The sequence below is a fragment of the Fringilla coelebs genome (assembly GCF_963513975.1).
Source record: "Fringilla coelebs genome assembly, chromosome: 11".
NCBI classification, from domain to species: domain Eukaryota; kingdom Metazoa; phylum Chordata; class Aves; order Passeriformes; family Fringillidae; genus Fringilla; species Fringilla coelebs.
This window is the reverse complement of record NC_140037.1, coordinates 14,452,244-14,568,240: the sequence shown is the minus strand read 5'-3', so window position 1 is coordinate 14,568,240 and position 115,997 is coordinate 14,452,244. Positions and strand designations below refer to the sequence as shown.

General features: G+C 38.9%; 2 protein-coding genes across 7 annotated transcripts; both read left to right on the top strand.

The window, feature by feature from the left end:
• Nucleotides 1-6,549: 6,549 nt before the first annotated feature.
• XIAP (X-linked inhibitor of apoptosis) lies at nucleotides 6,550-23,568 on the top strand. 2 transcript variants are annotated; one of them, XM_084212894.1, is made up of 7 exons: nucleotides 6,550-6,626; nucleotides 14,554-15,456; nucleotides 17,147-17,246; nucleotides 18,308-18,386; nucleotides 18,977-19,010; nucleotides 20,254-20,478; nucleotides 21,909-23,568. In XM_084212894.1, the coding sequence occupies exons 2-7, from the start codon at nucleotides 14,586-14,588 to the stop codon at nucleotides 22,100-22,102; spliced, it is 1,503 nt and encodes a 500-aa protein (XP_084069020.1). In that variant the 5' UTR covers nucleotides 6,550-6,626; nucleotides 14,554-14,585; the 3' UTR covers nucleotides 22,103-23,568. The 2 variants fall into 2 exon arrangements, with proteins under 2 accessions (XP_084069020.1, XP_084069021.1); XM_084212895.1 differs by lacking the exon at nucleotides 20,254-20,478.
• A 9,348-nt stretch (nucleotides 23,569-32,916) lies between these two features.
• STAG2 (STAG2 cohesin complex component) lies at nucleotides 32,917-105,665 on the top strand. Of its 5 annotated transcripts, none has more exons than XM_084212833.1 (34): nucleotides 32,917-33,109; nucleotides 69,063-69,207; nucleotides 69,802-69,880; nucleotides 71,012-71,173; nucleotides 73,807-73,903; nucleotides 75,147-75,223; nucleotides 76,843-77,047; nucleotides 79,312-79,463; nucleotides 80,719-80,792; nucleotides 80,907-81,030; nucleotides 81,836-81,934; nucleotides 82,030-82,109; nucleotides 82,640-82,747; nucleotides 83,594-83,705; nucleotides 84,256-84,373; nucleotides 85,081-85,184; nucleotides 85,978-86,070; nucleotides 86,265-86,354; nucleotides 87,418-87,621; nucleotides 89,159-89,229; nucleotides 89,533-89,620; nucleotides 89,724-89,804; nucleotides 91,774-91,866; nucleotides 94,222-94,396; nucleotides 94,851-94,990; nucleotides 96,101-96,202; nucleotides 97,836-97,984; nucleotides 98,528-98,656; nucleotides 99,000-99,205; nucleotides 99,601-99,790; nucleotides 99,876-99,989; nucleotides 100,786-100,912; nucleotides 101,235-101,312; nucleotides 103,750-105,665. In XM_084212833.1, exons 2-34 carry the CDS (start codon nucleotides 69,164-69,166, stop codon nucleotides 103,771-103,773), a joined length of 3,789 nt encoding a protein of 1,262 aa, XP_084068959.1. In that variant the 5' UTR covers nucleotides 32,917-33,109; nucleotides 69,063-69,163; the 3' UTR covers nucleotides 103,774-105,665. The 5 variants fall into 5 exon arrangements, with proteins under 5 accessions (XP_084068959.1, XP_084068962.1, XP_084068958.1 ...); XM_084212836.1 differs by having other exon boundaries at nucleotides 32,917-33,114; nucleotides 99,906-99,989; XM_084212832.1 differs by having other exon boundaries at nucleotides 32,917-33,114.
• Nucleotides 105,666-115,997: the final 10,332 nt, after the last annotated feature.

Genomic DNA, 115,997 nt, shown 5'->3' with positions numbered 1-115,997 from the left:
AACATCTTTATATAGTGAAATGAGTTTCTCAGTACCACCTGATGTTAGCTGAATTGTGAGGAATTCATAGGTTAAGAAATAAGACTTATATTTTAGTTCTATAACAGCCTTTATAGTTTATTCTTCATCTTTTCATGAGGCTTTTGTGTGCTAGAAAAAGCATCCTGGGCATCCTAAGATTTGTATAAAAGAGTCAGAGAACCTTGTTAAAAGCCAGGACAATTTTATGTTTCTTTCTGTTATTTCTACAGATTGACATTTACCTTTCTAAATAATGAAATAAAATAAAATTTTGAAAAGAAGGAAGAATGATGCTTGCAAAGGCAGGATATGTCACAGCACAGTCTTAAGTCACCTACTGTGCTTCCTGCCTGAATAAAGAAGTACTCTGAAGGCTTTGTCCCAGCTGCATTAAAGGAAATGCCTGTGTCACCACTATGGTAACAGCTGGATAGCAGCAGGAAGTTATTTAACTGAACAGTAAATACAAGGTTTTCAAGGGTGTAGTACATTTTCCAGCAAATACATAGCTAGAAAAATATCAGCGGTACTTGGATCTTACAAAAATGTATTTCTTCTTGGTTTTCTAAATAAATACTACAGACATCCATTGGGAGAGCTGGAAATGTACAAAAGCAAAAGAAATAAAACATCCAACAGTTCATTTCCTCTGTATTAACCAGTTCCATGGAATTTATGTGACATGGCACAACTTTAATATCTGCTCTGAGGGTTAAACAATTGAGTGCTTTACTTTTCCTGCACAGACAATTAAGAATTACTTTTTGGAATATTTTTTTATTATAATTATTTGGCTTTTGTATCATGTCCATGTAAGAATTAATTGTTCTAAATTCCCCCTCTTTTTTTTTTAACAGTAATTGTTTCATGACTGTTCCTGTTCTTTTTCTGTAGACATTTCCTAAATTCTCACACAGAAGAAATAAATGTACAAAGGAGGCATGATTTCACATGAATCAAATGATTTCCATTTGGTAAAAGCTGTTTGGGCAAGTAAGAATCCTAAACATTAGCTAATACTGGCTGTTTCCATTCATCTGGACAACTGAAATGAGAAACATTCTTAGACAGTGATTGTCAAGTACATCTTGCAACTTTTTGGTTTTTTCATAGCTAAACTCAGTGTTATTGCATCATCCTGAGCTATAAAATGTCCCAGATATAATTAAGATCAGTGAATGTGGAGGATCACACCATTATGGAGAGTTTTGCTTGTTTTCAGCTCACAGAAATCAGCATTGTTTCACTCAGAGTTGTTTGCTTTTCTTACCACTTGCCAACACAGGCAAGAGCCAGCTGTAGGTTTAGGTTCCATTTCCAAACCTGATTGGCCTGGATGTCTCCTGGTCAAGGCTTAACTCGTGTGCTCTGTGTATGTTCATGAAACCTGTTGGTGAGTAATGAAAGACAGAAAGACTAATTAAACTCTTCTGCATGATGCCTGTGAAGAAGGGGCTTTGTTAGAAATGGTGCTGGAAGCAATGCCTGGAGGAATGTGATTGGAACAGCATTTGGTAGGCAGCAGATCAGTTACTTGCTTGACAGTGTTTCACTTATTCAATGTGTATTTCTCTCCCATCAGAGCATATAGCTCTAAAGAATCCTGTTTGTTTTTTTCTGATTATCATTGACAAGGAAAGACAAAAAGACCCCACACAAAATCTCTGTTTCAGCAGCAGATTTGAGCAGCAGAGAAACCTACACAAACAGGGGAAAGGATAATTATTTATTTAATCACAGTATCACCAAATGGCAAAATGTTCATGCAGAAGTGGAGATCTCTAAGAGAGTTGCTGCTGGGGTTTATTTGGAGCATGAAGACAAGCTGATCTAATGGGCCTTACTCCCAGCCTGTGCTGGAACCATTGCATTGACAATTCCTGCTTGCCTGCTCTGAAGAATGATGGCACAACAACAAACTAAAATTAATTAAGCAACATTTTGTCTTCCAGTGCATACACCTTCTTTGAAAATGCCATATCAAGGTCAATTACTGGAATCTCAAGATAAGAGTGTGTAAAGTGTGAAAATCCAAAAAGTCTATGAATGTTGCATATTTTGCAAGCTGAGCTGTGGCAATATCACTGGCAGTGTAATTTGGAGTCCTGTAGTGTTTTCTAAGTCCACTAATCAGAAAGGCAGAGTACAACTTGTAAAGCAGATATTCCTGGGCTCACAGCTCATCAGTCAGTCATTGATCTAATAGCTGGGTATTCTTCAGGATGGCTCTGTACCATTACTCCTCTTGGATTACACATATCCCACAGAAAATGGGATGACTCTGGTGACAAAATCCCTTTTGGAACTTTACCCTGTAATGAGCTTGTGGTCACACACACAAAGGGTTTGCTCTGTCAGGTCCCTGACAGAGTCTCTCCAGTGTTGGAAGAGTCAGGCAGCCCATGCTGGTGTGCCAGCAGCTCTGCAGCTTGCAGTTTGTCCTTCTGCCCCTCTCCTCTGGCCTGTGTGCAGAGAAGCTCCAGGTGGCTGGAGCCTCTGGGGAGGGCTGGCTGGGAGCTGGTGATGCAGGAAGAGGAGGAAGCCAACATTTGCAAACAGTCACCACTTATCAGTGGGTTGGCAGTAGCTGCAGTTTGCCGGAGCTATTGGTGTGCTGTTAGTGAAGGTGGCAGGCACTTGTCCCATGGCATAGGTGCCTCGTGCTGGCTTATTGTGAGGGGTTAACAGTATGAGTGCATGGATAATGAGAGAATATGAAGGTTTGAAGGTAAAACCTGAATTTGGTGAATCAGGCTCTTACCAATACAGTCCACACCCTTGTTTGGCTTGAATACCCCAGATACCAAGTATGTTAAAATGAAAGTGTGTCTGTGGCTAATGATAATCATGTCAGAGAAAGTCTGAACCCCTACCTAAACTTCGGGTTTGCAGACTGTTAGGAGTCAAGGAAGCTATTTCTGGAACTCTCAGTTGGGATTCCTCATTCTTGATCCTAGTGTGGAAAGCAGTCTGGGGCACCTTGTCCATTGCTCTCTGTTCTGCTGCTGCATCTCTTTCTGATAATTTGTGTGAGTTCAAGGTTGGAGGATCCTTAATTAAATACATCTGCCTTTGACATGGGAAGAATATATTTTTTAAGTTTCCAGCAATATAAAACACTTAATAAACTTACTCTGCTAAGATTTGGATAGTCATGTTGAGTTGCCCACATACATAAGAACTCTCAGACATCATCAACAGGATGTGGGGATAATTAATGACCAAAGTGATCAGTTAAAGGGACATATTTGTTAACCACAGCATTCCTCTTTGCTCCTCTCTGTCTCTTTTCTCCTGTCAGGGCATACATATGGAAACATGCAGGGAATAGGCAAGCATTGCCTTGAACTTGCCATTTTTCTACTTATTATATCAGACTTATATAATACCTGTGTGCCAGAACTAATATTCCAGCATGAAGGAATTATGAGTAGAAAACCATGCATGTAGTCATATGTCACATGCTTGCTAAGTCTAAAGTCCCAGCTCTGGATAATTATTTCTTGCATTAATCAGTTCAAACAGAACTAAGATAAATCACTAGTTGCATTTTCCTCTTCATTTGGCATTTATCTTAGCTCGTCTGCTCAGTGGATTGTGAAAGAATGTAAACAGTTTGTCTCTGATTTGACATCACCCTGAAGTGGACTTCTAAGTAGTTTCAGCAGCAGCAGCATACTAAGTCATCAAAGGAAGATCCGGTTTTTACATGTTTAGATGCTAACTTTCCCACAGGGAAAAGTTATTATCAAGTTCAGTACTGTTGCCATTATTTGATGGTTTTAGTTTTAATGAGAAGGTATTTTATTGCATTGTCTGACAACAGTGGATTTGGGAGTTATAGGAATGTTTGTCCTGCATAAGATTTTATTGCTGAAGTTGAAAAGGCTCATCAGGTTTTTTCAGCTTTTCCTGTTTCTGTACTGTAATTATGCCTCTATTTTTCTCAAACTTCCCTTCAGACTCTTCCACTGCCTTCATGAAAATGTAATGAGAATGACGTTTATCACCTGCTTGCAAAAGAAAGAATGTGCTGTAATAGTAAATGCTGTGGATAAAGAAAAAGAGTGTCGTACTGTTTTGGAGGAGAGAATTAGATTTGATTTTCTGTGGACCAGCATAGAAATGCATGGCTTTCCTATCAAATGATTGAATCTCTTCTTTCAATGGTATTGAAAGCACTGGATATAATTAAAGGGAAAAGACAGCTTTCAGACATCTGTTACTTATTAGTTATTCAATTTTCTATTGTCATATTCATGAGAAAATGGTCCTTGTCAAGTCACCATTTTCTGATTTTTCCGGATTTGATTTTCTTCTTTGCTGCACCTCTGAAATCCCAGCTCTGGATTGCATAACTTTTTTCACTCCATTCATTAATTTGGTACTAATGGTCCAATTGATAAGTCAATGAGATGAGTAGGAAATAAATTACATTAATTTCTTAGGGATTATGTCAACAAACACAGCTTCCTGTATGAACCTCTGTGACTCTTGACCCATTGTTGGCTAAACAGTTTGTATCAAAGAACTGTGTGCTAAGTCCAGTTTATGTTTATCTGACTCAAACGGGTTGTAATTGATTGAAATTTTTAGCACGATTGTGTAAAGAAAATTTCAAAGAGACTGTACTTTTGGTATGATGTGATTTTTTCAGTTCTCTTATCTCATATTTTTTGATGGAAAGGTTTTCAGGAGGCAATCTAATCCAAGCTCCTGCAGGGGTGTGAGCTTTGCAATTTAAATTTAACCATAGTTCTTGATTTAGACATCAAAACCTGAAAGTGGGTCTTTGCAAAACCACTTTGTGACCTCTGAAAACAATCTGCTTCATTTGGACAAGTATCAAACCTCAATCGAGCAAGGCCCTTTGTGAAAATCACTGCTAATGAATGTATTAATAATGTGGTATGACAAGGACTTAGGAGATTAAATATTCATTTTCACTTTGCAGTGTTAAGGTGCAAACCTCTTATTGTGTGCCAAAGATTCTTAAGTAAATAATCTTGGCTTTGGACAGATGTGGAATAAGTTTAGATGGATGTGACTCAGTACTGCAGTAGAGCTGTTTATTTCTTATAGGCTCAGCATCACCACTGTGCTGCATCACTAAATATTATGTTCTAGATTGCAAGTAATTTTTATCTGAAAAAAGAGCAAATGGTATGTGGAATTGCATCCTAAGTTATTGAGTATCGGTTTTGATTACTGAATAATCATTACGTGTTTTTTCTGATCAATCAAAGTGAGTTTGTTGCTATTTCCTTACTTACCTTATACTATAGTTACTTGCAATAACTACAAGCTTTGAATCAAACTGTGGTCTCAGTAGGTGCTGGAAGACAAAGTGAGAAGCAGTCCTTACTCAAAAGGGCTTTCAGTGTAAGCACTGGAATCTGCAAACATTCTAATATATGGTATGATTACACTGCTTCTCCTGAAATTGTCCTCACTATCTGCCACTAAGTCTTTGGGGATATATGGTCTGGTAAAAGTGAGTTCCTGCTGTCGACATGCACGAGGGGAAAACAAAAAAAGTTTGAGAACATTATTCCAAGTAGCTGGGTTTTCTGAGGATAGCAGGAAGCAGGTCCCCAACACACAGCCAAGTACCCTGGCTACGTTAAATGTGCTGGGTCAGCAATGAGCTCACCTGAGATTTAAAAAAAACAGAAAAAGGTCAAAGCAACATTTTAATGTTCAGGACCATCTTAGTCTTAGCCATGAGAATGATTCGATAATTTTTGGATACAGCTATTAAAGAAAATAGCCCGAGGTTTCTGTCTGATTTTGAAAATTCAAGTCTCAAAAAAGTACGGTGTAACAGATTTAAATCGCAACAAGCTGTCATTCTGCGGGGACAAGAGGTGAGAGCAAGGAGAGCGTTGGGATGAGCATTTTCCAGACGTGAAACCTTCAGGAGAAGATGGTGTGACATAAAGGGGCTGCTGGAGGTGCCGAGGGAGGAGAGGCGAGGCTGGCACGGAGCCGGGAGCGCTGGGAAGTGAGGCACCGAACGGACGGAGAAACGGAAGGAGCTGAGCAGTGGGGCCGAGGAAACTGAGGGGGTTGTGGCGGCTGAGCGGGATGAGAAGCGGGACAGTGGGGACCGAAGGGGCTGAGCGGGATGAGAAGCGGGACAGTGGGGACCGAAGGGGCTGAGCGGGATGAGAAGCGGAGCAGTGGGGACCGAAGGGGCTGAGCGGGATAAGAAGCGGAGCAGTGGGGACCGAAGGGGCTGAGCGGGATGAGAAGCGGAGCAGTGGGGACCGAAGGGGCTGAGCGGGATGAGAAGCGGAGCAGTGGGGACCCAGGGGGCTGAGCGGGATGAGAAGCGGAGCAGTGGGGCCTCAAAGGGCTGAGCAGGATGAAGGGAAAGAGGAGCGCTCCTGAGGGCCGCGGGGCCGCTCTGCACTTCCGCCCGCTGCCGCCACGCGCCGCCCTCCGCCGGCGGCAGCCCTCCCGCCGCGCCCCCACCGGCCCGCCAGGGGGCGCTGCTCCTTCCCAGGCGCTGAGCCTGCCGGGAGCCGCCATCTTCTGATGACAGCGCTGCCGAGAGCGGCTCCGGCGCCGGGGACCGAACGGGACGGGACGGGATGCGCCCGGTGAGTGCCCGCGGCAGCGGCGGGACCGGGGCGGCGGCGGGACCTGGACGCGGGCCGGGCTGCTCGGCTGACCGCGTTGGGGCTCTCGCTGCTTCGGGCGGCTCGGCGGGGCTCTCCGCGTGGAGCGGGGTGCTCGGTCCCTCGGTTCTGCCCCCACGGCGGTGCCGGGGATGCCGAGGGCCGGTGCGGCCGCCGCTGCCCCCGGCCGGGGCCGGCGGGAGGTCCCGGCCGGTGAGGCGTTGCCATGGGGACGGGAGCGCCGCCGCCCGCGGGAGCGGCCGGGCCGGGGCTGACCCGGCGGAGCCCAGACCCCGTCCCGAGCCGTGCCCCGCCTGGAACCTTCAGTGCTGCTCTTTGCGAAAGCGGATGAAAAATTTTCTGTGCTAATAAACGCTTCTGTGGTCTCTGTGATTCTTTTCACATATTTGAATATTATCTCTCCTTTCCCACTCTTTTATTATTTTAATTTTTATTACACCTATCGCTTTGCAGAACTGGTTCTTGTTAATAAAAATGCAGTTTTGTTCAATTACAGTAGTTATTAAGAATTCTATAAGGACAAGTTCACTCAAAGTAATTTTTTTCAGTGGTAATTTAAGTTCAAGCAGTTCTCTTTTGCACAACGTCTTTGATCATATGCTTATCATATTTCTCTTTAACAGTAAGTGTGTTTCTGCTTCTGTACTATTTGTCTGATGCTTCTGTCTTGCTGCTGAAAGCCCTATAAATGGGTGTAAGTATGCATTTTAGTTTGGGTAATTTTTGCACTGTTTTTAATCTGTATCTGCTGCAGAATACAGACGTGTTTGCAGCATTACTTTCATATCCCCTCACTGCTACAGTCTCACATTGCAATTTTAATGCAAATACCTCAGGTAGCTAACTGGGAGAATTTAGTTTCCCAAATGAACATATAGAAACTACAAGATCTTACAGTAGACCAATTTTGAAGGAAAAGCAACCAACTACAGGAAAAAACCCTCTTTTACCTTTTTGTCAAATATGTTTTATTTAATCTAATACCTGGACAAACAGCAGTAGGATACAGATTTACTTAATTACTCATTGTTTATCCTGAAATAAATCACCACATAACAGAGAAGACAACAGTGAAGTCATTGTCTCTAAGAAAGCAAGTTTTTGTGTGATGAATTGGCTGGTTAAGCTTTTATCTGGATATTTTTAATTTTCTTAATTGCTTCCTTTTGCTATCTACTTGACTGGTTTGCAGTTTTCTTTGAGGTCCTTTAAAGAATCCCAAGTACTTCCTGTTATGAAAAGCTTGGCACCTACAGCACTGGCCAAGAAGGGCAAAGGGATAAGTTAATGATTGATCTGCATCTCTGACCTTGCCCTTTGCAGTCAGCAGCAAAAGTGAAAGAATGCTGATGAGGATGGTTGGCTGTGGTTTTTTTTTACTGCTCCCACTGATACAAAACAGACTTGCATTTGTTATCAGAAAAGTAAGGGAATATGTGTTCATATCTCAGTGTTGGAAGTATGAAAATGGATTTAATTTCTGTCAGTGTGTACCTGTGATAGGACTTCTCTCTGTTGCTGTCCTCCCAAGGTGGGTGGTACAGCTGCAGGGAGCTGAAGAGTTCCAGAAATTCACTTTATAATCAAACACAGAATTTCCTAGGAGAGAGAAGTCTGGATCATGGGATTTAACTGTCTGCTTTACATTTTTTCTCCTTTTTGCTGCCCTCTAGTTTTTAATTCCAGGATTTTGTTTTGTTGTCTTTGGATGTTAAGGCGTATCCCAAATTTATGTCCCTTACTAGTTTTAGTAAAACATCTAACAACATTTCAGAGTTTCCCTGACTCCAGACTCTTTCAGCTGTAGATTATATTTTAATTTGGATTACTTGTCCAAAGGACAGAATTTTAAAATGGTTTTTTTTGGTCATAACTTTGAAGTTGTGGCTTCACAAACAATGCTGAAGGTTATGTGAAAGAGGTTTCTAACCTCTTTTTTTTTTTCTACCAACAGGAATGTAAATATTGGAATTTTTTCTAAACATTGGTGGAAAATAGCAATGAAACCAGTATCTGCTTTGATTAGTCCATTGCTATACTTGGTCTGATTGGGTACTAATTCCTTAGGGAAAACTGTTGGAAGTACCTTTTGTATTTTTTTGTTTAACAGTGTTCAGTCCTTTGCTGCTTTTTATTTTTCATAGCATGGGGTCTTTTTTACAGGGTACTTATCCGAGATATTCTGAGCATGATGATTTAAAGTCAGGCTCAAGAAACCACAAGATTTTTAAACACGGAAAGTATAGCTGTGTGTGTGAAGACTGAAAGGCTGTTAAGATGAAGAAGGTATGCTGCAAAGCTTGAATTGAGTGTCAGTCCTATCATATAAAATGTAAAATGAAGCTTCACATGTCCTGCAGATCATTGTCCTTCCCCTTCAATGATTTGGAGAGTTTCTTATTAAATAAAAAGGCAAGCAGAGTATTTTCAACAGGAACAAATTTCATATTTTGTTTTTGGTAAAATATTAGAATTAGTTCCCAAGTCACCCCCATTTCCTAACAAAGTTAAAAATAAAATATAATGGATAATCCAAGAGAGATTTCCAAGTTTACAAGATGATGAGGGCTGTGTGTGTATAAATACACACACTTTATATATGGATGTGTATACATGTATATATGCAGATTCTTCCCATTCTAATAGTGAAGCATTCCTGCTGTGACCCAGAAGGAATCAGGGTGCTGTTCTCTCCCAGGCTGCAGCTCAGTGATGGGGGCTGTTCTGTCTCAGGCTGCAGCTCAGTGATGGGGGCTGTTCTGTCTCAGGCTGCAGCTGAGTCTCAGGGTGCTGTTCTCTCCCAGGCTGCAGCTCAGTGATGGGTGCTGTTCTTTCCCAGGCTGCAGCTGAGTCTCAGGGTGCTGTTCTCTCCCAGGCTGCAGCTCAGTGATGGGTGCAGTGCTGGCGGGGCAGGGAACGCCCTCGCCAGAGGCTGAGGCAGGAGGTGCCGCCCTGGTGCTTCTCCGGCATTGCCTTAGAATCCAGAAGATTCAGCAGTTCTGCTGTGGCATGACTCATGTTGCTGTAGCTGAAGTTTCTTATCATAGTATCTCCCTGATGAAAACTGCCTATTTTTCTTCAACTAGAAGTTTAAATTATTTGTGAAAGAAGGATGTAGCACTGGAAGCTGAAGCTCAGCTCATCAGGAAAGGTGCGTCTCAGGGCACTGCAGATTCTAATAGGTATTTTTTACTACTGGCTGTTCTTTTCAATAACCTCTGTTGACTCAGTGGGTTTTTCTTGTTTCTTAGCCACAAAAGCAGTATCTTACTTGAGCATGCCAGTTTTCCTATAGAAGCTACTCCTTCCCTGTCATACATACAGCTGAAGTTCTGATGACATTTAACTTGGAAGTTCTCCAAAAGGATTTTCTTTCTCTGCCCTTAGCAGCCATGAAGCCATCTTTTTTTTTTGTTTATTTCTCTATTCCATACCCATACGATTTTTTCATGAAGAAAATAACAGTGTGTAAATAGTTCTCAGAATGGTATGTTTCTGTTGGCCTGGTTATGTACATTTTGAAAACAGGGTGAGCATGAAAGTCTTTGTGACTTAAGTCAAAAATTAGGAGGATATAATAGCCTACTGTAACCTTGAGCAGCTGACTGACTTCCTGTGATGACAAACCCTGATGGGAGGCTAAGTAGGACCTGTTGGAAGAAGAGACAAATAAAGCTGAGCTGATAGGGTTATGTAAGCTTTGGCACTGAATCAGGAGCCATTCTGTAGATACACACCCTCTTTCTAAAATAAATCAAAAATATCTAAACAGAACTGTTTTTTAAAAAAATGGCTCTCAATAATTAGATATAAATACACTGGAATTTTCAAACACTGTTTAAATATATCATGTTTGTGGTAATTTTAATCTTTACAAGTAGGTTTTCAGTTAGCAGCATGCACCTTCCTTGATCTAATTGCAGCTGAGCAAGCAGAAACTGAAGTTCATTGAAGTGACATATGAATAATCTGTGTGTCAGCTGGTACAGTATGTTCTGTTTGATATTTACTTGGTGCACTACTCACATTTCAAAATTCAGTCAACAGTAAATACTAGCATGTACCCTTTGGTCAGGAACATAAGACCGTGCAAGTAGATTTCTGACTTGGAGGTTACTGCTGTGCTAGTCATGTAAATGAATTTAAAACAACTCCTTATAATGCCAGTGTAGTTTGGGGTTAAGGATGGAAATAATTTCATCTAGTGAAATATACTTAAAAGGGAAAAATGACTTTTGTACATTTCCTTTGAAGCTTTTCAAATCTAGGTAATATGATCTTCTTGTATTTTTGCATAAAATCAATACCTCTTTATATTTTCAAAGCTGAATTAAACATGTTGTTTTGCAGATCCACAATGTCCAATTTTGCATTTTGAATAAGTTAATATTTTTGCTATATATTTTTGTCTCTACTTTTTCTTCTGAAACATAATCAGTAGGCTACATAGGTTGCTAATTCAGGTTTAAAGAGGGTGGTGTCTTGTGGCAAATAGCCTTCAGATGTTTAAAATCAGGATTAAGCTTGGCTTAGCTTCTGGAAGCCTTTCAGGCTAAAATAGACTTGTTACTCACTGTATAAAAATATATATAATGCTTCAATAATAGTTGAAATATCTAGGTTTTATAAGTGAAGATGATCTGTAACATTTCTGGAGCTTCTGCCTTTAATTCACATGTCGTTAATTAAAACCTCTGCAAAATGACTTCATTAACTTCAGTATACATGGAGTACACTCTGACCTCATGTTGGCTACTGGTATATATTGTAAAGTCTTGTGTGCCCATCTTAGGTGGCAGATTTTTGTGAGTTTATGTTTCTTAGCTGTAAACTATTAAAAAATTTACCCTCACTCATTTTTCTGCTACAGTTAATATCTCTCTGAGTGCTGTTATGGTGCCAGATATTGTTCTAGATCATTATTCCAACTAACTGGAGTTAGGCAGCTGCTAAAAAACATGTGCAGAAGTAGTCTTCTAAGCTAGCTATAATTTTACACTTTGACTAGTTGCTTTTAACAGTTGTTTGAAATAGAAATAATTGAACATGATACTTTATTTAAAGTAGTGCTAATGTTGTATATGAAAAAGTACTTAGACAGGCAAGGAGTTTGCCTCAGCTCTTGATAAGGCTGTTTCTCATAGATAAAACTATAGTGAAATGTAAACCAGCCATGTTTCGAGGGGCTGTAGTAAGGGAAGGCTTCATGGTGTGGCTGGAGCATTGTCAAACCTTGCCTCTTCCTGGGAGGGACTGGCCCTGCTTCTGTCATTGCAGGAGTTAGATGAGGCTTTTAGAATGATACTTGAACCTTTCTGCTCCAAGGGATCATGATTAAATTATGTGGTTGATATAATTTGAAAAAGCTAGTTCATATTAAAGAATTGATCTGTTGTGATTGTACCTTCTGTGTCAGTACTTATTGCTCTCTTGCTATTTGCTTTTCATAGTGTTTTGATTGTGAGGATTGACTCCAGAGAATCCAAATGTGGCAAATATTTTCATTATCACCATGGGGAGGGCATAATTACTTTTTTATTCACGATGTTAACAGAAGGATTTTTGAAGTATTCATGGCATTGTAGAAAAAACGAATGTACATAAAGCAAAAAATTAAAATGTAAAAAATTTAAATAGGAAGATTGTTTTTTCACAGTTTCAGAACTCATTTCTATATAAATACAACAGAAATAAAGGTATACTGCTATTCATACAGCAAAAGCCATATGCAGTTATTTTGGTTTTTTCAGTGGACAGTTTGAGAAGGAGTCTTTGAAGGATGTGAGGTAGGTTTTGTTTGTTTTCTGGTAGAAAGTCTTTCAGGCACACAGATTAGGAAATTACTGTGCAGCTAACTGGTTTTGAGTAATAACAATTCTTTCATGAATGCAGTGTAGTTGTGATAGATGCTTAAGGTCACTTGAGATCTTTACAGGTACAGTTCTAGAGGCTTTAAAGTAAGGTTTTATAAGGAAATAAACATTGGCAATAAACATAAAAGCTTTTAAGAATTCATTATTAAAAAACAATAGTTTTCAATAGATGTATGTATATAAAAATACATGTTTTATGACAACTTTTATATTACTAAATGTAATTACTGGTTGGGGTTTCTTTGCCCTTCAAAGTCGAAACAAGCATATAGGTCAAATTTGTAGGTCAGTCAATGCAATTTATTGAGATGCTGTTTTTGAATTTGCTAAGCTAAAACAGAAAGCCACAGTATAATTTGTAGTGTTATTACATTAGTCATGAACTGACAGACAGAAAGAATTAGGGCTGGTGCTCAGTTGTGTGTCCATGATTACATGAAGCACCCATGCAAGGTGTCTGACATCATGTTTTCTTCACCTGCTCATAGCCTAATTATCCTTGTCATCTTGGCAGAGGATGCAGCAATCCTACAATACATAGGCATTTTAATTTCCCCCTCCCCTTTCTGAACCCTAAAAAAGGTTTTGTAGAAGCTAAATGTGGTGTTATAGATGCAATCATTGTAACATCTGCACTGACGTAACAGAATGCATAATCAATCAATATTAATGCAGGGCTTGGGGAAGCTATATTTTTGTGTGCTGGCCTACCTTATACAGACTGGAAATAGTTATATTTCAGGATTCTTATAGAAAATGGAGAACACTTGTTCTGTTAAGTACTTACTCTATTCTTCCTTACATGCCTCTCTTTTTGCTAATTGCTGAACTATTACTGCTTTGTGCTAAGAAGTTAATTTGGGCAGTCTCAATTTAATTTACCACTTTTAAGATGTGTATCAGCAATAGCCAAGACTTTTAAAGTTAATAGTATCACTACACTTGTCTGGACAAGAGATGATGTTTACTGTGCTTTGACTTCATCCATGTTGGGATGAAGGTGATGACTCTGTCATTTGTGGTTCTTGCACAGGACCTGCTGTAGCCAAGTTGCTTTGTTTCATCCTCAGCAAAGATGGGGCTTGCCTGAGGCTCTTAGCAGCCTTCTGTCACAGAAGGGACATGAGGTAGAACTGGCAGCTGGTACTCACCCTGGAAAAGTATAGGCAGGGGTAGGAATGTGTGACAAGTGCTAAGAAGAATGACATTCCTTCAGGTAGGGAAGGGAGGAAAAGCTGGGTTGAGGGTAGAGGCACAGGAATTTTTCTAGAGGGTAGGCAGGGTGTGGAAAAATGGAAGCAGTATGCTGGACATGAACACTAGTGCTGGGTATTCCCAACACACTGATCTTTAAAGCAATGCCCAGCACTTTGGTCAGTGAAATATCTGATAGTTTATTTCACAAGATATTTTGCTAAAATATAAATTGAGGTGTGTCTTTGCAATATAAGACAAGTAAAGAAGCTTTTTTCTTTTTGATGATGGTTTTACCAGTTGCTGCCCACCTGTAATGGGCAGGGATGTCATGACCTTCATATGAGGATAATAATATAGTAGTGTTGGAGAATTGAGTTCTAAAATCTTGCAACTATGGTCTGGCTCAGATCAGTATTTTAAATTTATGACTTTGTATTTTAGGTTCAGAAGCCTTTTGGCAGGATTTTGGCCAGAACTTTATTAAAGTATTTTGTTGATTTCATTCTTGCAATCTTTATTGAGAAATAGAACATACCTTTGAAGCTATAAACCTGTGTGTTCTCCAGGTAAACATTTATAGGTTTCTAAGACATCTTGATCTTTCTGCTTTTCTTTAAAAAAATTTTATTATTTTGGTTTTAATACCTTGGTGTTTGCCTCTATTTGGCAGGTAATCCAGGCAGGGGTGAAATGGGGGAGGAGGAGTTGTTATTTTAATACATAAAGGATGGTAGTTGAATTTAGCCAGCTTCCAGGGTTGTATGTGGGTATGATCTATGCTTCTGTCTGGGAAATTTAAACATGTATTCTTTGTTTAGGAAGCCTACAGGGGAGCCCTGCTTATGAAGAGATGATGTGCAATGTCCCCCAGAGCTCGGAAGCCTGTGCCTCTGCGGACACTGACGGGGCCCAGGAATGGGCGCAGGAACGTGAGCGCCAGGAAACGTTTGTTGGATTTCCACAGGACTGTCCCGTTTCAGTGCTGGCTCTAGCCCAAGCTGGCTTTGTTTATACTGGAGAAGGTGACAAAGTGAAGTGCTTCAGTTGCCATACAACTATTGAAGGATGGGTTCCTGGGGATTCTGCAGTTGAGAGACACAAACAGCTTGCCCCCAACTGCAAGTTTATTACTGAGTCTGCTTTTCTGGAAAGTGACATGGATCCTGTTACCCAGAACTACCAGAATAGAACTGAAAATGGTACCAGCAATTCAGCCCTCCCATGTGCTCTGGATGACCCTGATGTGGAGGCAGATTACCTTTTGAGAACTAGGCAGGTTGTGGATATGTCAGATAGTTTGTATCCTAAAAATCCTGCTATGTGCAGTGAAGAAACAAGATTAAAGTCTTTCCACAACTGGCCCCTCAGTGGCCAGCTGACGCCACAGGAATTAGCTAATGCTGGATTTTATTATACAGGTGTTGGTGACCAAGTGGCATGTTTTTGTTGTGGTGGAAAATTGAAGAACTGGGAACCCGGTGACAGAGCTTGGTCAGAACACAAGAGGCATTTTCCCAAATGCCTTTTTGTCCTGGGCCGGGATGTAGGAAATGTTTCAAGTGAATCTGTTCCTTCTGACCTTGGTATAAGTGGTCTGAACAATGCACAGCACCCAAGGAATCCCTCTATGGCAAAATATGGAAAACGTTTACAAACATTTTTATCTTGGGTATATCCTGTTGACAAGGAGCAACTTGCAGAAGCTGGGTTCTATAGCATAGGTAAGCCAGACCTTTTACAAAGAAATTGTACATGAGGAAGTGTCTTGTTATGGAAAAAACCCCAATTTTAATTTTTTTTTTAATGGAACAATGTGGGAAATGGATTTGTAGAGAAGAAATAGCTGGCTTCTGATTATGATAGCATGAATTATAACATCTGTATTGTCTCACCCTTCTCATGAGACTGAAAATGGAATAAAAGTTTTTAAAATGCCTCTCAGTTGCCCCATCTCTGGGTCAGAAAAGGGCATTGTCCAACAAAACAATTTGCCAGAACCTCTTTATTCTGTAATCTGCTTTTCACAGTTCTTATGTAAGATTGCATACATTGTATCAAGTATGTTTACTAGCAAAGCATGGACTTGATCATAAATTTATTCTTAGCAGTAAAACAGCCAAGTATTTTTTTGCCTGTTAAACCTTTATAATACATCTGACAATTATGTGAGTTAATAATTTTTAAGAAACAAAGTGCTGTCCTCCAGACCTCAGGTGGAAGGAATGGGCCTGTGGCCCATACAAAAGCCTGTGAACAAGACAATCCAGCATCCAGGTTGTGTGCCATTGTACCTAGATAACGTGAGTTTGCATTATCACGGCATGTGAACCCCCAAAACCACCAAATACCACTGCTGCCTGCTTTATGAAGACAGCAGTACCAGTGGAAGAGCTTTTACTCTTAGACATGTAGTGTTTGATTTGGATAAGACACCATCTCTGTGCATTGTTTTCTATATTAGATGGAATTGCACAGCACCATTAAAGACCTTAGAAATTCCACACTGACAGATACTGTACAAGTGCAAAGTGTTGCTCTTACTCAGTCACAAGGAAAAGGGGATTATCTGGGGTAATTTCTTGCTCTCATCTTACTTCACTTCTCTCTTAGTAAGTCTCAGAACTTTATAGTATAATTATGTTTGTTTTACTTGCGGCCATAAATAAAATCTTTGCCATATTCCTGTATAGGTTATAATTGGGCAATATTTGTACCCACTATAACTATTTTATTGATTTCTCCTTGGGTTCATGAAAGTACCAAAAGATCTGTATGGTGGAGTTGCATTAACTGGGCCCCAGCTTATCAGACTGAGGGCCCTTCAGGTGACTTCTGTGAAAACTGTTCCCTGTGGCCCGAGAAGAATTTAACTCTCTGTGGAAACACTATCTATACCTCCTCTCATTCCAATAAAAACAATATTAAAGCAGTTTCTGGGGCAGTCTTGGATCACAGTAGGCACAGTGCTAGAACAGAGAGGATGCAATTCTCCTCAGCTGCTTTTGCTATTGCTGGTTACAGCCTGTTGATCTTAATGGGAAATGGAAGTCCACAAAGCCATGTAAACATCTCTCATTCTTTGTGGCAGACATCTTCAGGCCTTTTTTACCATTGGATTGAGCTCCATAACAACAGATTATTTTCAGCTTTTGTTTTTTTATCTGTATAATGACTTACTAAAATAAAATTCGGGAAATTTGCGTCTCTTATTTTGTGTTTTGTTAAGCTCAGGTCTCCCCTGAACATTTGTTTCAAATCATGTGTGTTGTCCTCTGTTAAAATTGAGTTATTTTCAATTAAAATTGTAAATCAGTAAAAGAAATACTTCTTTTCTTAACGTAACATTTTAGTTGAAAACTTGGTATTATACCTGCACAAAGTATGCAACTTTATTCTTGTGTGTTTCCTCAGGTAATGGTGATCACGTTGTGTGTTTCCACTGTGGTGGAGGATTGCAAGAATGGAAGGAAAATGAAGACCCTTGGGACCAACATGCCAAATGGTTTCCTGGGTAAGGTATCCCTTAGTGCTTGCTTGGTGTGTGTCTGAGTCTTATTTACAGTATATTGCATTTTAATGACAGAGCATACTAATAAAGGCTTGAGAAGGTTGATTATGGTTTAAAACTGTTTACATGTATGCAAATAATTTTGTCTTATTTGTAGCATTATTAAAGGGATGATATCTGTCTGGATTTAATCGATGTTTGCTTTGTCAGCAAGAATTGTGTGGTTTTGTCAATATGTATCTGAGAGTTTTTGCTTGTTGTCAAAGCGCTACATTGTAATGGTTGTTTTAATAGCTTTGTATATGTAAAAGTTTGTAACTTATATGAGATACACAATGACTAAACAGCTGCCAAAGAGCAAACAAACCTGAAGAAGTGGGTTAGTGGCATGGAATATAAAACATAGTTCTCTCTAATTTGAAAGGATTAAGGATTTCAGACAGTAGTAATAGTGGCAGTAGTAGCAGCAGCAGAAGTAGTTTTTAGAAAGACTGCCAATATTGTATAAAATCTGTTTTGAGGTTTTGCACATCAGCCTCAGTGTCAGTCTCACAGCAGCTGTCTGTTCCTGAAGGTGAAGTAACTGCTGGAGCTGGAGAACTCGTGTCAAGGAGTTATGGCATTCCCTAAGTCTTCTGGTAGGGAAGAGCTCTGCCCAGTGGCTAAGGCTGGCTGGAAAATAATGAAAGAAAGCATGGAAGGCCCCTGTTTCACCAGTGACTGTTTGCTTTGATTGTGAAAGACTGAAAGAACCAGCTTTTTAACATAATGTTGGTTTTTCATTAGAGTGAGCCTTTAGGTTTAGAAATCTGTCATGAGCTGTCATGGCCAACAACTCTTAAGCTTTCTTTTTCACCAAAAATGTGGGAAAGATAAGTACTGCTAAAGGGTTTAAGAGGATCTTAGAAATATTACAGTGACATCACAGATGTTGACTAAACATTTAGAGATTTTAAAAGCAGGCAAACTGTATGATGTAGGAAATTTATCAAAGCTTCCATAGTTATGTAACAAATTTTTGCTGTTAATGCAGTTCTATTAAATCTAAATATTCTTATTTTTAGGTGCAGATTTGTGAGCAATGAAAAGGGGATAGAATTTATAAATAACGTTCACTTAAAAGATGGATGTAGGGATTCAACAGTAAGTTTCTTGCTTATTAATAATTTTGTTAAAATAGAAAAAAATAAACATAATTTTTATATGAAGTTACCTTTTAATTACATGCCTATCATTTAATCCACCTGGTGCTACTTTCATTGGCAGAAAGTGAAAGAATTGCACTCTGTCAATCAGAGTGTAGCCATCTCCCAGTTCTCCATAGCCTGGGTTGTGGGTCACAGCCAGGGCACCTTGAGAATTTTGGATATTGGATACTGAACAGGTGCCATTTATTGTATAGCCTGGGAACCTAAGGTTGATGATGAATAATAGCAGATACATTTTCTTTTCTTGTTGGTAGAACATTGTTAAACTTGTGTATAGGCACTAAAATGTAAAACTGATAATGTTTTAGAATTCTTTTGTAGACTAAGAATTGCGTACATATGGTTATTGCAGAGATGGGTTAAAATTATAAGAAAATACTGATCATGTCGTTGAGAGCAGATTAAATAGTTTAAGTCACTAAAATAACTTGAGATCAAATAGCTATTTTTTTATTTTATAACTGTATGTATTTCCTTTTACTTTCTCCAGAATTGTAATTTTGTTTCTTTATATTTCACTTTTAGACAGAAGCTGCTGAAGGGACAATAATTCCTAAAGGTATCTGTTTAAAACAAACAGTTTCCCTCTATTTTGGAATATCCATATTTGAATGTATAGTGACAGGAATGGTTTTAAAAATAACCCTATTACATTTTAAAATAAAGTACTACAGGCAAAATGTTGGATGATATTCTTCCATTACTTCATTACTTCTAAAGAACTGCAGAGTGTATTTTATTTCTCTAAAAGGAAATATAATTACAGTTTGGTAAATATTGTAAAGTAAAGATTGTGAACCATGGAAGAAGTTTGTATAGGACTCAGTCTTACAGCTGGTGAGTGTGCATCAAGTATGGAATAAGTAGTGCTGTGGGATGAGTGCTAAATACTGAAGAGAAACAGCCCTTCTTCATGGGGCAGGAAGAGTTGGTCTGTCCAGTGGCAAGGACCAGCAAGCTGAGCAAGCTGAAGTAGTTTATTATGGCTTCCAGAATTACACATTCCTGCAATGCTTTTCACAAATACCAAGCAATAAAAAGACAAAACAGCCAAAGGGGTAGTAGGTGGCCAATCAAGCAGCTTCATCCCAGGGAATGGGAGCTATTGATAGTTAGACTGGCTACACAAAACCTGCTCAGAAATCTCTCCCATACTGCTCATTTATGAGAGTTAAAACAAAAGAACTTTTTTTTTTTAAATTTGTTTTTAAAAATTAAAAATTCAAAAATTTTGCTATTTGAACAATGCTGATAATTAAAAGGAAGGGGAAGGTCCAATAGACTGAATAATGGTTTCCCCAAGTAGTGTTGTGTCTTGCCATGGATAGACCTGCTTGCTTGTTGGTGGTGCTGTGTTTGGTTTTATAAATTCAAATTATTTATAGGTTTCTCTCAACACATGTATGAGGTTTTTTTCCTTCTCTGAACTGAATTAAAATTGATGTAATGCTACTTATCCATTGTGTCTTTTTGGATGAATGTCATTTAATATTCAGCTACAAAATTTGTAATGGTAGTTATATGAGACATGTTATTTAATTTGAAGTAGTTTATTTTAACAGCAAATCTAGGAGGATTTCTATAATACAAATAGATGAGGGGAGACTAGGAAAGCTAGGATAGACAAAAACTCAAATCTGCAGTCTTTACAATTAGCAAAATTCTCAAATTAGAAATATGGTTCCTTTGATTACATATTTGTTTGCAAATATGTGTCTTAGAGTACTGTAATCAATACTGTCAGATAATCAGATTCATCCTTCTTAAAGTGCTTTTGTTTTGTTTTTAATTTCTTGTTTTAGATGGTCTCTTACAGAATCCTTTGGTACAAAGTGCCATAGCCATGGGTTTCAGTTTGTCTGAGATTAGGAACACCATGGAAAAGAGATTGCAGATGACTGGAGAAAGTCACACATCTGTTGAGGATCTGGTAGCAGACTTAAGTGCTCATAAAGAAAATACAAGGGATGAAGAACCAAATGAAATCCCAGTTGAGCAAGATGAGCTTATTCAGTTACAAAACCTCTGTGTGTACTTTCATATCAGTTCTTTAGTCTGTGAAATATTTTTTAATGTTATCTGTTTATTCTACCCTCTGATCCCAGTCTTACCTATGGTAAATTTACAGTTTTGTAAATTAAATTTAAAGACATTCGGTTTGGGACATTAAAAAAAAAAAAAAAAGCAACCTGAACAAACAGTGTGTTAAAATATTTGAATGCAGCAGCATTTATAAATATCATCTCTAAAATAAGTAGTATTGGTATCTCACAGGTGTGTAACAGTGACAGTCTAGTGTGCTTCTGGGAAAGGTTGTACGTGCTAACAAAAAAAGCCAAAATTGTTGTGACAATTATATTTAAAAATAAAAGCAAGATTATAGTTATAAGATGAACTATAGATGTGGCAAAGTGAAATAGACCCAGGGACACGCTGTCATATTAGGTGTATTCAATGTGAAAAAGTTACAGTGGGGGGGCATTTATTTACAGTATATCATTTTGCTTGGGGCAGAAGTATTTTTTTTGTTCTTGGCCAGTAAGAACAAGTGTGCATCTAAATGGTGTTTCTGTTCAGTTATTTATGTTCCACCTTTGCTGGGACATGCAAGTCATGCTCAGAAAGCCCTTGTGGTGCACTCTGCAGATAGACCAAATGCAGGAGTTCTGATTCAGGAGACTTGTAATTTAAGACAAGCATATGGGTGAATTCATAGGGAGGGCAAAGACCACCTGGTTGGCCTGATAAGCTGAGATCTTACCAACCCACCCTTTTTAATGAGATTTTTAATAGGGCATTGTAGGGGAAGAGGAACTTGCACTGCAACTGGACCTTACTTTGGTGGTTGGCTGTGCCAAGCTTCCCCCAAGTGGCAGTGGAAGGTGTCTGAATTTTGTATTTTCAGATGGGGCATATTGGATTAATAAAGAGCTCATGTACAATGCCAGATTGACTCTTTCTGTATTACAGATTTTAAGCTTTTAGAAGTGTGGGCATTTTGAAAATGGGGACAGGGAAGGAAGTCATTGGGAAAAATCAGAAAAAGAAGTAAAATCCAAATGACTTAACCAGCAGCAACGAGCCTTTCTTTCACCTTCTGCTTAAATTTTGGAGAAATTTTGTCAGAGAGAGGTCTGTGAAAAGAGTGGTCCCTGGTTGAAATATGCACATTCTAAATTCTATAGGTATTTCAAGCTCTTACCAATACAGATAGATGTACTCCCTGCTTGCATTGGCCTGGGAGATGTAATGGGATAGAAGGGGGAATAAAAAAGAGGATTCCATGCTGCAGCTAGGATTCCTCTCTTGTAGTTCTTCTTGGTTCTTTTTAAGGGTGTCACCTTTAAATCATATGAAGAACACCTTGTCCTTGTGTGTAAAGAGAAAACAAAAAAGAGATTCAATGGTATGTTAACTTACATATGTTAACTTATTTTTATGTGTCTATTTTCCTTAGACCTCAGTACTGAAGAGAAGTTAAGACGTTTGCAGGAAGAAAAGCTCTGTAAAATCTGTATGGCTAAGGACGTGTCAGTTGTCTTCATTCCCTGTGGTCACCTAGTTGCCTGTAAGGAATGTGCTCAATTGCTTAATGAATGCCCTCTGTGTCGTACAGATATTATGAAAATACAGGAAATTTTTATGTATTAGTGAAATTCACAGCACTATGGATGCAAATATTTCCTGTTTTATTACTTTAAAAATGTGTAACATAATGTAAAAAATGCAGTTAATTCCAGACTGTAACCATATGGCAGGAGTTCGATTTTTCTGCTGTCAAACTCTACATATTTTAACACTTTACAAATTATTTTCCTTAAGTGAATTTTTTGTATGTAAAAGCAATATGTATGAAAGGCAAATATGTATATTTTGTAACTTCAGTTCATAGACCTGATATGGGAAAGCCCAAGTAATGTAAACCTTTATTTCTGTGATCATTGCTTTGCTTCACTTGGGTGGGACTCTGTATGACTGGAGTTTGTGCAAATAGAGTTTGTACAAAGAGCCTGTCCCTGTATAAAATTTGTAAATAAGTTAATTCAAAATATAATTGTATACATGTATATTATACCTGAGATTTTAGCTTTTTAAAAATATTATGTCGGATTGAAAATAGTCTCTTTTTTTCTGTAACTTGGGTTGTAACATAATTCAGACAATACACATAAACCTGCTGCTGTAACCTTATGGTTACTTCTGCTACATTTTAGGTTTATCTGTTTTAATTTAATTCCTGTCTCCCTATCTGTTTTTCTGGTTCAGATGTATAAATTGTCTTCAGTAAGCTGGTTTTGGACATCTGTTTTTCACAAAGTTGCATCTTTATATAAAATTTACATTAATTTTATTGATTAAAAGGGAACTCAAGAAATTAAGGAGATTTTGTGTACTCTGTGCCCTTTGTGAGAGGAGTCTCATTTTAAATTTGCCCCTTACACAGAAAGATGTTCAGTTTGACATTTTTCTTGTTTGTTTTCTTTGTAACACAGAGTCATCCTAACTGATTTATCTGCTAATACTTTGCACTGCTTCATAACTTACATTTTCATAGGAGAAGATTAAACTTTATCTCCTAGAAAATGCTTTTTTAAAATTCACCAGCAGTGTTAGAAATCTTTCATTTTTGTTCATGTCAGTTTGCAGCATTTAAATTTAAAAGTTAAGAACTATTCTAATGAGAGTCACCTTAAAATATTTAAATATTTCTTGCTGTACTGATCCCCCCATTTCTGATTTTGAAAGTACCACAGCTTTGTATTTAAGTACAGCTGTTTTATGATCACTGCTTGATTATGTCACTTTCTTATTTTGTGGAACTACTGATATGTTCTGTGTATATATTTTTGAGTTCTACACACTAAGGTTTAGAATATAGAATATACAGAACATAGTTCTTCATGTTATTAAAGTTTTGAATACACAGAAATATATTATGTACATTTTCTATTTTTTTAAGTCTCTGCTGTGTAATGGTATGAATATTTAAAATAAATTGCAACCCAGATGTTCCTTGATCAGTGTATTTGAGTCTCACATTAAAAAAATAGCAGAAGGCTACTTTCTGTTGCTTTTTGTTTTGTAATTAAACTTATTAATTTAACCTGAATGTTATTAAGGATAATGAATATATTTTAATCTGAGAGAAAATAAAATCTACTGTTTGTATAGATTAAAGTTTGTTAATTATAAATCTAACATTAGTTTTGCTATTTTTTATGGTTGAATTTGGTCTTGGGAATAGACGATGACTAGAAATTCAAGAAGAATTCAGTTTTATTTTACCTTTCTGTGCCTTTGTGAGGAGTGTAACATTTCAGATAATTCATGCATACAGGGATTTTTGGGACAGATATGGACTGGCAATCCTCACAGCTTTGTTCCTAGCTGCTGTTCTTCCCTACAGGGAGGGTCTTCTGTCCGTATCAAGGGAAATGGACGGGGGTTGTTACCTTGAGCTGCTGTACCTTGCCAGAAATAGCTTGTTTAGTTAAGGCTGCACCCCGGGTGCTGCTGACTTGTTCAGGCAGATGGTTGGTTACCTAAGCTTGACCTGAGTCATGTGAGAGAGGCTGGATCAGCTGGATCCAACTCACAAGCTGCAGAACCTGGCAGGCAGCTCAAAGTCCTGTCTGCAAAAGAGCTGGACCAAATTTAGCTTAAACTGTTGCAAAACTAAATCTCAGCAAGGAGGTGATTTGGGGTGTGAATGTAGTATGTAAATTGTCTGAGAAAAGCTGGGAAGTAGGTCACACACAGAACCTTCTACACTGCAATGGAGAGCAAACACATTGTCCTACATCGCATGATTGCTTCATGGTAAAGCTTGTTAACTTTTTAAAGGTTTATATTTTTAGATACGTATCCCTTACTGCAACTTTTTCATTAATATTATAAAAGATACAGCTATGTAGCAATTCAAATTGTAATCACTTAGGGACATTAAAGGATTAAAAGCCTTTTAATGAGATGTCAAAATAAAAATGACAAACTCTGTAGGTTTAGGGTTTTTTTTTAAAAAGCTATAATCAGAGTTGTATTCAGACTAAATGTGAAAAAATAATTAGCACAGTCATCAAATTCTGACAGTTTGAATTAGGAAGACTGTTTTTCAATTTATTCTGATTTTTAGTATCTTAAAGAAACAGAAGAAATTCCATGGCCTCTATTACTGGGCTGAGTGTTTAAAGAGACAGAAATGAAGAATGCAGATAAATGGAGTGGAAGCACTGGGGCTTTGAAAAGGAAGTTAGAAGCAGGACACAGATGCCCTGGAAGTTGATTGTTGTGAGTTTCCTGGGAGCTGTGCAATATGTTCAAGGATCCATATTCAGTAACTTTCTTCTAGTGGCTTCTGTATAGTGTCTTTCTTTGATGTTACCTGTAGTAGCAGAACTACTTGCTGCTCTGATACATGAGAGATTTACAAGGGTTTTCAATAAGGTCCTGGAAGTGTGTAAGAAAGCATGGGAAGTGCATGGCTTATTTAGAAACAGAAGGCTAAAATAAGGAAACCCAAAGAGTCAATGTTTTATTATGTGTGGAGCTTTTTCTCACTGCCTTGAAAGGTGGGGTCTGAAACACAGACTCATTCAGCTGATTGCAGCAGCTTCTGCCTCTACAGCTTGGACCTGTCTGGACTTTTTAAAAATTTGTTTTGAGACTTGATCTTAAGCTCATAATACAATAAAACCTTCTTAAATTATTATAGCTTGGGGATTGCTTGTTGGTATGTTGGTGGGGTTTTTTTTTAGTTTTTGTTTTTTGGTTTTTTTTTTTTTCAATTAGAGTATTTAAATATTAATTTTAACATTAGTTAGTTTAGTTTTGACTGCAGTTCTTCAGTGGGATTGTTTGTTAGCTGTATGTACAATCTGAAGCTACAGGACAAATAGTTTGTTGAAGTTTTTGAAGTGTTGCTGTTAATCAGCATAGGTTTTAAAGTTACCTTTTCTATTTGTTTTTATTGTAATTAACAGAAATGTAAATACAATGGGTGGTTGGAATTTAATTATCACTGGGTGGAGGTTAGTGCAGGCACTTGGATATGGTGTTCATGTGAAACCAAGCTGAAGTGGTGTTCTGTAGGATGGAGCATTGCCAGGGCCCGTCACCTTTGCTGCTGTGGTCTTCAGGAGCTACTTGGAAGAGAATCTGCCTTGCAAGGTGTGCAAGTTCAAGCCCCTGCCGTGTGAAGGTCAGCTCTTCATAGAGCAAAGGAGGAGCTGCAGGTTTTTCTGGCTTTTGCAGTGTTTTCCTGCAGCAGTGAGGATCTGAACAGTGAGTTGTTACACGATGCTCTCTGTTACCCTGTGTGTTGTGCACGACTGACTCCTGTCAGCAAGGCCAGATGCCAGAGAAGGCTGGAGAGGCGCTTCCAGTGCTGCCACTGAGCCTTCTGTTGGTCTTGTGCAGAGCAGCTGGATTGGCATCGTGGCTCATGAAGGGTGCTGGTCCCTTCTCCTTAGGATCAGATGGGAAGAGCCAGTCTACCCACATGCACCTCAATGCCTCATGGAACTGGAGTATGAGTGAATACTCTTCCTCCTACCAGTTTTTTGTGTGGTTTATATGCATGGAGTTTTACTGAGTAGCTTGAAAACTTGATCAAGGAAATCTTTCCTCCCCCCTCCTGCCATGACTTCACACTGATTCAGGTCGTTGAAAGTACCTTCTCATCTTGGCAAATGTCACTGTGTCATGTCACTATGTCATGTCACTTCAAGAGCTCTACCGATGCCGCTGTACTGCAATTAATGTGCTATAATTATAATGTGGCTTTCTGTGAGAGGGCAAAATGGCTTGTGATGATAAACAATCTGTGTTGAAATTCAGATTATATCTTCAATTTTTTTTCTTAACTATGAATTCCTGTTAAGCAATACTGACAACATTACAGTAAATCTATTAAGTGTTAACTCAGAGAACATGGCTCTGTAACTAACTTCCCAAGAAACTTGCTTTTTCCTAGAACAGGAAAGAAGATGGTATATATTCATCTATAAATTATATGGATAAACAAAACCCCAAGAAAAATCTGGGGCAAAATGGTATTAATTATACTGTGAGTATATAATATTTAAAGCTGATCAAAAACTATTTGGTTGCCTTTAGATAATTACTAATTTACAGTTTTATAGCCTGGATAGCTATTGTGTTAACTGAGATAAATTTCTTGATAAGTAATAATTGCTGGAAGTGTATTGGAGAGATACTGGAATTATTATTGCTCTCAGATGAAAAAATAGGGCTTACTATCAAAAAATGAAAAACACATTTACAGAGTCTCACTGTGAAAACGTCTAGAAGAATCATTACAATAATTGCTGAAAAGCCAGGTTTACTGTAAGTGCATATGGTCACCTTCAAATTTTGGAAAGTGAATAATTATAACCTTTAAAGATTACCAGTACAGCATTTAAATCTCTTCATGTTATGTCTTTTTGATTTTATATTGTTAGATCTTGCTGTAAAACTCTTGACACATTTTCTCTTAGGTAACTTAATTTTGCAGTGTATGATGAGAGTCATCACTTAAGCCAAATAGAAACAAGCTTTTCCAAAGTGGGTGTCAAGCCACAGGCATCTCTTCCTTTTAACTCTTGTGTTACAGAGAGAAGTTCCTGCGTCCAGGACTGGCTTTACCTCCCTGTCCCGCATAACCGACCCGTGTGATGTTACTGGAGTCAGTACGGGAGCTCTGTCTGCAGGGTACAAGCACCAGAAAAGTCACTCTAGCTTCAAATGGGTGTTTTGCAAAACAGATGTACCAAAAATAACAATTAGACATCTGCATCCCAATTTAGGACTTTTATAACTTCGTCAACAGCTGCTTTCCTAAAGGCCTAATTGGCAATTGCAAGTTTCTTTTAGGAAGATCTGTGTTTCAGGTTGGAAGCTTCACTTCTGCTAGGCCCACAGTTGGAACCAGAGGTACAGGGAAGGGAGAAGTGGGGGCTCCCTGGGGGAGTGAGAGTGGGACTTGTTGTGCTCAGTGTTTATGGTGAGCATCCCAGGTGTGCCCTTTGCCACAGAGGGGAAAACACTTCCTTCACAGCTGCTGGCACTTCGCAGGACTGCTGCTGTCACACTCAAGAAAGTAACAGTCTGAAAGAAGTATTTTTATCTTAACGGTCTTCAACATCTGTGCAACTCCCCAAAATGTCATAAACTGTTGTATTCCTTGCTACTTGTTATGCATTGTGCCATTTACAAAAACCTTTAATCTCAGCTAATGACACCATCACACTTTGCTTTGCTTCCACCACACACTGTGTCAGAGTTGAGGCAGCAGAAAAGGCCTTGAGCCCCAGACACAACTGGCAGTAGGGGAGTGACTTGTAAGAAACACAGTCTGAAAGAAACCTTGAAGTTGGTTGATGGTGAAAACTAAACCAAAAGAAACTTGTGTTAGGGACAGACATATATAGAGGATCTTGGCAACATGGTAGGTCAGCCCCAGAAAATCATACAAGTTGATCTGAAAGAGTGAATCTGTTCCTTGGCCTTCTCTGTCAGTAACAAGCCCCCATTGCCTAGACTTCCCCTTTAGGCCCCTAAATTCCAGCCTCAGTAATCTGTGGGGAAAAGACCAAGGTACATCGCCCAAATCTTGTGTTTGCCTGCACATCCAGAGGAGTGCTGTCTCATATATTTAATAGAGGATTTTCTTCAGAGCTTAAACACAGAAGTATTTGACTTTGTTGTTCATAATTGTTTTGCTCTGTGATCCTGGGCAGAGGTTGAGCTGAATAATGTTGTTTCTGTCTCACTTCCACTCTAATTTCACCTAACCACAAGCCAGCCTCCTTTCTCCCCTTTTTTAGGCAAGCCCTGGCTCCATGTCAGAGTCTCTGGAGAGGGGTCTGGAGCCCCATGAGCTCTCACCAGCTGAGAACTGCTTTGTGTTCCTGATGGGTTAGGTGCCCTACACATCTGGATGATGTAGTATGATATAGTTTCACCGGGTTTTAGCTGTTTCTCAGCTAAAGCTGCTTCCCTTGCTTGGCATCAGTTGTGCTGTTTGGCCAGCTTGACTTTATTTCAGTTCTTGGCAGCTTCCTACCCCAGCCCTTTTTCTGTCACACACTCTTCTTTGCTGCCTTTAAGGGGGCTCTGCCACTTACCTGGCTTACCCAGTTTGAAACATGTTTCTCTGGTTCCTGTGCTTCCTCCTCAGACTTTGTCACTGATGCTGCCACAGTGCCTGACTCATAAAATGGACCTCGATTCGTGGTCCCTCTGCCTGGACTTAGCTACAGAACACAAATAATGTCTTGCCTATCTTCAAAAACTTCCCTACATCTGGAAACTGGAGCACATTGTGTCCTGAATCCAAGAGAGGTTGCCTGACTAGTAACACTTGCTCCTGTACCTAGGATGAGGTGATGCCTGAAGTGAAAGTGACTTGCCCTGACTGCAGCCAGGGGAAAGGCTTTTCACTATTTCCTACCAAAAACTGCTGTGGCCTTTACAACAGTTTGCTGATGGAACTTTAGAATCCAGCTAAGGGATTTTTCTCTCAAAGAATGAGACATGGAAAGAGTACCTCACTCAAACAGGGGAGCTCAGGGCTCTGGGTAACAAGTGGCACAGGGGATTGAGTAAAGCTGCTGCTCATAATGCAGTTGGCAGGAAGGCATCTGCAACTTCCTGGGATTCTGTTCATGTTTAGAGCTGATGATGAAGGGGAGTTAAAACTTCCTTCCTTTGTAGTGGTATGGGACAACCTGTGATTCAGAGAAGGAGCAGGCAGAAACTTACTGAATCAAAGAAAATTCAGAGTTGGGTGTTCTGGAAAGACCTGGTGAGAAACAGGGGCACACAAGGGAGACTTACATAAATGGAAAAAGGAAGAAATTATTTGCAGAGCAGGGAAAGACCTAAGGAGCTACTGATGTGCAATCTCCTGCAAATTATGGGAAAGTAACCCATTTTTTGGTCTTTATTTTTGTTTCTTATGTAATAGCTCATCTTCAGAAGATTTAGAGCAGATTTCCCTGGAGTGACTAAGCCAGATTCAAAAATCTGGGAAAAAAAATTTGACTGGGAAGACTGCTTTTTCCCTCTGTACCCATCTCAACAGACAAAAGTATGGTCATGGCTTATTCAATACAGGCCATCAAAGTTATCTGCTCACCTTGGGACAAATCCAATATACAAATTCTGGTTTCTTTTTCCAATTCTCAATAGAAAAGTCTTTAAATAAATAAATGATTGTGGGTGGTGGTGTGTTGTTGGTGGGTTTTTGTTGTTTGTTATTTTGGGTTTTTGTTGTTTGTTTTTGATTGGTGGTTTTGTTTTGTTTATTTGGGGTTTTTTAATAATATAAATGAGGAATGGAACTGCAGAGGGGCTTCATATTCTGCAGGAGAAAGAAAAGAAAGAAGCATGAAAAGAAAAGGAAGCAGCATGAGCATGAATCTCCTGCCTGGGAAAATGAATCAGCCATCTGGCAGCTTGAGTTTATTGTGATCTTCTCTCGTGGTGAACCTCTGGCCATTAATTCAGACACAGAATTGGTATCTGCCCTCTCCCTGCTCAGTTTCCTGTGTCACTGATCATGAAGCTCTCTTTGGATCAAGCATAATAACAGTGCCTGTAAAGTCTTTGTTAAATCCTCTCTAAATTGGGCTCAATATCAGAAATGGTGGAATTTGAAGCACGTAAAGAGTAGCTTTTTTGAAAAAGGTGACATAGTCCTGTGAAATACTTTCTCCTAGTTTTTCACAGAACTTCTTTTTTATCAGATATAAATCCTTTCTAGACAGGTCAGAATTTAAAGTATCTCTTTTTCTTTACAATGCTTAGATAGCACTTATTTTTCTTTTACATTTTTCATTGCATTAGAAAGGATGCTAGTATGCTTAAAACGATACAGAAACTTCAGGATGGTCTTGGTTTTTTTCCCAGAGTCTGAACTGATGGTAGAAGCCCACTCTGGAACTGGTAGCTTAGAAAGAAGTGATGGGCTTGCAGAGGAACTGCTTTTCATCATCTTCCCTGCTCTACCAACTGAAAGGCTCAGTATCAGAAGCACGATCTCTTCATGAGGAAAATGCAGGAGTCAGGCTCTTCAGAGAACCAGTTTGGCCCCCTTAAAGGAGGAATCCTCACAGGGCTCAGTTGACTTAAGAAGTTCCTGTCTTCTGGTCACTGGAGCAGAGCAGAAACTTTCCTCGCCTCACCACAGTGCTCAGCACCTTCAGCTGTGCTGACTTCAATGCTCTGCAGCTGTACTGGAACAGCTCAGAGAAATGATCTGGGCTGGGGGGTGGGAATCAAACCTTAGAGAACAAATGTCCTTCTCCCCTTCTCCGATGAGGCAACAGCTTTGCTAAGACAGGGCTGAGCAAACAGCTGAATGAAACAACTGCGAGAGAGGAAATTGAACTGCAGAGTGTGAAATCCTCTTAGGCAGGCTCTGTGACCAGGGCTGTGTAGTGTGCTGCTGCACCTGGAGCCTGGTCTCTAAAGCACTTGCATGTTTTGGCTCAAGCAGAAAAAAGCAAATTCTGTCCTGTGAGTCAGGACACCCAGAAGTGTTATGGATCTGGGCTTCCAAGGCCTGAGTCAGCTTTGGGAATAGGCTGAACTTTGCCAGGGGATTGTCAGCACTTGCACACTCATTCCTTCAAAACCACACCTTAAAAACTATGTCACGTTTGCTTCACATTAGGTAAGCACATTTACCTAAAACCTCTCCGCTAAGAGCTCGAGTGTGAACTGCAGTGCTTTTGGAATAGAACAAAATCCACGTGCTGTACACGTATTTCATGTACAGCTGACTGGAGCTGCCTCGTGTTCCTGCCAGCTCCTGCAGGAGACTGCTATAATCTTGCAAAGTTTTGGATTGGAGTTTTAATCTGGGTTATCCCTATTGTATCTTAAGCAAAAGACACATCACTGGAATTCTGTGTGCAGGCAAAATGTTGTAGTTTATTTTTATGGAAAGGTTGTCTATATGGCAGCTGTCAGAAGTTGACTTTGTATAGGAAAGGCACAAAAGGATCCAGCTCCTTTCCATGTATCCCTAAATATTGTTTTATAACTATATAGATAATTTTTAAGGTTTACATTAAGAGTGGTGGGTTTTTTTTAATACACAATTCTTCTACATTTTCCAGACACTATCAGATTAACATTAAAGATCATCAGCAGCACCTGTAGCTGTAATTGAAACCGTGAACATGGTTGTATGACTGGGCATTCAGGATGCTATTTTAAAGTGTTCCCTACAAGGCAGTCTTTCTGCTTTTTTATTTTTGTTTCCCCTGAACTTGACAGAAGGTGCAAAACTATTCTGAAATATGTATTCAAGCTACAGAACATAATTTATTTTTGTAAGCCTGTCTCATGTACCGACAGATTGTATCTAGAATTCCTAGGTGTCATCAACTTCTATTACACTTTTTCGGTTTTTTTCAAATTTTATTTTAAACACTGCTAATCTGATCACGGTTTCCATTGTAAGCCTTATTTTCTCTGCGGGATGCCTCATCTTAGTTTTGAAAAGACTGGAGCTGGTGGATACTCTTCTCTTAAATACCCTGCCTTTGTTAGGCAGGTGAGCAGAGTAACTCGGTTTAGCGACTGCTTAGTTATGCTAACGCTGTCCCCAAAATCATAAGTAGATAAACACGAGAGGGTGATTAGACCCTAATTACCAGGACAAAACTATCATTGTGCTGACTGATCTAAATATAATCGTACGTGGAAGTATTCAGCATGAGCAACGCGCTTAGCATTACACAATAAAGTGAAAAAAAAAAGGCGTCAAAAATTGCATATCTGGTTACTTTAAGAATTCTGTACTGCTTATATGGATCGCTTTAGGTTCATATAATCCTCACGCACGGAGAAAAAGGAATCCCACAAACGCTCATTTAACTGGGAGCACACTGGGCGATGGGCAGAAGCAGAACGCGTTTCTGGAGAGCGCTCCCGACCACGCGAGCTCCATCGGCGCCAGCAGCCTTGGCTGCTACGCGCGGCCTGCAGTCCCCAAGATAAGGCACCCGGCACCCGTGAGGGCAACCGCGCGTTTATCTCCGGGCCCCGGGCTCCCCCGGCAGGCTCCGCTTCCCGGCGGCACAGCGCACGGAGCGAGCCGAACCCTGCGGCATCGGCTCCGCGGGGCGCTTCCGTGAGGCCCAGCTTTGCCTCGGCCGGACAACCATATCCCATGACTGCAGGATTGCGCCGGCAGAGGCGCGTCCCGCGGGCTGGCCCCCTGTCCGAGCGGCCGCTCCTTTTTAGGCCGCGCCGGCCCCGCTGCCGATCCCAGCCCGGGCCCGCCCCGCCGCAGCTGCGCGCCCGCCCCGCGCATGCGCCGCACCTTGTTTACCCCGCTCGGCGCGGCGCTGCCGCGGGCGGCCGGCAGGTGTCGCCCCACGCCCAGGAGAGCGGGCCCCGCTGGGCGGCCGCCAGGTGGCGCCTGCGCCCTCCATTCGCCCGCGAGCCGCCGAGCAGCGAACACCCCAAACAATCCCCAGCGCCGCCGCCAAATTAAATAACCCCGACCCGCCCGCGCCCCGCGCCCCCTCCGCGCCCACAGCCCGGCACCGGCCGGGACGGGCGCGCAGCCGGCGAGCCGCGCCGGGGATACGGGAGCGGAGCTGCGCGCCGGGGCCTCCTCGCTGCCTACGCCGACACTGGGTAAGGTAAGTTAGAAAATGGCGGCGAAGCTTCTGGAAGTTTGGCGGGGGGACACGGGATCGCGGTGCGCGGCGGCGATGAGAGGCCGGGCCGGGGTCCGCGGCGCCCGGGCCCGCACGAGGCGCCAGGCCGGCTGGCCGCGGGGACTGCGCGCAGCCAAGATGGAGGACGGCGGGGCCGAGCCGCGAAAACACTCCAGCCCCCCGCTTCCCCACCCCCCGTTCCCGGCGCGCCGCGGCGGGGAGGGGGGAGGTGAGCGGAGCGCGAGTGAGAGAGCGAGAGGGCGCCGAAAGCGGCCCCCCTGCCCGCCTCGGCCCCCTTCCTCCTCCCCAGAGCCGGCCGCGGGCAGGCCGGGCCCGGCGCTCGGCGAGCTAAAATGGAGAACCGCCTTCTCCTCCTCCTCCTCCCCCCTTCTGCCGAGCTGAGCAGGGGCTGCCGGCAAGATGGAGGACTCGGGCATTGTGTGCGTGGGGTGTGTGTGCGGGCGAGCCGGGCCGGGCCGCTCGGGTGGGCAAGCCAGGGGAATGGGGTCGGGGCCCGAGCCGCGCTCGGGAGGAGCGCTGGGCCGCGCAGAGAAAATGGTGGGGCGGCTGCCTGTGCCCCGGGGTCGAATGTCGGGGGAGGCCGCGGGCAGGGGACTCGCACCCCTGACAGCGCTCCCTTCCCCCTGCTCCCCGCTGCCCAGCAGCCGAGTTCTTCCTTCCAGCCCGCTCCCGGCGGGTTCCCCGCGCAGGGAAGTGCCGAGGGATTGGGGTTTGTCTCCTCAGTCTCTCTTCCCAGAGCTGGGGAACTCTGGCCGCCCTTCCCCGTGATTGCATAGGAGGGCTGGCGGAAGCGGGGCTCCTTCGGCCCAAGTGAGGACGTAGGTAGGGACTGACCTGCACCTTCCCCCCCGCCTCCATTCGCTGCCCCCCCGCCCAGTGCCCAGCTCGGCGAAGGCCTTTGTGGGTCGAGTTTTCCCCTCCGAGTGACTTTGGCCGAGCTCCTCGGCTGCTGTCCGCTAAGAGGAAGAGTTGTGGCTGTTTCCGTTCGGCTTCCTTTATTTTTTTTTTTAAAGAAAGGGCGCTTGCCAACTTGTGCCGGGGACGCCCGATGCCGGGAGCCGCGTGTTGCTGGAACCCCGCTGGGCTCTCGCCGGCCCCGGTGGGGGAGGGGGGCAGGAGGAGGAGGAGGAGGAAGGAGAATGCTTCTTACTGGGGGGTTTTGGCGCCACTTTTGTTTTAGATAGTGCTCCTCTGCCCCCTCCTCCTCGGCACGCACTGAACTGAGCTGAACCCTGCCCAGGTAGGAAACGAGAGCTTTCCTGGTGTTTCTCTTTTCTGGGCGCTTATTTTCTCTACACGGATAAAAAAATAGTATATATTTATAGATATACGTGTGTATATATATGTATATATAGTTGCTGCGCTTAGGGACGAAGGGACAGAGGAGTGAGCGGCCGCAGATGGCTGGGCTGGGAGGCCCTGTTTTCCGGGAATTCCTCTTCCTAGCCGAGCGCATCCCTTGGTGCTGGGCGTGCTGGCCTTGGGGGCCCGCACCGCTGTGCTCCCGGCCGCGCTGCCTCCATGCCTTCCTCTGTTCTGGTAGCGTTGTATAATCCGTCTACCCCGTGGAAATCCGGGACCCACCGACCTCAATTTTTTTTTTCCCCTCTCTCTTCGCCCCCGCGAGCGGGCGTGGAAGCGATCGGGCTCCTCTGTCGCTGCTTTTATTTATTTATTATACTGCCCGGGCCCGGCTCTGCTTTCTTGTGTTCCCACGGGATGCGGCGTTAGGCGGTGACACAAAGTTTCGATCCCCGCCGAGTCCGGTGTTCTAGTTACTGAGGAGGAGTGTGTGGTTGGTTGTTTAGTTTGGTGTTGGGTTTTCTTTTTTTTTTTTTTTTTTTTTTTTGCTTTTTTGTTTGGGTTTTTTTTCCCCGTTTGTTTTATTTTTTAATTACTTTTTGGCAGCCCGGGTAGCGCTGTTGCCCCCCCGCCTGCCCTGCCCGCGCTCGAAAGCTCTCCCTTCCCGTTCGCTCCCTGAGCCGCACCCTGGCGTGTCCGGTCTCCCGAGGCGCCTGAGCCGCCGTTGTGACCCCGCGTTTTCGCTGCGCGCCCCGGGGCCGCCGCCCGGCGCGGTTGCGGGGGGGCCGTGCCGGCGCGGCCCGGGCGGGCGGGCGGTTGCCGAAGTGCGTCACGGCGGCCCCGCCGGGCCTGCTCGCCGCGCCTCGGGCCGCGCCCGCCGCCCATTGGCCACCGCCGCGCGGGAGGCGGCCGCTTCCTCCGGGCCCGGCCGGGCCCCTCCGCTCGGCTCGGGGCGAGCGGGGCCGGCGCTGCTCGAGCTCCGCTCCCATCCCGCTTGCGCGGCTCGCCGGGCTGCTGGGAGGGAACCGGAGGAAAACGCCTTTTGGATCGCTTCTCTGGAAGCCGTTGCGCGACCGCTTTAGTGCTCTCTGGGAGTTTGGTTGAATCCTGTTTTAAATGACCAAGAATGAGAGTTCCTAGCGTTTCCTACAGCGAGGTGTTGTTCTCCAAGCATAGGTCTCCCTGTTAACTCTTGGCAGTTCCATCTCGATTTGTGATTGATTACTTCTTTCTCGTTTATAGTGCTTGGCCATTCGAAACAACTTTTTCCGTTTTTCATAGTCTCTTTTCTTTAAATCAGTAGTCTATTTATTATTATTCCTGGAGTATTTATCTGGTGTTGAACTCTCCTAAAACTTATCCATGTGCAGGTTGGCTGAGAAATAAATACCACAAGTGATTGTGCAATTGACCATAATTAATCTCTGTCATCTTGGTATCACTTGTTCATTATCCTCAACTCATAATTTTGTGGATCTGTCTTCCTGGTGATCAGTCACAAACTCAGTACCACAGATCTGGTATAGGGTTCTTTATTGGGCAACATAGTTTGTTTTCTTTTATGGCACAATAACAGTTTCATTGCTAAATGAAACAGGGTGTGAGAAATGCGTTGCTTTTAGCATAAACATGAATATTTTTTTGCTGCTGAAAGCCCTGAAGGTGAACAGGCTGGAATCCCCACACTGTTCTGCTTAATCAAAGACTAAAAAAACTTCGGAGTTATACAAAGGAGAAAAATATTGATTGAATCTCATCTCTGACAAATAGATTCTTCCTGTGTAACTCATATGGCTCATGTTGGTCCTTCTTGACCAAACCAATGACATTGTGTTGTCTACAGGTGGGTTTTGTGCAACCTGTGGCACGACCCCCTGACCCCTAAATTTCTGTTGCTGTTGTTTGTATTAAGTTAGCTGTGGTAAACTTAGTTGGCTGTTGTATAAGCTTAAATTCAACCAACCAAAAAAACCCACAGGCATGGAACTGGGACATAGGAGAGACTTCAGTTTTTCTGTGATGCTTCCTAGCCTTCAGATAACTTCCAAGTTATGCACTTAGGCCATAGTTACGCTTTTGGAGCTTTTTCATGCATTTATCGTTTCAAGAAGATAATGCCAAATAAAGTCAATAACCAATGTAAGGATTTGTTGTAAGCTTGTATTTAAGAAGTTAAGATAAGACTTACGTACAGTTCTCATCTTTTAGATAAAAAGTCTTGATGTTTTGCAACTGAAAACAAATTGAGTTGGTTTAAATCTAGGATTCTGTGGTATTTGAATATATCTTTTAAAAACTGTGTTCTGTGAAATGACAAAAATTGCTATTTCATAGCCTTTTAAATACTTAGTTTAAAAATACGTTATGTTACTTGAATAGCATTCATTTTATAAATTGGAACATTAAGTTAGCTGGTTGGTAATCTAACTCAAATTCCATAAATATATCACATTTGAACTTTACGTGTTCAAGTCTTTCAACATTTGGAGTGAAATAATTTCCCCTTGGAAGGAGTGTAAATAGAATTGTCAGTTAAATACTCTCTAGGTTTATTTCATCATAGTATAACTTACCAAAAGCAACTGAATTATAAAAAAATAAAGTAATGTAGACAGCTTCTCTTGAATATTACATGCTACTGCAGTCTCCTGTAGAAAATAGCTGCAGGCAACAAACCACTTGAAAGTTCCTGCTCTTGGTGGTGGGTGCAACTGTGTTAGACTTAGTTAAGTCATGAAATGATGTCTTGGCACATCAAAGGTTTATGAACTTTTTAAAATTAGATTGCTCTTTGTCACTTATGGCTCAAATTTAGAATGATTCCAGAATCCTCGTTTGTCATTTTCATTTGTGGTCTTACTGTCTCAGTTGTTTTGCTGCAGGCAAATATTTTAGGAGAGATGAGCTTTTCTGAGACTTGTGTGCCAGTAAAAACAGGTTGTATGTTTTACAGAAACCTGAAATACTTCAGTTGCTTATTTTCACCAAATGAATCCCAGAAAATAAGCAAATATTTCTTCTTGTTACTTGTGCTTGTTGGTTATGGTACTGGAATTCTGTGTTTTGTCAGATTAGACAAGGTTTCCAACTTAGTGTGATCTCTGCCTACAGTGGCCATTTCTTCTCTAACTGATTTGAAAACTTAGAAGAATAGTGTAGATGTGAATTTCCAGAATGGTACTGCTGGGTTTTGGTGGTGGATGTTGTTTCGTTTTGTGTTGTTTGCTTGTTTGTTTGTTCCTCCTTTTTCCTCTTTTCTTTTGTTCGATGTGCGTAATTAAGAAAACATACTGGATAGAGGAATATGTTGTCGATTTGGTCTCTGTCAGCGAGATGTGAGAATTTCCAAGAGCATCATCTGGTTCAGTACTTGTTTTGTCATGGAAAGAAGTGATTGATAGCAGCCAGCAACATACTAGTTTAATAGTCGTAAATAAAAGCTTTGCTCTCTTTCTCAGTATCACTTAAAACATTCATATTCTGCAAGCTTCATCTTACATGAAGATCATTGACAAAGAAGAAGAGAGTGATAATCTAGTCCTTGGGAAACAGAGGTGAGCAGGAAATTGGAGTTTTAGGTTGGAAAAAAGCTTGCACGCAGCAAATATATAGAGGAATGGAAAGAGCTCTTTTGCATGTGCATCACAAAAACTCTAATGGGGACATAGCTTGTAGCTGTGGTTTGGTTTCAATGCCGTCCAGCGTTTTAGGTGAACTCCCCTTTAAACTCAAAGGCTGAGTACAAATGGGAGTTCCTCAAGGTCCCATAGCTCCTGGGTCATTGGCGCCGGCAGTCGTGCGGTGTGGGCTGCTCTGGGCCTCCTTTTGCCTCCCGCCCCTGCCGTCCTTTGGCTCCGCACAGAGGTGGAGCGGAATGGGGCTGCGGGCGGATGAGACGCCTGGTTCGGAGGGGGAGCCCCTCCCGGCGGCCGGGCCGCGGGGCGTGCCGAGCTCCGGAGGGTGCGCGCGGCGCCTGCAGCGGCCGCCCCCGGTCCCCAGGGGGCGCCCCGGCGGCGGGGCCGCGGCTGCGCGGGCGGCGGGGCCCGCGCGGGGATGGGGCGCGGGGAGGCGGCAGGGGCGCCTTCGGTCGCCTTGGTAGTGTCACATCTGCGGAACTGCAGCTCTTGGGCCAGCGTTTATTCCGTCTAAAAGGCTGCTTTGAAGAGTAAACCAGTGTAGCTCTTCCATTCAGTGAACAGGTTTCGTGTTCGGAGATTAGTACAGTGACTTCAGTTGGCTTTTTATATTAGAAAAAAAATCTGCTTTCAAAAAGTTCTGCGTCTTTGTAGTTAAGGGTAATAAGCCTTGGGATCTGATGTGAGTTTTGACAAGGTCGAGTATTTACTTAAGAATGCTATAGCAAAAACTAATTTTGAGAGTACCAGGTTAAAATTGTAGTTTTAGTCCTATGCTGTTTTAACTAGAATTTATTTTCCTTAAATATTCTAATTTTGAGGTTTATAAAAATCTGGTAAAGTTGGAAATTAATTTTTTGTGAGAATAAATACAAAGTAAGGGAAATCTCTGAAGATGACTGTCATTTAGGTCATCACAGACAATTGTAGGACTGGTGTTGGTTTGTTGTAGTTGGGAAGCTTGTATCAAGAAAGATGGTTCAGTGTTCAAGGGGTATCAACACATAAACTGTGTTCTTTTTTTCTTGATCCTGTCAGTTTGATGGGTGAGATCACTGAAACTAGACCAGAATCCTAGATTTGATGGGTTATGCCATTCCATTATTTCACAGAATACTTAATCAGTTTTTAGTATCTCTGTATTTCCAAGTTTTCCACTGTTTAATTTTCCTAGATCTGTGAGATCTTGGGTAGAGGGAAAGGCAAACCTTTCACAAACATTTTCTGAGATCTGGCACCCAATTTTGGAGATAGGAATGTGGGAAAACTTGATCCCCTAGGGTACCCCTGTGGCTTTCATGTGGCACCTGGCTTTTCCTAGCCTTTACTGGTTACAGATATGCATGGAGAAGTCCAGGACTAGTCTCTGTTTAAACTTGTCCATACCAATTTGAGTTAGAAATGAAGGACATGTAGGACCATATTTGTGTACAGATACCTCTTGTGTTAGTGAGGGAAAATAAATCAGTGGTCTGATAGCTGCTTTGTCCAGGTATATACTTCATTGTTGCCTATTCTGCACTTTTTTTGATTGTGTAGCTAGCTATGATTTCTGCCTTTGGAAGGCTTATTTTTGTAAAAGAATATGATCAGAAGAGGGAGTAGATGTAAGAAGATTGGCATATATAGCAGGGTAGTTTGTGATCTGTGATTGAGAAGCTGATCACAATACCTACCCAAAAAAGTATCTGAGAACATGTGTTGGTTGGTTTGGGGTTTTTTTGTGAAATTGTTTTTTGGTAGGTAGGTGAATGGTTTATTTTCTTATGGCTCTGAATGGCTTATTCGTCCTGCCCTTACACAACCTTTTCTGCATTTTACTTTTCTGTGCTTTATTTCAGTAAATGTTAGTTATTATATTAGAGCAAGGGAATATGGGTGACACTAGAAATCATTTTGTTGTCTGCTTCTGTATAGCTCTAGAGAGGAAAGTATTTTTGCATCTGTTCCCATTGTGCAAGGGTTGATAGAACAAGCTGATGGCTTCTGCTTGTGTTTTGAAAAAGGTCTCAAATGGTGCCTGTTGCCATATAATGGATCTCTCTGCAGTGGTTTAGATTGATAAGAATTATAGCTGAAATTTCAGGGTTTCCTATTAGCAAAATAATGAATCTGAATATACTGACATTTCAGAAAAGACAAAACATTCCTGAAACTCCTGACTATTTTAAAAAGTAACAGCTTAGGTATGCATATTTTATTTAGTTGTGGTTGCATTTGGCTTTGGAGTTGCTGCAAAGGTTTGGTGAAATGCTGCTTAGCTTGTGCCTGTGGGTGAGAGAGCTGTGGGTGATGTGGAGGACACCTGACCCTACCTGCGCGCTCCCCTCAGGTTTCTCCCTGCTCCAGCGGTACCTCAGTCCCAGTGAGTGCAGGCACTCTGTGGTGAACACTCCCCTGATGCTTCCTGGGAGGGTGTGGGCTGTACTTGCTGAGGTCACACAGCAAAGAGGAATTAATGCAGTTATTTTCCTATTGCTTAGGCTGTGTGAACTGACTGCCAAGAGATGGGCATTGTTGATGGAGAGGTGATGTTGTAGTTCTTGGTTATGGCTAAATTGCAGTTTTTTACTGAACATAGCATTTCAGCCTCAGTTTTAAGACCGTCCTTGCAGCATCACGTCTGGGGAAAAGAAAATTGACTTCTACTTTGTTTACAAATAAAAATAAGGTGTTCAAGCTAAGCCTTTTTTAGTCTTTCATGCTTTTACCTGTCATTCCTTTATTCCTTTTTGTAAAACTTTTGGTTCATCCCTTAATAAGGATCAAGAGAAAATTTGGACCATATCAAGTCTTAGTAAGCAGATAATAAGCAAGTTATATAATTGGTTGTTTGTGTTTGTTTTTTTTATTTTTTTGGTCAGAGTGTAATTTTCCAGCAAGGAAAGTTCATTATAAGTAGAGTTGTTTGAAGTAAGGGTGTGAATCTTGGAGGTCTTATTTTTTAATCTGTTACTTTTGTTAATGTGCTGTGGCTATTTGAATGTATAGATTACTGAATTTACAGAAATCCCCAATGTAAGTCATAAATGTGAGGAACACAGCTTCATAATTCATGTGTGCATTTGAGGTGTCTGGTTTTCTGACTGACCGACAGGAGTCCTGGAATAACACATTTTTTATGATTATGGATGTAGTGGTGAACTAATTTAATTTGTGTAAGATGGTGGTGCATCCTGACCACTGGCCATTTCAATTCTGATTTTCTTAGAGACAGAGGACTGATTATTATGATGTTTTTTCTAAGGAAGGAAACTGGGAAGGCTTGATCAAGCCTTTTTTTTCAAAGCAAGAATGACCAGTGGCTGCAGTCCATGTATCATGTGGCAGAGCTGTGCTTGTGGCAGGGAAGTAGAGAAGAGAGTTGATATATTTTTATTTAGGGTAAAGAATACCATTTAAATGTATTTCAACAGGAAAGATATCATATTAATAATTTAAGATTAATAGCATAAGTATTTGTAAAATCTGGCTGGTTTCTACTATTTAGGGATGGGAAAAGTATTCTTGTAGGGAAGTTCCAGTTTGGTGTGTGGCTATATACTATTTTTGTTGTTTCTTATGTACGTGTTTGGACAACTGTATCCAAAATACTTTCTTTTAACACCACATGAAATAAAGTTTTGTGTAATGAATGTACAGTTGCTTCCTAGAAGTAATGCCACAATGAAAAAATTGTATTCTTGGTCACAGAATTGTTTAGGTGGGAAAGGACCCCTGGAGGTCTGATCCAGCCTTCTCCTTAAATCTTGTCCTGTAAGGCCACTTGTCAATGTCTCAGAGGATGAAGTTTCCTCAATGCCTCTGGCCATCTATTAGGCTGTTCCTATGGGAAGTTCCTTCTTTATTTCAGATTTTAAAGTTCTTTGAAATTCCAGAGAAGATTCATGTTTTTCACCCCCAGTATATGTTTAGAAAGTACCCCTTGATGTGGGAGGCTTGGAACTATAATGTCCCAGTTTAGAGACGGTGATGGTTTTTTGCTGGGAATTTCAGAAAAAGAGTCAGATAAATGGCTACTGAATGGCTTTTTGGTGCCTACTTTTCCCTCTTGTTCCATGTGCTGTATTTATCCTTGTTCTCTCTGTGCTCAGGCTTCACTTACTGTGTCTGACAAAGTCTTGCAAATAAAACTTCCTTTCCTAAGTATTTACCTGTTCACTTAAGTGTCATTCATACACTAATGAAAATGATTCTTCTTGCAGTTTTCATATTTAAGCAGTGATATTTTTATTCCTTCTCATAAGTATTATTTCTAGAGATCTGCAGTTCATTTGAAACTATGGTAACCAGAAAGGAAAGCTGCACAAGTATCTCTCTTGGATCTGTGGCACAGGTCTGTTGTTACTTGCCTAATAAACAGTTGGCTAAAGAAAAGGTGAAACTGGCTTTTGCATGTTGATTTACCAAATGTAGAAATGGTTTAACAAGGCAAATGCTTCAATAACACTGGAAAATGTTTGGATTTTCTTCCCCACTCAATTACATTTTCAATATTCTACGTTTAAGCTGTTCTTGTTTTATTAAATGCAGTTCTCTTCAACTAGTTTTGATAAGTTCTGTTTTCAAAACTGATATATATTAGTATTTGATTAATTTAAAAATGTTTATCAATTAAAAGGTATTGCTGATGCAGTGACATATATACTGTACTACCACTCTGTTATGAAACAAACCAGATTTTGTACACAAATGAGCTGTGGCTTGACAGTTGAAATATAATAAAAAAAAATCAGCTTTTAGGAATTTTATTTATCTTGCTGCATTGCATTGCCTGTGTTATACTGCTCAATTTCTATTTGACAAAACAGTGATTTTATTAAAATTATCTTAGAGCCTCAGAGCAGTACTTAGTGCTAAACAGAAATTTTCAAAGGTGAAAAGACAGAGTGTTTACATCAATATGATATAAAAATGTCAAAAACATTTTTAGACACTTTTAGTTCAATAGCATTGGATAGAAGAAAATACAGAAAGTCATCCTCTTCATGTACAGTAGGTTACTCATTAAGATTCTTCCTGTTCACCCCCAAATGCAGTAACAATCTCTGTAAAATTGAATTCTCGAGGGTTTTCCTTTTTGTGCCAAGAGGCTGTAAACTGCAAAGCATACCTTGCATTCAAAACTGGTTAGAGAAGTTTTGTTTACAAGAGAGGATTTATGCATTATTGCATAAGCCTCCAAATGGGTTTAGTCTTCCCCTATCTCCAGTGAAGGGAAGCATGGAAACATTCAAATGGTTCTTTTGGATGCAGGATTGATGCAGGATTGATTCAATGTTCCTGGGAACTTGGGGGTTTAAGAAACTTACTGAAGTTTTTCAGTCCCTTTACAATACGCATTATTAATGTATAAGGAGTTAAGCATCCTAGGAGATGAAATGGGATTACCATGATAAAGGAAAATATGGCAATAAAGATAGGAAAGGTAGGAATGTGGAAGAGGATGGGGATCAATACTAGAGCCATTTCAAAAGTACGTTGTGTGTCCAGTTCTATCATCTTCTCTTTTTTATTCTGTTGTGGAATATGTTGGCATACAGTACAAGTAAATGCTTTAATGTAAAATCTTAATCTTAGAATACGTTGCCATATGTGGAAAGGTGCAAATGTTGTTTTGAATGTTTAATTTTTGAATGCCAACTATCAAACATTAAAGGCTTTTTATTTAAATGGGATTTGGAGGGGAGAACTCAAACTGGCAATCTGTTGAAAACAGTTTTTTCTGTGGGGGTAGTTGGTGGAGAGACTAGTTACTTCACTGATGTGACAGAGCAGAATTGAGCAGTTATGTAACTAGGTAATTTTTCAACATAACTTCACGTGCAGAGTTTCCTCTCTCATTCATAGTGTTTTTCCTTCTATACTTGTTCACTTCAAGCTACTGAAGATGAGCCTTCCCATTCACAGGGCAGTTCCAAGAGTAGGTGCTGCTGCTGGGGTAGTTCTGTCTCTGTGTCCTGATCGCATGCTCTGTTGTTGCCTTGTGCCTCTGTTTTATGGCCACTTGAACCCTACAGGTGAACTGGTTTAAGGAGCTAGACTCTGAAGAAAAGTATTTTTCTGTGGGTTAAATTCCTCTGAAGTCAAATGTGTCCTGCTTCTGCATGAAAGAGGATATTGGAGCTTTTGGCTGGTAAGAATACAGAAATACTCAGTATTTCAGTAGTTGAAGTGTTATCAGTTACCTGGCTCAACAGTAGTAGCAATGCCTACTGTTACTGTAGAGCCAGGGAAAGGAAACTTTATTCCTGCTGTCATCTACTTTTCTACCTGGTCTTACTCATAAAAACCATCAGGCTGGCATGCCAGTTCCAAAAGTAGTCCTCTGATCTCTGCAGTGATCTCCATTTTATCTTTTTTTTCTTCCCCTGAAATGTTGCGAAGTCTGTCATAGATCAATTAGAGCTCCACGAGGAAATTCAGGACTGTGGTTGATTTACATTAATTTATGCAGGCAGGAGGACGTTGTACATTTTTCTCTGGTTTCAGTCTGTGTGCTGGTTAGAAGTTGTGCAGGTGTTACTGGGAATAAGATGGAAGTGGTAAGAGAAGATTTTAAGAACAGTTAGAGAAGATTTTTCTTGCAGCTTTGGCATGGTTAATCAGATGCTGTTGTAAAAACCCTTCTAGACCTCATCCTTCAGCTGGATGCTTACCAGCCTGCTGTGGTTAGATCTTATTATGAGCCTTTGCACTCTTGAGTTTTCTGTGGTTCCTGGAAGCTGCAGTACCAGTTCTATACATGAGGTCTGGCTTTGGCCTGTTTACAGAGTATGGACCATGCTATGCAATGATCTGAGGTCCCATCCCTCCTTTGGAGATTTTTGGGGCATCCTGAGGCTACAGGTCTTATCTCTAAGAGTACCTGATAATTAAATCAGATATACCCTTTTTTAATCTTATAAAGTATTAATATTGTCTTTCAGAGATAATAAGAAATGCCTGAACATGCCATGTTCCTCTCATCTTTACCTCACTTTTGGCACAATTTAGACCATTTTGTTTTCTTCAAGTCTTGGAAGAAAGCTTGTAGAGTCTTTTCTGCAACATGGGGTCCTAGCTAAAAAGGTACTGGCTTTCTTTACATGTTTGGGAAGAACTTTGCTCTTGAATGATCAGAAGCTATTACATTGTGATTCATCGCCTAATTCCTTGCCATTTTAGATTTTAAATCTGGGAAAACTAGTCTGCTCTAGACAGAACTGTGATGTATTGAAAATAAGATTCTGTAAGAAAATAAAACTGACACCTACATTGTAGGCTGACTTTGTTTTGTGAAGTTGTAGTCTGGTCAGGAATACTAGGCAACAAGAAAGTCATATTTACAAGATGTTTGGAGTTCTGCAGATCATTTCAGGTTGTGCAGAGGATTATAGAGATGTGGGTTGTTCAGCATGTGTTTATATAAGCTGTGTTGAAGCAGGAGTTTCTTTTTTGGTGTTAGAATTTGTAGCAGGCAGTGGGCATTGCATCTCCCCGGTTTTGCAGGTGCTCCTTAGAAGGACTGTTGTGAATATAGCTGCAATTGCCTGAGCTCTCTGTTTCTCCTTACTGCTGTTGAAATGTTTCTGTGGGACTTCCCTGCTTGGAAGCATGCCAGAATGAATGTGTGGGAAGACTTAATACTGGCTACTTACATAGCATTTTGTATGTTCAAACTCTTCTGCAAATATTAACTAATCTTTTTTTAATGTTTGAGCCTAATTTCTGTCAGTATAAATCAATAACAGGCAGTTATGACCCCTATTTTTTTGATGTCAAAAGAACAAAATATTTTAACTGGAATAGTAAGAATAATCTTTATCATCTCATTAACATACCATTTTTTGTCACTGTACCCTTCTGGTTTCATGTGGTGACGTAAAAAGTTACTAATGGAGTGCAGTGCTGCTCTTCAGGAGGTCTCTGCATTGTAGGATGCTGACTGTGGGAAGGAATCACATTGTGTTCATTTTGTGTGTGGCATTTCAAGCTTTTCTGTGTTGGTTTTTGTTTCTGCAGTATTAAGGTTTATTTCTTTCCAGTCTGGGGAGCTGTAGCATATTCATAACAAGTAATGCTGTGAGAATAATGTTCATTCTGAGCTTTCTGCTTAAGACCTGTCATTCATCTTAAAATGTATAGTTAGGTTGAAAATTCCTGTAAAAGTTACTAAGGTTTACACCCTACTTGTGTTTTGGCATTGTAAATGCCAGTTTTCAGTTAACTAGTATTTATGAAATGGAACTGCTATGACAAATTCATTAAGGTGTTAGTGTTTTAATTACTGTAAGGTTCTTGAAGCACCAAACCTAAAGCAGCTGGGGATGTTTTTATTAGAGTCCCATATTTTAGTTTAAAAATTACTGTCACATTGTTTTTTGTTGATGCTGTTGACCAGCTCTAAATGACTGCTGTGTTGTAGGGAAGTATTTTGCTGTAGCACTGTATAAAATATCAGCATATGGCTTTCAAACAGATTTATAATTAATAAAAATGTCCCTTCTGAGCGGCAGTTTTTGCAGATAGTTTGTTTTACATTATATTAGCCAGATTTTCTACAGCTTCTTTTTATTTTGAAGAGATAATAAAATAGTTTTCTTCATGTAATTTACAACTGTAGTTTGCATGAAGTGATAAATGTGTGCCTTTGCAATTTGGATTGGATATGTTTTCACGTTAAGCATCCTTATAAAATGTGGCCTCAGTTCTGGCTTAAGTGTTAAGATTTCGTCATTCCAGCTTTTGTTTTGTGAGTTAAACATGAAAGAGGTTTATACAGTGAATTGCATGCTGGGAACAGCATAGATTAATAGGAGGAAGTATTGAGGTCAGGGTCCTTAGTACAGGTGTGGTAGTGTGCTAAACCAGCTCCTTTTCTGCACCTCAACTGGCCTGGACACACTTCCATTGTATTGGGTTCCATCTTGGGAGACACTCAGTAGTGGTGGATTTGGTTTATTGGTCTTAAACTTTAAACAGAGAATTCAAAGAGAAATTCCCTAAATTAGTGTAAATTTTCTTTGCATTTGTTTTCGTTTGTAATAGCATTATTTGTAGAAACTGCACAGATCAATGAAGAAAATAATTAGAATTAGAACTAGTCCTCATTACATACTCTTGGAGTATTGAACTACTCAGTGGTGAGTGCTGCCTGTGTTGGCATAAAGCTGGTCTTGGCTTTGCGTGGATGAATGGTAGATTCTGATCATATCGTGTTGAAGTAACTTTGTAATAGCAATGGATTATGGAACTTAGATGAGACCACTCTAGGTTGTACTTGGTAAAATGAGCTAGTGGTTCATTTTTCTGCAGGAATTAAATAATTTTCTATTTCTGTTACATTTCTGCTGCTTTCATTGGCAATTTTTGTAGGCTTTAGGCAAAGGTGATCAAGTGTTGGCTTATCAGAACATTGAATTTATTTATTCAGACAGCACAAACCAGAGTGAGTTAAGAATTTTCATTACTATGGGAAAAACACAGCGTGTGGGGCCAGGTTTTCCTGTTTCATAGCTGGCTTGGTACAGGCACTTGGGTGTTGTTCTAAATGTTCCTCATAGTGCCATAGCCAGAGAGAGTAGGCTGGATTTGGAGCAGTGTATGGCAGCTTCTAAAGCAGTTGTAGCTAGAAGAACAGTACTGACATCTCTGTTTGCTTTTGGTGGAATTGGACAGTTGATTATGCCTGCCATAGTGTCTCACTGACTTTCAAAAGAGCTGTTTTGCACCAGCCACAGGACTCTTTTGTTGAGCCAGCTCAGCTTATTAAACTGTTGGAAAGCTAATTAATTTGAAAAGAAATTAATAGATTGTTGCTCAACAAAGAGCATGACATGTGCCCTTGCCTATGAAGTATAGCCAGAAGTAAGTGCAAGAAGGGGCCAGTGGGACAGCTCTTTTTCCACTAGCAACCCATCTCTTTTATTGTATTATCAAGCAACTATGTTATTGTTTGTAGTTTTGTTCATTATTTAGCAAAAAAGAGGACAGTTAATGCAATCTCTTCAAATCTTGGTATAAATGTTGAATCACTTAGTTGATAAGTGAAAGGAATAACAGAATAAAATTTGAAATAACTAGATTTTGGCCAAATTGTTACTGTTCAACAGCTTCCTTTTCTGCACGTCAGTGGCAAGTTGAGAAGGTGTAGAAAAGGCAAAGATTGTGAAATAGGGAGGTAAATGGGAATGGTGGAAGTGCTTGAGTTGTAGAATGCATTTTGTATAATGTGTAAGGTGTTTTATATTCTCAGTATTCAATAATAGTGATGTAAAAACCTTTTAACTGCTGGAGGGCATGATGGTTTAAAATGTATATTCAATTTTCAGATTTGATAGTTTCTGTACAAAATACTTAACAATGACAATACATAACAATTTATTGTTGAAGGGTTTGTTTCCTAGGTCATATATTGGACTTGTGTACCATAGTATCATAGAACATAGTAAAGATTTTTAGAAACATGGGGATATCTGTGTTACTTCTATTTAAGTGGTTCTCTGGAGCCACTATCTGGGAATATATTATAGTCCAAATGAAATGGAGGAGGATTCTTCACGTGTTTTGGGGAACGTGTAAGTGGCTGAATTAATCAGTTAGATATCAACCAGTATAAACTGCATATTGCTGTAAAATCACTGCTGTTTTGGGCATCATGCAAAACCTTAATTATGGCAATTGTCACATCCTGAAATAGTATCTTGTAGCGAATCAGAAGTTTTATCTTCTGTGGTAATAAACAACAAGCAAAAAAAGTTACTTGAAGAATGTATTTCGCCAGTGTTGTTACTAAATCCTCAAATCTTGAGAAAGTGATGCTAAGGAATGTCTTTCTATGGGTATAGATGGAATAAGTTCAAAAGTGTTTATATTAAGAGAAACATAAATTGCTGAGATGTGGAGTTGTCAAATTGGTACGAAAACACTGGTTTAGACTATTTTAATGATATAGTATAATGATAAATCAGCATTGAAGAAAATGCAGACTCATGGCAGTAAGGAGTATCTTTAAGGAAAATGTAGTTGGACATATACTACATTATTTTGGTTTGTTTTAGTCTATGTTTGTTTTACTGGACAAATAAGGTGTTTACTTTTGGAGATACTTTGTCCTACTATATAAGTTAAGGTTTCTATTTAAAAAATACTATTGTATTTTAGTTCTTTGGTGACTTTTGAAGCTGTGTGTTCTGTATGTGTCTTCTCTTTCTGCATTCTTGACGTTCTTTCATCCAAAGCACAAAATTCAACTGGTGCCAGGTAAAGGAAGGGTTTCCATTGTCTGTAATACCGCTTTTAGTATTGATTCACACTGTTTTTTTAAATTATAAAATAATTAACTATCATATTTAGTGCCCACCTCTTGTGCATAAGGCCTGGCAGCACTCAGTGAATCAAAAATGCCTACACGTTAGGAGAATGCTGACTTACTCTTCCTATGCTGACTTGTACTTCCTGTTTGTAAAATCAATCTGTAATCCACCAGGTTTAATGATGGATCACATATCTTCTGTCCAGGACAGGTCTGGTTAATGCAGAATCGCAGAAATGTAGTTGTAGGCCTCAGTCTTAGGGACATCAAGGTTCTGAGTGTGTGATCTGGTACTGGTTTATACTTGTCCAAGTATAAACACTTGTGGTATCACTGACAGAGGACTCCTGGGTGTGCTTCTGTGTCTTGTTGGCACAGAAGGCAAGATGTTTGTGCAGAAACCTGGAAGATGGTGTGATATAAGTGTCATATGCTGCAAGTTTTGACTGTCTCATAAATTAATCTGTGTTTAGACTCTTTGGTGGCTTTATTTTGGAGCGAGATGGTTTTTGTTCAGGAAATGCTGTGCAGTAGCTTGGAACAGGCTGGGTTATTGTTCCCCTGAGTGCTGTTGCTTGTGGACTGTGTATGTTGACACTGTAGGTGAGCATACCTGTTGTATCTCCTTGTATTGCATCATGGGGTACAAAATGAAATTCATATGTTGTATTATTTTTGAACTTCCTAATAACTGTGAAGTATTGCTAGACGACTAAATTGCTCTTCATTGAGAGCTTAATTAAAATAAAGACAAAATATACTACAGAAAAGCCTACTAATCTTACTTAATAAATACTGAATTTTGTGGTAGGTAAATAGAGTCCATTTCATAATGGCAGAATATTTATGTTCTGATCATAATTTGGTAGCAGTTACTTTCCTGAAGTAATTCTTTAACCATGCCATTTTAATTTTTTCCTCCTGCTCTCTCATTCCTGCCCCCAGATATTTAGATTTATGATTAGCATCTGTCATTTAACACTGTTAACTCCTCTGTCTTGTGGAATTCTCTGGAAGACACGGTAGTGCGGCCCTATTTAATTGCATTAATTTTTTTTTTCTTGCATTGATGCTTGCTAATTCATCTTGTGAGGTAAATGGTCTTTGGAGTAACAAGTAGGAGGGGGGGAGTTGTCAGTAATGGAGATGTAGGCTAATGGGTCCACATCAACCACAACCACTGCCAGGCATCAGGAACTCTACCAGGACCTTTTAAAAAAATCTGCTAAACCAGAGGAAGTGTAAGGGGCACCCTGGGGTTTTAGGGACCTGTGCATTGCTATGGAAGTAGACTTGATCACTTACTACCAGTTAGGGCAAAAGGCTGGGAAGGGAGAAATAAAATATTTTCCCTGATTTGGTCGCTCATAATTCTTTAGCTAGAGTGCAGTTTCCTGTGCAGTGTTACAAAGGATTTTTAAAATTATTTTTAAAAAACCCACATTTTTAGGCTTCTGTAGGTAAGCCTACCTGTAAGATTGTGAAGCCCACAATCTTCTTAGTCATGAATTCATGTTCATAAAGCAGTCCTTGAACTTAAATTTCATTTTGTTCTTGTATACATTGATGGAGAGGGTAAAAAGCAAACACTTTTAAAGCAACAGCTTTAGTTGAAATTATTTATTACTTTGCAGTGAGAAGTACAGGATTGTACTCAATAATAAAAGTTTGTAAGAAATTTTCTGGTCATAACATTCTCCTTTTTTTTTTTTTTTTTTTTTAAGTGCATACTGCTTCTAATCTAACTTGGGTGTGTAATAATGTGTGGTACTTAAACTGGGCTGTGAAAACCCAAGCTTAGAAAAGTGTTTGTTGGAGCCACAAATGAACAGGCAAGCAGGTGAATTGCTGAGCTCTTGAGGGAAGTGGGGTTTGTTAGGATTAAGTCAGATGGGCACTGCAAAGCTACGGGAAGAATTTAAAAGGAAGGTGTGAGCTTTGGTGGTCTTGCTCTTTCCTTTATATGATTTTAGTGATGGAAGCTTGAAACTGAGGTGAGGTATAGCATTTCAGTTGTTTAACTTTGGGGTAGCCTAAAGACCCCAAGTAGACTGACCATAGTGGAGAGTCGTGCAGCTCCTTATACTTTGGCCAACCGCGTTTTACTTTGTACAATATACCTTGCTTAAAAGGTCCCTTGTAAAACTCACATCCTGCTAAAAAATCCTCCAGTTTCTTGTCAGTAGCATTTATACTGCACTCGTGTCCAGCTGTGAGGGAAAAAAATTTGCATGCATTGGGTGCATAGTGCTTTTTCTCATAACTGAATAAAGCCTGTGAGATTCAGGAGGTAGCCGCTAGAAGATTCCGTAGTATTTTTTACAATTTTGTGCCTTAAATTAGAAAAAATAAATTGTGTCTTACAGCATTTATTGAGAACACTCCTTTCAATCTTTTGGCTTTTCAGGGAGCAATACAAGATTGCCTTGTCTGAAGGGTAACTATTAGGTTAACAGCCTGTTATAAGGACTGAGCTTAAATAGTTAAAAAGCTGCCTTTTAAAAAGATAATGGTTACATATTTGCAAATATTTATGGGGAACAATATTTTTGAATTTGTACACTTTGTCCAAGTGGATTTCACTGAACATAATTGTCTTTGTGGCATTAAAACCACCAATGAATCAGCTGATGAGTTGCTGCCTGGGTTTGTATCTGCCCATATTCCATGCAATTGTAGGATTTTTAATTGGGGAATTGCAGAAGCCTTCCAGGAGTTCATAGCAGTTGTCACAGGTTAAAATGAGACTTAAAATTTTTGTGGCAATGCCTGGTTCTTGATCATAAAGGTGCTTGCAATACGAGGATGGATAAATAGGCATGCAAGTGTGAGTGCTGTCTATATGCTAATGTCCAAGAAGGTTTTGAAGAACTAGATATCATCTGTTACAATGTCTTTTTTTCTTGCTCCTCACATGAAAATGCAGTCAGCACTGAAGCAGCCATAGCAAAAAAAAAAAACCTATAAAATGGTTGAGGGAAGATTAGAAAGATGAATACTTTTTATTCCAGATTTATAGTTTTCTTTGGACTTTTGTGTTAATTTTTTTCTGGTTTCAAACTGTTTCATTGGAGCACAGATAATCTGTGTCTGCTGTCACTTATTAAAGTTTGTGAGAGGTTTGTTTCACTGGAAAATAATGAATTATAATTGTATCAATTTTTCTTTAAATACTACTCTTCATGAGTAATTTTGTGCGTATTAAAAATTCTCAGGTATCAATATTTCCTGTGAAAGAGGAGAATTTTGCCAATTGTGGCTCATCAAAGGTTTTAAGTAGTAAGCTCTCTCCACTCATGACAAAATGCTTGTGTATTCTCCTCTACTCTGACTGAGGGACTGGAATACAGCAGTAGTGCTGGTTTGATATTTGTGTATTTGTGGCTTTGAGCTGAGAAGGTAACCAAGTCATGTGGTTGTTCACTTTTTGTTCTCTCCCTGGCAGTGGGGGGGCATTGCTACCTGGGTGTGCATCAGTGTTATTGATGCTGCTTCAATCAACCACAAGCAGTTTCAAGAGAACATCTTGAAGACATATTGTTTCCTTGGGGACTTACTGCATTTGCAGCCTCACACCTCTGATCCTGCTGCTTACAGAATATGATTATCAGCCATTAGGGCTGAATATTTAAACATGGTCACTGCAAAGTGTTTCCCTTCTCATCTCTGATTTTTTTTTTTTTGTTTTGTTTTGTTTTTTGTTTTGTTTGTTCGTTCATCATTACAGATCTCTCTCCAGTCTGTTTAGTTTTTGTGGACTTCTTCCATGTGATCATGTGATGTTTCTCCTGTATTCATTGTTCCAGTATGAGTTCTCTCTACTTCTTAGTCTTGCTGACAGACATGCTGATAGATTTTTACAAAATTAATTTCTATACAAAATGCATTTTCTTCATTTTCCTGAGGAAGATAAAAGTTCTGTCTTTTTTCTAGTCACCAGTTAATCTGTGCATACTTTATATTGTTTCTCCCCCCAACCCCCTGTTAGCCTTGTGTCCTCCAGAAAAGCAAAAAAATCACATAAAAATGTTTAGGTTTTGCCATTATGTTGCCTATATGAGAACTGGTGAGAAGTAGCATGTCATTGCACATTAGAGACCATGTGATATAAAAACCATCAAATGGTATTTTTTAGCTGGACAGCTTAAATTTTTGTTTTTGTTTGTTTTGTTTGTTCCAGTACACCATATCGTCATACTTAGTTTACATTACACTATTGTGTGGGAGATGCACGTGTTTTAAATAATGTAATTTATTAGTAAATAATAAATAAGATTTATTTAGTGTGTTATTTTAATGTAAATTTGGGGAATAGTAAGTATTAACACTTGTATTTTATCTTTTAATTTCAAAATAGAGAATTGTCATAGTACATGTGTCCTGATGTGTTAATTGGTGAGAGATGTGGTTTAAATAGGCAGCCTGGGCGCTTCTTTGTCTTCTCTCCCCTGCAAATACTAGCTGCCATTGTGAACAAGAACATTGTTTGGGTAAAGGGGGAACATTAATAGCATAATTTTATGTCAGTGCTTGAGGGTTGTAGATATTGCAGTCCAGCAAGTACTTGGAGATTCCTTGAGCTGGGAGTTGCTGAATGGTTGCTCCAAGGTTGTACCTTGTGAAGTGAAATGCTTGATGACGTAAAGTGAATTGCTTGATGAGCACTTTGTTTTCTTCAGAGTTATTGGAGGACATGAAAATATTTTGGTCTCTCCTTCTGGAAATAGTGTTGGACAATTGTCTTTTCCTCTGCAAATTGATGTTTTTCCTTCTATTTAAATTAAGGGTATTAATTCTTGGGAAAGCCAGTTTATACTGTGCAATGCTTAACATATCAATCGAAGCAACTTTAATTTTCTCCATTAAGTGTTCTTTTGGGGGGCTTTAGGGGACTGTGATTGCCATTCTGAAATGTGTATATTCAGGTTGGGCTGTAATACAGAATTAAATACAGAAATACTGTAATGTAAAGAATGATTAAATTTTCCTTGCTGCAGAATGTATCCTGGTAGTCTGTAATCATTATACAATTATTTTGCTTGGGAGGAAGAGATGTGTATTTGTGTATGGTACAGACAGTCCTGAGGACATTCTGTTGGGCCTAAAAGGGTAAGGTATCCTTCGTGGGTTGGATTTTTTTGTAGTCATAAAGTGCCAGAATTATTTGCTTAATTATGTCCTAGGTGTTAAGAGTTTTATGCATTTGTTTGTGAGAAAGCTGTGTGAACAACAATTTTGATGGAGTACTATTTTTAGGTATTGCTACAAGAATGAAATGGCTTATTTAGAGCTTGTCACTGGTGGTACGTTTACTGTGTGTAAATTCAGTACTAATATTTGGTATCTAACACTTTGGTATTTAACACTTGCTATGCTGTCTTGTTTTTATTAACATACATGGATGTTAATTAGAGTTAATTGCCTTGGAGACCTATGCAGATTTCTGTAAATTGAATGATATCTCTGGGTCTTGCAAAAGCTTTTTTTCATTTCTCAGATGGTGTTTATGTGCTGCGATTTTCTTTTGCTGTTCAACAGCTGTGACTTTCCCATTCTCCTGCCTTAGTCTTTAACTACTCCAGCTGTGTCCTTAGACCTTTCCTTACCAGTAAGTTAAGTTCAGGAGGAGCTAATTGCTGCTTTTTTGGGGCCATCATCAGTCTTCTCTGACCTTTTTAGAGGTTCGGTGCTGCTGTCTGGCTCCCTTTCTGCTGGGCTGCTGTTCTTACCTTTGTTCCTTCCCTGCAGCTAAGACTTGCACAAGAGGAATTTTACTACTTTGTGGCCTAGCAGGTCTATCTTGCTATGATCAGCTGCAAGAAGTGCTTACATACCTTTCTGGTGGTTTTTTCCTCCTGCCTTGTTTTCTTAATGTACTGTGTATTATACCAGGATCTGCAGTTCTGGGATAGTTTTGCACTTAGCATACCAAGTCTTAAGTTAATTCACATAGTAATAAAATTTATGTTCTGTAATTAATTTTTTTGGCAGGCATCTGTTTCACAGTAATGAATTGGTAGCAGTTCCTAAAATGTCTGTTGACTGTCTAGAGAATTGTAGGAAAGCTGGCATTTAAAAATGTTTCTTGTATCTGAAAGAAGTGGGCAGCTTTGTCTTAACCCTTGTTTTCTCAGAAAAAGTCCAAAAACTTCCAACTGAAATCTCTCTATCTAAATTTTAACAAACAGTACGTTGTTTTTCTCTTGGTCTCTGAATTTAAAGGATGGTCTTTTTCCCTTAATCTCAAAAACACCCTGAAATAAAAAATAGTATATTATATGAAGGATAGAGATAGTAGTTGTGTTTCTTAAAAAAAACCAAAAAAACCAAAAAAAACAAAAAAAACCACCAAAAAACCCAAACCTAAAATTTGCCAAAGAAAAGCCGAATTTAACATTGTGTTATCTATTATCACTATTTTCTGCAATACTTAACAGCAGTTGAAAACTGTGGCTCTGATTGTAGGTTCACTTTAGGTTGCTTGCAAGACTAAATTTGTAGCATTTAATGATCTAGGATTTTCATACCCTAGGGCAAGATTATAGTAAGTGGAGGTCAAGCTGAACAACCGCCAGACCTGATTTACACTCGGATAAAAATGTTCTTGTCTAACAATTAGATTGAATGATATTACCTCTTCTTACTTTCTGCTGGAAATTGTTTTATACTGTTTCAAGACCAAGGCAGTCAGATGTCAGGAAAGCATCCTCTGCATGGAATATTAGTCTTGCCTTTCAAGGTCATAGAATCACAGAGGATCCAGGTATATGTATCAATGGCCCATGGCACGTGTATTGTGGAGGATAGGAAACTTACTGCAAACAGAATGTGATTTATATACAAACACTTTTCTCTCTGCTATGTCCTTGTGAAAGCAACGGTCAATGATGCTGAAACAGGGAGAAGAAAAATCTTGGAAAGATGTAACTTCTGGTTATTGACATTTGAGTCTTCCCAGACATACCTGCTAAGTGTGTTTCAATAAGGTTTATACAGTTACTTCTCCAGAGCAGTTGATTGACCAGTAAGCGATGGTTTGACACTTGTGTAATAGGTCATGACCAAAACAATGAGAGTTTTTAATGTATGTTAGGTAAGCAATGAAACTGTACTCTGAAATATTAAAAGTGATTATATTTAGTTAACGTGGGCAACCTAAAGGAGAGATGGTAAACACATTTCAGTCGGAGCATTGTGCTGCTGTAACTAAACATTAAGTGTAGCCACTTTGTCAGGTGATACTAACTTCCAGTTGAATGCCTGTATAGGAATTCCATTTCTGTTGAAACAAGATACTATACTTGAAATCCTGATTAGTGGTACAACAGCACAAGAATCCTATACTGCTGATTTATTGCCACAGCAGTTCTAAACTGTGACTTTTTGAGTAAGAACACAAAGTTGGCAGTTTGCATTAGTAATGTAAAGAGATTGCTGTAGTGTAATAGTAGAACAAGCTCATTGTTCATCCAGTGTTTTTGAAATTGGTGCCTGGGGCATTAAAATGATGACTTGAAAAAATTGCTACTTGATGATACTGAAGCATATTAGGTTATTTTCTGTATAAAGGTATTTAAACATGCATGAATCCTAATCTAGTTACCTAATTTTAAATATCTTCTCTTTTCCCATGTATAGCCCAACCTTGTGTTGACAAACTGCTTGTAATTAAGGTTTCTTTTGTAAGCAAATCATGGTTTCAGGAGCTGTGAAATTGTTGTAAGTAGTGAATGATTTTGCAGAATCTTACCTAGTTAAAAAGTTGTTTGCCATTAGGTGTTGTGATTTGATGTAACAATCCTGAGTGGTGATCACAAGTTTCTGGTAGAAGTAATTGGAGAACCAAATCTGTTAGACATGAGTAAGAGCAGAGCCTGCTGAGTTCAACACAGGAGTAATAAATAATTATATAATTGATGGTAACTAATTAAGTAAAAGAAACACTGCTCTTGAGTAGGTATCTAGGAGAACTGAATAACTTAATGAGGGATTCAACAAGATTGAAATTCTATTTCAGAAAATTAAGTATGTGTTTAGAGAAAATGTATTGACTTAATTCAGCATTGCATCAGTGCACAACAAAAAATGGAGTAGAAAGATCAAAGCACTCTGCAAGAGGTATTGCCTATTTCAAATAATCCCTCTTCTGCCCACCTGTTCAAAATACTTGGAATTTTACTTTACTGAGAAATGTCAGAGAGTTTAAAAACTCAATATGTAACAGTATGTTGTGTTCTCAGTTGCCGAGTTACCTGTTTCTGATTTGAGTGTGGGGAGGTGGGGGGCAGGTATCTTGTACAAAACAGAGAAACCTGTGCTAGGAGTAGGAATGCAGATAATTGCAAAACTACAGCAATTGTTGGGGAAGACATAGTGAGAGATATAGCACTTGCATTCTGGCCATTCTTGTTCTAATAATTAGAGGTATTTGCAAACTGATAAGGCAAATATTATCATAAACTGAAAACCACAAGAAGATCACACCGTTCAAATAATCAATTAAAAGCAGAAACTATGGTGAATAAAGTATCTTTCCATGCAGTTGTTGGACAACAATAGATTTGTTAGTTGTCCTCTGGTGAATTTCTGTGTGGCAGTTGACTTTTCCATCCCTCTGTCAGAGGTTACCTCCCATGCCATGGAAATCAGCAGGATGGGATTTGTCAGCTCTTCAGTCTTCTCTGTTTGCAAGTTCAGAATATTAGCTTTAACTGTCACTGCAGATGAGTTGCCATTAATAGATCTGACTGTATGCCAGAGCATACAAAATGGTTTCATTAGTTTTTTTGCGTTGGGTTTGTGGGGTTTTTTGGGTTTGGGTGGGGTGTGGTTTTTTTTTCTTCTTCTTCTTCTTCTTCTCCAGTGGAATAATAATTATCAGTCTAGTAAAGTTCTCCCCCCCAAGCTCCTCCCCTCCCCAAAAGCATCCTATTAAGCATCCTAGGAAAGGTTGGTCAGCAGTAACTGTGTCTGAATTTGCCACACAAAATCATGATTATGAAACTGCTGTACAAGCTAAGCTGTAGCTGATGTAAATTCAGTCAACACTGCAATGTAACCTTATTCTATCATTTGTACATACTTACCAACTAACATTTAGCAGGCAGAAATGGTTTTTGGTATGCCCTATGGTGAAGGAGCTGGTAAAATATGATGGCTAAAAAAGGATGTTGTTCTTGTGTGTGACATCAGCTAAAAACAATTGCTGGATTTCTTTCCTTATGCCCAAGATGGCATTTTTGTCTCAGCTGGAAGGAAGAAAAAAGAAAGCAATATTTAGCATGCGAGCCTTGTTCCATGTGCTGGAGGTGAGGGGATTGGTACCTCCAGGTGCTGCAAAAATGCTGCAGGTTTCAGGCACCTCCAGGAGCGTGGGGCAGTTGGGAATTCAGCTCAGCAGTGCTATAGGGTACACCCTGCTCCAGAATGCCTCTCTTGGAGTGGGGGAAGGGGGAGAAATCATAGCACATGTAGCTTGTTTAAGAGACATCTGGCACTACTGCTCCTTTTTTTTTTTTTCTTTTTTTTTTTTAAAAGAAAATACAGAAAAAAGGCTGAAAGTAAGTACCTTATTTCAACAGCTTCTACTGTGTTGCTGAGTTGGTAAGTCTGATAGTTGTAGTTTTAATATTTTCATTGTATTGAGCATGGCTCAAATAAAATTTGCTACAAATTGTGGTACTTGCATAATGTCATCAGTGAATTTTCAACATAATATAAATTTAGTTGTAGGGTATAACTATCTTTTGAAAGAGGAGGGAACTACTAGCTTTATTTACATGATGAATTTATTCAAAAGCAAACATGTAGGGGTACAGCTTTATGGATTTTTTTTTTTCTTTTAAGATTAAATGAAGAAACCAAAGGTTTAATTTCAATTGATTTAACTAGCTCTACTTGTATATTTTAGGTCCGTGTAGAATGGATGCTCCTGTGTAAAGGATAGTCCTGCACAGTAATAGAGACACTTATAATGGAAGATAACTCCAAAAGGACAAATTTCACTACCCTTTTCCTCAGAATATTTTACACACATCAAGACTTGCTCAATATTTGTCAGCTTACTTGGGAGAATGAGATTGGTCTCTAAAAAAACTGGGTTTGGTACTCTTTTTCATGTTAGCTTTCTTAAAACAGGCCTGGTTTGTTAGAGCACTCCTAGCTGGCTTAATTTTTTACCTGCCCCAAGTAAGCAATTACAGAGTTGAAATGCCATTATTTTTGCAATGTTGTTAAGGCATATGCAAGTGGCCAGGTTGCTTTCCTCTGGATGTTCAGTGAATGTCAGTAGCTAGCTCTAGGTCTCCATACATGATGTTTCAGTGCCAGTCATCTCTCTCACAAAATTATTTTAAGAGGACTCTCTTTTAGGATGAATAAAGGAAAAGGAGAGAGTTGTGTTTAGACTTAGTGGTGATAATATGTTTTTTTTTTTTGTCCAGTAATTAATTAATTAATGGGTTATGAAAATTTTTCATTGTGGATGTCTTCAGTTCTCTAAATTGTACGGGGGAAAGCCCATACATTACAACTACTGTTTTGTATAAATTTGGTGTTCAGTACTGCAGATCTCTGAACAAACCAATTGGGCTTTTAGCCCAAATGTTATGAGGGAGAACAAGAGCAAAATGTTGGGTATTAAAAATGTTTAAGCTATGACTGAGGATGTACAGAGCACAGATGTTCTGAGGTTGGCAGAGTTGCTGAGATAAGTTTTTAATGAACGATAACAGAGTTTTTATCTTTATTTCTTCTGTTTTAGAAGCAAAGCCAATTCTTTCATACATGTGTAGTTTGCTTGAATTTTATTTTGTAAGGGTGATTATTTCGTTTGATTGTTGAAAGAACCATAATCCACTTATGAAAGGCTTAGGTTTTAGCTTCATACTGCTTGGTTTGGATGTAGTGCAATATTTATTTCTTTTTTTCTTAAATATTCCTTTTCATTTTTGATGGCATAGATTTTCATTTGGGCCAGGGAAGGATGGACATGGATGGCAAGGTAATGGCAGTCTTTGGAGCTGCCCTTTGAATTAATTTCCAGTGCTGCTGTGAGACTGTGGGTGCAGTGGTGATGATGGGGCGGGTGGGTGCAGAGCAGCCATGGCCCTGCAGGTGGCCCAGGACAACCCTGGGCAGTGATGGCCTTGCTGTAGGCCAGGCCTGGTAGAAAAAAAAGCTGGGCTGGTTGGGCAGAACAGGATTATAGTGAATGAAGTATCCTCCCCACCATTTTTACATTTTTTGCTGGTGATGTTTTTTTTTTTTTTTTTTTAATTAAAGATCCAGGTAAGACTAACACCATTTGACCTGTGTCTGTATTCTTTTCTGTTTATTTCTGTGGTGAATTTAGTATCTTTTAGTTACTGTCTGGAGCCAGTTCAAACATTTTGAATGGTGTAAAGCTTCAGCTAATAAACTGGTGAATCTGAGCTGACCAAACATAGAACAGAGTTGGTCTCTTTTTGCCTTCTGATCTTGGAAGGCTTGGGATTAACATGCAGGGGAGTACAGGGGGCTCTGCAAAGGACTATCCCACGTGTGCTGTGACCTGGGCTGATACAAGCTGACTGGGAGATGTGCTTGAGAGATTTTACTTCCCACTCTTCAGTAGTTTTATTTTATAGGGTTTTCCCTTATTTCAGCCATCTAATACTGACTGCATCTTAGAATTGCAGCTGAAGCTATTGCAGTGTGCTCTTGTATAATTCCTCCTCCAGAATTTGTAATCAAATGCAGTTTTTCTTAAAAATGCCCAAAGCTTTGGGCACAAACCCCTAGTGACCTGGACTTTATTAAGAGGAAAATCTATATGGTAAGAGGGAAAGCAGTAGGGCTCCACTAAGTGAGGCAACTTGCAGGCTCGTATTGATCAGTAGCAGAACAAAAACCAGAACTTGCTAGATGGGGAATGCCTTGTCAGTTGGGAAGCCCTGCCTCCACTGTGTATAGTGAAGTAATTCCTTGCTGTTGGCTGTACATTTGAACAATGCTAATTCTGCTCAAGTATTTGCTGTGGAGCAGCGTACCTGCTTACTGTGGACTGTGCATGTCTCATTCCCTAGCTTTTACAAGAGCGAAGATTTTGAAGGGATGTGCAAAGTACATTTTTGAAAAACCAGTGTGTGAAGAGGCATATTGTTCTATTCTGTAGTTTAGTTTGGAAATTTATGGTGTTTAGGCAGCTGGAGGGTGTGCTTGCCTTGTATCATAAATGAACCGGTACTCCTTTTTTGACTTAAGTAGGCATATGTGGCTTTTCCCCCCATTTTTTCCCCCCATTTATTTATTTTTTTCAAATCTTAGTTGTTATCTGACTTGGCTTTTATTCTTCCTAAGAGCCTAATTTTCCACGCAGTCAGACTACAACATCTGGAAGCAATCTCTTTTTTGGCAAGGAAAGATGTGACAAACACAATGAGGTGTAACTTCTACTTTTGTTATCTTACCTTTGCGTTTTTTAAGACATCCAAACCCAAACCATTTAAAAGATATATGGGAATTTCAGGTGCATTTTAACAAAGCTTGGGAATATTTTTGGGCAGGATCATTGGAGAGTAACACAGGTATTTTCCCCTTTAATAAGCATAATAATTTCATTTACTGTACAGTTCAATAATCTTTCAGATATTGTAATGCATGTATTGAGTGTTTTAAAGCTACATTTTACTGGACGGTGTGAACTACTAGTTGCCACTATAAAAACCTCATAGGACTCCAGCAATAACAGTGTACTTATGTTTCAAAATAGCATTTAACTTCATTAAAGATATGGATGTTATTAATGGTACTTTAATGAGCAATCCTATGACTGTGAAGCACTCACTGTAGCAAGCTCTTTTCCTTCTGTAATAGTTGTTCCACATATTAAATAAAACTAGCAAAAATCAAAAAGTACTTTTAATGAGAAGAGGATTATTTAGTGGTGTAGTTGAGATTGGCAGACTTATTAGGGTGGCACAAAGGTCCTTGTATATTATTCACTTTTCAAGTCTCTGAAATTGGGGTAAAGTCTCAACTTTCACATTGAGTTTTAGCCTGACTTCTTTCATACGCCATTTAAATTTGTTTTTCGTTTCATTCTTCCTTCTCCCCCTCAGTAAAGCCTGTTTAAGATTTTGCTTTCATAGCATTGAAGTGTAAAAACAAATTTTGCTTTGTGTTGACCAGTGTGTGTATTACCTCTGGGGGCCTGTGTTTCCATGTTCTTGGCGGTTTCCTGGCTGGCTCTCTCAGGTTCTGGGGTCCTCAGGTGCTCTGAGCTGGCTTCTGGCTGAGGGTTGGTGAGAGGTGGGTGGTTCTGTAGGTATGTGTGCTGTCTGCTGTGTAGTGAAAATGGAGGAAATGCATGTGGAAAAGGAGTAGGGAGAATGCTTTGAGTTGACAGCTGAGACTGGGCAGGTGCCTGATGAAGTGAGAGACAGAAGGTGCTGTCGCAGGTGCTGTGTGTGTCCCAGGCATGTGTTTGTCTGCAGGGCTGCTCCTCCCTTGGCAGGTGTGTGAGTGGGAGCTGGTGGGTAGCTGGGGTCTTGGTGCCTGCTCAGCCCCACAGAACCTCAGGCTTTTGGCAGTGTCTCCTCCCAAGAGAAGGGTGGGAATCCTGGCAGGAACCATGCAGGGCCTGCAGTTTGGCCATAGGAGGTCCTGTGTCACAGCAGAGCTCTGCTGCTGATGGTGATGCTCTGACCCTGGCAAAGCTCCTCATTGGCTTTGTTGTGAAGGTAGAATTCAGCTGCCCATGCTGCATCCAGTGACTTGTGTGGCTGCAGGAGGAGTTGATTCAGTTGGTTGATCCAATGGAGGGCCAATGGGGGAAGGAAATGGTTTTGGTTTTATAATTTGCTTGCTGCTGGTTTGCCTGAGTGCCAGAACGAGCAGAAACTTTCCTGTGTGTTTAGAGAGAGGAAGGGAAAACCTAGTGCTTGCAGTAACTTAACAGCCCACGGTGTTGGAAAAGCATGTTCTGAGATGGCTCTTTCCCACTTATTCAGCAGACTTGTTGTATGAACTAAAGAGCAAATGTTATAAAAAATTAATAAAGAGCAGGCCAGGGGAAAAATGTAGTGATGGCATAAAATGAACAACCATCATAACACGGCTTTTTAAAATTTTTTGAAAGATAAAGAGATGTATGGTCCCAAGTGGTGTGGAGGGGGTGTAACAGCTGGAAGTTTAGGGAAAAAAATGTGAAGAAAGAGACTGAAAAGATAAGAGCTGTGTGAATTCAGTCATTTAGGTTCTTTGTTGGCATGTTAACTGTTCGGTGGCTTTGGCACAGTGGACTGTTGCTGTGTCTATTGACCATGTCTCTCTTGGTAAGCAAGGAAGAATGTAGATTGATGGTCTCTAGTTCAGGTCTTTCTGTAAAGGAATTGCAAGTCTCATTTGTTAAGCAAACAGCACAGAAATAACCACACAGATAAAGGTATTAATTACATTATCGTTTTGTTTACTCTTGATTGCGCTGTCTTAATATGATCAAAACTGCTGATAAGATTATAACTAATATTAAAGTACAGTTGCATCCCAGAATTACACTTGAAGTATGTTTTGTCTATTTTACTCAAATTGCGGAATTGCTTCAAAGCACGTTGGCAGCTGAAATACTAGGTTGTGTACTATTAGTAGAAATGACACACTCTTTGAGGTCTGTAGAGAATGTCATGCATTTGCTCAAAATCTTGCTTAAAAGTCCACTTACAGAAATAGAAGCAAAAGGCATATGAAGGAGCAGATTTGTCTGGCTTTTTTTTTTCTGAATAACCAACCCTTTTTCATCAAACAAAAGGTTAGGCACATTCTAGTTCATCAGAAAAAGGGGTGAGGGATATAATGTAGTTGATACTGTCTTTTTCTTCTAAAATAGTTGAGGGAAAATACTAGACGTATTTGTGATCTTTTATTTAAATTTTATCTGACTAGCATTTTAACTGTTGCTGCTGCGTAATTGGTCCTGGATCATCAGCATATCTCATTCATGGATAGGTGAATAATTCAGAGATGAACTTCAGCCATACTGTTCAGCATCATAGTTTGAGAAGTTCTAATTTTCTGAATTGAGGTCCTTCATTTTACAGGTGATTAATTGAATTACAGAGGAAAAAATCAATACATCTCTGAAGAGCCTATTTTGCATTACCCAAATCTTTGTCCTGGCCATGTAGCCATTTTTTTAAATTTGCATTTTTGCTGTCCCAACAAAATGATAAGTGTCTTACTGATTTGCATTATAAAACTTCCGGGTGATAGATGCCAAGGACCCAACAGCAACCAAAATAAACAGCCTGTGTAGAGAGCACTCCTCAACCAAAACCCATCTACCTGAAACCTCACAGTGAGCTTGATCAATAACACTGGAGTTACTGCATTTACACAAGTATATAAAACACAAATGTTTGGGACTGTTTTTGTGTTTGTTTATAGTGTGTGTGTGTGTGTCTGTATGTATACATATAGAATTAGGTATATTCTTAGAGCAAACACTGCTCACTGAATTGCATTAATAATCTGTGCGTGTAGCATGGATTGTGGGAGGACAGGTAGCCCTCAGCAGCTGCTGATGACAGCATATGTGTTATTGTGTGAGTTGTGCTGGTGAGTTCTGTCCACTGGCAGAGTCAACATTTGACCAGTGTATTTGAGTTAATCACAGCCATACCTAAATATTCATATAATAGGGATAAATAGACTTTAAGGTTTAAATCTGTTTTTCAATGAATATGCTTTTGGAGTCTTGATAGTGTTTCGTGCTTGCCTCTTGCTTTTAACAGTCAAATTCTTTTAAGTAGCAACCCCTCCTACGTTTATAGTTGGAAGCGAGATGTAGGATTACTATTGCAGGACTGCTCCTGTTGTTCCCGTCGGTTTTTTAGTTCAGTAATGATTTGTTAGCAAAGTTTTAAATAGCAAGGTACAATAAAGGGATACATTATTTCTGCTTTTATAATGTTTTTTGAAATCCTGCTTGTTTTGAAAGCCAAATACTGACTGGTCATACTACACTAGCTCTATGCATTTTTCTCTTTTTAAGAGTCATTGGAGTCAAACATGTGTGTGCCTTTATTTCAAAAAGATGAAGAAATCCTCTGGTGTCATAACAATCTAAATACAAATCTAAAGGAAATGTGCTACAATATTATTGCAATTTTGCAGTCTGTTATAAAGTTTATTGCAGAGAAATAACTAGGTCAACCTCTGGATGACCTGTCTTTTGGAGTTTCTTCAGTTAGCTTTAGGCTAGAGCTCCACCTTGTGATCCTTCAGCAGGATACATTTTCTTTTTATAGTTAATAATTTAATTATGATTTCACAAAGTTGAATGCCTTTTAAAGTTTTCACAGGCTTGAGAGATTTCAGTATCTGCTTGGGAAAATTAAAGTTGGAATTTTGTGAATATGCCAAAAAAGAAACTCAGGAGCTAATTTTTATGATACTGCTTAGTTTAGAGTTAACTTCCTAGAGGTCCTAAAACAATTTGTTTATTAGAACTCATGTAATAGAGTATGTAGACTTGCACTGTTTGGAATGACATCTGCAAGAATTTCACTTCTTTCTTTTCAGATTTCACTGTGATATGTGGACTTGATAAATTTAAAAAGTTTTGGTAGGAAAATCATTTGTATAAGAATCCTTCCTTATTGACTTCCTGAACCACATGCTTTGAATGAGTCATCCAGTGTGGGCATGAAGAAGACATGGCTGGCAGTAGTCTTGAATTCCCAGAAGGTGTTTAATGAGATGAAGGATCTTGGGGAGTGACCAGTGTCACTCTTCTCCCATACCAGAAAAAGAGAACATGACATAAAGTTGGAAAGTAATAAATTCAAGGCAAAGAATATGCCTTTTTGTAGTATGGAATTTGGCTGTGGGAGTTCTTGGATGGAAGACCCTCCATTGAGTATTGAGTTCAAAACCTATTTGGAAATACTAATGGAAAAAATAAGGTGTTGTGAAGTATAGGGACAGCCTCTCTGGCCAGCAAAATCCATAGAGTATTTCTGGGTGCCAGGAAGGCATTCAGGGAAACTCTGCTATAAAGAAAATAGTGTTCTTCCTTGGGCAGCTTCTCTTGGCCACTGCCAGAGAGGGCTTACTGGACTGGGTTGACCTTGCTGGCTGAGCATTCTGGAGTGTGTAAGATTATTCTCTAGTAGGACAAATGCACGGGGGTTTTTGGTCATCGCTGGAATAAGCTTGACGCCTGAGATCTGTAACACTCTTTCTTTGTACACCATTGCCAGGTGTTCCTCTCTAGCTTCTGTTTTCCAGAATACCAGTATATAGTTGCACTCATGAGGGCTAAGTTTGTTCTACCTTCAAGAAAAACAAAAAATATGAATCTCAGTAGTTAATGCTTCAGCATCAGGCAAGAATTTGATATGTCTGTTCTGTTCCAGGAGGTGATTCTGACATGCTGTGTTTTCTCTGATGTTTTGTGGTCTGTACTAAGATGAACAGTTCTGACAAGAAGTTCAAGTTGGTATAAATGGCAGACAGCTTTTGTTACTGATTTATTTGGCTTGTTTGATGTAGAGAACAAGTACTCTAATAATTTGCCCATTCTTTTTCATAGTTTTGGGGTTTTTTCTTTAATTTCTGTGATTATAAGAATTTATTGAGATTTTTGCAAAATTTCGTAGGATGGTACGTTTGGATTTCATATAAGAAGCCAATTTGCTTGTAAAGATCCAGATTGTCACTTTAGTAGATGTCTTGCCTCTTAACATTGAAAAATGTAAACTAGAAAGAATCAAATACCAGCACTTTGATAGACAGGTTGAACTTGAAACTGGTGGTTTTTGAAGTTTGCATCTCTGCTTTGCACTGGGACTGAATCACAGTCATGCCTCAAAAAGAACTTGTGTAGATGTTTCTTTCTTCTTCATTTTTCTTTTTTCTCTTCCCCCCTTCCTGTACAGTTGAGCAGGTGCCAAGCCTGATGACCAAGTCATTAAAGTGTGTCCTTTTTTCTGAGTCGCTGATTGGAATAAAAGTAAATACTAAGAGATAAATAAATACAAAGTACACGAAACAATTCCAAAGTGTAAAGCTTTTCGATATCTGCTATTGAAATCTGCTATTGAACCAGTTTAACTTGAGAATCTCAGGGAAAAATACTTGAGTTGTATTTTGCCCATTTTAGTGGGGACTTTAGTTGGGTGATACTGAATTGGCAAAGCCTACGATGGTGAGTGGCTGGGCAGGGGTTGCTACAGAGAGTGTGAATGGAGTGCATTGGTCATGTGCCCATGTGGTGCCTTTAGAGAAGGGAAGAATGCAGTGGCAGTGGGTGCTGCCATTCTGCAGCATGGTTTTTCTTGAAGCTTTTTACCTTCTGCTGTGTTTTGGATGGAACATACTTTTCTAGTTGCAAACTGTCTTGAGGTTGATCATCTTGAACCTCCTTGCCTTTGCCACTATTTATTTCCACTGTGGTTCTCTACTTTAATGTAATTACGTAAAATGTGAAGAAAGAGAACTTAAGTTCAGAGTTTATGGTTTCTCTCCATCTCTCTAAATCTGGAAGCTACAGTGGCCCCTAGCATTCAGAATAAGCACTTGCAGGAGAAAACCTGTCCAGCCTCTCTGCCACACGCTCAGTTGAAATGCAGTCTCCAGTGCAGAGCTACCAGACTTTGAGCAGCATGTGCTTAACATGCCAAAATTCAATCTTTCCCTCAAATACCTAATCATTCCAGAAAGCTGTGGAGTCAGCAGACTGACTCTGAAGGTTTTTCTCCTCAGTATTCTGTCTTTAAAATACCTGAACATCATACTTTCTTAATTTCACTGTGTAAAAGTTAACCTGGGGAGCCAAGTGACACAGAAAACTTAGCGAATGGCTAAAACTTGCTTTTTAAGTATCCAGGGAGATTTTTTTCCCCCCCACTGATAACAGGAAAAATAAGAGAAAAACCTACATTTAGTATAATGAACAGTAGTATAATGAAGTTTAAAACAAGTATTCCACAATCTTTAGTTTTCTTGCTAAAACAATTGTGTTTCCAATGTTTTCCTTTATACTATGTGGATAGTATTATCTTCCTTGATACTACTAAGAGTCTTGTCAAATGCTTCAAATGTTAAACCTGTTGTAAGTCTGGTTTATCAGCTCTGGAAGACATGGAGTTGTGAAGCAGCTGGTTATAACAACTTGTTGTAAGAGATTATATTTATGAAAAATTATACGGAAGTTGGCAAGTTGGAGATGCAAAGTTGCTGTATATAATATCTTGAAATATACACATTTTGTGCTTCAAGTTCAACATCAAGTCTGGTTTTGGTTTGGTAAAATAGAACTAGAATTACCCTAGTGTGGTCAGTTCTGGCTCTGCTACTTAGAGGTGTTAATGAAAACCATTCCAGTTTGCTCATCCTAATCAGAAAATGTGGGGTTGTTGGTGGGTTTTTTGTTTGTTTGTTTGTTTGTTTTTTATTGTTACATTTTATTTGGTTGGGGTTTTTTACAGTATTTCTGTATTATTATCTTTCTGCAATGCTTTTACATTTGTGTAGCCACTTTGTCGTAGGATCATGAGAGGACTCAAAGTCTTTAAAAGAGGAAAAAGCTTGGTTGGAAACAGGGGATGGTGCGATTTATATCTTCTGTGTTTCCAACTCTGTCCTTCCATATGTGGAATAATTTTGACTGTGTTTTTTGATTTATTTCATTCTAGAAGTTGTCTGCTACAAAAGAAGAAAGAAAAGTAAGCTTGCACTTCAGACTGCTTTTTGAATATCTTTCTAACACAGTGGTGTTCCAGAAGATGATAAAGAAATGATAGCAGCTCCAGAAATACCAACTGATTTTACTCTCCTTCAGTAAGTGTTTTAAAAATTTGTTGTTTTGTTTGTAAATGTATTGTCTTTTTTGTGTTATGGTTTACTTTCTCTTGGAAACAAGGAAGCATAATAAAGGATGGTGTTCTGTTTTTGTTTTCTATTGAGATGTTGGTAAAAGCACTTCAAAATTTTTTATTGAGTATTAATTCAGCCGTAACTTAAATAAGTTTTTAAAATATTTTTTTTAAATCGGTTTAAATCAAGTAGTTGAAATATTTGCCCTTAACTGGGGTGAGTCACTTAAAATATGTAATTCCAAATGCTTTAGTCAAAGCCAAATTAATGGCTTCCCTCAGGCATCAGTTCCTTGATGTTTTTGGCATAATTTTACTAAGCCTTTTGTCTTCCACAATTTTAAAGAAACTGACATTTGAGTTTCCAAATGTAGAATTAGGTACAAATTACACTTTTGGATAGAGAAGTAAAGTGAGTCTTTTAAGCAGACTAAAAGAATCCAGTTCATCCCCTTTGGTGTTGACTTACTGGACTTGAGAGCATAGTGTGATATTATAGAGTATATTTAAGAATGTTTCTGATGAAATGTGTGAATGGTTTATCTCTTTATCCTTGCAGGGAGTCTGAAACACACTTCTCTTCTGATACAGACTTTGAGGATATTGAAGGAAAAAACCAAAAACAAGGCAAAGGCAAAGTATGTTCACTCTTTAGGGATACTGAAACGTTTCTGCTGTTGTAAATGGAAGAGTTTAGCACTTTCTTTGAAGTTGAATGAGCAAGAAGGAATATTTTCTGAAAATGCAAGTGTTCTGTGAGGAGAGTTCATATTTGTATTTGTATGGAAATGCTTCATCTTGACTGTTCCTGTGATACTTTCTTAGTGCTCTGAAGGCATAAGTGAGGCAGGGGAGGAAAGGATAACCTATGATTTGATCAATCTCTTGGCATATTTTCCATCCTATACTTAAATTCATCATGTATTCTGTGTCTTTTAGTTTGAAAAGCGAACAGAACAATAATTCAGTTAAGAGGTTTTTGAACAGGTTGCAGACAGGAGGTTACAGTAGTGGAGTGGGAGGTCTAAATCCAGTTCCTAGCCTTTCTCTCCCTTCCTGGGGCAGTTGTCCTCCCCATGTGCCTTTCACAGGCTTCACAGCCGCCACGTGTGGCTCCTTCCCTGCCCTGTGCTGGCCTAGGCTCTGACCCTCACTGGACACCCCATGGGCCTGTACCAGTGCCGAGCACCTGGCTGTGGAGAGGTGGTGATGGATTTTATACAGTGGTCATGTAATTTGTACTCAAGGTTCTTTCTGCTTTCTGTAAGTCATATTTGATTTGGGAAATCAAATACAAACACACCTGTCTGCTCTTCCTTACCCCCACTTGCCAACTTATTTAAATGAAAAAACAAAAGGTTAATGAATTGCAGAGGAGACTTTGTGATGTGTTAAGGAAATTGCCTTAGCTGTTTAAAAGGAAATATGTATAATCTGTTTTACAATTTAAACACAACAAAGATCTGTGTTATACATTATCACTAATCACATTTTTAGTTGCTTAAAGATTTTAAATGAGGGAAGGAGGAACCTGTAGAGTTCTTGCTGGTCTTTGTATCACTCAGGATCAGCTGTTCTCAGCTTTTGAATTTTTATTTTATATATACATATACATACACACACAGAGACACACAGATACACTGACATTTAAAAAATAGGACTGCTGAAAATCAAAGGCCTTGCCTGTATTTGTCATGGTATGGATAATGATTTCTTTTTCTTAGTGCTTCATGATAATTAAATAAAACCTCTTGTGCGTGTGATTACAGACCTGTAAAAAAGGAAAAAAAGGACCAGCAGAGAAGGGGAAAAGTGGAAACGGAGGAGGGAAACCCGGTGGTCCGAATCGGATGAATGGACATCACCAACAGAATGGTGTGGAAAACATGATGCTCTTTGAAGTAGTTAAAATGGGCAAGAGTGCTATGCAGGTAAGGCCTGGGATAGCTCTTTGGCTTGGATGTAGATACAATTTAAATATAAAAATATTTTCTTGTACATGCAGTTTAATTAAATGAAGTCTAAAGTAATTTTTTTCCTTCAATTTGCTGTTTTTGTTGGTGTTTGAATTTGAATGAATTGATTTTTCATTTCTAAATATTATTCATGAATAATCACATATGAAATGAATAAATTCATACTACAGTTCAAAATAAGTCTTTAGTATCCTGAATGAAGAATGGTTATTTTAGATTGCATGACTTCAATGTCCTCCTTGTCTGGTGGTAACTAAATGCAAATGTGGTTTAGACTTATTGTTGTCATAGAACTTAACAAGAATCTGTAGTTTTTACATGCATCCAGAGCTTAGTTTATCTGAAAATAAATAGTTGTTTCTCTTCTCTCATCCAAAGTAGAATCACTAGTAAAACTTACAGGCTCCTCTTTAAATTTCCTGACCCAAATTCCAGCCAATTACAGTGTAGCAATATACTCTGGCCAAGTCAACTTAGGGTAGGTTTAACCCCTTCAAGTATCTACATTAGGTACTCCCCCCACTGCATTTACTACCAGGATGGAAGTTAGACTATTAAGAAATACAGCACTGTTTTTGTTAGTTTTTTAAAAATTCAAATAGGTCACTAACTCATGTGACTCCTGGCTGTGTGGAAGAAAGACTATCTTTAGGACTGGAAATCTGGAGTTTGCAGCTCCTGTAATACACATGCAGGAAGCTGGGTTGCTGTGCAGTCCTCTCAAGGTTTACAGGCTCCTGCATTACAGCTGGGAACAAGAACAAATTACTTGGATGTATCTGCGCAGAGAAATTCTGATTCTCCCATCATTGGTTTTGTTCTATTTCAAAGCAGATGGAAAAACAATACTTCTCTAACTGTTGCTCTGTGTGCAACTTGTTCAGCCAATAATCAGTAAATCATGAATTTTTAACTGTTTAAAATTATATGCAGTCAAAAAATTTTGCTTGCCAAGGGCAAAATTAACCTTTGTCAGGTCTTATTACTTTGTTGAATTGGGAAATTGATACCTGAATCTTGGTCAATTTTTTTAAAACTAGGAAGAAAAAAATTCTCAAATTATTTTTAAGCTGAAGTCCATTTCAGCAGCCAGAGTACAAAATTTTCTCCTTGGCCCTCAGTGTTTGCTTATCTGGGAAAATTTTGGTAATAATTTTAAGTTAATTGTTTTATTTCAAATTCTGTTTTGTACCTTCTGAATTAGTTGACAAGGTGCTGTTAAGTCATAGGTTGGACTCGATGACCTCAAAGGTCTTTTCCAACCTAATCCATTCTGTAATCCTGTGAATTAGTGTCTGTTCCTTGGCAAAAAGAGGTGGTTCATTCACTCAGACAAAACATTTCATGAAACAACTGTTCTGCTGGCACTTCTTTAAATTGAATAGATTCTGAACACAAGGCTGCCTAATGGAAATACTTGTTCCATTCCTATCATTCTTCAGTTCTTGCATGGTGGCCTTCTTTAGAAGCCAAATTTGTTTTCTCCATATTTCATTCTTCCCTTCAAGTCAGTTCACTCAGGTCCAGTTCATAGGTTGCTTTCCTACTGGAAAGAGCATGACAGTTTCACTTTGAGTTTTTCCTTCTTTTTGTTGTGCTGACAACAGTTGTGCATCAATCACACTATAAACAATCTGAGATTCAGGGAAGAGGGATTTAGCTGTATCTCTGTTCAGAAGTTTTTCTTGATGGCAATATGTTTTATTTGTCCTTACAGCAATATTGGCTGTGAAGAGTAAGCACTGAGAATACAGACAGGAAGCCTTGGAGATGGTGCACAGTCCAGCTGTCTTTCAAAATTCTGAATTATTCCATCATTTAGGGAAGGGTGCTAACATATTAAAAAAAGTCAAACATGAAAACTTGATACTACAGCAAGTCTCTTGTACCTGTGTTAGTAAAAGTGTATGTCTGTGTTTTATGACCTTGGCAGTAGATGGTTTGTACTCTACAAATGGGTGGTTAAAACATAATTGCATGTAAATTTTGTTTTCTCAAAATGATTATCACAGGTTTAATTGCTTCATATTAAGGTCTTTTAATAAAACGTGCTTGTTTCTCTTTGGCTTAGTGACTACAGAGTAATTAATATCCATGGAGTGTAGGGCAGTGCTGTTCATCCTGTTATGGCAAATGTGGATGAAACAAAGTTCATCCAAGGGACACATTTTTTGAAGAATATAGGGAGTTGTAGCTGTTGGAATTGAATGCACAAACAATATCTTCAGAGAAATATCAATGGCTTGGCAGAGCAGGGGGAGGGTGTAAATAAAAAACCTGATTCTGTAAAATACCCCAATTTTTTTTTGCGTTCTTCCTCCAAAAATATTACTGTTGAAGGATACGGTATTCCTGTGCTTTATGTTCAGGTGTCAGCTTTGTACTGGTATGTTTATAGAATAGAATGAGTTCTTGAGAACATACAGCAGGAAAAGAACATTTAAACATTACGTTTTGTAGTAATCAAAAAAGAGAGTTCAAGTTATTTAAAGGGGGATGAAGAAGAATCGCTTACTTGAAAGCAGTTAAGTAACAATGTCTTCAGTTTATGAACACTGAGCAGTGCCTTTTTATTTATTTTCTTTCAGTCTGTAGTGGATGACTGGATAGAGTCATACAAACATGACCGAGATATAGCACTTCTTGATCTCATTAACTTCTTTATTCAGTGTTCAGGCTGCAAAGGTAAGATACTGAATTGGTTACTCATCCATTTAAGTAATATTACAGCATGATTTTCAGTCTTTGCTTTCCTCCCACTGAGGCTGTAAGACAGCTTCATCCCCAGAGCTAGTTTACATTTTCAGGTCCCTGGACTTAAACAAGTATTTCTGAGTGTCGGAGCAGGAGGTGTAGTTTAAAGTGTTGATTAAGCCTTTTGTATTTACAGCAGATAGAAATCAGTACTGGTGCTTAACATGTGCTTCCTCTTCCTTTGTTCCTGCTATTATTTCAGAAAATCATCTCTCCTAACACTGATAGTTCAGCTTATTCCGTCTTGGAATTCTAATTTGGATGTACCTATGTTTTATCTTTGATTAAGATTGCTTCATAGCTTTTGTAGACATGGTTATTTCAAAAGATATTATGGGCAACTTTATGGTAGCCTGTCTACAGTAAGATTATGTTTCCGTATTTTTTTTCTTTATTTTCTGATTTTTCTTTCCTCATTTCTGTGTCCTCCATTCTTTTACCTCTCACCTCCTCTTGAAGAGAAGGTAACTTGCCTTGCAGTGTCACTGTGCTTGATAGAGGTGGACTGGATGTAATTTGTTCTGCTCAAGTGTTTCTCTGTTGTGATAAACTTTTAACAAGTGTAAATCTCCAGAAAGCTAACAGTGTTCCTCAGAGGTTATCTGCACTTTTAAAGAGTAGTGACCTTTTGATTTTTGTTACAAGATAAAGCTGCAGAATCTTTTAATGATTTCTGTGATGGTCCTTGTCATGAATTTTGCAGTAAACTTTGGGAGGTCTAACAATTTGAGGCCAAGACAAATAGAAATTTCTTGAAAGCGCTCTGTTTATTATAGTGCAGGAGATAAGTAGCAGTACAGCTGTTGAAAATTGTCTTACAGTATTTAGAATCTTGAGTCCCAAAAGGTCACTTCAGATGGTGTAATGCTCACTGATACAGATGTCTGACCTTTGACTTCTGATTGAGTGAATGAGTAAATTCTAGATGGATGTGCACATGCATACGGACATGCTTCTTAAGAAGAGTAAGACTAAACCCACATAAATAAATGGCGTTAAGTATTTGTTATACATGAATGCTAGAAGAATAAAAGGGAAATTTGTTAAAAATATACATGTGTAATCAGTAGGTTAGGAGAAAATGGGTTATTTTGACATTGTAGCGGGAGGCATGACATCTGCCATCTACAGCTTTCATATTAACAGTGCTAATGACCTAATATCTAAATTGTAGGAGTTGTTACAGCAGAGATGTTCCGACATATGCAGAATTCTGAAATAATCCGAAAAATGACTGAAGAATTTGATGAGGTAATTTAATGAAGTTCTGGTTATGAATTTATCTTTATTTTCTTTTTACCTGTCCTAATCTGGCTGGATCCCATTTATTCCAAGATATTTATGTCAAGAATGTGGAGTTACAAAAATTGCAGGACATTTATGAGTGAAAATGTTAAACTCTTATTTCACTGAACTTAAAAGACTAGGAAGTAAAGCTCTGCATGTATGCAACTTATTTTATGAATGGTTTGAGAAATCAATACTGACTTTGTTTTTAAATAGTGGGAACTCCTACTTCGGTGGCACTGTGGGGGATGCCTCCCTATCTTGCTGTTTATATAAGGCCTAAATTGTCTCTTAAAATGAATGCTAAGTTTATTTCTATGCATTCATTAAACTACAAATTATGGGGATTTAAATTTGATTATTTTCCAGTTGAAGACTAATGCTTTTCCTTTCATGGGGATTATGGGTTTTTTCCCTTTAAATTGTCACTTTCTGTTCCACAGAGTGTTGGGGTAAATTAGATGTATTGGAGGTTTTTTTGGGTGGGTGATGGGGTTCTTTTTGTTTCGTTTGTTTTTTGTAGGTTTTATTTTGGGGTTTTTTTGGGTGTTTTGTTTTTGGGTTTTTTTGCTTGGTTTTTTTTTGTTGTTTGTTTGTTTGTTTTTTGTTTTGTTTCATTTGGCTTTCATTTGTTTTTGATTTTCCTGGGTTTGAGTGGTGTTCCTTTCATGCTGTGTTCAGAGAACGTAAATGTAGTTTTAAAACCTCCTCCCCAAATTTGTCTAGTAGAGACACAATTTTCTTCACTGCCACCCCTCCAATAATTAAAAATCCATAACTTTAACTGAAGGGAAAATGTAATATCCTTTTCTTTAACGGAATTTTAGTCTTCCTTAAAACTACATTAATGCATAAATAGTTTTGTTTACTCTAAGGCAATATTGTGTGAAATTTGTAAAGCCACACCTGGGACTGTTGGTACACATGGGTTTTTTTATCACTATGTCATGCTCACTCTTTCTTGTAATAGAATTCTAATGAGCAGCTCTCAGATTTCTAATCCCTTTTCATGGATACTGTCTTTATTTTTCAACCTGTTTTGTGGCTCACCCTCTTAAAGAAACTGTTCACAGTGACATTGACACAAATGATTCTTTATTTCTCCCTGTCATTTTACTGTTATTTGTAAAGGTTCCCATATCAGGAGGGGGCACACATTTGTTATATTTGAGGTGCTGTAGTAGGTAATTTTATGACTTCAAGAAGTTTCAGTCTGATATGTAAGCATTTCCCTGTAAACTTCCTTATGATCCTGACCTGTTCCTAAACTTGTCACCTCTTCATGTGATGATTCTAGTGTAACAAAGCAGATTTGTAAGGCAAATAATTCTTTCCTTTTTTTTTTTGTGTCAAACAGAAAAGAGGAACTAGTAGTTAGAATGTTGTCTTCGTGTTATAACAAGCCTCAGCTAGCTGCAAAGTATATTCATATTTATGGAATCACATTCTTCTGATGTATCATTTTTAATGCCTCTGAGATTTTGACTTGAAAGTTGCAAGTATCTCTTCTTAATCTTTATTTAATGAAATAACTTTTAAAGTGTTTGAAAGAGTTTTCTGTTTCCTTTTCTGTGTTTTAATAGGATAGTGGAGATTATCCACTAACTATGGCTGGCCCCCAGTGGAAAAAGTTCAAATCCAGTTTTTGTGAGTTCATTGGAGTGCTGGTCCGACAGTGTCAGTATAGCATCATCTATGATGAGTATATGATGGATACTGTCATTTCCCTGCTCACGGGGCTGTCAGACTCACAAGTCAGAGCCTTTCGGCACACTAGCACACTGGCAGGTCAGTGGATTCTATTTATTTGGGTATTATTATTAATTATATTTGTTTGGGTATTGCTTGCATTTAATGTTTTGTGTTGCACAGGACAGAATTACTCTGAGCTTCTTGATATTGAGTGTTCAGCTTGTGTTTTATTTTGTGATACTCTTTTCTTCTTATGCAACTTGCTTTGGGACAGCTTTTTATCTTGGATTTTTGTTACGGATAAACACAGCACTATTTTAAAGCATTCTAGCTCTCTGGTATTTAATTTTTGTTAACTTTAAAGAAAAGTAAATAGAAGGAAACTTTTCAGTTGATTCTACTAGATTGTCTTTGATCATAAATAAGGGCATAGGTGTCTTTTAATCTCAAATGCAGTTGAACCTGTTCATGCTCTGCATTAAGTCAAACCAAAGTTGTAGTTTATGTTGGATACAATTTTTACTACAAATTTAAATTGTGCTACATATTGAGGTCATGGCACTATGTAAAGTAGCATTTCCACTCTTTGCATTAGAAATTATTTTAAATTATTTTTTCATCAGTAATACAGTCTCTAAATTTCTTTGTTCTGTGTAATTGATCTTTTCACATATTTTTTTCCCGATACATTAAATTGTAAAGAAATCCTTTATGAGTTAAGTGTAGAATGTTTCAAAGAAACGTATTTGTGTGGACAAAGGATGAGCTTCTTGGATAAGGGAGTCCTAAACTTGCACTGATTACTGAGGAAGGATTGTGAATGGCCTTGTGTGGCTGTCAGCTTATGTGAGGTTATGGTTACAAGTTTACTTTGAATGAGGTAAAATTAGGCTGAGTGTGAAACTGAGGTTTTGCCACACTGGAAGTAATTATTGTTAGCTTCCCTCGACCTGGCTGATTTACAGCTGGCTTCAGTCCTAGCTATTGTGTCAGTCCTTCTGTATCCTTGATAGCCCTCTTGAATTTACATTAGCACACTGCACATGGGGCTGCTGCTGTGTGACTACTACCAGCCAGAGCATTTCTTATGGAGAGAGGAACAAAACTTTTTATTTAAGGAGAGTTTACAGATTCTGCTGTATCATCAGTGTTGACTGTTGTACTATATGACTTAATACAAATTCTATTCTAGGTCTTAAAAAGCAAGTTATTACCTTTGTTGTTTTTTTTTAATTGGACTTGTGCCTGAATAAAAGTTGCAGAAATTGCCCTGTTGCATGTTAGTTTCTGTCAAACAAAATATGTTTTTATGAGCCATGTGTTTTCATTTGTTCACATCAGCAGTCATTTCTATTGCCTTTGTGTGTTTGTCTGAGTTTTACTGTTTGTATTGTTGAAGATTGTATTTTATATGGAAAAGAGTGCCAGCAAAATCCTTGTATCCATATTTACTGGTACTTCTGTTAATTTCAGCTTCTGTGATTAACTCAGACTTCCTCTTTAATCTTGGAGATCACAGTGTGAGATAATATTTCAATATAACTGCATGTCTTTAAGCCTTGCTCATTAGCTTTATGCTGGTGATACATGCACAAGAATTTTCTGTGTCTGCTCTGCCAGTGCAAGCCCTTTTATGCCTTATTAAAGAAGCTCACAAGGCAAGCAAGTATACAAATGATCACCTTCTAGTTTCTGAAAAAGGGGTATTTGTCTGCACTCTTTTAAAGAGGATTGAGCTCAAAATAAAAAGGACACAAAAATCCCACGCAAGTGTGTTTTATATTTTGGTTTTCTGGCTTGTAATTGGCTAATGTGCTTTCTCTGCTTCTGCTAATAAATGAATCTTTGGAAAGCCTGCACCTTTTTAAAATTAAATTGAGAAAAAAACACTGGTGTGATATGGTGGTGTTGGTTGTCTAAGACATTTCCTTTTGAAGAAAGAAACTTCTTGTATATTTACGACTGAATGGTGTCAGTCTAACTGACTCTGATAACAATTCTTCTAGTATTTCTTGGGCTAAGTTTGTTAATCTTACATTCTGCCTTCATTTTGGGGAGGAAACAGATCCTGTATCTCTCAATTCAATACTAATAATGTACATATAATAAGAATAATGCTTTTAGTATTAAAGAAGTGACAAAAAGAACAGAATAGCAATATTGCATCTATTATCTTGATAAATAATGATGCAGTGCTTGGTAAAACATTGCATAAGTTTGTGTATCCAAAAATTACACTAAATCTATTTTCATAGATACAGAAAGGGATGACCAGAAGAGGTATCAAGATTTTTCTTCTAAGTTTTCTTAGATCAGGTAACCTTTTAAATAATCCTTATTCTTTTCACTTACTTTTGTAGCCATGAAACTGATGACTGCTTTAGTGAATGTGGCATTAAATCTAAGTATTAACATGGACAACACACAGCGGCAGTACGAAGCAGAACGAAATAAAATCATTGGGAAACGAGCTAATGATAGGCTGGAACTCTTACTACAGAAGAGAAAGGAGGTTAGTGCAACTAAGTGTTCATAAATAGCAATGTTCATAAATGGCCACTAATAATTAATCTTGTTCTGTAACTGGGTTTGGTAGTTATCTATCTCTCTAGCTCTTCAGGTTGTTCATGTTTAATGCTTAAAAAGCTTTGCAAGGTGCTTCTTACTGTCTGGCTTTCTATAAAAAGAAGTAAATGTAGAGTCTTAAAAATAGTAGTGTTGCAGTGAGGTTAGTCAGAGAGACTGCAATCAGTAATAGATACATTTCTGTTGTCTTTCTTGAGTTTCCTACGTTGAGATCAAATATGTAACAAAAATTAACACACATTGACAGGTTTTGGCTTCTAGAGAAGATCTCTGTGATCTTGGAGCAAAATAGTGCTTTTATAATGTCAGTAGTGATCTCAGCAGAAAATGTGTTTAAAGGCTTTAGATAAGGCTTTTTTCATGTACAGAAAGCACTATCAAAGTTGAAAATGCAGTCTACTTCTGTTTTCTTTCTTTTGTGTAAAAGAGACTTGCTGATTCATTGCTGACAATGTTGTCTTGTTGAAAGCCCTAATTCAATCAGGTTTCAGTTTTTACCTTTGGGGCAATTGGTGGTGTGGTTTTTGTTTGTTTTTTGGTCTTTTTTGGGTGGTGGTGTTTTCTTTCAGGTTTTTGTTTTTTAGACATTAGGAATAACTTCTTCATGATCAAAGGAAACATCTCACCTTTGCTCTTCAGCATTTGTACTGTTACCTGTTAAGGGCTTTTTTTCCCGATAGTTGAGACAAACTAACAAGTTTGCCTTCTGATCATCTCCCAAAGATCTTGCAGTTTGAGACTGATCTCTTAACAACCCCATTCAATGTAGTTTTGTTAGATATGTGTGCAGGATCTGTCCTAGTGTGGTGAGTAATACATGAATAATGCTTATAGCATTAAAGAAGTGACAAAATATGTAAAAAAGCTATGATGTTAGTAGAAAATCAAATCAGGTTTTCTTACAAATTAAGAAGGACCTTTCAGAAACACAAGACGTCTCTGTTACACTTGAAGAACAGTTTCCCAGTGACCAGAATTACTAAAATCTTTATGCTGTGGTAGATACAATTTCTTAAATAATAGCATGTTGTACAATGAAACAGCTCTGTGAATATTTCTGAATCTGTGAAAGGATTTAATGGTCACACTTCTAAATGTTAACTGTTTGTCTAGCATCAGCACCATCTGATCTGACTGTAAAAGTGCTGCTCACTGTTTACATACTCTCTACATTCTTTCAGCTTCAAGAAAATCAGGATGAAATAGAAAACATGATGAATGCAATATTTAAAGGCGTTTTTGTGCATAGATATCGGTAAGTTTCTCTCAGTAAGTAATGTGTAGCATCGTTAATTTACTCTAGAAGCTGGGGGCAGGTTATTTCTAATTATTCATCTCTTTGAACTTACTGCCCCACTTCTCTCCACAGAGATGCAATTGCTGAAATAAGAGCCATCTGCATTGAGGAGATTGGAATATGGATGAAAATGTACAGTGATGCCTTCCTCAATGACAGCTACTTAAAATATGTGGGGTGGACTATGCATGACAAGGTAAACTGCACAGAGCAAAAGGAGCAGAACCAAGAAGCAGAACTCCTTGGTTTTAGTTATTGATCTTTCCAGACTAGGTTTGGCTCTCTTAAGTGTTTGAATTGACCACTGCTTTCTTTATCACTCAGAAGTACTGGCATTTCAAAATATGGGGAAAGCCCTCTTTTGTGTTGGTTAGTGCCTCAAGCTGTTATTTACCAACTACCACCTGGAGACTGTTCTCTGCTTGGAGTGGTCAGTATGGTTTACAAATACTCCCTGACTCATTATTGAGTCAGCACATAGCCTCAGTTCTTGCATCAGAAACTTCAAGCTGTTGAATGTTAAGTGAAAGAACTGAGGGATGCTCAATCTTGCTGTGCTGTTCATGGGTGTGGTGTAAAAACCCAGCGACGTCTGGCAGTGGGGCGAGGTCATCTTTACTTTAGGACATGTTCTCTGCTGAAGATCTTTCAAGAGGGATATTTCTCTCATTATCTACTTAGTAATTTTGACTGAACAAGGAATGGTCATCAATGATAGAAATATCTTGAGTGTTTAGAAAGAATGAAGCAGATGTATTTTGATTTATGGAGATGGTAACTGCAGGAAGACCTTGGGGGGTTTTGTTAGCTTTTGTTGCTTCACTGCCTTGTTACAAGGTTATATTATGTCATTAACATGCTTATTGGTAGCATATTGTAACAGCATTTAATCTTTGTTTTTGAATTACTTCTCACTGTAAAAGAAACTTGTCCTGTATGACATGAAGATCACATCAGTATCCTATATTTGATTTTTAATTCAGTTCTTAATTTTATTTTAGCAAGGAGAAGTGAGACTCAAATGCCTAACTGCTTTGCAAGGGCTTTACTATAATAAGGAGCTTAATTCCAAATTGGAACTCTTCACCAGTCGGTTCAAGGTTAGTGTTACTTCTTACTTAGAGTGCATATGATTTTTTTTAAAGTTGAATTACACTTCTTTCCTCTTCAAAAATATTTTCTTTTGTGTTCTTAGGATAGAATTGTGTCTATGACTCTTGACAAAGAATATGACGTTGCAGTCCAAGCAATAAAATTACTCACTCTTGTTTTACAGTAAGTACATATATATTTCCTTATCTGACATACAACAAATACCAAAACTTAAGTGTTGGCCTTGTGGGTGAGGCCAGCAGCATGACACTTCAGATAATCTGAAGGCTATAGAAATGTCTGTGCATCTTACACTCAAAGAAAATGGAATTCCAAAAGTAATCTGTCTAGAACAGTTACTGCTTATCTCCCACAGTTCAGTAGGTGTAAGGGCTAGGGACTTCGAATTCAGCCTTGTAGTTAAAACCTTACATGGAATGGTTGAAATGAAGAACATGGAATATATTGAACATTACGCAGTAGTTGAACTCTTGAGCATAGCCTTCTAGCAATAGCTCATACTTCATCAGTGTACTTTGTTCAGGAAAACTTTGGAACTAAGACTGGAGTTTTAGGATGATAAATTGGAGGAAAAGATTTAGCTTGTCATTCATTTCCATCTCCCTCATTAGAGTTCATACTTTGTTGACTCAGCCTTTTTGGTTTTTTCTTTCTTTCTTTCTTTCTTTCCCTCTTCCCATCCCTACCCCTAGGAGTAGTGAAGAAGTTCTGACTGCAGAAGACTGTGAAAATGTCTACCACCTGGTTTATTCAGCTCATCGGCCAGTAGCAGTTGCCGCAGGGGAATTTCTTTATAAAAAGTAAGATGGAGAAATTACAGTTAACTTCTTGATCCTGTAGATTTGTGTGCATTAATACGATGATTCTTATTAGATTTAATCAAGAAAAGGAAAAAACTAATCATAAAGTGGCCTTAAGAAAGAAGAGACAATGTAACGTTACTGTATTTTCTAAACTGCTGTAGTTTTTCTAAATAGGAAATAGAAATTTGGAATGCTGCACTTTAAAAGCTTATTCCTTCAGGGAATATAATAAAAATGTTCCTATGTCTTCTCCTTTCCCATTCTTCCTGTGAAACATCTTAAAATGCTTATGTAGTTTGGGACCTTAAACCTGGGCTTGCATCATGATAGTTTTCCCATTTGTAGTTCCTCCCCTGTGCCTGCCTCCTCCCCATTGTCCCATATGACCATTTCATAAAATATTTTTCATTTAAAAAATCCACTAAAAATTCAGCATGTCAGGTGTGTAGGAGAACAAAATAGAGTTTCCATCTAATATTTTTCAGACCTCCTTCCAATATTTCCTACCTGCTTTAAAGTCTCCTGTAGAGAGGTTCAGAAAATAGCATTTGCTGAGAAGGAGCATAGGACCTCAAGCACCTGCAATTATCACTGATGTTTGTAAAGCATTTTGTTGTAATTATACATCCCACTGGAAACAGTCAGTGGCATATTAACTCAGCATATATAAAATGCATATATGAAATTGTTCAAATGATACTTGTCCCAAATTGCTTCCTTTCAAAGTAAAACATGGAGCGAAGCAGCAGGGTATTTAGTGTGTAAAAGCTCAGTATCTTGATGTGAATTGACTATGGGAAGACAGTGAAGAAGAAACTTGTCAAGAAATAATTTTTCTTATAGGCTTTTCAGTCGCAGAGATGCTGAAGATGATGGAATACTGAAAAGGAGGGGAAGACAAAGCCCAAATGCTAATCTTGTGAAGACATTAGTGTTTTTCTTTTTGGAAAGTGAAGTAAGTTGGGTTTCGGGGATGTCCTTGTTTTTGTGGTGTGTAGGGACAGTTTTGTGTTGTTCTAATTTTTGTCAGTTTAATTTTGTTGTTGGTTTTTTTCCCACTCATTGGTTAATAACCATGAATCTGTCCTGGTTTACCTGTTGTTAGAGCAACCTGGGGATCAAAAGACTTTTGTATGGTTTTGTTTGTTTGAAGGATCTGTCAGTACACAGTATTGAGACTGACAAACATAATGATGTGTAAGTGTAAAGAAATTGTGAATTGATAGATTTAAAAGGGGAGAGAGAAAAAGCAAAAAACCCTATAATGCCTTCGCACTTATCCCCCAAGGTCCAATAGATCTTGTAGCACTACTCCTTGTAGCTGTTGGTCTGGATTCATTTTTTAAGTTAATTGGGGAAGAAAAATCTTCTGTTTAACCAGAGAGCTTGCAAAACTTGCTCTGTATTTTTGCCACAGGCAGGAGCCAAGCACGAGAAATACTCTGTATTCTAGTTCTGTAATAATCTTCATTGCTGATAAAGTACTTAATCTGTTCTTATTTTAGTTGCATGAACATGCTGCTTATCTTGTGGACAGCATGTGGGACTGTGCAACAGACCTCTTGAAGGACTGGGAATGTATGAACAGTCTTCTGCTGGAGGAGCCTCTCAATGGAGAAGAACGTAAGAGATTATTTGTAGATCTTTGTTTGTATTGCTGTACAGTTTTTGTTAGGCTTGAAATAAGGAAAAAATATGTTTACATCTATTTTGTGTTTCCATGGCTACAAGAAGTCACTAATGCCAATTATGAAATGTGAGGAAGTGTAGAAAGAGATCACTACGTGGTATGAAAGTTGCACAAGAGCAATGGTTAGAAGAAAAGAGAAGGAATTAGCATGCAGTGTGGCCTTGGTGTTCCACAAGTTCAGGCTGCACTTTTGGCATAGAGAAACGAAGTTACTTGTGAAACTGGTTAATTTATTGTTAAAACTACCATAAGGAAAATTTCTTCGATGACAGTAGACCCAAACAAAACCCCTGGTATAATTCTGTAATTCATAGGTCCTAGTAAATGGACCTCTGAAAAATAGAAAGGAAGTAAAATAATTATAAAATGTAGTGTTTATTCCATCCTGTCCTGTACCCATCCAGTGGTATTCCCTTAATTTTTCAATATTTTCTGGTGTTGTTTTTTAAGGTACTTACTTTCTATATCCCCTCTCTCACCCCTGTCTCTGGAAATGAGCCGTTGGTCTACATGTCTGTCTTTTTGCCTTCAACAAAAAAGTTGGAAAAGCCCCAAACCAAACAAAAACACCCAACATATCTCAGCCCTTGTGGAAAATGAGAAATAAATCGTGTGTTAACATCTGTTTCTTAAATTTCAGCTTTAACAGACAGGCAGGAAAGCGCACTGATTGAAATCATGCTTTGTACAATTCGGCAAGCGGCTGAATGTCATCCTCCGGTGGGAAGAGGAACGGGAAAAAGGGTAGGAAGCAAAAAACCTGCTCATCTAGAGATGTGGGAATGGCTCAGTGGGGCCTCTGTGGGAAGAAGAAAGAGACTGTAGGCTGTTGCTGCTGAAGGGACTGAGATGGGAGATTCAGCTTTGGTCTCCACATCTGACTACCCTGGCTAGTTTGCTTTTTCTGGACTTGGGCATGTGCTTGGTACTGTTCAAACTACTGCATTTGTTTGTACTATTAAAGATAATAAAAATTGATTTTGAAAACAGTATTGATTAAAAGGGAAGACTAGAATCAATGTTTGGGAAAAGCTAAACTATTTTCAGTGGGAAAGAACAAAATGAGGGAAAGGAAAATACCCCGCATAGTCTCTTGAAAGAAGGCCAGTCCACCAGTTGGCTTTTCTGTGGTTGTATGGAGTTTAGACAGCCTCTTTTGTGGAGACATTAAGCAGTTTTCTTTCAAGACTGGTGCATATTTTGGTAAGAAACCCATTTAAGAGCAGGTTGAAAGTTTGCATGAAAATAGGATTGACAGATTAATTGAGTAAATATTGTTAAAAATTGTAAGCTGAAGGGGTCCCCATTCTTACATTATCATTTTGGTCATGGTATTTTGTTGCAGGAAAGGCAAACGTTTTGTTTTAGGTTATCACTTCTGTTTTCAAGATAATCTTAATAGTGTTAGGACTGACTTTTAATTGCTATATTACAGTCATTTTAGAGGTCCATGTACCTAATCATCATTTCATTAATGATAATGAAATTTTGCACCAGAACTTTTAGCTGTAAAATCCTCACAATACCAATATTTTAGGTGCTGACAGCAAAGGAAAAGAAAACCCAGTTGGATGACAGGACAAAAATTACTGAGCTTTTTGCAGTGGCACTTCCTCAGTTGCTAGCAAAGGTAGGTTTAATTCCATTTCTTGCTGGTGGATGGTTGTTGAAATGTTTAAAAGTATATTGCTGTAATTAATGATACAGCTTGCCATGAGTTTTATAGTTTATCTTACTAATCTTTGTTTATATTTACTTGTTCTATAATGAATTATGTTGTCCAAGACTTTATCAACTTAACTTTTTTCCTTGCCAATTTTACAGTATTCTGTAGATGCAGAAAAAGTCACCAACTTACTGCAGTTGCCACAATACTTTGATTTGGAAATTTATACAACGGGGCGATTAGAAAAGGTACAGTAACATCCACACATAAACATGAAAGGAAAAGTCCCAGAATTTAGACTTTGTCACTGGAATTTCAATCACCATTTTAGGAGTGTTTTTTTTGTGTAAAGGAGATTTCATTTATTGTAACCCTTATTGATACTGTGACTTCAATTTCATAGTTGTGACTGGCTGCTCTTCTTAGAGATACTGAAAATATGAGTCTTCTAAGGCCTGTCTGGCCAGCTTTAAGAGAAAATCTTCCAGTTAAATGAACTTAAATTGAGAACATTTATTGCTGCGTTCTGGTCATATTTGTGATAGCTGTCTGACAGATAAAGCTTGTAGAAACAGCTCAGTAAGTTCTCTTTTTCTGTCACTGAAACTAGAAAACCACCATCATCATTGCATGAAAAAGAGGAAGGATACCAGATCACAAATTATGTAGTTACTGCTCTCATTTTATCTGCTGTGATGATGAAGTTGAAGCTGTTCTCATCTGTGTCTCCTTCTCAGATGTGCTACTGCACTGTGAAGGAAGTAACTGGAAATCATTAGAGTCAAAAAGTGATGAAATGTGGTGTAGTTGACAGCACAGCCAGCAGTGCTCAAGCAGCAGTGAGCATCTCAGGTCGAGGGGAGGAATATATGAACAGCTGAAGTTGGCTTTAGTTGGTGGACAGTAGAGTGTTATGAAACTAAAACTTCAATTATACAGCTTTTAAGGCACAAATAAACATGAATAAATGTTTGTGTGAGTGGGAGGTAAATACTTCTGTTTTGTTCAGTTGTCATTGCAAATTTAAGTGTTAGGTAAGACATAGCAACAATAGCAAACTTTTAATTACTTCTGTGATTTGGTCTTTGACAAGTCCAACTTAATTTTCTATAAATAGACCTAATTTATCAGAAGCTTCACCGATTTTCTTGAAGGTGTTTGTGTTCTGTATCATAGTTACAAAAGTAATAAACAACTTACCTTTTAAAATTCTTAAAGGTTTATTAAAAATGTCTGTGTATATTTGCATGTGTGTGTATATATATGAAAATAAAAATACATCTTTTCTTCTTTGGCTTGTCTTCCTTGTAGCATTTGGATGCCTTACTGCGGCAAATTCGGGATATTGTGGAGAAGCACACAGATATAGATGTTTTGGAAGCCTGTTCAAAAACCTACCATGCTCTCTGTAATGAAGAATTCACAATCTTTAACAGGGTTGACATTGCAAGAAGTCAGTTAATAGATGAATTGGCAGACAAGTTTAATCGACTGCTTGAGGACTTCCTGCAAGAGGTATTTTAATGTGCAAATTCACCTTTTCCTGCCCTTGTAAATATTTTCAGTATTTTTTCTGTCTTTCTCTGCAAGTCATAGCTAGGGATGGGAGCTTCCCTCTGGTTTTCACAACTCTTAAGTCAAGTGCAGTAATACAACAGTGATAGCTGCTGTGCTAGTGTGAAGACAGACTTGTAGTGAGTCTTTAATTTTGGTCTCCTTTTGACAAGAGTCCTTTGGGAGTTTGAGATAAGTTTCAGATAAACAATTAAATGCATTAACTTTTTACTCTTAGCTTTTGAGGCTTCCATTTTTGAGAGTTGTAGTATTGTAATTCCCCATGGATTCTCCTCAGATGTACTACTGTTGCTAGTCTTGGCTGTGGTTGCATGTTGCTGTTGTTAAATATCAAAATCTCTAGAAAACACTCCCCCTCCCTTCCTAAATGCAAGCAGATGCAGTTAGTAGATCAAAAATAACTTTGTTCCCACACTGTTGATCTGAGAAGTGAGAATCTTCTGATAGAGTATTTAACTTCACTATGTGGGATCTCTTGACATTCAGACAAAATTTGTTTCTCCTTTTCATCTGTGGTGAGGAGCATAGGAAGTGTCTTTTTGACAGCTTCATTCTTAACATTTCTTAGATGCATGTAGTTTATCAAGCTCTCCTTTTTTCCTCTTGCTTTTTGTTCTGAACTAGAATTCCATTCTAGAAATCCTAAACAAGCAATGTGCCCATTTGTGTCCCTTTGTGATGAAAAGAAAGAATGAGAGGTAGAGCAAGGAAATGAGATGTCAGAAGTTGGCTTAAAGGAAAAAGGCAAATACGCTGGTGGAAGTATTGAAATCCTTAGTTCTTTGATAGGTTGTGCAACTACAGAATAGTAAAACTTGCAGAAATGAAATTGGAAAGCAGTCTATCTCTGCTAGACTAAGGAGGAGTTTCGTGACCTCAGATAGTTTATCTTATGTACAAATAGACACTTTTTTGACCCTTTGATTTTATTATTTTTTCACCAAATGCAAGTTTGTCAGAACTTACGGGAAGATTAAAACAAACCATTCCCTTACCTCACTCAGACTTTTTTCTGTGATTAAAGTAAGACTGAAGTACTGACCTGTGGCCCATCTAGTCCAGTGTCTTTTGTCTGACAGTGGCCTCTGCTGGATTCTTCAGAGAAAATAGAAGCACCTACATTATACATTGTATTTTGCTAGCCTAGGCTTTTTCCGTTTCTTCTCCCTTCTCCTTCCCCCCCTCACCCCCCTCCCCCTCTCTCTTCTTCAGCTGCTATTTTATAGAATCCTGGAATTGTCAGGGTTGGAAAAGACATTTAACATCATTGGCTCCATCTCTAGATATGAACAGCTGGCTGCCCTGTTTCTCTAACTCTCCTGAAAGCATATGTGACATGATAAATCATTTATCAGTAATTTAGGATCAGGTGTGCACCCTCTCCTGCCACCAGTTTGGGGGTGTGTGGGTTTGGTTTTACTATGTTCCCCAGATCACTGAGACCACACTGATATCTCACTGTATGATTATTAAATAGGGGGAGGAACCTGATGAAGATGATGCATATCAAGTCTTGTCAACACTGAAGAGAATCACTGCTTTTCACAAGTAAGTGACTTCTGCACGTCTGTCAGGATTTGTGGTGAGAGGGTTGTTTGTTTCTAATATGATGCATCTTACTTTTTAATGCAACTTCATGGGATTGTTTTGGGGTTTTTTTAACTGTTTTTTGTGTGTGTTGATTTGGGTGGGGAGGTATTCAGTGACTGGGTTTTTTCAGCATAAATTTAAAAATCTAATTAATTAATTTTTTTTTTTTTGAACAGTTAAGCTTTTAGTAGTTGTTAACCTCAAATTGCAGAAAAAGTATTAATTAAATAATATTCTTTGCTTCATTTCTAATGCTTCCAGTGCTCATGACCTATCAAGATGGGACTTGTTTGGCTGCAACTACAAGCTATTGAAAACTGGCATTGAAAATGGAGACATGCCAGAGCAGGTCTGTAGTTAAAATGTGTTCTTTAGACACAACAACAAACACTTTTTGTTGCTGTCTTTTATTGGTCTTTGTCATCTAATGCTTTCTTTCCTTCTGATTTCAGATTGTTATTCATGCACTGCAGTGTACTCATTATGTAATCCTTTGGCAGCTAGCAAAAGTTACTGAAAGCAGTTCCACAAAGGTATGCCTTGTTTCAGTTGTATTAGTAAATAAACATTTGTACATAGTGCAGTGTCATCAAGTGGGAACTGTGATGAAATTAATTAAAACTAGGAATGTTCTTTATATTGATACCTACCTAATCCTGCTTTTTTAAAAAGTTCTTCTGAATGAATAGTTTTAGTAGTCACATTATTTACTTTTACAAACCTAGTGCTTCCTTTAATTGTTTTTATTATTTAAATAGGTTTAATGTGACTGAATTTTAAAATTTCATTTTAAAATAATAGTAAATCAAATGATACCTATCAGCCACAGTAACAATGCCAAGAAGAGGTAGAATGGAAGTTACCAAGCACAGTATAGTTAGTCTTACTACTCTTAGATAGTGGGTTTGGATTCATTTGGAAACCTTGAAATATCAGTGACAAGTCAGTGAGATCTAAGAATTTGTACTATCATGGTATTCTTATTGCTCAGTATGTCACAATCCTACTTTACCCTTCATCAGTCTTTTAAATCTGTTGTTAAATAAAGATATGAAAAGATTATTTTTTTCAGGGACTGATGAGAGGCCCTGTTCTGGTTCTATGTATAGTAATCTTGAAGGGCAAAGCTCTGGCAGATGTCATCTTTCCAATTTAACTTCTTGCAGAATCTTAGAGAAAGGATTAAGGTTTCTTGTATCCAGCATTGCTTGAAGAGGTTGATTAGGTGGTTCACTGTGTGAACTGCCAAACGGAAAAAGGCTTTTTTCAAAAGACCTAGCTAGTTTAGAATGGAGTTTGTAAGAGCTGAAACATTTTAATTACTTCTCAAGAATTAAAAAATGTAATCCCTGTAATCAAACACTTTTTCTGCAGTTCCTTTAAGAAGAGTACTTTTTTACTAGAAATCTATGCTGGAGTTGCACTTCATTATTGGAGTTACTGTTAAGACACCTTTCTTTATGTCAGAGGGGAGGCAAGGAAATTCTTCAGGTTTTTTAAACACTTTGATTATCATGCCTATAATTAATACAAAAAAAAAGTTATGACTGTCACAATTTACTAGGGAGAAAACAAAGGGAACTCATAACATGAATAGTGTATGAGTAATTAATAATCCATTATTACGATACTCTCATTTTAATGTGAGGATACATACATTTTTCCTTTAATTTTTAAAATTTATTTTAGGATGTTGTAGTTTGAGCTTCTGGTAGATGCAGGAGGGGAAAATCATGCTGTGTAACTTGTACTAATGATCTTAAAACAGAGAACACCTGTATCAGATTACTGTGGTTTTCCCCTATCTGTTGAGACTGCTTTAGTCCAGTAAGTAATATAGTCTGAAGGTGTTACAGATGAATATGAACCTCACCACTGGCTGGTTAGTTTACCCATCTGTATTTTAATGATTTTTAACATTTCCAACCCCAAATACCTGATAAGAAGTGGCTGCACAGATTGTTGAGAGGTGGTGTAGGTGTGTGAAGGATTTGGAGGTTTTGTTACCTTATTTCTTAAAGGGTAAACAGCAGTCTTGAAGTTTTTGTAACTGTGATTAAAGCTTTGTCACAAGCCTAATGGCAGAAGATGAGCTAAATACTGACAAGTTAGTTTAGAAATGAAGATTAACCTAGCTGTTTGGCAGTGAAATGTAATTTGCAATACTTTCAGCAGGAATGAAAAGACCCTAATGGAAAGGTGGTCCCTATTTGAGGTTGTTTTCTGCTCCTACATAACAGGTTTTTTAGTTACTATTTTTTGTAATAAAATAACATGATTTTTATCCCAACTGCCATCTCTTCTGTGCTACACAAAATTACAAAATAAAGGAAATTGCTAGTATCTAATTTTATTTGTAATAGTGATTTTTTAAAAATAATATAGTGGACTTGAATATTACCACTAAGGTCTGTGGTGGAATGCTCTGTGGAAGTGAATGCACTGTATGGGACTATAAAATTGGAAAAGCAAAACTGTTACATGAAATCATTCTTTTTAAAGGAGGATCTTCTACGTCTAAAGAAGCAGATGAGAGTGTTCTGTCAAATCTGTCAACACTACCTGACCAATGTAAATACTGCTGTTAAGGAACAGGTTAGTGGCATTTGTTACTTGGAGTCTTCTGATACTGTACTTTCAATGCAGCTGAAAAGTTCCTCTTGCTAATATTTTTGGCACTTCTGTGGGAACGTGATGTCCTGGCTGTTCAGGCTGAGTGCCCTTAGAGTGTCAGTGCACATGGTGCTTGTATGCTTGTCCTCATGTACATCGGATTTCAGAATCCATTCAAACTTCATTCTTTTGAGTGATTTTAGGCAGCATAATGTTTTATGCAAAGGAGCTTTTTGTTACTTTTAGTAATGACTCTGCAGGTGCACTGTAGAAGCCTCTAGGTGTGAGCTGAGTGAGAGTTCCATTTCAAACCTCTTGCTTACCATGTGCTAATGACCCACATCTCCTGTGGAGCTGTGGATTCATAGCCTCAAAACTGGCTAAGGACAGCAATTTAAAAGGGGTTGTTTTAGTTCTGTCTTTGAATGCATGTAGGTGCAGCTTCTCTTCTCCTCCTTCTCTGTGTTACTTCATAACACAATATATTCCACAGTTTTTCAGAGTCCCAAGAATTTGGGCATCTCAGAATCAGGAGGAAAAAAATGGCTACATAAGATGAGTGTGTGTATGTATACATGCACAAAGTATTCACTGTAGCCTAGGGGAGTTTATTGTTGGGAAATGAGACTTTTTGGAGTCACCTTTATGAACACACTTGGTATTAGTGTTGTTCACAGATGCTGTAGCAAGTGCTTGGAAGCCTCAGCAATGATACACTGCTTGATGAGCAGTTTCATAGTTAGTCCCTCATACAGTTGCCCTTTGTGGGGAGAGTTTTAGCTCCTAAATGTTTCGGTTCCTAAATGTTTCAGACATAAGAAATGTAGATATTGAGCTTGAGTAAGTAATGTGTGACAGTTCAGGCAGGAGACAGAAGTCTTGACTTTTTTGAAATGCTGACATGAAGGTTTTGGGGGTAGTCCTTACTTTTTGCTTCTGTTTCAAAAAGAATCGAGACATCAGGAAACACTTGGCCTGAATTCTGAGAAAAGCAGAGTTAAAAAAAAATTGAACTGTAGGGGCCAAGTCTCTTCAATCTGTGGGCAAATAGTTTGGCCAGGACACTCATAGGATTTTGAGGTTCCAGTGAAGAGCACCGGTTACTGATAGCAGAATTAATTCTAAGTAAATGCCTTTAACAATCTTTAAAATGCTAAAATGAAAGAAAATGAAGTATGTCTCTACAGGGAAGGACCAGATTATCTTCTAGGTAGACTGCTTAATTAAAGACATAGAAAGCCAGGAGCCTTTTTGCTGCTGAAGATAATAATAACCTGGTTAAAGTGGAAAATCTGGTCCACTGAGTTGCACAACTGCAGCTTTGAAACTCTTGCTAGAACAAGAATATTCCTGGAGCTTAATAGGCATGTTCTATGTCAAAGAGCTATCTAGTGTAATAGTCACAAGGTGTAGGGTGTGAATGTGCTAGTAACAAAAATTACTGAAGCTCTGAGTAGGTCTCTCTAAGAAGCTGTATGACTCTCAGATTCTGGTGAACACTCGAGAAACTGGAGCTGCCTGGTTACACAGGGTACCTGTCACGCAGGTACAATGTTCCACTTCCTGTGGGTTCCACTTCCCTTCTCTAATCTCATGAAAGGACACAAAGGACTTCACAGGAGCACATGTATTTTTTGTGACCAGGAATTAGTAATACTCTCCTTGAGGAGTTAGAGAACTGACCTGTTCATGGAAGTACTTGGGAGATTAGAGCCAAAGAGAAGGTGCAGCACTAAGCAGCTTCTTGCCTTGGTCTGCTAGCTTGAAGTATGTCAGTCTCTGTGTCAGGTACTAAGACATTTGAACCTTCTGGGGCAGTGGAGTACAGACATTAAAATCTGATATCAGATGTACAAGTTAGCCAGCAAAAGAAAAAGTTGGTTGCACTTTTGCATTTTTGGACATTAGGGTTTAAAGGGATTGAATAATCTCAGTTGTTATATGTTAAACAAACATGATTGAAACAATTTTAAGGAAAGACACCAAAAAGGAGATTGTACTATGGTCAGAGTCCACAAAGTTCTCTAGTGACCGAATGAAGTATCCGTCAGGTAGAATTTGAGAGTTTCAGACTTCTCATGTTTTAGTCTTGCAATATTTTCACATATAATTTGGCATCATCTGTGCAATATTTTTATTTGGAGACCCAGTCTTGATACAGGAAGCTGCTGTGTGAAGCTATGCACATTTTGACTTTGGTTGGCCTTTGTAGTTGTGTAGGACGTCAGTGGCCTGCGTACACTGTTGAGATCCTGAGTACTTTGTCAAGTGCAAATACATTATTCTAAACAAAATCCACTTTCCAAACAAGTATTTATTAAAGTTTCTTTTTAACAGGCTTTCACAATTCTGTGTGATGTGTTGATGATATTCAGCCATCAGATTATGACAGGAGGACGTGACATGTTGGAGCCACTTGTTTACACTCCTGATTCTTCCTTGCAATCTGAACTACTCAGTTTTATTTTAGATCATGTCTTCATTGATCAGGATGATGATAATAATAGTGCAGGTTTGTACAAAACTTAAATTTCTTTTTTATTTTTTGTTTTCTAACTAATATCTTTGTTTCTTTGTGCATTTCTGGGGTTTTGTGGTGGTGGTATTTTGTTGTTGGTTTTTTTCTTGTTTGGTTGGTTATTTTTTTGTTTCAATTCTGTTTTGTCATTGAGAGGTGTGCATGTGCACAAAGGTAGGTGTGGCTTTTAAATGTCAGCAGCTGATTAAAGGATTTTCTGTATTGGGAACATGTAGGATGAGTGCAATAAAGGTTTGGTTTAATAGGCTCAAATATTTATCTCTGTATCAGGGTAACAGACATGTCAGTGGACGGTGAAGTGCATTGCCATCAGAACTGAGATCTGATTTTCTGAATCATGACCACTAGCCCATATCAGTTTTATATATAAATATTTAAATATAGAGTCTTTACACCTGACAGTTTTCCTGTTCTGAACTTGTTGTAGATGGACAGCAGGATGATGAAGCCAGCAAAATTGAAGCATTGCACAAAAGAAGAAACCTGCTTGCAGCTTTCTGTAAGCTCATTGTGTATACTGTGGTGGAAATGAACACAGCCGCAGACATTTTCAAGCAATATATGAAGGTAAACTTGAACCTTAGTAGTGCTACTTCATGAAACTACTAGAATACAGTAGTTGGGGAATTTTTACCTATTACTTGTTATTTTACCTTGCAAGATAACAGGTTCAAAATGGGAAGAATTCAAAACTTAGAGTTGTAGGCCCTTTTCTTGTATGTAGGGGGAAAAATTACTGAGATGAGATTTACAGTTCCAGTGTTGTGTGGGTGGTGGGGGACCAAGGAGAGAAACTAATTATTTTAATGTTGTTTTTACTGGTTTTATTTTCTTATTCTGATTGATGGTGTATTTTTAATTCACTTATTAGTTTGGTAGGCCTTTTGAGAGTGTACTTCCTAAGATCAACTCCATAATGTCTAGTCTCATCCAATAATTTAAGTTTAAACTTTGTAGAAGAGAAGTAAAATTTGAGTCCCCTCTCCCAGTTAGCTTTATATCAGTTTCAGTCTTACTTAAATATAAAAACCTCTCCTGGATCATGGGATTCACAGCTGCACACTAATATGAGTTCTCATTTTGTGAACATGATAAAGCTTTGCTCCTTGGTGATTACCTTAAAATCTTAAAATTTTGGCAGCCTGCTTTTATCTGTCTTGGGTGCCCTACATATATTTTGATTCTCCAAAGAACTAATTGGGTCTTTCTTAAACCTGGACAGACAGCTGGCTTTGTTGGACAAATTACACCTATGATGCTGTCTGTACGTGCATCCTTTCAGCAAAGAAAATAAAACTCCCCACCAGAGTTACAGGAGTTGGTAAAAAGATTAGATTCTAGTCTTGTACCCTCAAGGGGGAACATGTGTCATTAACAAATATGGCACGGCCTTGAAGATAAATAGGTCATTCTGCCTCTAAAGTAATACTCACTGCAAGAATGAAAAGTGGGTTTATTCTTTTTGCATTTAGGGTTTTTTTCAATTATTATTCTGGAGGTGGTTTAGGGTGTAATTTTGATGTAATCATGAACATGTTGGGGTTTTTTTCCTTTAGATAATGTTTGATTTTTCTTTTTAAAAGAGCATATCCTAGATTTTGTTTTCCGAAGAATTCAGTAGTTGCAATGTTTTCAACTAACATTAGCAGTTAACCTTTTTTTTTTTGTTTTTCCTAGTATTACAATGACTACGGTGATATTATTAAAGAAACAATGAGTAAAACAAGACAGATAGACAAAATCCAGTGTGCTAAAACACTTATTCTTAGTTTGCAGCAGGTAAGAGTTTACAATATTTTTATGCATGCAATTCCATACTGTAAATGATGTCCTATTGTTTAGTAACTAGGTTGAGATATTGATGTTGAAATTTTTATGGGTGGTAGGGATAAGTAGGTCTAAACTGAAACACAATTTCTGAAACTATGTGAAACACTGCCAGCAGTCTTCCTATACTTACCAAATATTGTACCACAAAAGATGTAGGAGAGGTCAATGAATTCAAAATTAATGTAACTCTATGAAACCTTCATAACTCTAAAACAATAGTTTAAGTATTCAGATATATGTTCTGAAATGGCCAGTTTACTTGTTTGTGAACAGATAAATGCTTCCTGCCTGTGTGGTAGGTAGTTTGGGGTTTTTTTTGTGGGGGTTTTGTTTTGCTTTTGGTGTGTTGTTTTGGTTTTGGGTTCTTTAAACTATTCTGAGAATTAATTTGAAGTTCTAGTAATTTCTTAATGTTTAGTAGAGACTTCACACATTTGACAATAAAACATTCTTTAATGCTCTCTTCAGTAAAGTTTGTCTGGAAACCTGATGAATTCAGTTAAAGTTAGCATTTGATTAATCTGCTCACATAAACCCATCTGCATAGATTTTATTCACAAGCTCAGAAGAGTAGAGACATATATCTCCAAAACACTGTAATCCAACATAGATCACTGCTATCTATGAAAGGAAAATCTACCCAAATATATTTTCTCTGCCCCTGGTTTTTGACTAAAGGTTATAAAGCTACATAGTAACTGTGGATCTGAATATTGAGCCTGGTGGAGGCCAAACAGAAAGAGTCCTTATTAAAGTAAGGACTGGTTTATCAGTATGGATATTGCCAAAACAAGGGAGGATGAGGCCTTTCCTTTTGATAGCAGCATGACTCTTAAGTAGCTGGTGGAACTGCAGTGTAAAATATGTAACCGAACACTCTTTGTTTCATTCTTTGTGAAACAAAAGAGTGAAGGGTGTGTTAGACAACATAAAAAAAAGATAAAAAATTATTATTGAAGTTAATTGTAGTTGAATTCAGTAGGATTGAGAAAAGATTGATCAGAGAAAAGACTGAATTTCAGGGTATTTGGCTTTAACAACTATTGATAAGTACTTAAAAATCTCATCAGTGACAGAATTTCTGGTGTTCTTGGCAGTTTCTCTGAACATGTTTCCATTTTAGAGTTTCTTCTTTATACTTGTATTTTGAGAAATAAAAAAAAGAAAGAATTGGGAACTAGTAGTTTGATGAAGTATTTTAGTAAAGACCAGGTGAGGCTCACCCCATTTATTTCTTTTTTGTTGGTGTATGTAATTAGGGAATCCTACTAATTTTTTGTATTCTTAACTTTAGAACACCTTGATTTAGTGAAGCACTGAAACATGTCATCCACTGTATCTACAGTTTGATGAGTGCTTGGACAGTGCATTTCAAAGTTATCTCTGGGGTGTAAAATCTTCAAGAGTAGCTTTGACTTCGCTGTCCAAAATGTCCGTTTGTCTCTTGATGTTGTCAGATTAGGAGTGGGGGGAAAACAGCTGTGTAACATACTTCTAAACTGAAACTCACCTCTCTGTGTGTTGGTCCAAAGTTTGGCATAATCTTTTAATACACTGAAATTTCCCTTTTTATTCCATGCAGCTCTTCAATGAAATGATTCAAGAAAATGGTTATAATTTTGACAGATCATCACCAACATTCAGTGGCATAAAGGAACTTGCCCGACGTTTTGCTTTAACATTTGGATTGGATCAGTTGAAAACAAGAGAAGCTATTGCTATGTTACACAAGTAATTGTGTGCCTTGTATTACTTCCATTTTATTGTAAAAACTTCTTGACTAACATAAGATAATCTTTTTAGTCTTTGAAAATGAGTTTGTTAATACTAGGTGCCTCAGCCCTAGAGATGATACAGCCCATATATTAATTAGGGGATGACTGCAGTTTTGTCTCTGACTAAAACCTAAACGTTTAATATTGTTGGTGTTCTCCAGCACCATTGTATAAGCATGTAAATTATAGCAGTGTCAATGGGATAATGAAAAAGCCTTTTTAATGTCTGGTCCATAACAATAAGAACAGATCCACTTCATTGTCAGTGGCGATCCTGTTGGCCTCATGCAGAAAACCTGCAAGGCAAGGTAGAAATTCCAGGACAGAAAGAGTGTGTCCAGATTAAAATAATAACTAGTGTTCACTTTTTTTGCTGGAATATGGAAACATCAAATTACTGCTTTCTTGACATAAAGGAAAAGGGTTTGGTTTTGGTAGCTCACAGTGCTTTGAACTTCTGTTTGTTCTTTTTCTGATGTAATTTTTTGTTTGTTCTTAGGGATGGCATAGAATTTGCTTTTAAGGAGCCTAATCCACAAGGTGAGAGCCACCCACCATTAAATTTGGCATTTCTTGATATTCTCAGTGAGTTCTCCTCGAAACTTCTCAGACAAGACAAAAGAACAGTGTAAGTATTTTCTTAATATTCTTAGTATTTGTAATGATAACCACAAAGATGTGCATCAGAATAAATATTTGTGTATTGTATTCATCTAAAATGGAATCTTTGACACATCAAGGTAAGTTTACACTAATGTAGTCAAGTATACTCACAGAAGCTAAATTGTGTTTATTGTTATTTTTCATTTTATGGTGGATAAACAGAAATTGTGTTCCAGATTTGCTGTTGTCAGGCCTTCGTGTTAGCTAGATGAGAAACATCGGCTGATAATTTCAGTAGTTACTTATCTTGACATGGTAACATTTTGTTACAGATTTTTGCATCTCTCTATTTCTTGTTTCATTTAAAGGTATGTTTACTTGGAGAAGTTCATGACGTTTCAGATGTCTCTACGAAGAGAAGATGTGTGGCTTCCTCTCATGTCCTACCGAAACTCTTTATTAGCTGGTGGGGACGATGACACCATGTCAGTGATCAGTGGAATCAGTAGTCGAGGATCTACAGTACGAAATAAGAAGACAAAGCCAGCAACGGGCAAGCGGAAAGTACCTGAAGGTAGAGCTTCTCTCATCTCAAAATTTACTAGATTAGATATTCATATTTACTGCACACATTGTTCCATATTTTTTAGTGTGACTGTATTGGTATGCCTTTATGTATTTTTTCAGAACAGGTAGCCTCTGATCATATATGTGTCTTAGTGGGGGAAGTGTTCATTTCATTCACAAAAGATAAGGGCATTGTACAGCATTGAGTCATACAATAGAAAAGTATAGAAATGCTCCAGCCAGTGATTATAAATCCAGGCCCTTTGAGGTACATGTAAGACTTTGTGGCAAAAAGTAAAGCAATTGATTCTCTGTATCATGGATTTAATTTGTGTTTCAGCATTCACTTTTAGACTAGTTTGAAAAAAATTTCACGGATGTTCTTCCTGTATTTGCTTGCAGCTGAAGAAAGCAGCAGTAGTGACAGTATGTGGCTGAACAGGGAGCAGTCAATGCACACACCAGTCATGATGCAGACACCTCAGCTCACCTCCACGATAATGAGGGAGCCCAAGAGATTGCGACCCGATGAGAACTACATGGGTGTCTATCCTATGCAGCCCGAGCACCACCAACCGCCGCTCGACTACAAGTACGTACACCAGTAGGTCTGCTTTGTGTTAGTGTGCATACACAAAACCAGTACATGTTTAAAATAGAATAATGGTCTTTTTAAGCACGCAAGTAACGTGGATGTTGGCTCAAAGGCAACAGGAAGAAGCCGCGCGACAACAACAGGAGAGGGCAGCGATGAACTACGTCAAGCTGAGAAGCAACTTGCAACACGCCATGTGAGTGGAATGAAATGCTCCTTCAGTGGGTCAGGGAGGAGAGGGTTTATAAATGCAGTGGTAACACCTGCATCTTTTAAGAGGGATACATCCTTCTAGGTTTAAAAGTTCTCAGCATTCTTAGGGACAGTGTGGTTCTGCAAAAGAAAAGTGCACATGGCAAACAAAAACCATGGGCATATGTATTGAGGAGCTTTACATTCTTCCCCCTACTTTTGATTGTTTTTTTCCAGTACTTTATGTAACATTGTTTAAATTGTGGGGTTTTTTTAATACAGTGACACCAATTATTATAATTAGAATTACTCCTTAGTTTTTTCATAAGATCTGATGTTTCATGTAGAATTTTATGAGGAGAGAGGATGAAGGACTATGTGGGAGTATTTGTAGTGGTTTTACACATCCACTTCATTTCAAAGGGATTCTTCCTGGCCTTATCATAAGGCAGAAACAATTTTTCTTAAAGTGGCAAAAACTTAAGTTCTTTCCCACTTGAGCATAAATTAGGCATGGAGTAGATCTGCTTACCAGTTCTCACACCATCTCAGAATACCCATTTAGCAATGTACAACAGCTGTCTAGACTGACCTTTGTTAGGCATTGTCTCATGCTCTCTTAGTGTCTTCTGGTTAAATACCATCTTTCTTTAGTAGTAGTTGTGCATTCATTTCATTACTTCATTTCTGTTTTATCTAATGGAATCATCATTTGTTAGGAGTCCCTTACTGAGCATTAGCTTTTTCATAGATAGAAGTTAACTTGATTTAGTGCTAAACAGTATTGCTTTTCATTTCAGTCGACGTGGCACAAGTCTAATGGAAGATGATGAAGAGCCAATTGTTGAAGATGTGATGATGTCATCAGAAGGGCGGATTGAAGATCTTAATGAAGGCATGGATTTTGACACCATGGACATAGACCTAGTAAGAAATTTACTTCTCTTTCAGTGGTCTTGGGATTTGTATTTCTGCTTTTAAAGTAAGATATTTGAATTAAATTTTCCTTCTAATAAAAGAAAAATCATTCTGGTTGCTTTCTGCATTGCTAAAGGGCTGTGCTGTTGTCTGTATACAAAAGCCATCTGCTCCAACTGCCTTACAAAAACAAGAACACTTCCTGTCGTAACTAATAACATCCCTTGTGAATTTCTACCCCTTGAGAGTTCAGCTTCACTGACTACAGTGTAAAACCTCTGTTTTTGTGGTGAAATTGCACTTAACCTGTTTGTTTGTTTGCTTTCTAAAGCCACCATCAAAGAACAGGAGAGAACGAACGGAACTAAAACCAGATTTCTTTGACCCCGCTTCAATCATGGATGAATCGGTAGGTTCACTTACATAAGGGGAAAGTAATGTAAATCAGTCTTAAGGTTGCCATACTCTCTTACTTCAGATTTTAAATGGAAGGAATGCAATCTTCAGGTTGTCATTGTTAGCTTATTTTGACAGACTGGTACAGTAATTCAGCTCCATACATTCTAGGATAGTCAGTGTTTCTTGCAATTTTATGGGATTTTTGTTCTTTTACATATAGCTATGTAAAAGTTAAAAGCCTATGATTCTGAGCAGAAAATACATTTGTTATGGAAAAGATTGTAGCAGAGGCTGATAGCAAAGAGCATTAGAAAAATGAAGAAATGTGCATACACAGTATTAAAGGCAAGTTTCCTGTTGTGCTGAGCTTAGTTCAGTGACTCTGATGTCATTACCAAATGTCAGCATTAGATGGTTTGCATTTTGTGGGTTTTTTTTTTAATTGGCATATTTACTTTTGTGCATAAGTAAGATAATGGAGAAAATAAGAGATAATACAGATATCTGTTTATAGAGATGAGAGGTATTTTTTCTTTCCATATAAAGTTTTAGGTCCAAAACATCCGAAGTCTGTAGTTTCTGCTTGCAGTTGCCCTTTTATCCGACTTGATAAATCTGCAGTCTCTATTCTCTTTTAAAAATCTGCATGAGGGATTCCTTCTGTCTTGAACCACTTGTAAAGTATGCAGCCATTTTTGACCTTGGGTAGCTGGTACAAAATTACACTGGAAATAACAAGCTGCAGCAAGCCAGCAGAGGACAGTACAACAAGGCTTCCTGGGAATCTTGGACAGCTTGGTGGAATTTGGAAGATGGTTATGTATTTTTTTACAGTATTGTTGCAGCGTGAACCTGTTCTTGTTTATGGGAGAAAGAAGTCCTAAATACTGTTTTAATTGCAAATCCATATATTTTGTACCAGTAGGGCTTTGCTTTAGTAATAATGAATCAGTTAGGCTGTGTGTCTGGCTGTTGTGTGTTCTTTTCCTGAATTAACACCAAGAAAATATCTCGCCTGTTCTCTGACATTCTGTTTTACAATCATTCTTCCCCTCCTCTTCTCGATTTTTCCTGGACTGATCTGTGAAGTACCAGTCACTTTTTAGTCTGACAATGCCGAAACCTTGGCCTTCTCCGGGTTGCATTTAATTGATGTGAGAGCCCTTTTAGCTCTCCGGCTGTAAGGCTCTTGGAGCGGGCTGAGGTTCGGGCCGGCCCCGCGGTGCGGGCGCAGTGCGCGGGAGCGGCCGCGCGGGGGCAGCCGCCGGCAGCGCAGGGAGCGCGGGCGGGGCCGGGCGGGGCCGGGGCTGCGGCCGCTGCTCCGCGGAACGGAGACAGGCGGGGGTAACGCGGGAAACCAGAGCTCAGCCTGACAGACAGCGTTCAGTGTGAAAACAGCATCGCAGAAATGCAAAAAGTTCTCAGAATAAAGTTAATTTGCTTTATTCATGTAATTTATTTCAGAGGTCCCGTATTCTTGGAGCTGTTGCACTTGTTTTTAATAGGTGTAGACATAATAAAGTTGTTTAATTTATTCAGATGCACATGGTTTATGACTAGACTTCTAGTCGGATGTGCCCAGTTACTGCTGGCACCAGAGGCAGTTCTGTCTGTGTGCTCTGTTATAGGAGGCACCTAAAGTGAATTTAATTCAAAGAACAGTAAAAATTGGCTTGTAAACTGATAAATATGAACAGCATTGTTAGGGTTCAGGAATATTTGGTCTGTTTTATAAAGTCTTACAAAAGCTAGGGCAGTCACAAAATCTGAATCTTCTGGGGTTTTTTTTGGCACATCTGTGGTCATACATACTTCCATTGACATAGAAAGCTGTATAGCTTGTTCTCACATGGGAAGTGGAAACTGATTTTTTGTTTCTTTCCCTAGTTACACAATCTCCTGAAGTACAGTTGCTTGATTTTACCTGATGATTGTTTGATTTTTCACTGTCTTCCTGACAGAGTGAATACATTTCCTAGGAAATGTTAAATTTGTGTCCTGGTTGGCTGATGTGGGATATCCTGTGGTTTCTGTGATCACAGACGCAGCAGCAGCCAGTGTCTGGAGTGTTTTGTCCCAGGTTTAGTAGCTGGTAATAACACATTTGATTTCAGGTTAGTGCCAATAGAATGTCAAAGAAGTCTGAGTTAGGCACCTAACTAAAAATTCATCTGCAATTATTACCTAAAATAATTAAAACAGGCTTTATTCCTACTGGATCTAGTTAATTTCAAGCGTGAGAAAAATATTTCTAATGAATGAGGAGCCCTTTTCATATTATTATCTAAATCAGAAGTGTGGTTAATCTGGTTTGAAAGAAAAATAAACTTAATAATGCCTTAACATATCTTGAAGTGTCTTAATCTTAAATTATATACTAATTGCTTTGTTATTTGTTAAATGTGTATTAGACTACAAATTGACACCATTTCTAACTTTTTTTTTAGGTTCTTGGGGTGTCAATGTTTTAATACCAGAGCAGCAAATAAATCAGTGGTGAAGTCATTTTCTAAGTGGAAGAGGAAGTTTTTCAATACAAAATTGTGGTAGATACAGTGAAATTCTGAACAGATTTTTCTCTAAGGAGAATGACATGCTTTCAAGATCAAGTGCATTGAAGGGGCAGTTTTGTTTGCCTGAAAGAAAAAAAGAAATGTAAAGGACAAGTAAACAATTGAGGATAAGCTACACTTTTTGTTGGGAAAAAAATTCAATATTTTATTTATGTGCTATCAGTTTATTTCTGGATCATAAGAAGTATTCCCTCTGAGTTTTAATCTTAACAGTCTGAGAGGTGTTTGGTACAGATTTGAGCCCCTCTCTATACATTTGCTGGCTATACTAAATAATCATGAGCTCTGCTGGATTGCTGTTCATGTCCGTGAGCTGTAATAGTAGATGGATTGGTTTTCTCGCAGTGTAGAACGAACCAGAAGAGTTGTCAGTATTTTCAAATAAATGCAAACTTCAGCAACAGAAGGTTTGTATCAATTAATCATGGAAAAAAAAATACATAAAGCAGAATTTTAACCGCTTTTTAATCTAAAACACACTTTTTATTCCAAAAGCTTCATGTTAGCCTTCTCAGAAAGGTCCATAAGCTATAAGCTACCAGAACGTAACAGATTTCACTCTTGCTTGCCCATTACCAACCCTGAAAGTTTGCTTGTCCTTTAAGAAAAATGTAATGTTGTGAAATTCCTTCCAGTAGTGCCACTGTATTTTGTCTCCAAATAAAAGAAGCTTATTGTAGTATGTTTGCAGAAAAATTCTAAACAAAAATTATACAGCTTATTAGAGTGTGGGAATAGGGATCTAAATTTTAAATAAAATTATATATATATATAAATTGGTGCTGATTTTATAATTGCGCAGTTTGTTTAGTTTTTTCTTACTTTTAAATTCCAACTTAAAATTATGAGGTTTCAGAAATATATTGAAAGTTTAACAATGTTTAAAAATAGAAGAGCATGAGAATTCATGCTTTAAAAATGATTTTTAAATTTGTATTTTATATTGTTTTATCTATCTGTCTTTGCAAGCAGTCTTCAGGTTAAAGATACTTCTAACAGGTTACAGTACATTTCCTCTATATGTAAATTAGATTGGATAATAGAAACTCATAAACAACCCATAATATTCTTTGAAAGCTAAGCTTTAAATTTCATTTTGTGTCCATTCACAAATAAATTAAATTTGGTCTAAAACAGAAAGTGGATCTATGCCATTTTGACATTGACTCATTTTGCAAGGCTTAGGCAGCTAGACATCATTTTAAAGGAAATATTAACTTATATTACATATGTATATTTTTTGTCAGTTGTCTCTCAGTTCTTGAGGTATATTATTTTAATCATTCCATGCCTTAATACGCTTGCAATACAAGAATCTCCCCAAATGGGTGAATACAAAAAGGCTTCCTGTTTTTAGACTCAGAAATTAAACATTCGGCTGTGGTAGCCAAAAACCATAGATTATCTAAAGGATCATGATAAAATATAATTATTTTACTAAGTCATGGGGTAACAACAAAATGAAAACTAGATCTGCCTAACTCATTTTACATAAATAAATACTCTCATGTCTAAAAGTACTGCCTATATTGTTTTCCACACCACTGCATTTAATAGAACTGCTGAGAGGACTGTATATATGATTTTAAACTTAAGTTGATTTTTCTTACTCTTGAAGGAGTGTTTCTTTGTGAAAGCAGTTCTTACAGCTTTGTTTTCAACCAGCTAAAAATGTTTTATATATTTACCTTAACCTGTTGTCCTCCACATTCTATTGTCCTAATTGTACTGTTTTCTGATTTGTATTTATGTCTTGAGACAGTAACTTTTTGAATAAAAATAAACCTACAGTATGTTGTATGTTTGATCTTTTTAAATTGGGGTTATGGGAGGACAGTGAAGAAAGGGGTATGAGTAATGCAAATGTTATGTTTATAGAAATCAAAATCTTTTTCCATGTCTTTTAAGTGTTTGTCTCAGAGTTGGGATAATGTATGAAAAACTGCACTGTTTTATATTTGTAATAAATTGTACAAGTTTTTAAAATGTGAATAAAGCACTAATTGGGTAATAATTTAAAGCAGAAAAGTTAATGCAATCATGATTGTTTTAAATATGCTTTAATTTGAGATAAACTTGTTAAAAGAATTAGTGTAAATACAGAGTGAGCTTTTGAAGAGGTTAGTACCTGCAAATAAAATTTTTAAAATTTGTATAGAACTTTTACATGCCAAGAAAGCAGTGGTTAATTATTTTTGTGTTACGTTTTTTAAAGGTGTATTAATAACCTTTCTGTTGGTTTCTTTTTCCTAATAACTATTATCTGATTTTACTCAGAATGCTTTTGATTCTGACATTGGAGATGCTGTACATAGTCCAATGGAAATACCATGAAATGTGTATGCTGCTTTTCATTCCATAAATTGATAATGCACCTGGTAAGCATTTTGAGCTTAATTGGCCAGACAGCAAGGGAATGAGGGGAAAACCCTAAACATCCCCTCCCACTCCCCTCTCCTCAACTACTGAGCACCTCTAGCTGGGAACTGAAAACTCCCTTCCTGGTACAAGACTTTTTAAAGCAGTAATTTTAAAATCTTAGAGAGAGAAAACTTTTAATCCATGCTAATGTAATTTTAGGAGTTTTGGGTTGGTTTTCATTTTCGTTATTATTATTATTGCTAATGTTCATTATTCCTGTCTCTAAATCCTGCTGTAAGTTCAATAGTATCTTGTGGAAAATTGTTTTAGTAAGTTCTAAGTTTATAATGCAAGAAAAATACCTTCACTATACCATGTAAAGTCTGTTCTAGTTAAACTGCTTTGGTTCAAAAGCCTGTAAATGAAAGAAATTGGAGTTTTGAAGAGAGAGATGATAAAAATGTAGAAAAAAGCAAACTATTCAGAGAAAATAAAGCCTGTCCTCTGGTTTACCAGAGAGGCCACAGGGAAGGTATTGACACAGAATGAATTTCAAAGGAATAGATTCCACATATTCTGTACAAAGTATTTCTTGATATTAAACAACCAAAGACAATATGTAAGACGTTAGTGATGGCTGTTGTTTGTTTGTTTGGTTTTTTCTCCTTTGGATGGTGTGATGCTGATTCCTGTAGCAGCATGTTAGAGATCATAAATCTCCATCTTTAATCTCAATATAACAAAAAAACCCACCTATTTAAAATCTGCCCCTTTATTTCCCCCCTAATTTACCCATACACTTGTCTTTGTGTGGGATTTCAGGACAGCAATACAATTAACTTCCTACACATACTGGATTTTTTGAGCTGCTTTGATTCACAACAACGCTTTGCTACTTTTTTACCGATAGTTTTTTTTTTTAATTATTATTTTAGCCTGATTAATATCAAGGACTTGTTCATTCTTTGAAGCATTTGTCAAAATTGTGAATTTGCGCTTCAGAATTCTTTTGATAAAACACAATTTGATTATTTAAAAATATTTCCATTCCTACTTAACTGCTTTAATTTAATATTCTTCGACTAATTTGTGATATTGAAATGTAGCTTATGCCATTGCCTCATTTTTCATAATCCTATGCAATTTCCTGGACTGAGATTGTTTAATTTCATACATATTTGTTGGCATCCAAAAGTGATCATATTTTTGATGGAGGTGGATGATGACACATGCTCAGAAAACAAGGTAATTCAGGACAATACTGTTCTATAATAATTCTATTTTAAAAGTAACAATTCCATGTGAATTGTGCCTGTCATTTTCCCCAGCTGCTGTTCTCTCCTGCACCCCTTCTTCATGTTGCTGTTCTTTCTTTAATCTATTTCTTTGATTAATTATCAATTTTCATATTTCTTAAAAGTTTTTACCAGTTAGATGTTTTTACAGCTGTTGCTGTAATGGTGCCTTCCAGCTAGAGATTCAGTTGCTGCTTTTTGTTGTGGTTTTTTGTAGCTACTGCCAGGTTTTATGGATGTAAATCATAGTGGCAGTACAGTGGTTAGAAGCTATAACTGTGCCCAGAAAAAAGATCCAAAGCATGTTAAAGTGGTTGAGTGGCTGGCTGACAGAAAATGTCCCTGTCCTTCAGAGAATGTGTATAGTTCCATAATGTCATCATGCTTCCCAAACCTGACTGTGTAATTTCTGCTGAGCTTTTCTCAGCAGTTTTTTGATTGGAAAATAAGAGGAAAAGTCATCATGTTTTGTGTATATTAACTGTTTTTGTCGAAGAAAAAGCTGCAGTTGCCAGCTTTAAAAGTGAAAGTTGCGTTCAGCTGATAACAGCTTGAATTCTGCACTTTCAGAAAAGCTATTTAAAAGAACCTAATAAAATAAAATATAAAAGTAATAAAACCTCTGGAGGCCTAGAACATCTCAAATTAGGAAGGAGAGATGTGAAGTTGGTAGTTACTTCGTGAAAGCATTCAAGTAATACAACCTGGGAAAATGGATTCATGAGCTTGCAGGCAGTTTCCTGTTGTTGAGGTGGGTGATGGCAGGTGAGAGATCCGTGCACACAGCAGCAGCTTGTTCCCAGTCTGGTGGGCTGTGGGTGCATCTTGAATGATCCCTCAGAAGTTTAGCTGGGATGGTCTCCTTGTGCTCATCTAGCCCTTCTCTAGACTGCTCATTCAGTACCTCTGCCCTTAAGCTTTTGTCCCTAAATCCCCTGTGCTGTCTGTAGGGCCTGGCTGTGGGACATTGGTGTGAGCCCTGTGCTGTGGTTCCTGCAGCTCCTGGGAGGGCTGGGCTGGCCCAGGGCTTCAGCACCACTGATCCTGAGCCGCCCAGCGCTGGGGTTTCCATGCTGGAGAGCTGCAGCCCCTGTGTCCTGGCCAGGGGCTCCACATGGCACCTGTTTGCCAGGCCATATTGCCACCAGGGCAGCCTTGCAGTTGGCTGCTGCTTTGTGAAAAGCAGTTAAACCACAGCTCTTGAGCAACAAATGCACCCATCTCTTATTATTTTAACACAATCTTTTCACAGGCTTAAATTCTGTTTTCTTCTTTTCAAACTGCTGCACTCCACCAAAAGCAAAAAAGCAAACCACATCCACTTGTTTTTCATATCATGCACAAAAGCACTTAAAGATGTGGCCTATCTTCTATTTAGCCTGCTCTTTATTGTTCATCTTAAAGCACTGAGCTGTCTTTTACACAACTGTTCTTACGTATCAACTGACAAAAGCTGTCTTTCCATTATTTCTGTTGCCAGTTTATAATCTTCTGAATCTTGAAAAGCAGATTTCTTAGGGTGTTTTTTTTCAACTGAATTCTTCCATTACAGACAAGAATCAAAGTGCTCTGAAACCTAGCGTGGATTAGGGAAGTGGCATTGTCAGTGAAAGCAGTATCTTGTCAGTTCCATCCTGTCTCAGGGACTGATGGTGTTACAGTTTAAGGGCTCATTGTGTAAATGTTTGTAACTGGAGAAATCTCCGGATTTGGACTATCGGTCCTTTTCCTTGTTAGGGACCCTTTTATTCTTGCTCATATCAATAGCTTGTGTGTGGTGAAAGCGGATTGTTGAAGTGCTGTGAAGTAAAAGAAGCACATGTTCTGTTTAAAGCCGCTTTCATTACAAATTCTCTTTTATTTATTTTTTTAACCTTGCAATGCTTCCATCTTCTACTTCAGACTGACTTTTAACTGCATAGTTAAAACTCACTTGGGTTGGATTTGTAGATCTGACAGAAAGAAAGGGTGCCCTGTAGAGCAGAGGGGCTGCCAGTGATGCAATATCAGCTGTTTGTGTTGGCTTTTCCTGGGAATTGTGTCGAGTTAGCCAAAGAGAAATAGGCTGTTTGTGTTTGTTCTGGCACGCTACTGATTTGTCTCAGATTGTGACAGAGCTACAGATTTTGTGGATTTAGACAGTTTAGAAGCATTTTCTCTCCACATGCTGTTTCTGTAGTTAACAGTATTCAATACAGGCACTTGATCCATTAGTAAAGTTCAAAATACATGTATGTCTTTTAGTTTTTTCTTAATCCCTACTCACAAGGAAAGTCACATTTCTTCTTTTCTTTTGAATTTGATTTGCTGTTCATCTCTCATTCAACATGTGGACTGTTCCATGGAGCCAAACCACAGCACTCAGTGATGCATAATCAAAACTGGTAACTTGGCAGGGTGAGTCTTGCGGGTGGATAACGACTGGTGTTGTACCAACCACAAACATTCACACAATGACAGCTCCAGATCTCCTTCACACTGGTGTAACTCACATCTGGAGAGCAAAGATGCTCTGACCAGTTGCCACCTTGGGCCCTGGCTGACAGCCTGGCCACCGTGTGGTTCCTCCTCAGGCTCTGCCTCCTGCATGCTATCAGACATGTGGGGTGCCCATCTTCTCTGAAATGGCAGTTAATTATTATTAATTATCATCCCTATTATCACTGAGCTGTCAGCAGCCTTCCCAGTCCTGTGACCCTGGGTCAGGCACCTTACGACTCCCCCAATTTAATTTTAAATTGCTTAGTGTGGTCAGCCTGAGCCAGGAAATGCAGTCATGTCTCACCTGCCTGCAGAGTGAGATAATTAATTTTTTTTCAGCAAAATGTTAGAAATAAACCAACTTGATTTTGGGTCAGGGCTTTCAAGGTCTTGTGGTCTAGGAATAAAAGTACAGATCTGATGCATCAGCACACCCTTGATCCCTGTCAGAGTTGGTGGGGAAGAGGAGTGGGGACACTCACTTGTGTAACATTGAATGGGATGATTATTTTCTGAATTTCAGAACAATGGTTCTTGTGATGAGGGACTTTTCCCACACAATTTTAAGGTGAAGGAGGGTGCATGTTACAGGAATTTGGACTGAATGAGCCATGTCTTGGCTCAGGTACACATCATTAAATAAACTGATGTTCGTGGTACAGCTGATTATGAAGAGCTCTGTTTCCAAAGGACAAGTCTGGCAATTACACAAGGTAAAGCTCAAGTTAGTAGTACAGGCAGCCCAAATCAGTATATTTTATAAGGGATGCCTTGCAGCTTTTGCAAAGTCAAGTAATTAATTCTGTTTTCATTCTAGTACCATAGCATTTAGGGAGAAAGTTCCCTGCATTTGTATGAGTCAGCTCTGGGTAGATAATTTCTGGTAACTTATTAATTGAATTTGGCCTCTTTGATTTGTTCAAACAGTGGGTGTTCTTTCCATTGTTTCTGATATTACTATCTTTGATGGAGATTCAGGTGGGTTTTTTTTTCTGTCACTCTTCCAAAATAAAGGGAGTTTTTCTACTTACCTTTGGTCCCTACTGTATTTTTTTAATAGATACCATTTTTGGACAACCAAGGCTTTTTAATGCGATTTCAGTATAGTTCTTGACACCTAACAGATTACCAAGTGAAGATAACCTTCATATTGGCAGACAACTTGAGACTTTTATCACAGCTCCTGGTCTCCAACCAGGAGAAGAAACGGCGACCAGATTGAGGAAAAGGTGCAGGTAATTTTTTATGACATCCAAAAGGTTGTAAAAGCAACAAAATGTTTGTCACTGTATCCAAACCAGACAGAATTTTTAGAGAGATTGCAGAGTTCTGGGATGGGAAAGGGGCTCTGTCCTGTCCCAGTGGAGCACCCTGTGCCACAATTCCTGTCTCCATCACTTGCCCCAGCCAGGAGGAGCCTGGCCCCCAGTGCTGGGGCTGCCCTGTGTCCAGCTGGCACAGCCTGCTCCCTGCTCTCTCCCAGCCTTCCCAGAGCTGGATTTGACCTGACGTCCTGATGGGAATGTTGCTGCCATGCCTGGCTCTCAGCTGTCTTCCTTCTGGAATAAGGTCTCTTGGAGGGCTGAGGATCCCTCCCTTTTTTATTCTATCACTTTGTTCCTGCAGATCTTCACAAACTGCATCTCTACAAGAACATACAAATAAGCAGAACAGGTTTTGTTACTTTGCAGTAACAAAAAAATCAATCCTTTTTTCAGAGCAAAGAAACCACAGCAGGGTGAAAATAAACTTAGTTAACAAAACTTTCATACAGAATAATAGTGATTAAGAGAGCAACCTTCTTAAAGAATACTTCCAGGGGAGTTGTGGTGGGAGCAGGGCTGAGGATTAATTCTCCACTGTGTTTTGTGAACTGTGTCTGGGGACTTCACCTCTCCCTCTGTCAGTGGAGCCCTGGGAGCTGTGCCAGGACACTGGAAAGGGCTGTGGGTGCACAGGTCCCTGGAGCCTCTTTGCAGTTTGAAGTGCTGAATGCTGTTCCTGCCTGAGAGCAGCTCTGCAGGGGCTCCAGCCTCCCCTCTGCAGGGGTGAGGGTTTACCTCTGCATTAGTGAACAAAATGGAAATAGTTCAGGAGTCAGCAGGAATTAATTTATCAAAATGGGCTGAGTTCTTTGTCTTACAAAAATATTAATATGGAAGAAAAATATTAAATTACAGGAGCTTCTGAAATGAAGGACCTGACAGAGTAGAAAAATAAACCAGGAGATTTTAGCATGGTTCCAATTTTCAGAGAAATTTGAGAGCAGATTGTACTTTTCAGTAGGGTCAGGATGTGCTTTACAGATGCTCTGGTTTAGATGTGTAATGGAAAATAGGTTTGAAGTGCTGGAATGTTGCTGTGGTGAGGATGGCTGTCCCTCTCCCTGGAGAGGGGCTGGGTGAGTGATGCTGGGCTCCCTGGAGAAGGCTTCAATGTTCTTCACTTGCCAGAAATTTGGGGAAGAGAGAACACTTTTTGTGCAGGCCTAAGTGCAGTGTAGATGTAGCTAAATTTACACTAGCACCCAAAATAGCCCAAAGTGGATGTTGTGGTGCTTCATGCTGTACAGATACTCTTTCATCTCCCCATGTGGGTCCTGCAGTAGCCTGAGAGATGCATGCTTGACCCCTGCAACAGCAGGGTTGTCTCCCTGGTGTTCCAGGGATTCATGGCCAGCAGAAGGGCTCCCTTAAGAAACTCCAATTACAGTATAAAATCCATATTCTCACTGTGATGTCTCTGGGGAACTGTCTGGGCTTGTTTCAAATCCCCATTTCATTATGGATCAGTGGGGATGAATGCTGTGTGAGCTGTGGTGGTTCCATTTCCATCCCAGGGGCTGCTCCCTTTTCTCCTGTAGGGCCCCTCTCAAGATAATAATTAAAATGAGAGGTCCTCACCACATGGTAGTGGTCTCTAGCTGGGGCCTTATGAAGATGTTCTCTCTGAATCATCAGCAAAAAAAGATGTGTATCAACGTCTTCTGGATTGTGTTCTCTGCTGATATGTCTTACCATGTCCCCTCAGTGGCCCTGCAGCTAAAAAGAAAAATAAATTAAAAAGTCTGAGTATGTTCAGCAGGAATTTGGGATGGCAGTTCCACAGAAGGCAGTCATTCAACTTTACATATTTCCCCTGCATTTTCTTTTTCTTTCAGTCTGTCTTCTGAATGAATTTGTCACAGTGACAGAGGTTTTCAGTCTGGGAAATACCGATTTTTCCCCCCCTTTTGTGGCTGCCTGACCTAGCTGTAGGACAGACATCTGGCAGTGATGTCTGGGAGCACCCACCTTGGCCTCTGGAGCCACAGACCCTGTGGATACCAGTAAAGCATAAAAAAGCAGTAACAAGGGAAATGACAGGGCTGCTGCCAGGTAGCTGATGATAGAAGATGTACAGCTGTATCATTTCATTAATAGCCATCAACTTCATCAGTTCTTTTCAGCCTTGGGTATGAAATTGGCAGCCTGACCAGAGTGCTGTCCTTGACTTTTTAGTGCCTTCCTTAAACATTTCTTCTCAAATTGTTCCAATTTCTTGACTCATTCAACATTTGCACAATTGTCAAATATATTCTTGGCATAGGAAAAGAAAAAGAACCCCACAATTTTTATTTAAAATTTGAGTAGTTTTCAACTAGACTTTGACTAAGTATTCAGCTCCTGAGTGGATGTCAGGGCTGAGGTAATGGCAACTCCTGCACTAATTAGGACTAATCAGTGTCATTTAAAAAGGAATTTAGGATCTATCAAACTTGATATGCTTTCCATTCAATAATGAATGTTTCTGTCTCCACCCTCTCTGTGGTAGTTGAAGTCTCCTTGGCTCTGTAGAGGGGTTTGTTTTAAGCCAGACTAAAACTTTGCAGGTTCTTCTTTCCATCAGTGAGGCATTGTTTGAGTAATAAAATAAATGCTAGAGGAAATGGGAACAAAACCCTCTTCCTTCTTGAGGAAATGGCCACACCACCTTGGCTGACTTGGTTTTCTTTGCCTCCCTTTTGTGCTTTGTGTAGCTGGATCCATTTTATTGCATCTCTTCATTGCCGCTGTGCAGAGCATGGAGCTGAGCTGGGGGCTCTGTGTTTGCAGAGCTCTCACCAAGGAGGGGCTCTGAGCTGGGGAGCCTTGGAGGAGAGGCAGCAGCTCACTGGAGATGGACTGGGAGTGGCTGCTGGGCTGGGGCAGCGTGGCACGGGTGCCTTCCATCAGCAGGGAAACAGCCCAGGAGAGCCTCGGTGGGAGGGATTGAAACTGCTCCTGATTGCCCTCCTTGGACCTGCAGGACAGTGTCCCCCCGGGAGGGGCTCATGCTGGAGGTGCTGTGCAGAGGTGACTTCTCAGCACCCCATGACATCGAGTTCTTTGTGTTGATCAGGGCTGTTCCCCACAGCAGCTCAGTGAAGCTTCTGCAGTGCTCTGGGTGCAGCAGAGATGGAGGGGGGGTTTGAGCCTCTGTAACCCTTTCCTGGGCTGCCAGTGGGGCCACACATCCTGTGCTGCCCTGTCTCACAGCTGTGTCTGTGTGGGGAGTGTGGATGTGAACATCCAGAGACTCGTGTGGGGACAGGGTGGGGTACTGGTTCAGCAGGTGCTCAGTTCACTCCACAGTGAATTTTAGCAAAAACCTGATCCTCTCACTGTGGCTGCTCGACAGAAAGCAGAGCTGGGGGGATGGCCAAGGTGTCTGATGGTGACATATTCTCCAGTGCCAGGTTGGTGTCCAAGCCAGATTTTCTCAAATCATTACAGCATCTTTCAATAATGGTGAAGTCTGTGATTCCCTGCAACACTGTTGGAGGCCACATGGAGCCTCCCATCTAAACTGTCATTTCCTATCATTTCCTTCATTCTATCACCTTCTGCAACTTTTAAAAGTTCATGTGCAAATTAAAATCAGAATTCCACTTGAAAAGTTTCTACATACATCCGAATAGCACAGCAGAACACAGAAGTTGAAATTTCACAGTATTAGGGCACATTCCTACAAACAGCATCACACAGGGGTACTGAGTGCTCTCCACAGGCAGGAGGAGATGCTACAGTCCTCTCACTGCCTTCCCAACTTCTGGGAGCCCACCTAGCTCAGAGGCAGGGTGTGCCAGAGCTGCACAGCCTTGGGACAGCAGGGCAGGGAGTGCCTTGAGGGAAGATGGGCAGTACCAATTGGTTTCCTTCACTTAGGAGCCTTTGGACTCCCTTCTGCTGTTTCTCTGCCACATGGCGGAGCTCTGTGTTTGTCTTCAGCCATAAATGAGGCTGAGGAGAGCTCTGGGTTGTACAGGGCATCCCCCTGAAAACCCAGGGTGAGAGGAGCTGTGACATTTGGGGCGAGCTGAGGGCTGGCCTGTGCAGCTGTGGTGGGCTGGAGCAATTGAGTTTTGGGGGACAGACTGAGAAGGGCATAAGAGGAATGGGAATCAAATGATATATAGGTTAGGAAATTAAAAAATACTGTAAGAGAGGGGAAAATGGGGAAATTTGTTAATACCAGTCCAGCTGGTTATTTGTTGGTTAGGTAGACCCATGCATGTTCTGGGAAAAGAAGCCATTAAGGAAAATGAACCTGCCAGCAAATGGAGAAAGATGTGATTGAGGAGGAAGCTGCTGGTGCTGCTCTAAAAACCTGGGCTTTGAAGGAAACTTAAGTGTTGGGTGGAAAATCTGAAGTCACTAAAATGGAAAGGAAGTTGGGACGCCACAGAAGGCGGAAAGCTCTGCATGAACCTGCTGGGTGATGCTGAGCTGGCAGAAGCCCTGCTCAGGTAGGTGAGGCAGGAAAGGCAGCTCCTTCCTGCTCAGAACGGGCCCCTGTGGCAGCACAGCTTCCCCTGCAGTGGGGCTCCAATGCTCCTCACCATTGGTCTCTTTCTGAATCGCGTTCATCACAAAATCGTGTGTGCATCAGATGAACGAGAGGCCCTGACTCGCTTTTGAAGGTCTTGGTTCAAACCCCAGGGGGGAGAGAGAAGCAGCTCCAAGG

Coding starts and splice junctions, on each gene's coding strand:
- XIAP (XM_084212894.1), top strand. CDS start 14,586: ATGATGTGCAATGTCCCCCAGAGCTCGGAAGCCTGTGCCTCTGCGGAC. Junction 18,387..18,976: donor ATGGATGTAGGGATTCAACA/GTAAGTTTCTTG, acceptor TTTCACTTTTAG/ACAGAAGCTGCTGAAGGGAC. Junction 20,479..21,908: donor TATTCAGTTACAAAACCTCT/GTGTGTACTTTC, acceptor TATTTTCCTTAG/ACCTCAGTACTGAAGAGAAG.
- STAG2 (XM_084212833.1), top strand. CDS start 69,164: ATGATAGCAGCTCCAGAAATACCAACTGATTTTACTCTCCTTCA. Junction 80,793..80,906: donor GTTTTTGTGCATAGATATCG/GTAAGTTTCTCT, acceptor TTCTCTCCACAG/AGATGCAATTGCTGAAATAA. Junction 98,657..98,999: donor AGACAAGACAAAAGAACAGT/GTAAGTATTTTC, acceptor TTTCATTTAAAG/GTATGTTTACTTGGAGAAGT.